At 36.2% G+C, this 118,080-nt stretch overlaps 4 protein-coding genes across 5 annotated transcripts; 2 read left to right on the top strand and 2 right to left on the bottom strand.

Moving 5' to 3' along the window:
• Positions 1–4,244: 4,244 nt before the first annotated feature.
• LOC138335523 (shootin-1-like) lies at positions 4,245–29,067 on the top strand. Of its 2 annotated transcripts, XM_069284654.1 has the most exons (19): positions 4,245–4,347; positions 4,462–4,580; positions 13,080–13,132; positions 14,530–14,590; positions 15,021–15,115; positions 15,651–15,807; positions 16,256–16,353; positions 16,476–16,557; positions 17,207–17,280; positions 18,132–18,278; positions 18,687–18,819; positions 19,451–19,547; positions 20,277–20,326; positions 20,752–20,870; positions 21,935–22,039; positions 25,243–25,299; positions 25,947–26,094; positions 26,877–26,973; positions 28,231–29,067. In XM_069284654.1, the coding sequence occupies exons 2-19, from the start codon at positions 4,517–4,519 to the stop codon at positions 28,262–28,264; spliced, it is 1,671 nt and encodes a 556-aa protein (XP_069140755.1). In that variant the 5' UTR covers positions 4,245–4,347; positions 4,462–4,516; the 3' UTR covers positions 28,265–29,067. The 2 variants fall into 2 exon arrangements, with proteins under 2 accessions (XP_069140755.1, XP_069140756.1); XM_069284655.1 differs by lacking the exon at positions 21,935–22,039.
• Positions 29,068–29,613: 546 nt separating this feature from the next.
• Positions 29,614–37,399, bottom strand: LOC138335525 (cell growth-regulating nucleolar protein-like). Its single transcript, XM_069284658.1, has 8 exons — positions 37,331–37,399; positions 36,224–36,352; positions 35,434–35,554; positions 34,510–34,617; positions 33,975–34,058; positions 32,285–32,600; positions 30,860–31,014; positions 29,614–30,055 (listed from the first exon to the last, which is right to left on the bottom strand). Exons 2-8 carry the CDS (start codon positions 36,346–36,348, stop codon positions 29,918–29,920), a joined length of 1,047 nt encoding a protein of 348 aa, XP_069140759.1. The 5' UTR covers positions 36,349–36,352; positions 37,331–37,399; the 3' UTR covers positions 29,614–29,917.
• A 1,987-nt stretch (positions 37,400–39,386) lies between these two features.
• Positions 39,387–77,555, top strand: LOC138335526 (G protein-coupled receptor kinase 5-like). The gene is given in 17 exon segments (XM_069284659.1): positions 39,387–39,579; positions 45,043–45,138; positions 46,862–46,974; positions 56,931–56,984; positions 56,986–57,009; positions 59,409–59,512; positions 60,424–60,516; positions 62,985–63,189; positions 63,855–64,045; positions 64,452–64,489; positions 64,953–65,042; positions 66,848–66,936; positions 67,126–67,245; positions 68,797–68,940; positions 69,365–69,502; positions 70,119–70,253; positions 70,857–77,555. Coding segments are annotated over 17 exon segments (1,704 nt in total). The 5' UTR covers positions 39,387–39,527; the 3' UTR covers positions 70,875–77,555.
• On the bottom strand, positions 48,993–52,921 carry LOC138335524 (uncharacterized). The gene is made up of 2 exons (XM_069284656.1): positions 52,664–52,921; positions 48,993–51,366 (listed from the first exon to the last, which is right to left on the bottom strand). Exons 1-2 carry the CDS (start codon positions 52,759–52,761, stop codon positions 50,223–50,225), a joined length of 1,242 nt encoding a protein of 413 aa, XP_069140757.1. The 5' UTR covers positions 52,762–52,921; the 3' UTR covers positions 48,993–50,222.
• Positions 77,556–118,080: the final 40,525 nt, after the last annotated feature.

Consider the following 118,080-nt stretch of genomic DNA (forward strand, 5'->3'; position numbering starts at 1 on the left):
CAAATGTCTACTTAAAAAAAGTTCAGCAACAAATTCATAAAAAAATAGCAAACAATTCCAATTGTTAACTACCGCTGTATGCGACGTCTACAAATCCATTATAAAAAAACCGCGATAGCCTTAAAACAATTGTAAGCATATTACTAGAATATACATGCACAATTTTGAAACGGGGGGGTTTTACAATTAATTGTGAAAAGTTCAAAGAGAAAGTATTGAACTTGTTCGCGATCAATGGACAAAGGGAAGTAACCGTTTGATATATGATGGGAGTTAAACGAAGGGGAATAACTCTGATGAATGTGATCAGACGGACGCCGCGCCAAAGTTCGCTAAATTAAAAAAAAAAAAAAGGAAAAGCCATATCAATATAGCAGGTTAAGCGACTAGCAGCATCATGGCATAAGCTCACCTGCCCTTCGGGTGAGCTTAAAAAAAACGAAAAAAACCCCCATAAGCTCGCGTATGTTGACTGTCTCCAAATGGTTATTAAAATAAACAAGGACATAGTCATTCAGATCCCCCGCCAATGGAGAGCTAAATCAATTAATGCATTAATTTTATATGCTAGTAAGAGTATAGGTTTTTAACAAAGTGAAACCAACTTTAAAAACATTTGCTTCTTTGAAAAATACCAGAATTGATCTTAGCTTTAACAAAGTTCAGCAGCTAACAGTGCGATTTTTTATTTGTTTTAAACAGCGATGAGTTACATAGGAATTAAGTGAATGTTCATTGTAATTGAGTTTGATGTATCTGAGTTTTACTGCATGCATATTAAATAAAAAGTACAGCATAATACAAAATTAGAAGTCCTACATAAAATGTGTCTATGAAGTTTCATGGAAATATCTCTGCTGGTTTTAGAGTTGTGCTTCGGAAACGATTCTTACACAAAAATCTGCCATTTTCAGCCATGTTTCCATGGTTACAGAAAAAAGTACAAAAAGTGAAAACCTTAAAATAGCAAAAGGCACTACTAGACCATAAGACTAATGTGCCTATGGAGTTCCGTGCATATATCTCAACCGGTTTTCCAGTTATGCTGCGGAAACGAACCTGGTACAAAAATATGATATTTTCAGCAATGTTTCCATGGTTACGGAAAAAGTGCAAAAAATGAAAACCTAAAAATAGCAAAAGGCACTACTAGACCATAAGAACAATGTGTCTATGAATTTCATGGAAATATCTCTTCTGGTTTTAGAGTTGTGCTCCGGAAACAATTCTTACACAAAAATCTGCCATTTTCAGCAATGTTTCCATGGTTACAGAAAAAAGTACAAAATGTGAAAACCTTAAAATAGCAAAAGGCACTACTAGACCATAAGACCAATGTGTCTATGAAGTTTCGTAGAAATATCTCTTCTGGTTTTAGAGTTATGCTCCGGAACGAACCTGGTACAAAAATATGATATTTTCAGCAATGTTTCCATGGTTACGGAAAAAATGCAAAAAAGGAAAACCTAAAAATAGCAAAAGGCACTACTAGACCATAAGACCAATGTGTGTATGAAGTTTCGTGGAAATATCTCTACTGGTTTTAGAGTTATGCTCCGGAAACCATTCGCACGGACGGACAGACGGACGGACGGACGGAACCCATTTGTATATCCCCCGCTAACTTCGTTGGGCGGGGGATAAATAAATGATAAATAAATGATATGGGCATTCCTTCTGTTACAAATATATAAATCACATGACACAGGAGATTTTTCTCCAATCTCTAAAACGTCAATAAAGTATTTATAGACACTAGGGTATGGACACGTTACTCTTGTGTCCCTAGGATTTTATGTTTATCAATCAAACCTCATGCTTTGCATATTTATATAATAATAATAAAACATAATTTATAATACAGCAATGTACATGTCTAAGTGCTGGCATGTCTTGGAAGTTTGTCAAAATCATTTGTTAATTTCAGTTAACATATTTTATTAATAATAAAGGGATCAGACAACAGGCAAGCCTATATAAGTCTTCTCCCGTCCTGGAGGTTACATTGAATACATATTTACATACATAGATGGACAAAATTATAGGATTATTTAAGTGAATATATCCCTTACACACCCCCCTCTCTCTCACACATACACACACTTACACACATAGTGTAGCTTTACTCAGATTCATGGATTAATGATATAAGATTAAAATTTCATCAAGAAGATTAGCATACGATATTCATAAATAAGTGTATTTATAGTAAGTATATAACTAAATAAAAAATTGAACAGGATAGCTAGGATTAATTGAATCAGAGATTTAAATACTATTTAAATCTCTGATTGAATCTGTTGAATAATTTGTTTTTATAGAGTAAAATCTGATCTACCACAGTTACTTCCCTTTGTACCATATTACCATTCTTTGTTTTACTATGGCTGAGATCTGTACTGATGGAGTAAAAGAAGGGAAGTAACTCTAGAACAAAGGGAAGAAACTGGTACATCAGAATGCATTTAGATGAAAACTTCAAATATATATCCATATTAATGTAAACTGTAGCTTGAATTATCTGGCCCCTGTTGATGGATCCTCTTGACTATGTTATGTATGCTATCCCACAGGAATATTGTTTTAAATGCATGTTTGATAAAAAAAATCTACAAATGCTGTCATAATCTAATGAATCGCGATTATTTTTTTGATTTTGGTCTCTTTGATAAAATGCAACGTTATGTGAAATGTGATAATAGGCCTGCAGTTTGTCAAGTTCAATGCAAAACTTGAAAAGTATTTCTTGGTGCAAAATAGCACAATAAGTTAGTCCTATATGACAAAATGAAGGCAAATTATGCACACAATTACCTTTTCTTAAACGAGACCATACTCGATATTTTCCAGGGGTTACTATCACTGTCGTTTCATATGTCGTGGCTATTACGATAGTGATAACAACCTCTAGGATATGAGGATGACACGAGACAGAAAACGTTTATATAGCAGAAACATATACTGTATACACGATATATATGTTTCTGCTTATAGTGCGTCAGAACTCATATCACGATATTAAAATACCTTCGGGAATACCACAAGAAAAATGAAATAAAAAAGTCATATATACTAGAAACGTATGTGGGACAAGGAAGTAATTCCAACTGTGTGGACAAAACAAAATTGTCAAATTTTCGAGGCGATCTGCCCCTTTATCAAGACATACAAAACGAACACGATTACATAATAGGATACGAACAGTAATGCGGGACAAAGCAGACAAATATTAAACTGAATAGTACAATGGAGCGCAATTGTAGATACTTATATATATAAACGTACATGTATTGAAGATTTATCTTGCAACTAACAATGAACATCGCCTTTGACTTGACTGACGGGTCTACACAGATATGACAAAATGTTATCTCGCTACTTGACATAGATATGTACTACTAGTAGAAAGAGAATCGGCCTAATACCCTTGGCTAGCGAAGTTGACTGATGAAGTATACAAGATAACCTCGGCAATAGGATGGGAGGGAGAGCAGGGTGGTAAAGATGTTTCGTTCGAGTCTTATCAAATAAAGAGGTCAATGTTTAGATGAACTTTTGTAATCATACATTTATAAGAACTCGATGGAGTGTAGCTGTTCTTTACAGCGTTGAACATAAAGTATCATTCTTCAAAATGAACAGTTACAATTATACAACACAGGGGGCCAACTCAATGAAAATGGATGTTGTCATACAGTTTTTGTATTTGGTGGATAGACTGATGAGTAAACATGGAAGTCATGTCATTTTTTTTCCAGAAAATACGAGATTTGAAAAATTCTTTTTAAAAAATCGGGATATTTACAATAATTTTATAGAAGCTAGACCAGTAGATATCTAAATATCCCGATTTTTAAAATAATTTTTCTGAAAAAAAATCACATGACTGTCATGTATACTCATCAGTCCATCCACCAAATACAAAAAATGTATGACAACATCCATTTTCATTGAGTTGGCCCCTGAGCTAAATAATACATTATCGTTAAGAAATACTGTACAACTAATTGATACATTATCTTCAACAATTAATATACAATTAAGTTATAAATTATCATTTACAAATACTAATGAATACAATATCATTAAACAAATATTTTACAACTAAATAATACATTGTCATTAACAAATACTGTACAATTAAGTAAAACATCATTTGCGTTGCCATTTCATTGTACAATGAGTCGTAATATTGTATGTCCTACAATCGGAGCCGAGTCCCTGTGTTGGGCAAACCCCTAGTTCTATAAATAGAATAAGGTTAAGTAGTTGTGTATTGTAGTAGCGAAAGTTCGACTAACTTCCGGGTTAAACCTTCCTCGTTGAGTAAACCGGTTGATTTTAACTGTAAGTATTCGTTTCTGGTTATATATATTTACAGCTTTAAGTTATTTATACATAATTCTGATGTTCATATACTAAATTTTAGAATTTATTTATCGCCTTTCCTGTATTCCACAGGTACGTGTGTACGAGCCGAATATTGCACCGACTCGACTACATTTCCCCGAGAGCTATGGCGGACCCAAACTGCTCGCAAATCGCCCAGTACAATATTCTGAAGGAGTTATCGGCGAAAGGTAATTCGATAGTTTAATTAATCTTTTGTTTCGTCTCAGTAATTTATGTTTAGGAATACCGAACCCCGCACCCCTCCTGTCCTTGCTAGTCCCGGGCCTGACATGGCATTGACAAATCAAAATTAGACTCGTGCCCTGTTTGTGACACGAGAAAGACCAAGCCCATTTGTAAACACATATAAATTAAATCAAAACAAAAAGTCACACAACTTTATTATTTTAGTTACACACAGCTAGTGGTTGAGACATGGAAAAAATCAACTGTTTAAAATAAAATTTAACAGCGATAATTTTTTATGTACAGTAGGGCATACATTTTGATATGTCCATGGTTGTAACATAGACCAACCTCGATATTCCAGGGGTTAGTATCACTATATCCATGAAATGACAATGACAGGAACCCCTGGAATAATGGTAAAAGACAAGTAATAGTTATAGACAGATGGTAGTTATAGACAGGTGGTAGTTATAGACAGGTGATAGTTATAGACAAGTGGTAGTTATAGACAGGTGGTAGGTATATAGACTGGTGGTATGTATAGACAGATTGTAGTTATAGACAGGTGGTAGGTATAGACAGGTGGTAGTTATAGACAGGTGGTAGGTATAGACAGGTGGTAGGTATAGACAGGTGGTAGTTATAGACAGGTGGTAGTTATAGACAGGTGGTAGGTATAGACAGGTGGTAGTTATAGACAGGTGGTAGTTATAGACAGGTGGTAGGTATAGACAGGTGGTAGTTATAGACAGGTGGTAGGTATAGACAGGTGGTAGGTATAGACAGGTGGTAGGTATAGACAGGTGGTAGGTATAGACAGGTGGTAGGTATAGACAGGTGGTAGGTATAGACAGATGGTAGTTATAGACAGGTGGTAGTTATAGACAGGTGGTAGGTATATAGACTGGTGGTATGTATAGACAGATTGTAGTTATAGACAGGTGGTAGGTATAGACAGGTGGTAGTTATAGACAGGTGGTAGGTATAGACAAGTGGTAGTTATAGACAGGTGTTAGGTATATAGACTGGTGGTATGTATAGACAGATTGTAGTTATAGACAGGTGGTAGGTATAGACAGGTGGTAGTTATAGACAGGTGGTAGGTATAGACAGGTGGTAGGTATAGACAAGTGGTAGTTATAGACAGGTGGTAGGTATAGACAGGTGGTAGGTATAGACAGGTGGTAGGTATAGACAGGTAGTAGTTATAGGCAGGTGGTAGTTATAGACAGGTGGTAGGTATAGACAGGTGGTAGTTATAGACAGGTGGTAGGTATAGACAGGTGGTAGGTATAGACAGGTCACGGTGGTAGGAATAGATAGGTGGTAGGTATAGACAGGTGGTTATTATAGACAGGTGGTTGATATAGACAGGTGGTAGTTATAGACAGGTGGTAGGTATAGACAGGTGGTAGTTATAGACAGGTGGTAGTTATAGACAGGTGGTAGGTATAGACAGGTGGTAGTTATAGACAGGTGGTAGTTATAGACAGGTGGTAGTTATAGACAGGTGGTAGGTATAGACAGGTGGTAGTTATAGACAGGTGGTAGTTATAGACAGGTGGTAGTTATAGACAGGTGGTAGGTATAGACAGGTGGTAGTTATAGACAGGTGGTAGTTATAGACAGGTGGTAGGTATAGACAGGTGGTAGTTATAGACAGGTGGTAGGTATAGACAGGTGGTAGGTATAGACAGGTGGTAGTTATAGACAGGTGGTAGTTATAGACAGGTGGTAGTTATAGACAGGTGGTAGTTATAGACAGGTGGTAGTTATAGACAGGTGGTAGGTATAGACAGGTGGTAGTTATAGACAGGTGGTAGTTATAGACAGGTGGTAGTTATAGACAGGTGGTAGTTATAGACAGGTGGTAGTTATAGACAGGTGGTAGGTATAGACAGGTGGTAGTTATAGACAGGTGGTAGGTATAGACAGGTGGTAGTTATAGACAGGTGGTAGTTATAGACAGGTGGTAGGTATAGACAGGTGGTAGGTATAGACAGGTGGTAGTATAGACAGGTGGTAGTATAGACAGGTGGTAGGTATAGACAGTGGTAGGTATAGACAGGTGGTAGTATAGACAGGTGGTAGGTATAGACAGGTGGTAGTTATAGACAGGTGGTAGTTATAGACAGGTGGTAGGTATAGACAGGTGGTAGTATAGACAGGTGGTAGTTATAGACAGGTGGTAGTATAGACAGGTGGTAGGTATAGACAGGTGGTAGTTATAGACAGGTGGTAGGTATAGACAGGTGGTAGTATAGACAGGTGGTAGGTATAGACAGGTGGTAGTTATAGACAGGTGGTAGTTATATACAGGTGGTAGGTATAGACAGGTGGTAGGTATAGACAGGTGGTAGGTATAGACAGGTGGTAGGTTATAGACAGGTGGTAGGTATAGACAGGTGGTAGGTATATAGACAGGTGGTAGTATATAGACAGGTGGTAGGTATAGACGGTGGTAGTATAGACAGGTGGTAGTATAGACAGGTGGTAGGTATAGACAGGTGGTAGGTTATAGACAGGTGGTAGGTATAGACAGGTGGTAGTTATAGACAGGTGGTAGTATAGACAGGTGGTAGTTATAGACAGGTGGTAGGTATAGACAGGTGGTAGTTATAGACAGGTGGTAGGTATAGACAGGTGGTAGGTTATAGACAGGTGGTAGGTATAGACAGGTGGTAGTTATAGACAGGTGGTAGGTATAGACAGGTGGTAGTTATAGACAGGTGGTAGGTATAGACAGGTGGTAGTTATAGACAGGTGGTAGGTATAGACAGGTGGTAGGTATATAGACAGGTGGTAGGTATAGACAGGTGGTAGTTATAGACAGGTGGTAGGTATAGACAGGTGTGTATAGACAGGTGGTATTTATAGACAGGTGGTAGGTATAGACAGGTGGTAGGTATAGACAGGTGGTAGGTATAGACAGGTGGTAGGTATAGACAGGTGGTAGTTATAGACAGGTGGTAGGTATAGACAGGTGGTAGGTATAGACAGGTGGTAGTTATAGACAGGTGGTAGGTTATAGACAGGTGGTAGGTATAGACAGGTGGTAGGTATAGACAGGTGGTAGGTATAGACAGGTGGTAGGTTATAGACAGGTGGTAGGTTATAGACAGGTGGTAGTTATAGACAGGTGGTAGTTATAGACAGGTGGTAGGTATAGACAGGTGGTAGTTATAGACAGGTGGTAGTTATAGACAGGTGGTAGTTATAGACAGGTGGTAGGTATAGACAGGTGGTAGGTATAGACAGGTGGTAGTTATAGACAGGTGGTAGTTATAGACAGGTGGTAGGTATAGACAGGTGGTAGTTATAGACAGGTGGTAGGTATAGACAGGTGGTAGGTATAGACAGGTGGTAGTTATAGACAGGTGGTAGGTATAGACAGGTGGTATTTATAGACAGGTGGTAGGTATAGACAGGTGGTAGGTATAGACAGGTGGTAGGTATAGACAGGTGGTAGGTATAGACAGGTGGTAGGTATAGACAGGTGGTAGGTATAGACAGGTGGTAGGTATAGACAGGTGGTAGGTATAGACAGGTGGTAGGTATAGACAGGTGGTAGGTATAGTAACAGGTGGTAGTTAGTATAGACAGGTGGTAGGTATAGACAGGTGGTAGTTATAGACAGGTGGTAGTATAGACAGGTGGTAGTTTAGACTTTATAGACAGGTGGTAGTTATAGACAGGTGGTAGTATAGACAGGTGGTAGGTATAGACAGGTGGTAGTTATAGACAGGTGGTAGGTATAGACAGGTGGTAGGTATAGACAGGTGGTAGTTATAGACAGGTGGTAGGTATAGACAGGTGGTAGGTATAGACAGGTGGTAGGTATAGACAGGTGGTAGTTATAAGACAGGTGGTAGTATAGACAGGTGGTAGTATAGACAGGTGGTAGGGTATAGACAGGTGGTAGTATAGACAGGTGTGGTAGTATAGACAGGTGGTAGTATAGACAGGTGGTAGTATAGACAGGTGGTAGGTTATAGACAGGTGGTAGTATAGACAGGTGGTAGGTATAGACAGGTGGTAGGTATAGACAGGTGGTAGTTATAGACAGGTGGTAGGTATAGACAGGTGGTAGGTATAGACAGATGGTAGGTATAGACAGGTGGTAGGTATAGACAGGTGGTAGTTATAGACAGGTGGTAGTTATAGACAGGTGGTAGTTATAGACAGGTGGTAGGTATAGACAGGTGGTAGTTATAGACAGGTGGTAGTTATAGACAGGTGGTAGTTATAGACAGGTGGTAGGTATAGACAGGTGGTAGTTATAGACAGGTGGTAGTATATAGACAGGTGGTAGTTATAGACAGGTGGTAGTTATATAGACAGGTGGTAGGTATAGACAGGTGGTAGTTATAGACAGGTGGTAGGTATAGACAGGTGGTAGTTATAGACAGGTGGTAGTTATAGACAGGTGGTAGTTATAGACAGGTGGTAGTTATAGACAGGTGGTAGTATAGACAGGTGGTAGGTATAGACAGGTGGTAGTATAGACAGGTGGTAGTATAGACAGGTGGTAGGTATAGAGGGTGGTGGTTATAGACAGGTGGTAGTTATAGACAGGTGGTAGGTATAGACAGGTGGTAGGTATAGACAGGTGGTAGTTATAGACAGGTGGTAGGTATAGACAGGTGGTAGGTATAGACAGGTGGTAGGTATAGACAGGTGGTAGTTATAGACAGGTGGTTAGTTATAGACAGGTGGTAGGTATAGACAGGTGGTAGTTATAGACAGGTGGTAGGTATAGACAGGTGGTAGTTATAGACAGGTGGTAGTTATATTGACAGGTGGTAGTTATAGACAGGTGGTAGGTATAGACAGGTGGTAGTTATAGACAGGTGTACTGTAGTTATAGACAGGTGGTAGTTATAGACAGGTGGTAGGTATAGACAGGTGGTAGTATAGACAGGTGGTAGTATAGACAGGTGGTAGTATAGACAGGTGGTAGTTATAGACAGGTGGTAGTTATAGACAGGTGGTAGGTATAGACAGGTGGTAGTTATAGACAGGTGGTAGGTATAGACAGGTGGTAGTTATAGACAGGTGGTAGTTATAGACAGGTGGTAGTTATAGACAGGTGGTAGGTATAGACAGGTGGTAGTTATAGACAGGTGGTAGTTATAGACAGGTGGTAGGTATAGACAGGTGGTAGGTATAGACAGGTGTAGTTATAGACAGGTGGTAGGTATAGACAGGTGGTAGGTATAGACAGGTGGTAGTTATAGACAGGTGGTAGGTATAGACAGGTGGTAGTTATAGACAGGTGGTAGTTATAGACAGGTGGTAGTTATAGACAGGTGGTAGTTATAGACAGGTGGTAGTTATAGACAGGTGGTAGTTATAGACAGGTGGTAGTTATAGACAGGTGGTAGGTATAGACAGGTGGTAGTTATAGACAGGTGGTAGTTATAGACAGGTGGTAGGTATATAGACAGGTGGTAGTTATAGACAGGTGGTGGTTATAGAGACAGGTGGTAGTTATAGACAGGTGGTAGGTATAGACAGGTGGTAGTTATAGACAGGTGGTAGTTATAGACAGGTGGTAGGTATAGACAGGTAGTAGTTATAGACAGGTGGTAGTTATAGACAGGTGGTAGGTATAGACAGGTGGTAGGTATATAGACAGGTGGTAGTTATAGACAGGTGGTAGGTATAGACAGGTGGTAGTTATATAGACAGGTGGTAGTTATAGACAGGTGGTAGGTATATAGACAGGTGGTAGTTATATAGACAGGTGGTAGTTATAGACAGGTGGTAGTTATAGACAGGTGGTAGTTATAGACAGGTGGTAGGTATAGACAGGTGGTAGTTATAGACAGGTGGTAGGTATAGACAGGTGGTAGTTATAGACAGGTGGTAGGTATAGACAGGTGGTAGGTATAGACAGGTGGTAGTTATAGACAGGTGGTAGATATAGACAGGTGGTAGGTATAGACAGGTGGTAGGTATAGACAGGTGGTAGGTATAGACAGGTGGTAGTTATAGACAGGTGGTAGGTATAGACAGGTGGTAGGTATAGACAGGTGGTAGGTATAGACAGGTGGTAGTTATAGACAGGTGGTAGTTATAGACAGGTGGTAGGTATAGACAGGTGGTAGGTATAGACAGGTGGTAGGTATAGACAGGTGGTATGTATAGACAGGTGGTAGTTATAGATAGGTGGTAGGTATAGACAGGTGGTAGGTATAGACAGGTGGTAGTTATAGACAGGTGGTAGTTATAGACAGGTGGTAGTTATAGACAGGTGGTAGTTATAGACAGGTGGTAGGTATAGACAGGTGGTAGTTATAGACAGGTGGTAGGTATAGACAGGTGGTAGGTATAGACAGGTGGTAGTTATAGACAGGTGGTAGTTATAGACAGGTGGTAGTTATAGACAGGTGGTAGTTATAGACAGGTGGTAGTTATAGACAGGTGGTAGTATAGACAGGTAGTTATAGACAGGTGGTAGTAGGTTATTATAGACAGGTGGTAGTTATAGACAGGTGGTAGTATAGACAGGTGGTAATTACAGACAGTGTAGTTGATATAAGTGACAGGAGCCAATAGTGCCTGATAAGTGGAAAGTGATCCCCATATGTTTGACTGGCTTCAGGGCTTTTTTTCAACATGATTTGAGGCCGAATTTTGGCCCAATTCCCATGGCAAAACCTCTAATTTTTTTCCAATTCAAGCATTAAATTTCCCAAAATCGAAACCATCCAAAAATATTACATGAACTTAGTTGGTTAAGACTTTAACTATCTGTGAATTGGCTTCAGAAAAGTACATAAACTACATCGGAAATAAAAATCTTATTTGTTATGCTCTATTTCATATTTCATAATTTTCCCCAAATCCTAGTGTTGTCACACATTTTCCCAAAATCAAAGCCGTAGGCCCCATTCCCAAAGCATTGAGAAAAAGCCCTGGGCTTATTGTTGTGCCTTGGGAGCAGGGGAGCTTTGTCATACTGTTGTCCCTGGAGGTAGGGGAATTCTGACTACTGCTGTCCCCTGGGGGTAGAACCAACTTTGACAGGGGTATGGGGTCCTATTGTCAGTTGGGCCTAATTGCAATTTGTGTCTCTCCCTTAACAGAAACTAGGGGTCTACAGGAAGGGCACTTTCCTTACATAAAGTATTTATCAGTTGATGGGTGTTTTGGTAAAGTGACCTGGCCATTTTCACAAAAACACATTTTTTCCCCAAACACAATCTATATATTTGATTACCAGTACTGACTTACAGTAGTGGGGTACAATATCAACAGGAAATTGAAGTGTTTGACTTTCAGATTAACTTGTTCACCCCTGAAATTCTATAATGAACTGTTCCTTCTTTAGTTTTAGAAGAGTTTAATTGTGTTTTCAGGGGGTGACAACACAGTGTACATATATGATGCATTGTGTTGTAGAGATGCATGTACATGTATTACCAGAAACTTACCTATTATATATTAGAAACATATATTTTTCTGGTATGATATATACTAGGTATACAGAATACCTTATAAATGTTTTGATATTGTGTAATAGTTACACATGTATAACATTTCAAAATGTTTTAGTTTTTTAGGGGGGGGGGGGGGGTAAATTCATATTTTTAAATTCTTAAAGGGATAATTCAATAAGGCTAATTCTGTTTCATAACCACAAAGCCAAATATGACATAAATGTAAATATTGACAAATTCCACGGCATTGTTAAGTATTTTGATTGATACTGTTGAAATTCCAAATCGTTGATCAATACAATTAAGCAGGTAAAAAATGTATGCTGTACCTATACCTGAGCCAAAGTCATATATGTTAATCAAATGCAATACAATATTACATAACCACCGAGGAGTTGGTGAAATTATACATGTATTTACCGGTAGACAAGAACATGCATCTAATAACGTAAAGAGCGATTCGAGTAGTTCTAGACAAAAAATTCTTTATTACACTGGCAAGGGCCAGGGTTTGGCATACAAGTCCTCCGACCACAATGTGTAATGGCGGACAGCAAGTTTCACAGGCAAAAAATTAAAAAGCCTAATAACATTTGCTGTAAATTCTGTACATTTTATGTGTTCGACCACATATGAGAAGAGTCTTTGACTCAATGTGCAATCGAATGAAAATAAAGTCAATTATTATTATTATAATATAGGCAGGTTTAGTGGACTATTCATCTTTTGGTGTTTAAGTTCTTTTACGAGTCCTTGCAAAGATAAAATTTAAATGAAAAGATATCAACAACTTAGATTCTACAGTTAAGTCTGAGAGTTTCTTATTATCACGTATCAAAGAAACACAATTTAACAAAGCATGACAATTTATTGACTCATGCCCTATCCGGGTCTCGAACTCACGATCTACGGCACCCAATCGCCTAGCCAAACATTTCTTCGCCTTCTGCCACTGCGCCTCATCCTACGTATATACTGTTGAATCATAAAATGATGTTCAATTTATGATGATCTTATTTTCCTAATATGAAATTTTTTTTTTCCCGCTAACAGTGGTGATCCAGTATGATGAACTGTACAAGAAATACCTGGAGAAAGAGGAACAGGTAAGCTAGAACATATCAGAGACGGAACTCCATAGCCATATATATCCAAGGATTTATAAGTGAGAAGGATTTGTCACCCAGGGTTTTGGACGAATACTTCGCGAGCGCTTTTGTTTGTGCACTGACCTGACGTTAACGATTTTCCTTTGATATCTGATGGCGCAGCCTTTGATGTAGCTTGTGGGCGCCGGCTTACCGTATTACTCTCTGAAGCAAGTCATTATTTCATGAGTTATCTTATGTTTAAAATGAAAATTAAAAAAATTTCTTCTAAATCTTTCATCTTTAAAAAATAAATTAGATATTGTGAAATTTATTAAGCTTTACATTGGTGTGTCTTTTAACTCGATAAGACAAGTGTTTCTTAAGAAAAATAGTTTTTATTATCAGTTCATAGTTGTGTCACTTGGTGTTTATAGTAGTGTAAAGAGACAGTGGCAAATCCTTCTCACTTATGAATCCTTGGCTATATCACATAAAAATGTTATAGAAATTATTAATCTCCTTTATTGAATAAAAGACTTGTAACAGCAGATTAGAAAATGTAGCGACCAGACCATGATTCGAACGCGGGACCTCCGAACACTAGCCAAATGCTCTACCGACTGAGCCAATTGGTCACCGATAATCAACCCAGTCCAATTCTGTTATAGACTAAAACACACAGAATATTACACCATTTCCTTTTAAGATCTTCATTGATACAATTTTATAGTTTAAAGTCAAAAAAATTTAAAGAAGCTCCACTGCTGACAGAGCATAAACGACGCCCATCATTTGAACAATAACTGATATTTAATCGTGTATATATGTATCTAATTTAACACAAAAGAGCTTACCTGTATAAAATGATTTATTTCACTTTGGGTGGATGCACAATCAGTACTTTATTCCATATAAAGCATAGTGCTGTGGAATTTTTTTTGGACGCAATTAATTATTTAAAATATTTTTATCTTGAAGTAAAATATGAAGCTCAAACTTTTCAATGGTGGTAATGGTGTAAAGAAAGTAACTTTTGTAACTGAAGAAAATTACTTATTCGTCTACTCCTGTTTTTTTGATAGAGAAAAAAACCATTCAGTGGAGCATCTTCTTTTTAGAATTTTTTTTTACACTCAACTCAATGAACAAAGGGATGCAACTCTTGCTATAATAGTTAGACAGTTATAATCAAATTATGAACCTAACAAATCCTGCAAGTTGGGCAATGGCCTAAGATATGCATTGAACGCTTTTATCATCATAACAAATTCGATGACATCAGTGCAAAAACAAGCAAATGTGCCGAAGGAATAAATGCCGTATTAAACAATTTGCAAAAATAGGCGGTGCTTCTTTAAAGACTACGTAAACAATTGATGGTATTATTTTCATTTTGATTAAAAATTTTTCAGTGCAAAACTTTCGCATCTCGATTGAAGGAACGAGAGCAGCAAATGGGACAAATGAAAAAATGTGAGTTTATGTTTCCTATACTTGGATTTTGTAATGCAGCTGAATTTGATTTTCTGGTTTTATATGTATAAGGCAAAAAAAAAAATGTTTGATTAGGGTTACATTGGCAAAAAAAATAGGGTCGGTCGGTCGGAAGGATTTTTTTTCTTTTCTTTTTTTTTTTAGTGTTTTTCACTGTAAAATGATTCCTAGAACCGTAGTCTGAGATCAAAATCCCGACTTTTTGATATTTTTTCGTAGAAAAGTGGAAAAAAAAATTCGTAGAAAAGTGGAAAAAAAATTAGGGTCGGTCTGGTAACCCTAAACAGACAAATTTTGCTAAATTTTCAATGTCCTGTGAAAATTACAATCTTTACAACAAATATCATGCTTGTACCTCTAAGTCAAATACAAACAAATTTATTTTCTCAAATGTCTGCTTGGATTTCAGTGATTGAGCCTGCTATTCAGGAATATGAAAAAATGAAGATTAAGTTTGAGATAGAAATGAAGTGTCGAATGCAGGCTGAGAACTTTGCTACTCAGGTATACACAGATTTCTGTCTTGTAAATTAATACAACAATTTTTTATGCAAATGATGAAATACCTTATTTGATCGAATAAGCGCACATGGCACTTAAAAAACTGAAACAAATAAGGTGCTTAATCGACCCAAATTCGGACAAGGCTTTCATAAAACTATTCCACAAAGAAAGCCATAGATCAATTTGCAAAATAAATTATGAAGAAACCTACACAGTTTTCATATTTTCAGTCTGCATTTAATTTGAGGTATATTAAGTGAAATTGAGTTCTCAAAAGGGGAAAGGCGCTTATAGGGTCAAATATGGTACTCGTTATAAAGCAGTTAGGGAAAGTCAGTATTCTGTTCATAAAAGTAATATTTCTCCTTAATTTTTCTAAATTTAGTTTTCTTATTGAAGATCATTATATAAATCTAATCTTCTGACAGAAAAGATAATTATCTCCCTTGCCTGTGATTGAGAATATATTTACCTCCAATGAATAGAAATCCTATTTCCAAGTAGATGTTCTTACAGTATTTCTCTCTTACTCTAGATCAACACCCAGAACAAGGAACTTAAACGACAGTCCAATATGATAATGACGATGACCAAAATAAATGTCAGCGAACTCAAACTGGACGAGATCGATTCAAAATCTGATGGTGACTCGTATAAAGAGTACACAGCTAAACTCAACAACACTATCAAAGGTAAAAAACACGTCCTTAACAAAATTGTAGACAATCGGGCATGATTTACAATATTTAAATACTCTTTACTTGTCTTACTTATCAAATATTACAGAGTTGGGTTTGAAGGTCAAAAGGTTAACCTTTGACCTACTAATTCATACCTTGTTAAATCTACCATTACAGGTGAAGGTCACCAAGTTGACCTTTGACAGGATTTACATCTAAATGTCTTACTGATCTACAATTATAGAGTTAAAGGTGAAGGTCAACAGTTTGACTCTTGACCTTTGGATTGATATATCTGTCTTAATGATCTACCATCACAGATTTGAAGGTGAAGGTCGCCACATTGACCTTAGACCTTTTTTTTATATCTTGTTATATGTAATATACCAAAGGTTGAAGGTGAGAATGTTGGCCTTTGACCTAGCTATGTATTTAAAATCTTGCTAATCTTCCGTTACAGATTTGGAGGCAAAGGTTGCTAGGTTGACCTCTGACCTTCAGGAGCAGATGCAGGCCAATGCTATTGAAGCAGAGAAATACCAAAGGTTAAATGAAAGGGTAAGTAAAGGTTATACAATACTTACAATTGGCGGGAATAATGAAGTGTTATTAAAATGTCAACATTTGATGCAGGAGTTGTGTGAATTATTTATTTAACCTTTGACCTCTGATCATTCCAGCATGAGATTGGTATGAAGAGGCTCAAAGAAAACCAGAACATGCTGACTAAATATCAGGAAGCCATGTTGGAACTGTCTCAAGGTAAAGGTCATAGGTCAGAGGTGATGTGTGTTTGTTGTTAGGAGCTTAGTATATATAGACAATGTGAATTGAATATTGAGTTTTTAACTAGCATCTGTGCTGTAGCCTTGAACAGGATATTTGAATATGGTTCCATGAACTCATAATTAAGCTACATGTACTTTCGCTCCCAATTTCCATATTATAACAATTTCTCAGACATAAACTTATGCGGAATTGATATTGGACCATATTTTCTTTTTTCTTTCAATATAAGTTGGACATGCAAGTATCTGTTTATGGAAATAAACTTTTAAAGCATAAAAACCAGGATGTATATGTGGACATACACATATGCATAAAAACCAGGATGTATATGTGGACATACACATATGTGGACATGTACACATATGTGGACATAGACATATACGTCCTTGATAAAAAGTAACAGTGAGTATTACAGAATAATCAGCTACAAACAACAGTACATGCCAAATGACCAATTTCAAAATAAAACAGTTACTGATATTTTAAACAACAAAACATATTTTAACGATAATTTTCAGTTTTAAACATCTCTTTCTGATGGGTAATTATTGATATTTGTCATTTGGTTACAGTATTTGTCATACATTATAATTCATTTTAACATTTTCTACCTTTTTTATAGTGTCGGAGGAGGCATGTAAAGAGTATGCTTCGCTGCAGATCAAATACGACATGGAGCAGGAAAAGGCAGCAAAGGTAAGAACGCCATGCCTACAAAAGCAGATATGGTCTAAGGGGAGATAATTTGAAGATTTTGTACCCATATTAGACTAAAGGGAGATAATTACTGATAGAGTATGCTGCGCAGAAGATCAAATATGACATGGAGCAGGATGCCTTCAAAATCAGATATGGTCTAAGGGGAGATATTTTGGAGAATTTGTACCCACATAAGTCTAAGGGGAGATAATTACTTTGATTATGCTGCCCTGCAGATTAGTTAAGACATGGAGCAGGATGTCTACAAAATCAGATATGGTCTAAGGGGAGATAATTTGTAGATTTTGTACTCACATGAGTCTAAGGGGATACTCAGTACAGTTTACATGTGATACTTATGGTCTAAGGGGATATAATTCAATATGGCTGGTGTTATGGTGTGGTCCAAGGGAGATAACTGAGATTACTTTTTACAATCTTTTTGGTGAAAATGGTATCACTATTAATGTGTCTGATAAGAAAGCATTTAGTATTTAATTATATTCAGTTCAAGTGATGATAGAAACAGGCTGATAGTATTTAAAGCAACTGTGTTGGTATAATTAAATTAAATACCAAATCACAATTTGATGGAAATTATCTCGATTCTGAATAATCTAAATCATTAAAACAAATCAAAATTACAACTGATTTATTTTCAATAATACCTTCCTCCCATCTTCATTGATTAACTGTCATGGCCGTCACATTTGAGAAAACTGACTGCTGGTTGGTGGTTTTTCTTATGGTACTTTCCGGTTTTCCTCCGCCATCAAACCTGGCACGTCCTTATATGACCCTGGTTGTTAATAGGACGTAAAACTAAACAAACCAAATTGATGTTTCAGATGCAGGCAGACAATGTGATGATGAAGAAACAGAGTACCATGTTGTTGAGCAATGCTATGGGTGACCAGAAACTAATGGACGCTGCTCTACAGATCGAAAGTGTGACGCAAGACTACGAGCGAGAGAAAGCAGAGTTAATGGCGCAGGTATGCAGGGGGTTAAAGGTCAAAATGTTAAGGGTCAAAGTCCAACTGATGTCAAATGTCATTATTTTAAAATGTTCGACAGGGTTAAAGGTCAAAGTGATTGTTCCCTTATGTTTGAATCATAGTTGGCTTTGGGGTCAATTGTTGAAGATTCATGACCTTGTAAGGTCAAAGGTCGGATTCATAACTTTGTAAGGTCAGATGTTCCTAACTCTGTGCACATTTTCAAATAGGATTCAAAAGTTGAAATGAAGTTGCCATTTTTAGTATGAATGATAAAAAATGTAAAATGTAAGGAAAGACTTGAAAATGGTGTTGAAATTTAGGGGTCAAAAGTCATATACTGTCCTATATGTTAACTTAAAACTTGATTAAGATTCACCAAATGAAACGTTTTCCGTTATTCAGATCCGGGAGCTAAAAGAAGGAGCAAGTGGTGAACAAGATGATGGAGAGAAAGAAAAACTACAGGAGGAAAATCAAGATCTGATGAAGAAGTTGGAGGATTATGAGAAACAGTACAAGAAACTGGAAGATGAATGTAAGTAGCTTTTCCATACAAATTTATGTACTTGTTTGGCTGTTTTAAGTGTTATATCATTGAAATGTATAAGGGCATCTTTATACACTTAAAATACAGTGCTGTGAGTACATTGGCTGAGAAGGTTGAGATCAATAACAGAATCTTTAACAGTATCTTCAACATGTTTACAATTGTTCAAACTATTCTTCATACCCTATTCCAATGAGCCCCCAGGTCAATGAAAAATTTGAAAAAATGAAAAGGTGCTAAAAAGACAAAATTATTGCAAATCTAGACAGTTTTGTGTTGTTTTGGTCTTTATTTATGCGTGGACAATTGAAATCGAGGCCTCAAAAAGGGGGAGGGGCGTTTATAGGGACATGGGCGCTTATTGGGTCGAATATGGTACTTGTACAGTGTAACTTGTCAAAACTGGTCCAAGTCTAACCTGGAACCCTGTATATTCCAAAATAATTGTAAGGCATGCTCCTTCTTTATATATATTTATTGAAACGTATTTGTTGTTTCTGAATTATCAAAAATAGATTTTCCTGAGAAAAATAAAACACAAATGCCAATCAACTACACTAGACCACATAAAAAGTTCTCATGTATGTAAGATTTTAATGTTGTTATGTTTTCATATCAGACAAAGTGTTGAAGAAGGAACTGGACCTCGCCAAACATCCCCCTCCCCCTCCCCCACCCCCACCACCACCACCGCCATCTATGGACAAGGGGAAAGGGTAGGTAACTCTGAAGTAGCAGGGAAATAATAAATGAAAAAAAATTCTGAAAACCATTTTAGGCTAGATTGAGGGACCTTTTTGGTGGCGGAGTAGTCTAAGATAATCTGCCATTTGGCTTCCATTTTGCTCTTCTGATGGCAAAGTGGTTATAGTAGAAATATTTCACCATATCCGCTAGCCATCCATTTATAAGCAGAGATCATACAAAAAGGTTGGATGTCTGACATTTTTTATATGTTGCCACTTCAGCTCTCCCTCTAGTAGCAGATTGGAGTATTGACACTTTAGTCTTTCAATTAAAATCAATCAGTTTATTGGATGGGGATCTCAAAAACTGAGAATCCCAAGGGGGATATGACCTAAGGTTTAAATAAAATTTGGTCACCTAAGAATGTTTTTGTCTAAATATGAACCAAATACATTAATACAAGAATGATTTTGATAAATGTGTCATCTTTTAGACCTTTTATTAAGACTTGTGGGGTACCAGTCCAAAGATTTTTGAAAAATTTATTCCGCTTCACCCGAGGATGCTTTGGACAAAATGTGGCACAAATACAAAATGTTTTTTATGAAATCTGAAAAAATAGTTGACAGATAAATGATATATGTATACTAGACATCACATGATGGTAGAAAAATTGTCTAAAAGAAAATGTTATTATGCTTCAGTTTGTTTTATATAGTTTTTCATTTAATATTTGTAAATCAATTAATGTTTTAAAGGTTTCTAAGCAAGATCGCAAGGAAGAAGAGCATGAAAAGGAAGGAAGTGTGTAAGTATAAACTTTCTGTTAATTTCACGGATGTAAAATTTCGCGACTTACTATTTGGAATTTATTAAAGGGGATTTATTTTTGCAAATTATCTCAGTAGCTTTTGAAATCATCATTCTTTTGCAACAGGCTATAATACTAAGATCTTACAACTTCCCGTTCAGAGTCACCACAGTATGACTCCTGACCTTGAATCGGAAAATCTAGGGACATATCTAGTAGTTGTTTAAACTTCCAAGAGAATGGACCATATGGCTAATTGGCTGAACACAGGAGTCATGCTGAAGTGACCCTGAACAAGGAGTTCTTACATCTTGTATCATAGCGCATCGTAGTGGAGCGAAATTGTAAGTCTAATTTTAATTAGATTCACTCAAGTCACCATCTTTCTTTTGAAACCATAAAAAGATTTATTTTTTATACAGTGAAGTCGGCGAGTGGTGCGGGGGACCAGAACTACAGTAAAGCGCTGGAGGAAATGATGAAGAGGATTCACTCCGGCAAATCACTGAACAAAGTCCTAAAACCAGTCGGAGGACGAAAGGTATAGTCCTAAAAACTTTCCTTCAAACAAACAAAGAGTAATAACCTATGTCCTAAAAATCTTTCTTGGGGCAAACAGGACTTCTAATCCTAAAACTTTTATTCAGGCAAACAATAAGTTTCTATTTTAATTTAGTCTTTCTTAAGTAAGCAAACAAAAAGTAGTGGCTTAAATCTTAATCCTCAAACCTTTCTTAATGGGACAAACAAAAACTTTAGCTCTAAAACCTTTCTTTTGGCTAACAAAAAGTTATGACTTAATACTCCTAGATTAATTTCTTGGGGCAAAGGAAATGTAGCTACTTTTGGTCCTTAATGTAATAGTTCTTTGGTAAATAGTTTCTATTCTGTGTTTAAAGGGAGGAGAGTTTTCCCATTATATATGTTCTCCATATTTTCATTTTGCCTTTCGAAGAGAAGGGGGCTAATTGAATCACCCTGGCGTAGGCTTCAGACTTGGTTAAAGTTCTGGTGTAACGAAATGATCTCACAATTTTGGGCTTATTATGGACAATCATTTTAAGGGAAAAATCTCAGGATTTTGAGAATTTTGGCCAATAATGGGCCAAATGCACTCTAGATTAAAGTTTTGGTGCCAGGTTGCGAAATGCTGACAACGATTTCTGCCTTGATAAAGGATTATATAAAAATTGCTTATGGTAAGGAAAATAATTTCAATAAACAGAAAAACTCAAGAGGCTCATATGTCCAAAAAGTACTTATGCTGTTAAGCTCTTATATGAATTAATAGCATGATGAGACACTGTTGAATCATTATGCTGTGTATTCATGTAATTGCCTATCAGAAGTGACTAAATATCCTGCATCAAATATTATTGGATTAGTCAAAGAAAAGCTTGGCTGTTTTCAAACAGCTTTCATTTCATAATAATACATGATACTTGATCATTCACATTCAGTCTTTTTGGTCCTGAATACCACATAGAGAGAATGTCGTCTGCAACAAAACTGTCGTCTGCAATAAAAGTTTTGTAGAGATTTGATATATTATTTGTTCTAACATTTATTCTTATACCAAATATACCATATTCCAACTTATAACAGGATCTGGAGAATGTTGGAGAGGAAGAAGAAGTTGAGCCTCATTCTGATGAGCCTCCTTCTGAAAAATCAGAGCCTCAATCTCAGATTCATCAACCTAAGATAGCGGTACATTATTTTCAAGAAGCATGTATTGGATGAGAACTGAATTTCAACTTTTTTTCTAACTCTCTTTGTTTCCTTTTAACATTTTTCTTCAGTCTTTAATTACTTTGGATTTAGTACCTACTCGTTAGTCTGCACTGATTTCTGATTTCCTAAAGTTCCTTTTGAAGAGATGGGGGATACTTTACCATCCTTACATTCAGTATGACATTTTGATAAAACTGCCTTCAAAAAGTTCTGTTACATCTGTAAAATATTGCTGGTAATTCATCGCTAAGAAAACGTTCGGAAATGTCCTTTATGATTGAGAGAAGATAAATCAGTTGATACATAATGTAAACTGCTGCCTGTAATAACAAGATCTACATATTACCATACTTAGAATTTTAATTATGCATAATTGTAAAAATGCTTGTGTAATAAAACTTTGGAGGGCAGTTTATATCAAAACAACATTGGTAAAGTACGATTACCTTGATTAATCCCACCTTCCGGTGATTTTGAGGTCATATTTGACTTAATTGTTTGAGGTCACCATCATTGAAAGGTGAGACAAAGTGTACTTGAGTACCTGAAAACCTCCATATTGAAATTCTGTATTTTAATTCAGAATAGTTTCAAGAAGTAATTGTAGTTTTAAAAGAATTTATTGGTCAACAAAAGGCAATGATGTCATTTGTTTTTACTGTGCATAGCTTTCAATTGAGAAGGTCCATATCATAGGCTGAGAACCAGTTCTTCGTAAGGAATATTGATTTGTGCCAATAAACAGTATTTTAATGACTTTTCCGATTTTGAAAAAATGACATTTAAAAGGTTTTTCATTTCCACTCAGTCTGTGACGCTATTTTTTTTGCGCTGCTGGTCATTTGGACTAGTAAACCCCAAAAGTTTACTAGTCTGAGTATTTAATCATTAGTCAAAATTAAATATACAGCCGTTTTGCTTCAGCACTTCAAATTCTTTTTTTTTACCCAAATTGCAGTCAGGATGCTTTTGTGAACACAAATTCTCACAAAATGATACATCCAGACTGAAATAATCGCATAAAGAATGCACTCAAAATGTGTTAAAAATATGCTATTGACCACTGTATACGTACTGCTCTTGTGAATGTAGCATTTAACAATATTAATCAAATAGGGAGCCACTAGTCCAATCCGACTAGTTCATTACAATTGGGACAAGTCCGGCTGTAAATTTACTAGTCATGGGCATCGGACTAGTGCTTAAAGTCGCAGACTGGCTACTGATTTGAGTCATCCTCAATACTCCAGGGGTTCTGATCACTTACAGTCTCTACATCCCTTGACTATCTCATAGTAAAGCAGAAGTGATCAGAACCCCTTGAGAATCGAGGATGGCTTTCAGTTAGGTTAGGGAAACTTTAATGTATGTGATTCCCCAACCGTCGGAAAACTTCAGTTTTAAACTCAACTTACGCTCTATAGACTGATCATGTGGGTAACCTATGATGAAGTTCCTCTGGGTCCCAAGTTAATAGTGCTTAGTGCACATTCTTTTTGAAAACTGCTTTTAGCTAAATGTATAGTAGAGTGGTACTATATATCTGTTTCCAGCGATATTCTGGATAGGCCAGGTCTAGCCAGATCATTAGTAAAACCTCCCGTTTGCTTTTAGTTCGTTTTATTTTCCCAAAGAGTAGACGCTGTGATATTTTCTCAGTATTAATACGATATTACTAACACATCACTTTATTTTTCGATTAAAGGAACCAATAAATTTTTTAAATAGAAATTTAAACTTTACAAAAAATGATTGATATGAGATTTATATTTCTGGAAATTTCAACGTTATTTGAAATAAAAAAAGCAACTTCAGATCATATACACCGCAGGCCTAATATAAAGTTACAACATCACAAATTTTTTTATAAAGAAGTTTCATTTAGCTGCATGACAATATTGGTAAAAGTTATAACTACTGAGCAGTAATTAGGACGATCCCAGGAAACAAGATAACCCATGTTATAGGAATGAACACTTACCGTAATATGGTTCAGGAAGGAATAAGTGTACTATCAATAATGATTGACCTGTAATAACATTATGGACTCCTTATACTGTATTAGCCGTAATTAGCGTCCCTTTCCTATTAGCGCTCCTTCCCTTTTCTGAGAAGGAGTTGAAGTTGTATAAAAGTGTAGCGGGATTGGACTGGGTTGATCACCGGTGACCAGGTAGCTCAGTTGGTGGAGCACTCGGCTGGTGTTCGGTGGGTCCCGGGTTTGAGTCCCGGTCTGGCCGCTACATTTTTCTCCTCTCCTGTTACAGAATTGGCGCCCAACTAAATAACCCACGATTATATGCATGAATTTGATGTGTCTCACAGTTTAAAAGGCATGTCTACTGTAACACTTCTGATTTTCTGATTAAGGTGCCATGCATAAAGAAAGAGTTAAAACATGTCTGATATTGTTTTCGCCACCACTAAATAATCGCCTCCCTCCCTTTGTTAAATTTTTAAGTGCGCTGGGTGCTAATTACAGTGAATACGGTATTATTAAACTTTTTTCACATCATCACTTTAAAAATTAAAAAGTCTATTCCATTTGTACCTTCAGGACTATTTAGTTGTACACGTACAATATATCTTATATACCGTACAGTGTACTTACCTGAAATATGTTGTTTTTATTGACATATAGTTTTCTTGCTATACTTGGTATGTTATGAATGTTGTATCAGTGCTCAGCATGTGGACTTGTTTTTTTCCTGGAATTTAATCTTCCTATTGTTTTGTGCCAAAGAAGGTGGTGTCTGACCTATATTTTGACCTGTGACTTACCACATGAGTCAGCAAGCTTTTAATTTCCAGTGAAGGAATTTTTTTTTGCATTGTAACAGTTTTTGATTTTGATTTTTTTTTTTTGTTGGAACATAACTTTTCTTTTCTAATTAAGATTTAAATCAATTTGAAATTTAAAGTTTATGCTGTTGGGTTTTAATAACTGAATAATTTTGATTTTGCATGACCTGTGATTTTTTATGCATACCGTACAAGAATTTTTAGAAGCTCCACAAATATTCTCAAACGAAGTTAAATTGAAAAAGAGTATATATAGATCTCTAAAATTTGCCAAAACTGTTCTAAGAGGAAAACAATCTTGAATACAGGGGCCAGAGGCCAGTTATGAATGATTTCATATCATTTCTTGTCAATTAATTGGCACTCTACATTTACAGCCGTCCTTTGAGAGCGAGGAGAAACCAGAGGCCATGGTCCAGCTACATTCCATCCTGGTATGTATTTTTTTTTATTCCAAGGTGACTTCCAAAATATGAACATTTTGAAGGAAAAAGAAAATTATCAAGTAGCAAGGGAGATAACTCGAAATTATCTAGTAGCAAGGAAGATAACTCTGCAATATGTGGAATATGAGAAATTGCACATGAAACTAATTGGTTGCTGCAGTGAAATACACTCTCTTTTGTGTTCTCTGAAAAAAAAAAATTGATCTCACATTGGGTTGTAAAACATTAACCAATCTGACCTGGAAACACACAGAATGACTCGCAATATAGATAGCATAGTGATAATACATAATGTATCTTAAAAAAGCTGAATTTGGTTTAATAGAATTGGTAATATACAGCAGATACATTTCACGGGAGGGCTATTTTTGCAATATTTTCAGTTTTCCTGAAATCTGCAAATTAAAAAAAAAACTGTGAAATATTTTGAATTGATTACTGTTATGCAAAAGAGATAACATTGCATAAGAGGAATTGGTGTACTGCAAATATCAAACACTGCCAATATGTTCCGTTAACGAATTCGTGAATTACAATTTATGTGTCTTGCAAATTTAAAGCATTTTATAGAACAGTCAAATTTGTGTGAGGTGTATATTTGTTCAATTCATAAAATAAATTTTATTTACCAACAGAACCGCTTCAAGAGGACCCAGAGTGAGAGTGACCTCTCCGATCAGGCGTTCCTTGAACCAGACTCGGACTTGGCCAAGGCATTCCGTAAGGTCAAAAGGTCAGGGTCTGAGGAGACGGCCGGCATGGACATCATGGACAGAGCACAGAGTGAGTAGTCTGTACTTATATGTACATGTATATGGATACTTACAGTGAACTGCGTTCAAGCGTCCGGATTAGACTCCTCCCTCAAATGTTGTAACATTCTGTTACGACAGCCAATGAAAACTCTGGGAAGTTGCCTCGATTGGTCAGATTCCATGTGGTGTAGCGCAAACAAGGTTGACTTGAAAGGGATCTACTGATTTGACTGGGTCACATCTTTTTAACAAAGATTTTTTAGCATATGCTTGGAGATAAAAAGGTTTCAAACATGTTTTTAATTCAATCGTACCATATCACCATCAAAAGACAACAATACTCTATCTTGATAGCTTGCAAAACGTTCCCTGGAACATACACGGTTGTAGCTGTATATATAAGACGAAAAAAATACGTCAGTTTAGGGTTACATTGGCAACAAAATAGGGTTGGTAGGGATTTATATATATATAAATATTTATTTTTTGTCAAGTTCAGATGCAATAGTGAGCTGTTTACTAAACAGATATATGGCTCCTTTTTATCAATAAAATGATTAAACATTAGTGTCTTTCACTCTTGTCTTTTTATTCGATAATGAATAATTGAAGATTTCACTTAGAAAGAAGGTATTACATGTAACAGCTCAGATTGGCCTACAGTATATCCTCTTATCACATTTAAACTGTTATGACCTTGGTTGTTACAATAGGACATTAAAGTCATAAAACCAAATCCAAACCCTTTATGACCTTGATCTTTTAACATCCTGACCCTGACCTTGACCTTTGTTAACCTTGTTGTTCCAGAAGAGCCCACTCAGTCTGAGCCTGTTGTGTTTACTAAAGTCCCCTTACGTAGCATCAAGCAGATGTCTACTGTCGAAGAGGAACAGAATAATTTAGAGTAAGTATTAGTAATATTATATTCTCATTGGCCAGATTTTGTAATTCTGTTGTCCTGTTTGCCATCCTTGATATTTCAGGGGTTACTATCACTGTCATAGTATCCATCCCCGCACTATGCCATAGCAAAACATTTGTACTTCAAGCTTGAATTAACATCAACATTATCTTCTCAATGGATTTGCATATATATAGGATGACCTATTGTCATCATGCACCGTCCGTCGTCATGCACCGTCCACCATGCATAAACTTTTCATTCAAACGACTTCTCCTCAACCGAAAGGCCCAGGGTACTGTTGGGGCTGTAGCATACTGGGATGAAGGGCTACCAAGTTTATTCAAATAAATGACCATGACCTTCATTCTAGGTCACAGGGGTCATAAGGATAAAATCTTTAAACGACTTCTTCTCAAGAACCAACAGACCCAGGGTACTCATATTGAGCCTGCGACATGCTCTGATGAAGGGCTACCAAGTTTGTTAAAATAAATGACCTTGACCTTCATTCAAGGTTACGGGGGTCAAATAGACTAAAAACTGAACGACTTCTTCTCAAGAACCAAAAGGCCCAGGGTTCTCATATTGGGCCTGCGGCATGCTGGGATGAAGGGCTACCAAATTTGTTTAAATTTGTTCAAATAAATGACCTTGACCTTCATTCAAGGTCACGGGGGCAAATAGGCTAAAATATTTTAACCACTTCTAGTAAATTACTAAGAGGCCTAGAGACCAGATATTGGGCCTGTTGCATGTTGGGATGAAAGGCTACCACGTTTTTTTTCAAATGAATGACCTTGACCTTCATTCAAGGTCACGGGGGTCGAAAAGGCTTAAATCTTTAAACGACTTCTTCTCAAGAACCAAAAGGCCCAGGGTACTCATATTGGGCCAGCGGCATGCTGGGATGAAGGGCTACCAAGTTTGTTTAAATGAATGACCTTGATCTTCATTCAAGGTCACAGGGTCAAAAAGGCTTAAATCTTTAAATGACTTCTTCTCAAGAACCCAAAGGCCCAGGGTACTCATATTGGGCCTGCGGTATGCTATGATGAAGGGCTACTAAGTTTTTTAAAATAATTGACCTTGACCTTCATTTAAGGTCACGGGGGTCAAATAGGCTAAAATCTTTAAACGACTACGTTCATTGTGCCAATTATCAGATGACCGTTAAGGCCCATGGGCCTCTTGTTTAAGTTAATGGTATATATATCATTTTGTTTCTCACTTACACCATCCTAATTTTTTTATTTCCAGAAAAGAAGGTGATTCTGAGGACACTGTGTTCTAGACTGCAAAAGAATGTGAAATCACCACAGGACAATACAAAAACAAGGCAGAAATTCTACATATTCCTTCCAGATTTCCGCCCTTTATCGCCCACTTCCATAAGTATTCTTGTCCAGATCCTTACCACTCAGCTTTTAAAAAGATAAGACTCATAAAACTTAAAGGAAATTCAAAAGGCCTAAAGGACATGCATTACTGTTGGGTCACTGTGGCCTTTACTGTAAGGTCAAAGGTCAAATTGTGAAGTTAATTTCGTGTCCCAACCATAATTTCAAACCCATTACTTTCGTAAAGATATGGTGATGCAACTTGTAGATCATCTCAATGTAATGTGCAGTGCACACTTCTATTGGGTCACTGGTTGAAGGGTAAAGGTCAAATTTGGCATAATTTTGATTGGTTTGTTACTACGTCATCATTGGGAATAATTCACGAACCATGTGATGCCTGATAATGTTTGTGCAGGACTTTCGTTTGTGACGTTTAAAAGTTGTTATCCCGCATTAATGTCATTTCAGCGGGGAGATTACAAATAGTTACGTTCCAACACCATTGGAAATACAAGTCCCGCACAAACGTTATCAGATATCAAGTAGTTCATGAATTATTTCCATTAAGAGAGAATTATATATAAGGAGTCAACGGAGATGAAGCCTCAAGGTCACTTGGTCATACATAAGTATCAATATTTGTATATTTCTTTAGGTTTTTTTTTAGTGAGGGATATTCTGTCATAATTTTGAATTCTGCAGGACTGCGCTTTCTATTGTTATTCAAATAATAAAGATGAAAAGAGAAATTAAATTGAACGATCGGTTTTTCATTGGACATTCATTGAATATTTTCGGTTTATATCAGACAATAGGCTGATTAACGTCAGTCACTGATGATGTTAAAAGGCCAATAATGCTAATATTTGGTCTGCCACATGTGGTATATAAATAGCTCTTAAGTTTCACAAACATTCACCCCAATTTTCATCTTGGATTGTTGTTACACTGATATCTCCAAATATCATATAAATAACCAAATTACTTGAGGTCAAATGTGTTGCAAGTAAACAAGAGGCCCAAATGGCCTGTGTCCCCAGGTTTTATATGGTACAGTAAATGTACTTATTTTAGCACAACAAATTTTAGCTGCAAAAAAATGTTAATTATGCTTTAATAGCGCGGATATAAATAAGCGCAATTCGGTGGTTCAATGCCAGATATACCTTTTACAAAATTTAGCTCTGTACATAAATTAGAGCTTCAAAGATAACACAAAAACCGCTACCCTAAAATAAACTACTGCTAAAACAAGTATGCTTTAAGTATTTCACTCTTCACCTATAACAAGTACTAGTACTTCATTTTATAATCTCTGTTTTATTACTCCTTGAATACCGGTAATAGAAATTCAACAAGCTGACACGTTTCAAAAGACACCTTAGACTTTTTAATATGTAATAAATATATTGAGATGCTTTGATAAAATCTGGGTTGAATTTAGTTTTCATTGTAAAAATACGGTTAATGTTCATCCATCCTCATGGAAAGGTTTTTCATGCTTCCAGACCGTATCAAAAGTAAAATAATAACATTACAATAAAATATTTTATTTATAATATTTTTTTCACTGCCTTCTCAAATAATAATGGATGATGTAGCAGCTATTTTCTGTTTCGTATTTTCACTCTTTCTTTATGAACAACAAACGTTGGATTTTTGGTGACTTTCTTGGTGAATTTTGCTCCGAGTTTCTCTTCTGTCATGGCCCGCCCTCCTTGTGATAAGTACTCTGCTAACACCTGAACAATTAGAGAAAAAATACTACGTGTTAACAAGAATTTGATTACTGATAATTTGCTGATAATGACAAGGTAAAAATTCTGCATATGTTGAAAATTAATTAAAGTTCTTCACATTATACATTTGTCACTATCATTATTTCCTTTTATAACTTTAATATGTACATGTATTTTTATTTATTTTATTTATTTGTATTGTTATTGTAATGAAATGGTACAGCCAGATTATAGATGATCTGTTGGTTACTTTGTCAAAATGTCAACAAATTCTGTTCATTTGTATTCAAGGAATCATAAATATCCTTGGATAAAAAACTTTTTCGGTATCAGGAATAAAGAGTAAAATCGTGATGCAAACGTATATATGTATGAATTAACACAATTTCACAAAATTGAGGCAAGAGAAACTACATGTACTCAAATGCTGTCATAGAAAATGTTAGTAAATATTCTTTCTGTTTATGTGTAAAATTTCATCAATTTCACAGAAAAAGAAGACTCCTTTCCAGACTTTAATGATGTTCCTGCTATTTATGCATGATGAAAAAGCTGGAAAGTAACTGAAATTTCACCGTTTTTTTTCTACTTAGGAGCAAAAGAATCAAAATCAAACTTTGGTCTGTCAAGTGGACGGGGAGATCTCAACCCTTGTGAAAGATTTTGGCTGTCAACTCTCAGCATGCCTCGGGTTTATCAGCCAAAATCTTTCACTCCAGTTGAGATATCCCTGTTCGCTTGACAGACCCATGTAAGATTCTATTTGTCCCTATACGAACACCAGATATTTCTGCCATCAGTTAGTACCTTTTTCCGTAGTTTTTTCAGCCCCATCTCTCCTTTACTTTGTAACACGGTCGTGATGACTTCCACCCAGTCAAACTTTACCCCTCGTTTGGCCGGACTCTCCTCCTCCTCCTCCTCAACCATGGTGTTGGAATGTATAGAGTCGTCAGCATTTTCTGTAGCATGAGAAAAATATGTATGTTTCCTGTGATCTAATTTTTTTAGTCAACCTTAAAGGGACACTTTCTTAACATTAGTTTTCATACATAGCTTATTATTACCTTGCCTCCGGATCATGAAATTAAGTCCAAAACAGTTTAGACTTACCAGGTAGTCAATCAAAGATGACATTACAAAAAGTTATGTCATTAATGATTGGTTAAGTCAAAACTTATATCTTAGATTGTTTTATGATCCTGAAGCCAGATGTAGCAGTTAAACTATTACAGTTCTTATGCAAAACATGAATAACAAACAAAACCCATATCAATGGAATCCTTTCATACATTCTGAGGACAACTTTTTCTTTCATACCTACAGGTGTAATACTGGCTGGTCTAGGGAAGTACACCCATGTCGCCTGAGGCTGTATTGCATGGCTACCCATGTATTAAAGCCTCATGACCTCATGGCGTCAACAAAATCTTTTTCCTCTGTAAAATTTTTATCATTTTTTTCACAAATATGACTGGTTTTACTTTAAAGGATGCAAACAACGGAATTGGTGTTGAAAATATCACATAATTTTTCATTTATGGAAAATGGACTTCCAGTCGTGGATTTCTTAAAATTTATTTCAAAATGGCGGGATATTATAGTTGTAAAATTGCAATAAAACGTCGTGGTATTAAAGAAAAATATATTTTTTTAAGTGGATATGAAGGATAGGGATATTCTACCCTCGAGATCACAAAATGTTGCAAAACCCTCGGTGAGCCTCAGATTTTACTACATTTTGTGACCCTCGGGTAGAATATCTCTATCCTTCATATCCACATATGAAAGAGTCTTTTAGTCTGACCCGGGTGCCATATCTGAACAACAGATCCCAGATGCGCCCACCAAAGAATGATAAAGTCTTGACAATGCTATCTGCATTAATTCAACTATCAAAATCCAAAATGGCAGCATGTCGGTCATCTTGTTGACCAATTGGTCTTAACATGCAATATACACTGTGCCACAACTAGGGCCCAAGGGTTCATATGGAATTTGAGACAGAACCCTTCAGTACTTTCTGGGAAATAGCGGTAACCATGGATTGTTAACAGACAGCTGGCTGACAGAAGGACGGATGGACCATGGACAATTTAAAAATCTTCCTATAACTGAACATATACGGAGAGTACCAAGTGGAAATCGTCACACTGTCTTTGGTCTGTGGGACATAAATCTAGTAATAGACAGAGTCCTTTAGGTGGTAAACAGATAACTAATGAACCTTACCTTTACCCTTTTTAGCCTTCGTTGGATGTTCAACTTCGTCTAAATCTTCAGCTTCATCCCTCTTTCTTTTCTTATTCTTTTTCTTTTTACTTTTTTCACTGTCTTCATTTTCTACAGATTCACTTTTGTCTTTTTTCTCCTTTTTACTATGTTTTTTACTTCTCTCCTCCTTTCTTTCTCTTTTACTTAATTTCTTTTCCTCTTTTGAAGTCTCATCAGTCTTTGCTGTAGTATTGTCTTCACTTTCCGTGGCTGTTGATTCAGACGTTCCGTTGGTGGTCCCATTTTCGACAGGTTTCTTTGCCTGTTGTTCATTCTATAATATAACAAAAGTTCACAATCTACACATCATTTTTGTCTTTCTTTAATATATATCTTACTCCATGTGTTCAAAGTATACAAAATTGAAATAAGAGATCCCAGAGGGATCTTGGCGCCCACCAAAGAATGATCTATGTCTGACAATGTAAAGAGGGATCTTTTCCCTGCTTTTCAAACTTTTTCGAACATACAACATATGAAATTTAAGACAGATCACTTCATTACTTTCTGAGAAACAGCGGTGAAATCCAAGATGGCGGCCGGTTGGCAATCTTGCTGACCTATTAGTCCCAAAGGTACTATGCACAACTAAAGTCCAAGGGGAACCTACGCATAGAATATGAGAGATATCCTTTCAGTAATTTCTGACAAATAGCGATAACTATCAAAATCCAAGATGGCGACCGGTTCCAAAATGCAATATGCACAACTATGGTCCTAGGGGAATCTGCATATGAAATTTTATAAAGATCCCTTCAGTACTTTTACTATCAAAATCCAAGATGGCTGCCTGGCGGTCATCTTGTTCACCAAAATGAAATATGCACAACTAGGGCCCTAGGGGAACCTATATATGGAATTTGAGAAACATTCCTTCTGTTAATTTTGAGAAATAGCGGTAACAAACTTTAACTATCAAAATCCAAGATGGCTGCCTGGCGGTTCCAAAATGAAATTATGCACAACTAGGGTCCTAGGGGAACTTACATATGAAATTTGATAAAGATTCCTTCAGTACTTTATGAGAAATAGCGGAAACAAGAATTGTTAACGGACGGACGGACGGACCACGGATGAAAGGCGATTTGAATAGCCCACCATCTGATGATGGTTGGCTAAAAAGAACACCCATATCAATTATATTTCCACCTCTGTATAAAGACTATCAGCTTATGAAGCCCACTTTCTCAGGGTCCCAAATGGCCATTTTAACACTATTTGACCTGGGTATAAAGACCAATTGGCTATAGAGACCCATTTTACCTTCTGCCTTGGGTGGTCTTTATTGAAAGGTTTGACAGTACACTGTACATTAACAGACTAAATGTTATACCGTTTTCTTAAAAGCAACCATCCCTTTGAACTTATGTCATTATATATTTAGCATTGCTATGTAACAATCTTACGTTTAAATGAATGAGTGCACCACTTTAATATTTACATTTCATACCTGAATTTTATAATACTATGGCATTAACCAAGACTTTCAAAGAATTCATTGAGTAAAGAATTATAGTCAACAATAAACCTGAACAGTAGGTTGGTAAAGTTTTTGTAGCTCAGAATAAGTTGTTAAAAGTAGGTTTCCATACATATAGCCAGTTATAAGGTTATAGCCAGAGAAACAAATAGTATGTGAGTATCTTACCTGTGTAGCATTTTCCATTAATAAATCCCATGCCTGGCCGATCAGGTAAGTGTTCCTTGTATTTAAACTATTACCAACAAAATTCTGCAAATAAAAACAAAACACATAAGCTTGGTTAATTTCCTGAACAAGGTTAGTGCTTATCTCAAAATTGGCTTGCTTCCTGCATATCTCAAACTTAGCTAGATTCCTTATCAAGTTTCAGTTTTTTAATAAAACAATTTCAGGTTGTTTCCCAATCAAAGATTTTACCTTGAATTTCCCTCGTTTTCTTATCAATTCCCTGTGTTAAACTCATTCATCCTTGAAGACTCATATAGACTCTTCTTAATCAAGGAATAGATCAGTCCATTTTGAAATTTCAGGGACGAATGAGTTGACGTGACCCCTTTCATGATCAAGGCTCTACATTTGCCACAATTTTGGCTTGTTCTCAAATTCATCGACTCATTTCCTGAACAAGATCTATATTTGATGCCCCAAACTTGGCTTGGTTTTCAGATCAAGTCTTTGAATTCTCTGTACAAATATTTACCTCAAACTTGGCTCGTTTCCTGGGAATATTTGGGTAATCTTTCATCCTCTCTAGTAGACCTTTCAGCTGAGCATTGGCGTTACATTTGTCTATGGCGTCCTGGACTTGCTGCATAAAATTAACAAACCACTTGAAATAAATCATAATTGTTTCTACAGAAGTCATATACGATTAACATTCATGAATTTTGCAGACAAACAATTTTTAATTCCATGAAAGTCTATCGCTGTAAAATAATCACAGACAGTCACATGTACTTTGGGCCTTCTTGGAAAACAGTTGATACGTTCTAAGTCCATGGCATTGAGACTACCAGTATAGGAATCAAAACAGCACCAAAAATGCTTTGGATAATGTTTAATATCTAGATAATTACCACACAGGTAAGTACATACTATGATTTTTTATCCTTCTTAGTAAGACATTGGTTGTTTTTTTTTAATAACAAGTAAAGTAAATATTCCTGTTGTCCATAGAACACCAAGACTCAATCAATGCCAGATTTCAGCCTTATCCGGGCATCTAGTTGATCTTTGACTTTTAGTAGATTCAGATGTTAAATCATCATTTCTAAGAAATCTGATGAGCCAAAACATAAAGATAGACATCTCTTTCAAATCAAAGAGTCGAATGTGATTTTAGGGAGTCAAAAACATACTCTCAGGGTTCTGCTTATTGCTAGATTTCAGTGTTATGGTATATATGTAACTCCTGCCTACCTGTAACCATCGTTCCTGTTTGGCATCCCCTTTATTTGTGTTTACGTAACTCCTGCCTACCTGTAACCATCGTTCCTGTTTGGCGCCCCCTTTATTTGCGTTAGCTTTAGGTCAGTGTTATGGTATATACGTAACTCCTGCCTACCTGTAACCATCGTTCCTGTTTGGCATCCCCTTTATTTGTGTTTACGTAACTCCTGCCTACCTGTAACCATCGTTCCTGTTTGGCGTCCCCTTTATTTGCGTTAGCTTTAGGTTTGTAGTTTTTACCGGAGTATTTCTCCTCCTCACTGATACACTTAGTGTGACTCTGGTAATCATCTCCCCTACAAAATACTCAACAATTAATTCAAGAAATCAAAGTACATAAATCAACAATTACAGTCAACTCTGTCTTATAACCACCTCTCCAGACCACTTTCTCAGATTCTCAAATTCTAACACAATTGGCCCTTTGTATAAAGACCACCTGGCTATAAAGACCATTTTGCTCGGTCACTCTGGAGGTCTTTATAGACAGGTTTAATTCTACGGTATGCAATTCCAAGAAAATATTGTGTTTTCATACTTTTAAATTGTCATCATACTTTTAAAAGGAAAGAACATTCATAAACCATGAATTAGCAAACTGATTTAAATACAAAATAATTAATTTAAGAAGGATTTATTAAAGACCCTGTTTTTACCCAATTATGTCATTCTTATAGAAGAATACACATGTATTAATTTAAGAGTTTAAAAAAATTCTTCCCCGATATTATTTTGGCACTTGGGAAGCCAGAACTATGTTTTATATACTTGTATATGATTCCCCGTCATCCAAAATCCTTCAGTTCAAATTTGATCAAAATGAAAAACAATTTAACTCATTCACTCCTGGTAGACACATTTAGACTGTTCTAAATCAAAGACTAGACCAGTCCATAATGAAATTTCAGGGGTGAATGAGTTACATTGAAAGTAGGTAGATGATGGATTAGAATGAAGTGAGTTACCAGAAATCCTTTCCACAGTCGACACAGGACACCACCTCACAACGAGGACACTTTCCACGGTAATGGCTCTCTACCTGGTTCTTTTTCAGAGAATCACCACAGGCATTGCAGGTAAAAACCACCATGTTGCTGCATACAAAAATTATCATTATAAGTCACATAACATCTTAAGTCAATGTTAGAGATGTACATACTTAATCAAATTATGTATAGGCCTACTTTAAAACTATTTTTTTTGTCTTGAAAATGCAGTGTAATTTTGAATATCTACAAATGATGTTCATATATATAATAATAAAAGCAGAAACATACAATGTACACAACTTTATATATATTATAAGCTTGTTACAGACTTTTCCAACGATTTTCCATTTTAGATAGAAGTTTAGAGTGAGAGGCCCAACACACTTTAAAATATGATTTTATGTGAGAAAATTTGTCACAATCAGCTAAATATTTAAAAGGCAAACCGTGTTTATACTTGCTGAGCTGGTAGGGAATTACAATCTGAGCTGGTTCTGGGAAAAAACCGAATAGTCTATTTGTAAACATTTTTGTTGGTGTAAATTTGGTTATACAAAATGTATTTGTGTGCACCTTGAGTTCTTCTGTCTCCTTGTGATAAGTGTTGAGATGGAGTTATGGCAACAGTTTTATTTATGATCTTATGGAATGTTACCAGTCTGGCTTTTTGCTTTTTTGGGCTAGGGGCTCCCATTCTAATGATTGTATCAACTATCATGTTTGTGACACAGCCATGGTCTCTTGATCTATGGTCATTATAAACAAATCGAGCAGCCCTTCTTTGTATGTTCTCTATGGCTAAGACTTGTTGGGAAGTTCGGATAAATAGGGTCCCAGCAAGCTGCTGCATACTCAAGTGATGATCTTCCAATGATGTGAAGAAGAAGAAGAAGAAAACTTTTCGTCGACTTTCAGTTACATTTGTGACTTATTTATTGTTTAAATGTTACATCAAATTAAAACTTTTACGGTAGAGTAAATGACTGAAATAGTCTACAGGGTATAAATGTTAAATGTATCAGCATGACCACACCAGCATTAACAGTAAACAGCATTAAATACACTTTTATGTTGATTTCTTACCAGATTTAGATTTTTGCACATGGACCGGAAACGAAGTGCTGCTGTCTAAATTTAGTCGCAACGTGCACGATAAGATCCGGATTTAATGTAATCGCCGTTTCTCTGATATCAGAGATTTACATGTAAATATAACTATTTAAATCTCTGCTGATATAGATAGATTAAAAATCATTATATAACATTAATTATTGTTCAACAAAGAAATTTACACACAGTACAGTAAACATATGTATTCTTTTTATTACCGTCATACTAGCCAGTTATTTTTTTTACGGATTTAAATTTTCATCAAAAGATATTAAATTGAATTTCAGCGGTTTTAATTTTTCGCTTTCTATGACTTAATTCACTTCCCTAAAATGTCGAGATAATTTTTAGCGATGATAGCATGGCCTCTAAAAAAACTGGATTACGTACGGTATCCTTTGCCACTTGTTGCTTGTTATGCATATTCCATTGGGTACGAATTGGTTTAACTTGAAATGGTCGATATCACGGCGGTGTTAAGTTTAAACTAGTATTTGCATCCTCGATATTCCAATGGTTACTATCACTGTCGTTATATCCACCCCTTGACTATCTCATAGTGAAATTGGAGACAGGTCAGGAGAATAATGATATTTGTACCGCTCTTAAAGAAAGGAAACATGTCTGTGTGATTTTTTGTTGTTTCCCGAAAGCTTTCGCGTTTGTCATAATATGTTAATGGCGAAATTACCTATATTAATGATAAATTATAATTGGATCGAAAACTATTTTCTTAATAGACAACAGAGGATGTATTTATAAATAATTCTTCATCTCATATAGGTCAAGTTTTCGAAGGGGTTCCCCAAGGATCAATTCTTGGTCCTCTTTTATTTCATATTAATAATATAATGGACGCAGATTTAGACTTGAATTTTTACGGATTTTTTGTTTAATTTTACTTAATAGTGATTATTGAATTGCCTCTTTTGGGCTCTCTCTCTCATAAATATGTCCGTCCTTCGACTTTCCGTTGGTGGAACTCGTTTCTCGATTTTTTTATTGATCTGTCCGAACATTGCCGTCTCTTACTCTGCTATTTAAAAAAGTCTTTCTTCCAACACAAAGTCATCTCCTCCAAATTATTATAGCCTTGGTGACAGGAAAATAAATATTATTCACACTAAACTGAGATACAAATGTAGTTCCCTAAACTATGATCTTTTCAGAACAAACCTTGTAAATTATCATTCCTGTAGATCTACTGTATAAATCTGCTTTATGCATGTGAGAATGCCTATCACTATTTCTTAGAGTGTAGACAATTTTAAAATAAAAGACTTTTTTATTTAGATGAACTGAATGTCAACATAAATTTGCAATTTCTCATTTACCACATACTCCGTCTAATATCCAGTGATTTCGCCCGTGTACTGAAATTTTTTGCGTATGTCACTAGTGTAATATGACCTGTATTTTCATTGGCTGGAAATTCATTGTGACGTAAGACAGAAACAATAAAATGACATCAGTAAAAATGACATGACGTCAGGATAGTGCATTTCATATAAGATTTTATGAAACTATGGAATTTCTGTAGATCGAAGTTTAATTTTTTGCTCGACAAGGCATGCAAAAATAACAAAAAATAAAGGTAAAAACATTTCTTAGATCGTTTCATTAAAATCTCATATGAAATGCAACTCTCAGTGATCCCATATATGGAAGTCCTGGAATTTCTGTAGATCAAAGTACAATAATTTTCAACCATGTACAAATGTACAAAGATTTATTAGGTCTAAGTTAGACTAGTAATATATTTTGGAAACTATATAACATCTACTGGAATAACCATGTAAATTCACAAATTTCGCCTGAGCAGATTTGCACTCTCATAATTTTTATTCTAATCGAAATAAATGCTTACATTTTCCAATTAAATATAAATCCTTGAGATATATCCAGAGATTTACTCAAACTAATTTCACTAGTTTCATAACAACACTTATTTTTTCAAATGTAAGAGTTATCGCCCTTGCATCACTAATCGATCTAGCGATGAGGTTTATTTTGACCAATGAGAATTGACGTCTCTCTCATTTTCCGAATCGGATCGCCATATTGCTTCTTCCTATATACCACACCCAGGCGAGCCGAATAGGGGATAGTGGACTCAAAATAGGGTCTTATATTGGACCCTTTTTGTAGCCCATTACCTCAAAAAAGCCAAATGGAACTAGAAAATATCGTTGCAAACACCGTCTACATCAAAGCTAGAGAAGGTAAGATATTTTATTGTCCATACACTGTCTATTTTTCACATCTTCAGTCAAGTGCATTTGACGTTTCGTTTGTATTCTTGCAGCACACAACTGCATGCATGCTGCAATCAACTTGAAATGCTCACGTTATGCTTTCATTTTGATAAAGACTGAAAATACCCCGTTGGTTGTGGTCAGAGGCGATCGATTTGTTTACATCACGTTCGTGTGTATTGCATATTACCATTATTGAATTTCCCTTTCGTGTGCCCCAGCATCCCTGTCTCGGATTTTGGATCCATGAATTTTTTACCATTGATAACCGACATTATTAAACTGTGTGCGATACATATCAGTGGTTCAGTGTGTCTTACTTTATTTTCGGAGATAGCTGTTATTTTGATTTAGAAGTGTTTAACTGGGATTTTAAGGATACCGGATGATGCACTTGTTAATGGTTGCATCTGAATGAGGCCTCCGAGGGGGCACTTGTCAGTTAACGAGCATTAATGATACCCTACATGTGTATCAATCATTGTCATTTCATATGCAATAGCTGAAGAATAGTCTGCAAACAATGGTGATAAAACTTTTTGTTCAATGTGAAAATTATTCCCCATGTAAAATTTCAGATCTGACATCATGATTGTGTAATGATAGTTATGATACCCTATCAACATGATGTTGTCAGAAAGTGATTTTGTCATTCTTATCAAAATCAAATTATTTTAAGGATATCACTAGAAGAACAATGGAGAGTGTTACTGTTTCCGAATTCATATTTATATACATATACCATTTTTCTTGACAACACAAATGATTTTTAGCATGCATTGACAAAACCAATTAGCACGTATCTAATTTATCATAAACAATACCCGAATCGAACAAATTGTTTCGTGATGTACTGTCGTTATACAAAGGAAGTTTATGTGTATATGTAATGTTAATGGTAGTTATATAACTAATTCAAAGGATTGATCACAAAGTTGTCCAAACTAGAAAATTATATGTCTCAAAGTCAAAAAGAAATTTATTTGTGAATCAAAATTAAAAGCTTCCCTGCAATGTTTTGAAGAGATTCTGTATCTGCTATCCACTGAATATTATCTCTTCTAAAGTGGTTAGACATTTTAGTTTAGGGTATGTTTCACTTTATGTGATTTAGTGCCCTACCACTGTCTGGTGTCTGAGGGAGATGACAGGTGCATGCAGTTCCATATACTGTGTGTAGTAGTGCTGGATTGGTATACTGAAATACCAGTTTGTACCCGTATTTAACAACGCATATCGGTTCGATCCCGATACAGCAACATGTTGTTGTATCGGCTTATCGTTCAAATACAGTCAAGCTTCAGAGTCACTTAGATACACAGAAAATGCGTTTGAAAACTTAGCAGAGCACAGGACGGCTTGCATTTGGCTTGACTTGCAAGCAACTATTTTGATTATGTCTTGAATATATCTTTAGTTTATACAAAATCAGTAACAATTTTAACTTGAAAAAATTGTCAATTTATATATATATATATCGTGTATCGTTTCAGTGTATTGTCAATACATATCCTATTGGTTCGTCTGTTCCAATACCCAGCCCTAGTGTGTAGATTTGTGTCTTCTCTGGACCATTCATCTCTCCTTTCATCCTTTGACCTTCAACTCTAATCTGTTTAGATGTACTGATACTTCATATTCAAAGAAACGAAGTGATATTCTGTATTTGCTTATTAAAGAGTTATCTTCCCTTGTTGGTATGAATTGATTGTAATGTCATATATTTGTTAGGGTAACATTATAATTTTCTGGGAATGATTTGGATTTCACTCATAAAACAACATGATGTAACAACTAACAATGGATACCTACCAGCAAAGGGAGGTAACTGAGTAATATTCAAAATAAGTGTTAAACCAGGTCGTTGTGACCTATATTTTTTTTATCTTTGACCAGAGGTTTCATTGTCTTTTAGGAGAGGTGGTACAATTCCAATTTCAGGGGGTACTTTTCTATACCATCTGTATGCTATCAAATGTAATTTAGCCCAAATCAGGCAGTACCACAGCCAGGTTCAACCAGCAAAAAGTACCCGGTACCGCTGATATTGAAACCCCTGTTTGACCTACATTAGCAAACATTCTGTTTTTGTGACACACACTGTGGTTGAGGGACTTTGTTGTTTTACCACTCTCTTTGAGGTTATAATTAAGTACCCAGTACCTTTATCTTGGTTTTCCGTTGTTGCGTATTACAGAGTTAAATCCCTTGCTGGTAGGTAGCCATTGTGACATAATTGTTTTGTGATAAGGTTTTTTCTCAGAAAAGTATGACATTTTGCTCGCAAACACATGGCGTTATAACCAATTCCTACTCACAAGGGGTTGAGAGATTGATGCACTGTGTATAAAAATATACTTTAGGACAAGCGAGTCAAAGCAAATTCATCCATATATTGTGATAAATACAGAGAAATATGTAATTGTAATTAACTACCATCATATTTTCTAGTCTTCAATAAATTTGCAATGCTCAAAATATTACTTATAAAAATATTTAAGACTGTATTAATCCACATGCTTGAATTCCACTGTGAATATGAAAAATGTTGTTTGATTTCCTCACTCAAGCTAAATATATGTCTGTGTCCACTGAAATCTACGTCAAACAAAAAACCTCTCGTTTGAATATAACATTTACAATGTAAGTTGGCCTACACAATGACAGACTCGTATTATAAGCCCTTGTGATTCAAAATTGATGTTACGTAATTAAGTAAAAGTTTATTTTAATCTTATTTAATTTCTTCCGACGTGAATTTAATATACAAAATAACTGGTATGTCAACACAAATCAATTTCTTAGTTTAGAACGCTTTGTTGAATTCCAATGATTTCTCCCACTATGATAAGTGTTCAGTTTGTATGGTTTAATTTGGCTTGTCATGTCCACTAGTGTATAGCAACCGAAGCATGCAGATTTTTTTAAGCAGGTTAGCCACATTAAATGAAGAGGTGCACAGTATACGATTATCTAGACCTGTTCAGTTTGAAATGATGCGTATCACTGTGAGACTTTGTTGTATTGAACTATATATTGGTCCTCTTGGAATCACCCCGGGATTTTTCTGACTTACCATGAATTAATCAAACATTGAAATTTTGAATTATATTGGCATTTGTGTCTTTATTTTGAAACAAAAATATGTTAATGATTAAAAGATTTCATTCATTAAATATATAGGCCTACCAACTATCGTATTCTCCATAATTAGTGCCCCTCCCCTCTTCTGGAAAAGGAGTTGAAGTTATATGAATGCTCCCCCCCCCCTCCCACCAATCCCACAGATTTTACGATGTTTTAAAACTGTGTGATGCTTATAACATTGATATTCTCATCCATATTACTTGAAATTCATATTATGGCAGGCATACATGTTTGTATAATTGTGAGTCTTTTACATAAAAATATGTTGTGTCATAATTAAGTACGGAAAAAATTTGACATTTACTAGAATTTTTTCGTCCACAACTCCCATTTTGGTTCCCTTACAAGCACCCCTCTTTGTTATGATACAGCAAATACAGTATATGATTTACTTTAGACGGTGGTGTTGATAAATGGATCACAGTTGCTCGTCTGCTGTCAGGGGTTAATCTAGGTTTTGGGGGAAACTTACTCTTTTTCAAAATAGGGGGAAATTTTGGTGAAATGTATGGGAATTTGAATTTACTGCTTTGATTTTGGTCCAAGATTGTATTCATTGTGACGAAAAAGAACTGTAAATTTTATTTTATTTTTCGATTTATTCAAATAAACTTTTAAGCTCAATAATTAAAAGTTTGAGTTGATAATAAAATTTGCACTAGTTGTATGATGAATATGAAAATATTTGCAAAAAAACTTTAACAAAAAATAAGTCACTGGGGAAATAGCGTTATAAAAAAAAAATCATTTTTTAGCTTCAAATGTTCAAATCTTTAGAGGAATTTTATGCCCGAGGGAAATTTATTTCTTGAGGGAAAACTACCCATAAACGGTAGTAAGTCAGAGCTAGATTAATCCCTGGCTGTGTAACATTTCAAAATGGTTGTCTTCATAGGTACAGATCTAAAGTGAATGAACGAAAGACATGCAATACTTTTTGTAAAAGATATCATGATATATGCGTAAGACCAAAGAAAAAATATACTTGTTATCAGTAAAACTCTTTAAGAATAGATAGGGATTCTTTTTCTTTTTTTTTTTGAAATACTTTTTCTTTTCGTCCCAGTTTCTTGCAGTGAAAAACTAACATAGTCTTTATTCCACCTTATATAAACCATGGATTTGATTCAAAGGGGGTTATTGGTGTCTTAATAACAGAATATGTACCAAATCTCACAATTTTGTGCAAAACCAAAAACTTTGAAGGTTGTTATATGTTTGCTTGAGTGTAAAACTGATAAAAAGTTTTTGAGTAAGCACTGATTTTATAGGGTCTGTTGGGTTACCGGAAACACAAATATTTTTTTGTTTGGCCTTATGATACACTGATCATATATTGTGTTACAAAAATGTTCATGATAGGCATCCTTAGTGCATGACTATTTATAATAAACTGTTTCGAGAAATGAGTCCTGTAGGTTAATTTGATTACCGCGGTCATTAGATACAATATAGACATAAAGCAGAGTTTGTTGTCTGTATATATTGTATCGGATGACAAGAGTAAGCAGACAATATGACTTATTTTACAACGTGTATGATTGGTAGCTAGAAAAATGGTCACCAACTGATCTGGTAATGTATATTTTATAGCACTCTTCAGGTAACCTATAATGTTCTACAGGTGTACACACATACACTATCGCTTAATCCATGACAGGACAAAAACATCCTTTTGAGAGGATCCAGTCCTATATACATGTATAAGATGTCCTGCTGGTCAATACCATCAGATTCTTTTATAAGAGATGTTAAGGAGAGTGATGTATTCTACCCGAAGGTCACAAAATGTTATTAAACCCGCGGCAAGCCTGGTGTTTTACAACATTCTGTGATCTTGAGGGGAAAATATCCCTATCATTCATATCCACATATATATGAAAGGTTAACTTATATTTTCTCTGATACCTCGACTTTTTTTATTGTAATTTAACCATTATGATATTTTGCCATTTTGAAGAAAAAAAACACAACTGCTGGTCAATACATGTATGAAAATTGCATGATATCTTTATGCAAATCCAGTTGTATGTACCTTTTAAAGTAAATCCAGCCTACTTTCTGAAAAAAATTGTGATAAAATTGTACCAAAAAAATAATAATTTTGTTGACGCTGTGACGTCATGAGGCTTTATTACATGGGTAGCCATACAATACAGCTTCAGGCGACATGAGTGTATTGTACTAGACAAGCCAGAATTACATGTGTTGGTATGAGTGAAAATTAACTGAATGATAAAATATCCCAGCTGTCCATTTGATGACTTTTTTTTGTGATTTCAGGTGGTGGTGGAAAACGAAAGGGGAAAAGCAAAAAATGGAAACAAATTTTGAAATTTCCTCATATAAGCGGGTGCATGGATATCAAAAATAAAATTTGTAAGTATACTTCTATTTTCATATATTCGATACAAACTTTTTCTCGTCATAGACTGGCCATCAGGCCTTACGTTATTGATAAGATTTTCCCACAGAAGTCTAATACTAAGTTATCTCCCCGTAGTTTAAAACTTATAATCAGGCATGTGGTATACATACAGATAAAAAATTATCAAGGCAGATTTTTGTGATGTTTTTAATATTCTGTAGACTGGTGGCTGTCTATTAAAAATTCCCTCACATGAATCAATCTGATTGAAATACAGATCCTTATAACTACTCCGTTATATAAAGGATCTGACAATATCCCATAGGGGGTCACGTCCAGATGACCTTTATACCATGTGGTCTTCATATCAGATACATTTTCTACACTTGTCATATCAATTGAAAACGATATTTCGTCTCAGTATACATATACAATTAGCTTTGTTGTGCTCTTTGGGCGAGATGACTACGTAAACCAAAATAATGTGTCTGACAGCTTTTTCAAACTATTTCGTCCCCAGAAATTCACTGTCAAAATTTTGCAAGTAACAATTTGATTGGCCTTTTCCAAAGGTCACCTGGACATGACCCCTAATGGGATTTTTCTCAGATCCTCTTATCTTACGTAGTGATAATAAGGATCTGTATTTTAATCAGATTGCACATGAATGAGTATTTTCTAAGGTACTGTGGTTATACCAATATACTCATCTGTTACCTGCAGGTCACCCTTCGTTTGATAAACCACATTGGACGTTTAAATATAAAAGTGGGATCACTTACTTAATTGAATATAGAAATACAGGGAAAACCAGGTGATCAGGTGGTGCTGTGGTTAAGCCACACGCCTTTCAACTAGCTGGCCGGGGTTTGATCCCCGACACGGACGTGAAAAGGTCAGGGGTCACCTACCCGATCACATGTTTTTTGCTCTGGAGTGCAAAAAAACATGTGATCGGGTAGGTGACCCCTGACCTTTTCCTTTCACTCTAAGACCCCTCACATGCTTTCATCCAGGCCATCGTAAATGATTTGTATAAGTTGTATAACTTGTTTCACAGTTGATGTGATAAAAATAGTCTATATTTCAAATACAAGGAAATTATTTGGAAAAGTCACTGAAATGCGACATATAGGCCTTGTGTCTCAGGGGGAAAAAAAGAGAAAATGACAAACTGTATCAGAAAAATAACTGTGAAAAATCGTAGATAATGAATACAAGTCCTCGTAAATAATGATCAGAGCACGATACTGCGCCCAAATAAGGAAAGTATATATATATATAGAGTGTTGTTAATATACTTCTTTTAGCAAAGTCAAGTTTAAGTCCAAACGTAAAAAACCGTAAATTATGATTTATTTATAAGTGTGAATATGAATTAGCACGATTGGGTGGTAGAATACTGGAAACACCTTTTTACAAAATTTAGCACTTCAAAGTCGGCGCGAAAAGTACTAAAAATAAAACTGCTGCTAAAATAATTATATTTACAGTATTTAGATTAAAAAAAAATAAACAAAAAAACAACATTCATTCAAGGCATTCAGTTAACCATTGACTTTAAACACAGTTTTATAAGTCAAACTGCCATTTCTGAGAAATATGAAGAGTCAAAACATATGAAATAGGCTTCAAACCCAATTTTCTAAAAAATGGAATTCAAAAACATACCCTCGGAGGTCTATTGGTTGCCCTGACATTTATTTGACAAGACAATTTTGTACTTTTTTTCAGCTCAATCCTACCACTATATAGTAGAACAGCAGCCTATAGGACGTGAACTGTTCCGTATGTACTGTTCGGGAACACCCACACTTGCCAAAGCCATTAGTTTCCTTGATATGGTGGTAAGTAACACTCCTTGTTTGTTTCTTAGTTTTCGTTTATCACATAATCCGCCCGATGTCCAGTGACATCGCATGTGTTATGTTTTTGTATATGTTACTAATGTAACATTCCGTCTTTGCACATTAAAGAGTCGTTCCATTGCGGGTAGGTATCCATTGTGACGTCATTATTTTGTAGGCGCAATTCACGTCATTTTCTCTGAAAAGTATGATGGTTATGCCTGCAAAACCATGACGTCACAATCAATACCTATCCGCAAGGGCAGACAACTCTGTAATATGCTAATGCAGAATATGACCTGGAGAGTTTTTCATTGGCTGGAAATCCATAGTGACGTCATGGCTTGACGTTAGTAAACAATGATGTGACATCAGGATTTGTAGAAGTTGCGACAAAATGGTGGCCCCCGCAGGAATTTCGCAACATATTTTGATGTTGATATATCTTAGTTGTTGTAGTTATGTGATAAGGATCTTGAATTTGCGTTCATTGCCGCAGTGGCCAAGTAGTTAAGATTTCCGGCATATATATTACCACAAGTCCGTCATCGCTGGATCACGAGTTCGAATCCCATGTGGGGAAGTTGCAAGGAACTGACTATTGGTTGGTGGTTCTTTTCCGGGTACTCAGGGTTTTACTCCACTACCTACTTCCATGACCATGGCTGTTATTAGGACGTAAAACTAAACAAACCAAACCAAGGGTTGCTCATTTCAACTCTGATCTGTTTAAAATTTTATGACACTTCACGTTTACATTAGAATTTTTAGAGGGTTTCGAAAGTTGTGACATGTACTTAGCAGTGCATGTTAAATCACAGATTAGAACTGTCATTCCACCTGTCTGATCCTTACTAATTATAAGGCTTTCATTTCAAAACAGTGATAAGGGGTATACTACTCAGGTACTATTGAACCTGTAGCATAAAAGGATATAAAAAAGGCTACAAAATTTTGTTAAATGATAACTTTGACCATCAATTAAGGTCACACTTTTAATTTGTCTTGTATTGAAAAAGCAGGTCTTCTCATTTAATAAAATGTATATTGAAAAGTTTTATTCATCCTGTTCAGCAAGTTTGTTCAAATGAATGGGGCTTGATCATGATCAGATGAGCAAGTCGAGCACATTTGGCCCATTGATGTAAGCCTTACAGGCCCTTTAGGACACTTGTTAATATTTGTTTATATATATAAATGTACGCTTGCATCTTACGTAGACATATGCTAAACACTTAGCTACAGATACACCTGTGCATGTTCGTGGCCGAGATAAGAACACATGTACAGCTACGCACAATCTCAGATATGTTCACGATTTGTTTATTTTTGGGTTGAATATTTATCAATGTGACTACCGATGCTGTAATAAAAATGATAATAAAAACAGAAGAAGAAATGTGGTATATGGACTAGTGAAATCATCTGATATACTATTTTATAGCTTATAGCACTCAATCACGTTACAAAAAGTCAGGGAGATATGACTTACAGGAGACAAAACCACAATACTTCAACATGCCAAAATTCAAGTTAATTGTTATGCATTATGATAGCATTTTGGCAAAAAGCAGAAAAAACAACACCATTTTGGATGATGATGGGTTTTAAAAAAGCAGAAAAAACAACACCATTTTGGATGATGATGGGTTTTAAATGAGATATGTATATGCTATTTAGATACTCTTTTTTGATGGTGATATTTATCTCTATCTCCTAAAATATTATGAATTTGCATTTATTTTGACGATAACTGTCTTTCAAAGGAAATTGGAGAGTGCATGTGTTTATTTTGGATAACTGTCTGAAATTCCATATCAATTTTAGAATACAGAAGATGTTTATATATCACACACTTGCAAACAGCAAACATACACCAACCTGTTTATGTTATAAAATGTGCAAGTTAGCACGTTATTTTACAGTATGCACATCTTGATTGTCAAGATACCATCAAATGTCATCTCGTAAACAAAATTTGTGTTGCTTCCTCATTGGAAACTGTCAAAAAAAAAAAATTTAATAAATAAAAAAGTATTTAATATATCTTTGTGTATTTTTAACATTTTAAAAGTACATGATGCAAAACACCTTAATTTGTCTTTTAAGCTCATGTTACATGTTCATTACAGAAAAAATTTCTTCAGCTGGCTGACTTTCATTTGTCTTTTAAAACCTAACTGTAGATCATGTTGTTTAGTCACACAACCATATTGTTTCATCTGCTTATACAGTGGAACTTCCCAAAACCGAACCTTCTCAAAACCGATCACCTCTAGAAACCGAACATGGATGCCATGTACGGAATGAAATCCTCTTTATTAATAGTATATAAAACTTCCCAAAACCGATCCCTCCCCATTCCGAAGACCGGACCGATTTTGAGATCGGAATAGTCAAATGTAACTAAAATACACTTCTGAAAACCGGCCTTACCTGAGCGACACCGATAGATTGCATTGCGGTCTGATCAACCGACCGTGAAATACACACGTATCTGTACCATAGATGTCGCATGCCATGTCCTGGGGCATGTATACAGATGTGAAGGCTATAGGTACACGGTAATTATACCCGAGATGGTGGTGTAATTATTAATCATGTCTATTGTTTAGATATTTAACGAAGGTCTACCACGTGCACGCGGTTTGTTTACTGTAGGAAAACAAGCAGAGCTAGTAATAAAGAGAAAGTTTCGTATTCAAATCACACAGATTTTTTATTTACATATGTAGTTGTCTGATAACGTAAATTATCTGTATGAAGAAGCCGAAGCCATGTATAGTTTTAGAAAATGACCGGCATCGACTGATCATCGTGTAATTAAACCATATGATTTGATTCTTGGCGTAACCGGAAGCGATCGTAGTGTAGGTTAGTGCAGACGAGAACATCCCCAACAACATTCACGCAACTAACTAACTAAACTAAACTACGTATATAAGCGGTAACAAAGTCAAGATTGTTGTAATCCATTCCTTTTTAAACGTATGATTCTCTCTTTTGTGATAACATTTACATTAACAATCAATATCGGTTGGTTGTAACGAACACTAGCCATACATGCGGTACACTAGTGAAAAAAACAACTTCCGATCGATTAAATCCGGATCGTAATGATCGGTATTCGGTTCACTTCTCCAAACCGAACCCTCTCTAAACCGGCCGAAATTATGTGCACCGACCATGATCGGTTTCCGGAGGTTCCACTGTATATCGGTATCGGGTATACATGTACATAATTCCGCCTATTCAAAGGTTGTCCAACTGGCTCTGCGGGATACCGGATCTAAACTAAGAAGACCAGTAGTATCGTCATCCTTCAGATTCGGAACAGAACTATTCAGACACGATGGCTTTGGACAGAGTCCTGTTGTACTGTCCGTCTTATCCATACCATACTCAAACGATCTATTGATGTGGCCTTCAGAATTGGCCCGGCCTCTGTAACAATCAGCAGGAAGTGGAAGATTTTGGTTACTATTTGTCTCATTTTCAAACGATTCCACAGGTGGGAGGTAATCCTGATACTGTTGATAGTATCCCGTATTGGTACCGACCTGTTGAGTGCTGTCCATAACGGAACCTCCATATGTGATGTTTGGAATGCTTGGTGCAATAACAGGGAGATGTGGATTATCTTCCATTAGAAGTGGCTCGTTCTCATCCTCATCGTACAAGTCCGTGAAACAAGTGGCAGACGACTCCATGCTGTAGGCAGCACTGTCTACAGACTCCATCTTACACAATTTCTTCTTCCCCTTACGGAAAGATCCTTTGCTATATATCTTCTGTTGTACAAATTCCAGCAATAAGATTTCATCGGTCTGAGTTTCCACGGAAACGGTCGGTTTCTTACGTCCAACAGTCAGCAGATCAAAACGACATGCACATGTTTTGCCAGATTTAAAATATGTATCGAGAAGTTGTTGCTGATGTTCACATGGTTCCTGGGTTATTGCTTTCTGTCGCTGTGTGCATTCCAGGTTTTCTATCCGTCGTAGTCTAACCAAGTGTGCCTTTCGTCGGCTCAATATGGCCTCTGTGACCATCAACATCAGCACGCCTATCCCCACAATTGAAGGACCAATCACATGGAATATCGTACGCTTCTTCCAGAAGACCGTATCAGAACCGATCCCGGGAAACACGCTCAGGAAAAGGATGGTGAGGCCGGTGAACAGCAGAATACTTGTTGGTAGATATAGTAGTTTGAGTCTGCCTGTTGCCCTGGCAACCTCCTCACGATTAGCCTCCCGCTTCCTCCGCCGACGGATATACTCACGATCTTTCGCTTGCTCACGTTCTTCAAACCAAATGCTGAATTGGCGCACACGCTCGCGTTGCATCTTGACAGGGTTTGACTTCTTTGGCCCATCTTTCTTTTTCATTCTGAAATTTTACAACTTTCTACCTGTTGATGGTGTTTCCATGATTACAAGGCTTAGCTGGTTTAATTTAACTACCCTATTATTTAATAGTCAGACTGCAAAGTCTCATGAAACTGCTGAGGATTTTACCCATGGTTTTGATTAGGACTGGGTATTGGAAGGTCTAAAACGATGCGGTACAAATTGAAAATACACTGAAACAATACAAGATACGTATTGACGATATACTGGACCGCTTTTTTCAAATTCAGTTTAACATTTTGTTTTGAATATTGTGACAATAAAAGACAATTTTGATCAAACATTCTATAACCTGGCAAAAACCTACCAAACATTTGATTTGGTTCACCATCTGTGTTGATAATTTCTGTCAATTCATATTCTTAGCTATGAAAAGACATTTCTTATCCATCTAGGTGACACAGATGCTTTAAACACTACCTTTTGATCGAAATTGAATGATGTTTTAGAATAAATTTTGTTTGGAATTTCCTCTTTCTATAATGAAAACAGTTGGTTGAATTGTTAAAACGATACAGCGATATACAGCATGTTTGCGTATCAATATTCGAAACGATACAGCGATATACAGCATGTTTGCGTATCAATATTCGATACGCTTCTGAAAACCGATACGTATCGGTATATCAATATATTTATCCAGCCCTAGTTTTGATTGGGAGTTCATCTTACAGAAAAGAGGTCTGGTATATATATATTGCCAACTTATAGAATTTTGATTTTGCCTCAAGGAATTATTCTTACAACCATTTACCTGTTATGGTTTATTTATGCTCCTCATGAAATTCTTCGTGTGGAATTTACTGTAAATGAGCTTTTTTTGTGGCGATAAAATGCATTCACAGCGATTAATTTGGTAATATACAGTTTAAAAATGCACTGTTCTGTTTTTTTAATCTTTTCCGCGGCATTTTATTTTTCAAAAAATATAATATAATATAACGCACTTGAAAATCAAATCCACGAAAAAAGTTTTGGTTGACATATATAAATAAAGCAAGGTGTGATATTATAAATGCTTTTTGTATTTTCAAATTTTTTTTAATTGACTGAATGCGTTATATGAATCTGACTTAATACATAGAAAACAAAGGAATAAAAACCTGTATCTAGCAATGGCATTTATGACTTTTTTTATACATGGGCTCACTTAGTCAAATTAAAAGTTAGATGATCTGTTTGTGAGATATTTACCCCTGTATGTAGTCAATTCTAAAGTAGACTATATTATGTTGAAACACTAAGGTATTAAAGCAGAATTTCTTGTCAATACTTACAAAAGTGAAAACAAGGATTTCCCCGAACGAAACTGTTGATGAGAAGATATCTGTCCACGCCGAAAAGCACCAGACACATTCGCATTCATAGAAGCCATTTTTCATTGGAAATAAACTGTTGACGTAAAAATTAAATCCGTGTTTGTGCTTCAATTTGCTATCAGTTGGACCCGATTTGGATATATACATATATTTATGTTTTTATACTCCATAACAATAGGGTCAAAGGTTGAGTTGGATATTAAAATAAAAAATTGGCAACTGCATAGGCTTACTAATTATGAAGGAAATGATTAAGTACTGATTGTTCCAGCTTAATTGTTAAGCTCGTAAAATTTTTTTTCTGATTTAAAAACCAAACAAGCAAACAAAAAATATCACAAAAAAGCATTATCTAGATGTGTAAATGGCAATGTTGAAAATGTTGACCTTTAAATTCTAAAAGAATTTCTTTTATAATTATGTTTAAATTAATTTTCAATGTTGTATGTGGTCCCATTGAGTTATCATACATGTTGATTGGATCTTTATATAATGTCAGTGGACAGATATTGGCACCCTTAATCATACATGTTGATTGGATCTGTATATAATGTCAGTGGACAGATATTGGCACCCTGACTAAGGACAATGGTTGTGTTAACACAGTCATATTGTCTTCGGATCATTAGACTGAAACAATAGCTGAAGGATATAGGAATCGTGACACGCTACAGCCAAACATAGCCTTATGGTGTAGACTTGTAGAATAATCTCTCCTATGAAATACACTTATGTCATGAATCATTCGCTTGATCAGTGAGTGTATCTTTTAATATAATTTAAAGGGCTTTTGAACTCATACACCCCTAAAAACTCATTTGGACCAGTCTAGATCAAATGCTGGAACAGTCATTTTTAAAATTTTCAGGGGTGAATTAATTGGACTATATTCTCAAGGTATATGCCACTATCACCAAAAGGAAGATGCCTCATTAGAAAAGCCATTTAAAACTTATGAGAATCATCAGGTATTTAATTAGATACTGTCCACAAATCAATACCTAAGATATTTTTTAGAGACTCTTTTATCTGACGATGCCTGCACAGTTTAGCGTGCTGCAAGACCGATCACTCCAAGGTGATTACTGATCATGATACAAGTGGGACTGTGGCTGCCAATTAAGTCTGGGCTTTAAGTATTCATTAACTGCAGTATCGAACAAACTATGTTGTGTTAAATTGAACTACTTTTGCAATTATCAACCTTCATGTAATAAAAACGCTCCCGTCGGACTATACACTGCTTTTGATGTTTGCAATTGATGTAGCTTTGTTATAATCTCCATACACATTGTTCCAGGTTGGGAATTGCTCATTTCATATGAAGCCGTAACAAGAATGATGAAATATAACATTAAACTATGTACCTTGTTGTTTTCTGTTTTTAATATTTTACTTTTACTAATTTAATTATTTTTATCTCAAGTACCCAGTAGTATAGATTTTTAAAAGGATTTTTCATTTGGAAAAAAAAAAAAAAAAAAGACAAGACAATACAATAAAAAGCTACCTTTTACATTGAATATTTTTTTAGCCCACCATTATCAGATGGTGGGCTATTCAAATGATGATGGTGGGCTATTCAAATCACCTTTCGTCCATGGTCCGTCATTTCGTCCGTCCGTTAACAATTCTTGTTACCGCTATTTCTCAAAAATACAGAAGGGATCTTTCTCAAATTTCATATGTAGGTTCCCCTAGGACCCTAGTTGTGCATATTGCATTTTGGGACCGATCGGTGAACAAGATGGCCGACAGGCGGCCATCTTGGATTTTGATAGTTAAAGTTTGTTACCGCTATTTCTCAAAAAGTACTGAAGGGATCTTTCTCAAATTTCATATATAGGTTCCCCTAGGACCCTAGTTGTGCATGTTGCATTTTGGGACCGATCGGTGAACAAGATGGCCGACAGGCGGCCATCTTGGATTTTGATAGTTAAAGTTTGTTACCGCTATTTCTCAAAAAGTACTGAAGGGATCTTTCTCAAATTTCATATATAGGTTCCCCTAGGACCCTAGTTGTGCATATTGCATTTTGGGACCGATCGGTCAACAAGATGGCCGACAGGTGGCCATCTTGGATTTTGATATATGAAGTTTGTTACCACTATTTCTCAAAAAGTACTGAAGGGATCTTTTTCAAATTTCATATGTAGGTTCCCCTTGGACCCTAGTTATGCATATTGCATCTTGGGACCGATCGGTCAATCTTGGATTTTGATAGTTCAGACATGTTAACCCTACCGATTCAGGTGGAAGTCTACCGCTTTTGAAGCTGATATTCCGCCTACTGCTTTAATATCCAAATATTCCGATTTCTGAAAAACATCTTCTTTATTTTTTTTCTTCCGATTTCTGAAATTTTTATAGTCGGTTGGGGCTGCCATGGTGGCTTCAAAATGCATACCAGACAGTGTAGGGGGACTGGCTTAATAATTAAGTAAACAAAGGAGGTGTGAACACTCCCTGACCAACACAAATTAACAGCCTGGGGCTAATTCCACATTGGCTTGGTTGGTGTCACTTGTGTGTAACGGTGTGTATTATGTAGGCCTACCGTAAGGAAACGATCATCTGGCCTTTCAATAAATTTTGTGCCTAAAACTAGTTAGCTTGATTTCAAAAACAAACACTACTTATAATTGAAATGATTTACTCACGTTTTTAAAGATGCTCCACCGCCGACAGAGCATAAATGATAATCATAATTTGAACAATAATTGGTGTTTAATCGTGTATATATATGTCTAGTTAACACAAAATATAATATAAAATAGTTTAATTTGCCTTTGGTGCATGCACAATCAGTACATTATTTCATATAGGATATAGTGTAACGGAATTTTTTCGGGATGCAATTAATTATTTTCGATATTTTAAACTTGAAGTAAAATTAGAAGCTCAAACTTTTCAACGATGGTAATGGTGTAAAGTAAGTAACTTTTGTAACTGAAGAAAAATATCAAATGGTCTGCTGCTGTTTTTGGTAGTGAAAAAATACCATTTGTCAGCGGTGGAGCATCTTTAATGTAAAATAGGCGTATAGTGTCTGCTGAAAGTCATAAACTTTGCAATCGTAATGACCGCCATTTTGGAATGAGGTGCTACTAATAAAGGAGCCGGATTTTGGTATAAAATTTCAGGAATTCACTAAAATTTATCTTATTTTTTTTTGCAGGGGGATTATTTCTCTAGAATATTGGTGAACTTTTTAGAAACAAATATTTGTATTTTTTCTTACATAAATCAAAAGAAAATGTGTCTAGTATTTATTTAAAAAAAAGTGAGAAAAAAATAGACAAAATGTATATTAAAAAAAGGTGATAAATACATTGAAATAAAAGTATACAATATATTTATTGGCATTTTGCATCTTCTAAATTCAATGTAAGCCTTAAATAACATTGAAAAATGCAAAATGAGCCACCAAGGCCTATGGTGAAAATCAAAGTTAAAACATAATTTGTTAACAAAATATGTTTTTTGTAATTATTTTTTTCATATTATTGATATTTATATATCTCTGACGCGCCGCAAAAAATGCCGCGTGCAATGCTACCGCTTTTGAGTAAAAAATCTACCTCTTTTTGGTCACCAAAGGTTAACATGTCTGATAGTTAAAGTTTGTTACCACTATTTCTCAAAAAGTGCTAAAGGGATCTTTCTCAAATTTTATATTCAGGTTCCCCTAGGACCCTAGTTGTGCATATTGTATTTTTGTATACCGAACGGTATACAAGATGATGACCGACCGACGGCCATCTTGGATTTTGAAAGTTAAAGTTTGTAATCGCTATTTCTCAGAAAGTACTGAAGGGATCTTTCTCAAATTCCATGCATAGTTTCCCCTTGTACCCTAGTTGTGCATAGTACCTTTAAGGACTGATCCATATTGCATTTCGGGACTGATCGGTTAACAAAATGGCCAACCGGCAGCCATCTTAGATTTCATTGTTGTAGTTTGTTACCACTATTTCTTAGAAAGTACTATAGCGATCTGTCTCAAATTTAGTATGTAGTGTGTTTGAAAAGCAGGGAAAAGATTTTCAACATATCTGTGATCAAACAAAATAAGGATCGAAATATGTGTTACGGTATTTTTTTACATGTGGACAGGAAAATATTGCCATATACCATGATGAAAAATGATCCTGTAAATTCAATTTATGCTAGTTTTCATCACATTAATCAGACATGTACTTATTTTTCTCCTTTTTTTCATCAGAATGATTATGAAGTCGCTCCAGATGAGAAACGACCAACAAAGGCCACTGAAGTTATTCGAAAAATATCTTAATGCAAAGGTTAGTATGATATTGAATTTCCAAATTATTGAATATCCTAATCATTGAATTTTCAAATTATTGAATATCCTAATCATTGAATTTTCAAATTATTGAATATCCTAATCATTGAATTTTCAAATTATTGAATATCCTAATCATTGAATTTTTAAATTATTGAATATCCTAATCATTGAATTTTCAAATTATTGAATTTCCAAATTATTGAATAAAGGACACAGGACAGGAGTTGTTTCCTTATACATAATACATAGTACAGAGTTGTATCCTTATACATAATACATAGAACAGGGGTTGTATCCTTATACATAGGACAGAGTTGTATCCTTATACATAATACATAGGACAGAGTTGTATCCCTATACATGACACATAGGATAGAGTTGTATCCTTATACATAATACATAGGACAGAGTTGTATTCTTATACATAATACATAGGACAGAATTGTATTCTTATACATAACGCAAAGGACTAAGTTATATCCTTATACATAACACATAGGACAGAGTTGTACCCTTATACATAACACATAGGACAAAGTTGTACCCTTATACATAACACATAGGATAGAGTTATATCCTTATACATAACGCATAGGACAGAGTTGTATCCTTATACATAATACATAGGACAGAGTTGTACCCTTATACATAATACATAGGACAGAGTTGTACCCTTATACATAACACATAGGACAAAGTTGTACCCTTATACATAACACATAGGACATGAGTTGTATCCTTATACATAACACATAGGAAAGGAGGTGTTTCCTTATACATAACACATAGGACAAAGTTGTACCCTTATACATAACACATAGGACAAAGTTGTACCCTTATACATAACACATAGGACAGAGTTGTACCCTTATACATAACACATAGGACAGAGTTGTATCCTTATACATAATACATAGGACAGAATTGTATTCTTATACATAACACATAAGACAAAGTTGTATCCTTATACATAACCCATAGGACAGGAGTTGTATCCTTATACATATACACATAGGACAGAGTTGTATCCTTATACATAACACATAGGAAAGGAGTTGTTTCCTTATACATAACACATAGGATAGAGTTATATCCTTATACATAACGCATAGGACATGAGTTGTATCCCTATACATAACACATAGGACAGAGTTGTATCCTTATACATGACACATAGGACAGAGTTATATCCTTATACATAACGCATAGGACAGTAGTTTTTCATAACACATAAAACCATACCTAGGACAGAGCTGTATTACTTTTGCATACAGTAGCACATTGGGCAGATTTGAAACCAATCTTATACATAGTACTGTAGGACTGTAGTTGTATCCTTATAAAGATAGGACAGTGCTATGTATCCTAATGCTAACCTTATCAGATAGAAAGAGGTCTTGGTGGTATGTTCCAAGCTTATTAGAGACTTCAGTCAATAGAACTACAAGACTTGTAGCATGCAATGAATCATGGAGCTTATAAAAAAATAAAGTAATTTCGGTCTCCAGCACAAATATTGATCGGCCCACATAGGGGTTGTAAAATACCAAAGGTTGCCATATCAGTACTGGCAGCCCGTGGCCCAAAAATAAGTGTTAAACGGATAGTTAACTGTGTTCAGGGAGACTCCAGTCGCTCTCCTTCCTTATTTGGTTTTAATTGATGCCGTAATATATGAAGATCGCATGAACCCGCTTCCTCAGACATGTCCATGGACACACACCTGGAATATTTGTGTATATCTTCATTCATTATATGATTTTCATTTTGTTTTGGTTGGTAACAGATCCAGACAGTCTGCAGAAGAAAAATTAGAGATGAAATTCAGAAGAAAATTGTTTCTTGCTTTTTTTTTTGTCCTGGTAATTATGTCATCTCGCAGCGTAGCCTTGTTTTATTGTGTTCACATATTTCAAGGTCACGTAATCCGAATTTTTGAGTTGTAGTGACAAATTAGTCAGCAAAAACCATAATAGAACAACACATAAGCATTCTTTTTAAAACAGACTAATATATTTTAATTAAATCCTGTGATCTTTTTTTCTGGTTTAACTTCAGGCTCCAGACTTAATATCAGTGATGAAACTTTTACGCCGTGATGAAATTCCGTTATCCTTTCCTTTTGTTTTCAGTCTACAGACTGTCATATTAATTTATCATTCTTTCATCGCTTTCTTTGGCTGCAGACTGAAACTAAAGAAAATCATTCTATAAGTCAAAATTACATGCTTTGGTGAAATTCTATGATCTTTTTCTCTGTTTTACTTCAGTTACCATATCATGCCAGTCAAACTTATATGCTATGATGAATTCAATGATCGTTTTCGTTAGTTTTGTAAGTAGTGTTAGCTATATCAGTCAAACTAATTCTATGATCATTTTCTTGGGTTCCAGTCTCCAGATTATGTCAGTCAAATTAACGGTAATCATGTCACTGCTATAAAGGAGTCCATATCGGACCACACTTCAGGGAAGGAGCTATTTAATACCTGTACACAGTAAGTAACACAAACTTTAGTGTTTGAAAACAAATTTTGTTATACTTTTCCTAGAAAAAATAATACAAAAAAATTATTTTCCTGTAACAAAATAAGTAACGTACGTCAATTGATCCCCTAACTGTTTGAGTAGTGTACTTTAACTGAGAAATAGATTTTGTAGAAATACAAAATGGCAACCATTTCTCGGTCTCAGATTGAAATTCAAGTGTTTTTTAAACAAGTTTTTTGTGGTATAACAGTTAAACCTAGTTTTATGTTCAGTTTATGTATATATAGAAGTTGCTGGTATTTATAGATAAGATTATAACCATGTCTTCAAGACATTTGCTTATACCTATAAGATATTATATAGTTTTCAATATGTTTTGTCCGTGTACATAGTGATATACCAATTAATGTATAAATCACCCATAGGTATGCATAGCAATACAATTATCGTATTCGACCCAATAAGCGCCCAGGGCATTTAAAAAATTGAAGAAATCAGGGGTTGCTTGATAGAAGCAAAGTATGACTTTCATAAAAAAATTTCTACAAAGTAAGCCATAAATCAATTTGCAAAAGAAATCGGTAAGAAAACCAAAATAATTTTTCATATTTTCATTCTGCATTTAATTCAAAGTAAGTGAAATTGAAGCCTAAAAAAGAGGAGGGGCGTTTATAGGGATTGGGGAGCTTATTAGGTCGAATATGGTATACTATTTTGGCCTTGATCTAAGGTCAGAGGTCAAATGCTTGTAGATCTCATTTAAATATATAATTTATAAGCTGGGATGAGATGTATTCTTTTCCTACTATAGTTTGTTTTATGGAGACAACCCTTTTTGTTTACTGAAGCAAATTTCTTATGTGATTCAGTTTTGTCTTAGAAAACACATACAGTTTATCCATTTCTTTTTATTTTTCAGGATAGTTTTAGAATATTTACATGGAGAACCATTCCGAGAGTTTTTAGATAGTATGTTTTTTAAGCGGTACCTACAATGGAAATGGTTAGAAGGGTAAGTGATTCTCAAATTTATGTTTGATACTTAATAAATTCAATGACTTCCTGGATTCATGATTTTCCTGTGAGACTCACCAAAATTTTGAAAACTCTCTACTTTAATCAAAATAAGTGCTCTTAACACGCCTTATTCAAATTTAGATATAAGTGTTCTGAACTCGCCTTAAAAATCTTAAATCTTCAATATATGTTTGTTTTTCATTTCAGACAACCTGTAACGAAAAACACATTTCGAATGTACCGTGTTCTGGGGAAGGGTGGGTTTGGGGAAGTGTGTGCGTGTCAAGTACGGGCTTACAGGGAAAATGTATGCGTGTAAGAAGCTGGAAAAGAAACGAATAAAGAAACGGAACGGGGAGAGGATGGCTCTCAATGAAAAACAAATTCTACAAAAAGTCAATTCTCGGTTTGTTGTAAGTATAATTAAAGATGCTCCACCGCTGACAAATGGTATTTTTTCACTGTCAAAAACAGGAGCAGACGATTTAGTATTTTTCTTCAGTAGCAAAAGTTACTTACTTTACACCATTACCACTTTTGAAAAGTTTGAGCTTCTCATTTTAATTCAAGTTAAAATTACAAAAAATAATTAATTGCATCCCAAAAAAAATTCCGTGGCACTATATCCTATATGGAATGAAGTACTGATTGGGCATGCACCAAAACTGACTCCTCCTTATATTTCCTTGAATGGGTTTCGACCATATTTGGGATGAAGGGCTACCAAGTTTGTTCAACAAATGACATTTACCTTTTTCAGAAACTTACATATTCACTAAGGAGTTCCTTGTATTGTTTATATTAATCGTTAACCAATACTTTATACTGTGACTTGTTGTTTTGTGCCATGAGTCAGATGACCTACATGGGACTGTCATATTAATTTATCATGAAACTTTCATCGCTTTCTTTTGGCTGCAGACTGAAACTAAAGAAAATCATTCTATAAGTCAAAATTACATGCTTTGATGAAATTCTATTATCTTTTTCTCTGTTTTACTTCTGTTTACCATATCATGCCAGTCAAACTTATATGCTATGATGAATTCTATGATCATTTTCGTTAGTTTTGTAAGTAGTGTTAGCTATATCAGTCAAACTAATTCTATGATCGTTTTTCTTGGGTTCCAGTCTCCAGATTATGTCAGTCAAATTAACGGTAATCATGTCACAGCTATAAAGGAGTCCATATCGGACCACACTTCAGGGAAGGAGCTATTTAATACCTGTACACAGTAAGTAACACAAACTTTAGTGTTTGAAAACAAATTTTGTTATACTTTTCCTAGAAAAAATAATACAAAAAAATTATTTTCCTGTAACAAAATAAGTAACGTACGTCAATTGATCCCCTAACTGTTTGAAGTAGTGTACTTTAACTGAGAAATAGATTTTGTAGAAATACAAAATGGCAACCATTTCTCGGTCTCAGATTGAAATTCAAAGTGTTTTTTAAACAAGGGGGTTTTTTGTGGTATAACAGTGTTAAACCTAGTTTTATGTTCAGTTTATGTATATATAGAAGTTGCTGGTATTTATAGATAAGATTATAACCATGTCTTCAAGACATTTGCTTATACCTATAAGATATTATATAGTTTTCAATATGTTTTGTCCGTGTACATAGTGATATACCAATTAATGGTATAAATCACCCATAGGTATGCATAGCAATACAATTATCGTAATTCGACCCAATAAGCGCCCAGGGCATTTAAAAAATTGAAGAAATCAGGGGTTGCTTGATAGAAGCAAAGTATGACTTTCATAAAAAAGTTCTACAAAGTAAGCCATAAATCAATTTGCAAAAGAAATCAGTAAGAAAACCGAATAAGTTTTCATATTTTCAGTCTGAATTTAATTCAAAGTAAGTGAAATTAAAGCCTAAAAAAGAGGAGGGGCGTTTATAGGGATAGGGGCGCTTATTAGGTCGAATATTGTATACTATTTTGGCCTTGATCTAAGGTCAGAGGTCAAATGCTTGTAGTTCTCATTAAAATATATAATTTGTAAGCTGGGATGAGATGCATTCTTTTCCTACTTTAGTTTGTTTTATGGAGACAACCCTTTTTGTTTACTGAAGCAAATTTCTTATTTGATTCAGTTTCGTCTTAGAAAACGCATACAGTTTATCCATTCTTTTTATTTTTCAGGATAGTTTTAGAATATTTACATGGAGAACCATTCCGAGAGTTTTTAGATAGTATGTTTTTTAAGCGGTACCTACAATGGAAATGGTTAGAAGGGTAAGTGATTCTCAAATTTATGTTTGATACTTAATAAATTCAATGACTTCCTGGATTCATGATTTTCCTGTGAGGCTCACCAAAATTTTGAGAACTCTCTACTTTAAGAAAAATTAGTGCTCTTATATATAACTCGCCTTATTCAAATTTAAATCTAAATGCTCTGGACTCACCTCAAAATCTTAAATCTTCAATGTGTGTTTGTTTTGCATTTCAGACAACCTGTAACGAAAAACACATTTCGAATGTACCGTGTTCTGGGGAAGGGTGGGTTTGGGGAAGTGTGTGCGTGTCAAGTACGGGCTACAGGGAAAATGTATGCGTGTAAGAAGCTGGAAAAGAAACGAATAAAGAAACGGAACGGAGAGAGGATGGCTCTCAATGAAAAACAAATTCTACAAAAAGTCAATTCTCGGTTTGTTGTAAGTATAATTAACTCATTCTAATGTCATTAGACATATTGTCATATGAAATTAGAGGCTTTCAACTATTATTGTAGTACAAAATAAATAACAGAAATTTGAATTGTTTTATTCAATGTCTTGCTTTTGTGGACATGACTGTTGGGATTTTCTTTTGTCATTAATAGGGATGGATACTAATACCCGATACTGTTTTGTTACTTGTTTAAGAAAATACCGGTACATAACCACTTTAAAATATACCGATACTTTTACCAGATCTTGATAAATTCATGATTTAATAAGGAAATTCAACATGTAGAAGTGACTAAATGAAGCAGACAGCTCAGGCAGTGTATGTTAGAACATGATATTTATGTCTTGAAATTCTGTTTTGTTATGAAAAGTCTGCTAAAAGATTTGTGTAATAGCAATGTTAAATCAAATGAAACACAAAGTATGTTTTACAACCAGTATATTTCTTCAAAAGTATCAGTATCTGTATTGTTCAAATACTTGTATCATTTCAAACGGTTTCATTGATACAAGTATAGGCAGTATGGTATCGTACCATTTCATTCATAATGGTATCCAACCCTAGTCATTGATACAGAAGAAGAGTTTTGTTTTGTCATAAAAGCGTAATGATGATGTTTCTGATATCAGTCTTTTATACTGTTTTCCAGGTTAGCTTAGCCTATGCATTTGAAACCAAAGAGGCATTATGTTTAGTGTTGACTCTGATGAATGGAGGTGACCTGAAGTTCCACATCCACAACATGGGCAATCCTGGATTTGAGGAGGAGCGAGCCGTTTTCTGTGCCGCTGAAATCACCTGTGGTCTAGAGGATCTTCAGCAGAAAAGGATCGTTTACAGGTAAACAATCCATTATGATCCCATATAGGTTAACACAATCTATGATCATATACAGGTAAAGTATAGCTATCAAATATGATTGTATGCATGTAAACACAACCTATTATGATCATATACAGGTAAACAGGTAAACATACAGGTAAACAGGTAAACATGCAGGTAAACAATCCATTATGATTGTATACAGGTAAACCAGAAATGCTGAATTTCAACTCTAAAATAAATCCGATATTTTGATGATCGATGAAGTTTGCTACCTCTTCATAGAATTCATGTTAAGTTAGATTTCTTTTGTTATTGAATGACATTGCGATATGATAGACAGTGGACAACAGATCTGTTTTATATGACGAATATGAATAGTGCAAATGTGGGCAACAATATCATTTGTCTCTTTCTTTTTCAGAGATTTGAAACCTGAAAATATTCTCCTTGACGATTTTGGTGAGTTACCAGCATTTAATATTTAGAGTGTTCAATATTTGTCTATTCATTTTAAGTGTCGAAATCAGGACATTCTTTTCATTTGTAAAGGCTATGCACAGTGATTTTCTCACTCATGGGTCTGTACCTTTTCAATGGTAAAAACACTACATTTCATCTATCTTGAAACATATATATTTTAGAGAGCTTTTTCTTTATTTGGGGAAATATTAACATGAAATTGGGAAAATTCAGCAAAAAGGGCATTTATTCAGCTCCAAATGTAAAAATAATAAAGGCACCGAATGCATGATTATTTATACACATGTACTAGTACATTTTTGAGACATCAATATTCTTGCCATTCAATCTAGTAGGAAGTGCAAAAATTGAGTATGGCCCCTGGAGTTTGCCTGCACAGTCATACATTTTTAATCGTTAAACAGGTAACCTTGTTGAAATAACGTTACATTTGTGTTTTCAGGTCACTTAAGAATTTCTGACTTGGGATTGGCTGAGGAGGTACCCGATGGGGAAACCATTAAAGGTCGTGTAGGAACAGTAGGGTACATGGGTAAGTGTCATCAGTGGTTACTCACCATGGGGATGAGGAGATCTAGACCATTAAGGTCGTGTAGGAACAGTGTACATGGTATGTCATTTTCATGGGATGGGTGACATTGAGGTCGTGTAGGAAAGTAGGGTACATGGGTAAGTGTCATCAGTGGTCACTCACCATGGAGATGGGGAGATCTAGACCATTGAAGGTCGTGTAGGAACAGTAGGGTACATGGGTATGTGTCATCAGTGGTCACTCACCATGGAGATGGGAGATCTGGACCATTAAAGGTCGTGTAGGAACAGTAGGGTACATGGGTATGTGTCATCAGTGGTCACTCACCATGGAGATGGGGAGATCTGGACCATTAAAGGTCGTGTAGGAACAGTAGGGTACATGGGGTAAGTGTCATCAGTGGTCACTCACCATGGGGATGGGAGATCTGGACCATTAAAGGTCGTGTAGGAACAGTAGGGTACATGGGTAAGTGTCATCAGTGGTCACTCACCATGGGGATGGGAGATCTGGACCATTGAAGGTCGTGTAGGAACAGTAGGGTACATGGGTAAGTGTCATCAGTGGTCACTCACCATGGGGATGGGGAGATCTGGACCATTAAAGGTCGTGTAGGAACAGTAGGGTACATGGGTAAGTGTCATCAGTGGTCACTCACCATGGGATGGGGAGATCTAGACCATTAAAGGTCGTGTAGGAACAGTAGGGTACATGGGTAAGTGTCATCAGTGGTCACTCACCATGGGGATGGGGAGATCTAGACCATTGAAGGTCGTGTAGGAACAGTAGGGTACATGGGTAAGTGTCATCAGTGGTCACTCACCATGGGGATGAGGAGATCTGGACCATTAAAGGTCGTGTAGGAACAGTAGGGTACATGGGTTAGTGTCATCAGTGGTCACTCACCATGGGGATGGGGAGATCTAGACCATTAAAGGTCGTGTAGGAACAGTAGGGTACATGGGTTAGTGTCATCAGTGGTCACTCACCATGGGGATGGGGAGATCTAGACCATTGAAGGTCGTGTAGGAACAGTAGGGTACATGGGTAAGTGTCATCAGTGGTCACTCACCATGGGGATGAGGAGATCTAGACCATTAAAGGTCGTGTAGGAAAAGTAGGGTACATGGGTTAGTGTCATCAGTGGTCACTCACCATGGGGATGAGGAGATCTAGACCATTAAAGGTCGTGTAGGAACAGTAGGGTACATGGGTAAGTGTCATCAGTGGTCACTAACCATAGGGATGAGGAGATCTGGACCATTAAAGGTTGTGTAGGAACGGTAGGGTACTGATGTGACAGAGTTTTTTTTTATTTCCAAAAAAAAATTTACATGTGTGCCACTTGACACAAAGTATTGATTTGCTTTGATCCAGATCTCGTAAGAAAGGAACTTTGAAGAATGTGAATAATTATTTAAGGCCGTATACTTAAAATCCCATGGGCCTGAGGCGTTAGGAGTTAAGGAAATAGAGTCTAGTTCTTTAGATTTAACTAAATGGATTTCAACCATTTTGTCAGAAACATTCCCATCAGAATTGAAACCTTTTTCATATAAATGGTAACTTTGCCCTTCCTAGAAATTGAGGGTAGGTAGAACTGGAAGAAAGTGATGCATTAGGAGTTACTGAAATTGCCAGGTGAACAATTCAGGCCCCATGGATCTCTTGTTTGGAACTCAACTTCTATCTTATAAAAAGTTTCTGTGTTTCTCATCAGTCTCTCAAGACTTACTTCTAAAGTAATTGCTCCCTGGTTTGTGTTGAATAATCTATGAAATTGAGGGGATGTTTGATGTTTTCAGCCCCAGAAGTGGTGAAGAATGAAAGGTATTCCTTCAGTCCAGACTGGTGGGGACTTGGCTGTATCATATACGAAATGATCGAAGGCAAGGTGAGCACACAATCTCAATTTATCAAGAAATTTCAAATTAACGAATGTACAAAATGATCAACGCTAAAAATAGTGAGCGAAACAGGCCCTTTGGACCTTTGTTTCAGGTTTATGTTTGTGGTCTCGAAATATTCTGGCCTCAGATATGTGTTTCTCTGTTCTCAGAATTGCTTTTGCTTTTGTTTTCAGAGTCCATTCCGAGCTAGGAAGGAGAAGGTGAAGCGCGATGAGGTAGATCGCCGTGTAAGGGAGGATAGAGAAGTGTACTCATCCAAATTTTCAGATGACTGCAGGGACATATGTACTCAGGTAATACGCTAAAATCTCGATAATAAGCCACGGTTTATATTCTAATTTTCAGGACCTGTCTATTTTCAAGCCTGTCTTATTTTCAAAGTTATTTATTATATTCTGCAACGTATGATAGACTTACTTACTAGACCAACTTATTTTCGAATTAAAACAAAAGAAAACAAAATACATTAGGTACATGAACTAATGATAATTAATTCAAATTTCCTTGGACGGAATCCAGGGCTTACTTTAAAGTGAGGCCTATTTCAAAACTGGCACATTTTCAAGCTACATTTCACTGTAAGAAACACAAGGTTTACTTTCAAGATCGGCCTCTTTTCAATTTAGGCTTATTGTTGAGATTTTAGGTACCATGAAACCAATTATAATAACAGGAAAAAACCAGTTATAAAGCCTGTAACGAGTTTGTAAAACATCAGCAAAAAGGTTTCATCCATGGCCAAATCAGCCAAGTGTTCACTCAAACTGGTATAAAGCTTTACTCAAATTGACACCCACATCACATAACAGGCATCACCTGTTACTAAATCAACAAAAAGGTTTCTACAAAATCAATCAAGATGCTTCACTAAAATCTGTCAAATAACATATCAGATCCATATAGTGCATTTACAGAATTCTGTAAAAGTGGAAAATTTGGCTTAATTCCATAATTTGCATGCATGCATAAAAGCTTCGCAATGGTGTTATTTTTGCGATAGATCATGAAGGTGTTATTTTCACAATAGATTGTAATGGTGTTATTTTCGTGATAGTTCATGATGGTGTTAATTTTACATGGTGTTATTTTCATAATAGATCATGATGATGTTATTTTCACAATAAATCATGATTGTGTTATTTTCGAGATAGATCATAATGGTGTTATTTTTGCGATAGACCATGATAGTTTTATTTTCGCTGTAGATCATGATGGTGTTATTTTCACGATAGGTATACCTTCTGAAATTTAATTATACCTTCTGAAATTTAATTACACAGTCCTTTAATTGTTATATTTATATTTTACTTTCTAGTTCAAAGTAAAACATAATTTAGATGCGTGTGAACATTTGATTTTCCAGCTTCAGCTATTTAACCTCAACAGCCAAATCCAATGTGATAAAAAATAGTCCCTATAAAAAATTGAAAAGAAAACAAAATTTCAATCTTTTTCAAAGGCTCTTCAGTTTACTTTCAATTATCCAGACATTTGAAAGATATTTTTTAAAGTTTCATAACCAAACTGGTTCATTCAACTACAATGTCAATTTTCCTGTGTGGACTAATATGGTATCAGTAAACAAGACTCACATCCATTTATGTAGATATTACTACAAAGTCTAGGCTGCATTTATTTGCTCATAATGCAGATCACGATTATCATTAGAGTAATGGAAGTCGCTGTGGCAAAATATAAATATATAACATTAAGTGCAGGGCAAATTTTCGTATTAGGGACCTTCGCATAATTAGCAGAAATTTCCTCGTTTGTTTGGACGGAGTAGTTCCTATGTAACATCTGGAATTGACAGTTTCTCTGTAGTTTGAGATTATTTATTGCAGCTTTTACAAAAAGATCCCAATCTCAGATTGGGCTGTACCTGTGGGAAAAACGGTGCCAAAGCGGTGAAGAGCCATCCATTCTTCAAAACGATCAATTTCCGACGTTTACAGGCTGGAGTGTGCGACCCGCCTTTTGTACCTGATGTAAGTAACAGAGCTTCCGTCACATTAACATACAAATTACCTACTTTACATTTATATCTTGATAAAGGGATAAGCTTGTCTTGAAAAAGTGACAAAAATTCCCATATTCAAACTCTATAAATTGTGGAGTCTGTGTTTTACTTTCTGGAAATATCTGTATTTTAGAGATTATTTCTTTACTCAAGAAAAGATTCTCAAGAAATTGAGGAAAAAACAGCAAAAATTCTGTATGAGAAAAGGCCTTAGTTTGGCCCCAAAATGCACCCTAAAAATGTCACTGAAGTCACCAAATTAATGTATCATATTGTTTGTATGAAATTATGCCTTATTATTTTTTCTGGTGAAATCAAAATAGCATTATCAACAATTTTAACTTAAGTTTCACTAGGTCACGCCAAATGTTGTTATGTTTTGTTTTGTACAGAGAAGGGCTGTGTACTGTAAGGATGTCTTAGACATTGAACAGTTCTCCACCGTCAAAGGAGTTAACCTTGATCCCAGTGATGATCGGTTTTATAGCAATTTTAGTACCGGAAGTGTGTCGATCCCATGGCAGAATGAGGTAAAACTTTTCTCTTTGTTCCGTAGTCAGATAACACCACTACTATAGTTATCTCCCCTTGATACAGAGTAAGAGCATGAGAAGAACCAGAGGGAGAGATTCCTAATTACCGACCCTGGTCTCCCTCTAGTCATCTTCCCTGGCCTTCCTCTAGTTATCTCCCCTAGTTTCCCTATAATTATCTCCCCTGGTTTCCCTCTAGTTATGTCCCCTAGTCTCCCTCTAATTATCTCCCCTAGTGTTCCTCTAGTTAACTCCTTTAGTAATCCTATAATTATCTCCCCTAGTCTCCCTGTAGTTATCCACCCTAGTATTTATATTATATCCTGAAGTCTTCCTCTAATTATTTCCCTTAGTCATTCTCTAATTATCTCTCATGGTCTCATAGTTATCTCCCATTGTCTCCCTCTGCTTATCTCCCTTAGTCTTCCTGTAGCTCTTGCTCCTTGTCTTCCTTTAGTTATCTCCCCTGTTCATATCAGCACCCCAAAAGAGATAAAATCTCATGTATTGCTACAAATATAATCAACAGGTTAGGTCATCTATTTGTTTATCCATGTTTCTCATTAAACTACGAATGTTTTTATTTATAAAATCTTTCTGTAACTAATTGTAGATGATAGAGACGGAGTGTTACAAGGAATTGAACACATTCGGAGAGAATGACAGTCCCCCACCTGATCTGATGGAAGATCAGCCTCCTCCCCCACATCGCACCGGTCTCCTAGACAGAATCTTCAGACGACAGAGAGTAAGTATTTCTTACCAAACACACCGTGTTAACTATCCTGACCCAGTGTTCATGTTTCTATAATCACTCCTTCCCTTTTCATTTACTTAGTATCACTATGTTATGAAAGAATTTTGCGCTAAAACTCTTTATTTTCTACAATTATTTAATTTATTTAAAAATATGAAGAAAAGGACTACGTACACACCAAAAAATATAAAAGCACTGTTATTTTGGCCCAAAAAAAAAAAAAAGTCAGTTGAAGGCAAAAAGAAAATGGTCGGTAGATCAGGATTTTTGTCTTTCAATTTAAAGTATTGGGCCTGAACCGGAGTGTGAGAGTGAAACCACATCTTTTGATTTTTTTTCGTAGAAAAGTCGAAGTGAAAAATTACGATTGGTCGGGTAACCCTAAACAGACATTTTTTTCGGCCTTATTCTTACTCTGTTTCACAGAGGATCTTTGCTCACAAAATGGTAATGCCACAATCGATACCTTTATTTAAGGGCAGATAACTCTGTTATACGCATAAGTGGACACTGAATTGTAAGCGTTTTCCCCTACTTTTATAATAACTCTGAATTGTAAGTATGTTTTCCTACTCTTGTATTTTTCTCTTGCAGCATCGAGACACTCACTGACGACCGAGGAGGAAGTACACCATGGTTTTTGTTGTAATGCTACCATGACGTTTTTTATAACTAGGCCCAGTCACATTGTCAGGAATACTTGTGATGGCAACGGTGTTGTGAATGTTTTATTGTAGAAATCAGGGCATCGTTGTAGGACTCTAGGGACACAGCTGACCCAGTAAGGGAGTTTTATCGTCAGTAGTCTCCCCTTAATAGACTTGTGCAGCTACACTTACCAAACAGTCCCGGCCATGGTGGCTTCGTCCTCCGGGAGAGAGAGAAGTACCACTGTTGGCCAGTACAGTAACTAGTAACACAGATTTTGTCAATGTGTGTAACGTCATTGGAAGAGACCAAAAGTTTCTTATGAATTTCTTTCAAAGTATTTGAAGGAATGACAATGTAGTTGGATGAAAGGTTAGATGTTCAAGAGAATCGTCTTTGACAGAAAAAAAGATGAATTGAACTGCGATTGTCATCGACTGTATTTTAAAGAACCGTGGGGTTATAGATGTTGTATGTTGCTGGCTGCAGTGATTGTGTAGATTATTGGAATGGATTGTATTTAAGGGATCCTCGCCAACATAGTGTAGACCCCACGTTGGGTAATGAATTCTAGTCGCCGTGGAAACGGACTCTCCTTGTGAGCAACCGTAGTGTGTATGTAAGATGTATGGACAATATCAACACTGCTCTGACTTGCCATGAGTTGTCTCCCTTTCATTGTCGTGATATGGCGCATACAATGTATTCACTTATGAGAAGTGAATCAATATACTTTTGTTTTTCTTGTTTTTAATTATTGATGTTATTGTGCTGTATGTACAATAAAACTTGTCATATTTTTTAAAGCACACGAAAAAAGATTAACAATTCCTCTTTAAAATTTGAGGACTTACGGGAGGCCCGCATCCCGTCCCGCTCAATACAAGGAGCTTATGTAGGTAACAACACAGGTCATTGTCATCAATCTTAGTGTATTTCATCATATGAACCAAATTTTAGCCAATGGTATAATTTCTCGCTTGAAAGCTGCTGTAACAACTATTTAATTTTCAACATCTATAGGCCCACTTCCTTTCCGAAACAACTTTTAATTTTAAAATAAGAATGTTCATTAAGATTGATAATTTTATTGAGTCGCAAAAGTTATTAACTTACCGTTAATACTTCACTTACCGCCGCTTTTTGAACAATTTAATAAAAATAAATAAAATGTTAATTTTCATAAGGCGGGTCGCCTTATGTTTCCTGCTGTTGTCCTAAATAGCGTGCAGTAATTGACTATCACTGCTCCAGATGGCAAAACAGCGAAACGAATCTCCACTGTTATCATATATTACGCAGGAAATCTTGCATATGGTTGGCGTTGTAACTTCATTTTAGTCAATCACTTTATAGTTTCTGATGTTATTAATGATCTTAAGAAACCTGTAAATTTTGCTCTGGAAAGGTAGTGGGCCTTTTAGAACATAAAATTCTTTTTATACTAATTGGCTTTTAGAAATTGTACTACCTGGTGTATAAAGTTCCATCAGGAAATATGACATGTTTTTTCTGTGCATTTTGCTGGTTCATTAACTGGTGAAATATATTGTAAATGGTCGTATGTATATTTCTTGCATTAGTATACAGAGATTGACAGGGAAAACTTAGTGCTTCATTACTTTGACAGCAGTGCTGTTTTACACGCTCCTTTGAACTATAATGCTGTATCATGTGTGTGTTCCTTGGAACTACAGTGCTGCATCTTATAAGTTCCCTGGAACAGCAGTGCTGCAGCATACATGTTACCTAGAACAGCAGTGCTGCATCATACATGTTTCCTAGTACAGCAGTGCTGCATCATATAAGTTCCCTGGAACAGCAGTGCTGTTTTTTGCAGGAACAGTAGTGCTGCATCATACATGTTACCTAGAACAGCAGTGCTGCATCATACATGTTTCCTAGAACAGCAGTGCTGCATCATACATGTTACCTAGTACAGCAGTGCTGCATCATACATGTTTTCTAGTACAGCAGTGCTGCATCATACATGTTTCCTAGTACAGCAGTGCTGCATATATATGTTTCCTAGAACAGCAGTGCTGCATGCATATTATGTTTCCTAGAACAGCAGTGCTGCATCATACATGTTTCCTAGTACAGCAGTGCTGCATCATACATGTTTTCTAGTACAGCAGTGCTGCATCATACATGTTTCCTAGTACAGCAGTGCTGCATCATATATGTTTCCTAGAACAGCAGTGCTGCATCATACATGTTTCCTAGAACAGCAGTGCTGCATCATACATGTTTCCTAGAACAGCAGTGCTGCATCATACACGTTTCCTAGAACAGCAGTGCTGCATCATACATGTTTCCTAGAACAACAGTGCTGCATCATACATGTTTCCTAGTACAGCAGTGCTGCATCATACATGTTTCTTAGTACAGCAGTGCTGTTTGTGTAACTGTTTATTCAGTAGTATTTGTACTTTTACAGTTCTTATATCATGATTTATCAGATAGTATCATAAACATAGTCTGTGTTCCTAACATGTTCCTATGTTAAATATGTCATGTTCTGTTGAGTTAATGTCTGACCAAAACATGTATCCTGCTACCTCATCCCCCATCACTATTGTACTTATCCTGTCTGGAGCCATAGATCCCTATTAATCCCCTCTAATTCCTTCAGTAATCTTAACATCAGATGAGGTATCTCATCGCTAAAAGACAAATATATACGAGATCTGCTCCCGTTACAAATTAACCACTTTGAATCCCTGTTGTGTATCTCAGTAGGCCAGTCAGATTCAGATAAACTTCCAATACATTTATGAGAAAACTTTTGATCACTTCACATATCTTTATGATGAAATGAAACAACAATCTTTGTCATTTCTTTTATATGTTACTTCCATGAAATAGAAAGAGCATTACGTAGTGTAACGTCCATCTTATAGCTAGACACGTTCACTTTCTACAATCTACAGGAATCTTAAGGGGAAATTTGTCAGGAACATTAAGCTTCGGTTAAGGATATTTTTCAAAAATCACAAATTTGAATGCAAACATCTTACTTGAGATTGAGTGAAAAATTTTTTTAATTCACAATGTCAGGTTCATTCTAAGAAAGAAATTTTTGTTTAATTACACTGTAAGGTAAAAAAACAGATTTTGTGAAAGTCGATGCTTACCTGATACTATCGTATACAAACCTAATGATGCTGGTTCATCAATATCGTAGTCCTATTTAGTAAAGCTGGTCTTTCACTAAACAGACACCAATGGAAAGCTGGACTTTCTATAGGTAAAATCCCAACCGATAGGTGTTGCAAAATAGTACATTTTTTTTTTGTAAATACTTTAGCATCATAGCTGTAAATTCTAGTTCCTTCTGGTAAAAAACATGTTTTGAGAATTTTTATTTAGAAAGCTTGCTTAAATTCCAGTGCTTGACGTTTTGAAGTAAAATCTTGCCTTTTATTTTTATTCCCGTGTGTGTTAGGTAATTATACATGCCGGTAGTAGTATATGATTTATTTGATCGAGATGCCTTCATTGTTTTGATTTTCCATCTTGCTATCAATGCAAGAATGCTTCATGTAAAACATGTTTATGAAAACAAATCAGGCCCCTAGCTGTCTTCCAATTATTAATATTTTATACATAGTAGACTACATTATTCTGAATATGAAATGATTAGCACATTGTTAAAATGCACTTACATAGTAGTTCACACCAAATGGACAATTTTCAGTAACATGAAATAAAAATTCAAAAACTAATTCTAAAAGGTAAGCATACTTCAACATCCCTTATAGGAAAAATCGAAAGTTTTTAACTTTTAAGAAACAGAAATATCAAAATGAAATAATTAAAGATTACCTTGAATGGATATTTATAGAGATATGGGATCTGAGTACATTCTTAATTTACCACAAAGCAGTTTTCTTCTGATTTAATATAATACGGTACCATGAATTCCAAATTTCTTGGAAGGATTCATTTCTCTTCGATTTTATTATGCTGTAGTGGCTGACATTACAAACGGTTAGGGCCTATGAATCTACAAGCTTATGAACAGTCTTTGTTTGCCTTTGATGACTCAGCTGGTCTGTTCATCATCAACACACAATTTTCACAAATTACTAAGATACTGATATTCTACGTCACTTCCCATAATATACTTGGAAATGAACAATTGTTGTGTAATGCATTGTGTTTGTTTAAGCTATTGTTGCTTTTTGAAGGAAACCATTGATTGCTTACTGTGTATGTATTCATTTACACCACAGAATCAGCGGCTGAATGAATACTGAGGATTTTGGAACCTTGCCTAACACCTTCCTATAGATAGATGTAATCTTTATTTATGTATCAAACAGGGAACTATAGCTATCACTAAGTGATTGTCATCTTCATGGATGTAAAGAGTGTTTTACATATACATCATTCATAATGAATTGAATCATTTGCATATTCATGATGAATTAATGTGATTTGTGTATTCATTAGATAGAATGATACTTGTAGTTATCCAACTTGTTTGTGGGCCTGTATGTACGAGTGAGTGGCCTCCCCTGAATCTCTTGTCCGTAGCCTGCTGTAGAATCTCTTGACAGTAATAATGTAAGTTATTTATAAAGCTGTGCCCCTGTGTTGTGTTAATATCATATATTTGTTACCTGTTTACTCATTAGATGTATGACTATATTATTACACATGTGTACGACACATGTGCCTTCCTGGTGTCAAAATGCTCCCCAGCTTCACACTTACTAACCCCCTACTGTGTTCGTCTGTGGGGGGTCCTTTTTCCTTCCATATTTAGGAAGTTAATATTCAATATATATATAAGATTACGTAAAGATAATTTCCAGTTGATTTGTTTATAAATAATTTTGACTGTGTTCACATGCTGCTGGAACTTCCGTTAAAGCTGAAAAATCTAAAAGATTACTAGAATGTTTACATGAAGGGCTGAAAATGAAAATCATCTCTTATGAAGTAATTCATCGTTAGCATTCTGCTGAAAAAGGAACACCCTGTTGAAATTCGCTAATATTTTTGTGTATTTACAAATCTAGTAGAGCTAGATACCAGGGACCACGTCCATTGGGTCAGGTCACATCTAGGAACGGTCTGGCTGTTTGATCTGGGGGAAAAAAAAAACCCAAAAAAAACACTGGTTAAAGGATCAGAGAGTAGATCCGTGTAACACTGACTGAAATACAGATGAGAACTTTGTAATACTGACTGAACTATGAATTATAAAATATCCCTAAAACACTTGTTGAATGATTGATAATTAATTACCACTGATTTAGCTATGAACGTGTAGTATGGCTATCATACACTTACGAATTGCAAAGCAGTTGAATACTTGTTCTCGAATAGTTTGGAACTGTGTGACTATTCAATTCATTCACCCCTGAAAACACATTTAGCTTGCTTGTCCTTATTCTGTATTACCTGAAAGGCCAAGCATGGAAGGATTGCCTGTCCTTATTCTGTGAATTACCTCATTAGCTACTTGTCAAATATGCTACGCTGTATTTTCTAACTTTATATTGTGATTTTATGTAACATTGTCAGAACATCAAATATGTATTCAATATTTAATATTTCATCAATTGCTTTCCTTTTGTTTTCTTTAATGCATTTAATTTGAGTAACACTATATATATGTATTATAAGTTACTATAAGTTTCTGTTTCATTAAATATAAAAGTATTTTCTCAAAAACGAGAAGAAAAAAAACCACGAAAATGTTTCACCTCGCCTATAATTTGTTATCTGTTAGTATATAAGTCTCTTGTAAATGCTGTAGACTAAGATTCCATGTTGTTAGCCTATAACAAATGATAATTTTAATATTTAAGAAGCTGGAAGTGTTCTCTCTCGTCATGCTTTACTGTTAATTTTGAGCTATTAAGATCAAGCACAGCTGGTGCCGAAATCTTGTATCTGTTGATTGCTAGATTATTACAGGTATTGTCATGTTTAAATTATGTTTGTAATTCTCCATGTGTGCAATATGTCTTTATCGAGGGATACATCACTTTTGTATTCCTCTCAGGGGAGACATTCTCACTAGTTAATCCTATGTAATTATTTCTTCAAGTCTGTTCTATAAGACACCTCTCTTGATTTCCCAGTATCAGATCACAATATTAGCTTCTAAATGATGATCTTTTGGAGATTACAAAGTCTCTAACTCTGTTTTCTCACTACAAGGAAATTCAACTTTTAGATATAAATGGATCCTGATTGAATGCTGGGGAATTCTGATCTAACTGAGTTAATTCCCTTCTTTTACTTCACCAGAGTTACTTCCCTTCGTTTTACTACGTCAGTGAATCGAAAGGAATTAACTCCGGTAGAGGAGAATGGGGGAATGCTATGAAGACATTCTATAAGGAAAATAAGTGTAAAATTAATATTATCCAGAACTGACACTTTAACTTCAAACTTGCACACTAAACATACTTATATGTGACATAACAAAAAAGATTAAATATTTCCAAACTGAATTAGCTAATTGAGATTCAGTGGTGTTTGTACTCAACAAGTGATCGTACCCTGAGAATATGAGTGTGTGGGTTGTATCCCTACAGCAGGCCTCACCTTACCGTTACATGTATTGACCATATTTTAATATTTACTACACATCTATAAGAAATAAAAACAATTAATGTTTTACACTCGTCGTTTTCTTAATTTTCTATTTCCTGATGGTGCAGAAATGTGTTGATTGCTTGAAAGCAGAAAAGGCAATATCCTCCGTGCCCGCAGTAGTATATATACCGAATTTGACCTAAAGAGGGCACAGGGCGCAGGTAAATGGCGATGGGGGCACCCTTATTAAGTTCATTATTTCTAAAGTTATCTGAAACTGACTATATACCAAAAGCTTGCCGCAAGACAGTCGTCACTTCAAAAAGAACTGCCGCAAACTTTGAAACGGACTATAGCGAGTTTCCCCGCGAAATTCCTTTGATGTTTTCTAACTGTCTAGACAGAATACTGGCACACGCGGCCACAAGAACATCAATCAGTGAAAGGGAACATGTCAACCTGTCAAGAAAATGTAATAGGAAGGCTTCAAAACATTTCCGAGTTGATTGAAAATGTGTTCAACGGTGGAGAAAATTTGAAGATAAAATTCTCAGTGGAGAGGAAAAGCGCAAGAAGTTACCTGGTGAAGGAAGGAAAGTTACAAACCTTGACATTGACCTGGAGTTATTAGAATGGCTTAGGGATAACCGAGAAAAAGGTGTACGAGTTACTGGGAAAGCGCTACGAACAGAGGCGATACGTTTACATAAGGAAAGGGGATGTCAAGAGTTTCAAAGCCTCTAGCGGTTGGTTTCGATGTTTTAAAAGATGACACAAGCAATATAAGCATTGGGCAAAAAAGTGTGTCGGCTGTAGATGACCGTATCAACTACTGCCTACGTTTTATAAACAGAATGAGGCTTTCTCATAACTATAGTTTTACATATTGCAAACATGGATGAGACACCTGTTTGGATGAAAATGCCTGGGACTGGGAAGTCTACCCTTGACACCATAGGAAGTAAAAGTATAAGTGTCACATCTACCGGACATGAGAAAGAAAAATTTACGGTGATGTTATTTGCCTACCCTGATGGTACAATAATGTCGCCGTTTGTATTGTTACCAGGCGTGAAACCCCGTCCAAAAACTTAATATTCCCAGTTGAATCGTCGTATATGTGCGGGAGTGGAAAACAATCTTGGGCGGATGAAACCACGATTTCAATATAGATGAAAACCATATGGGGTAGAAACAACACGGAGAAAAGACTGCTTGTGCGGAACACATTTAGGGGAGGGGACACTTATATATATACATTTGAGTATTAGAAATGTGTTTTTTTCATTAGATATTTACCAAGCCATTTGAGTAAAATAAATAAGATATTTCAAGATAAATCATTATAATCTTTTTATTACTGGATAACTGATTTTGTAAGTTGTGATTGAAAATACATCGCCTGTTCAAATACGTATTTTAAACTAGTATAACAATACACTTGATATTAATATTGTGCTATTTATAACAATTATAAAATTCAATTCTAAAATTTTCCCTTAAAATGAAATATTTGTGTGTACATTCTTGCACGAATGTGGGTGTGTGTAAGGGTGAGTGTGTGGGTGGGGGTGTGAGGATGTGTGGGTGTGTGTATGTGTGTTTTTTGTGTGTGCTCGCGAGTGACATGTGATTGTGAATACATATATATGTGTACCTGTATATTGTTTTATGTGACTGTGTACATTGTGTTGTAATGTAATTATGCAAAAAGAAAAAAAAGAAAAAAAATTATAAAAAAAAAAAAAGATTCATAATATGCTTATATAATATACATTTTGATGAGGAATATAATAAGACTCTCACATGTTGCTGACTCTGATCAACTTGAATTGTATTTGTAGACATTATTGTCTTGGTATTAAGCTATTCATTTTTGCGTATTTATCACCGTTTAAAAGTGAAAATATTTAATAGAATTACTATACTAAAGAATTCAATGACTCATCATTTTCTTAAAGTTTCTGACTTATTTTAGTTTTCCAATTTAGAATAATACAGACTTTAATAATGTAAATATCTGGAAAGAATTGTCGAATTTACAGTTTCTTATTGATCTATACTTGACTGTATTTTTTCTGTTTTCAAGAATGAGAATATTTCTTTTTTAATTAAGAGGATTTCTTCTGATTGGACAATGTTATGGAGAAAAAAAAAAAAAATAAAACCATGACACCAAGCTAAAAAAAAAAAAAAAAAAAAAAAGACTGCTTGTGCGGAACACATTTAGGGGACACTTATATATATATATATATAATTACCTGAAAAAGTAAAAGATGTTGTGAGAAAAAAAAAGTAATACTGATTTGGCTTATATTTTGGGTGTGGATGTACCAGCCGACTACAGCTTGCAGATGTCTCTTGGAATTAAAATCGGCATTCGCTCACTAATCATGGGAATTGACGTCCACCTCCCAAAAAACTAATTCTGAGATCCTAGTGGATGGGGATGCACTTCGAAACTCAAGAAAACATCTAGCATCTGCCCTACCCCATAACCCGCGAAATCAGAAAACTCATAGGGAATTACGAACACATACTATACCAAAATTCAGAAACAAAAACAATCCTGGATGCTAGGATTTCGGTAGCATATACGAAACCTAAATCCATTTGCAACTTCTTAGTTCGCTCGTATATAGGGTATGGTCATGTAAGGATGGCCTCCCATGTATGCGATGTGTTGCATGTATGTTGTGCGAGGTGTGTGTTTTGGGAGACTGCGGTATATTCATGTTGTGCCTTCTTGTATAGTGGAACTGTTGCCCTTTTTATAGTGCTATATCACTGAAGCATGCCGCCGAAAACACCAAGCAACACACCTGACCCGGTCATATTGTAATGACAACGGGCGAACCAGTCGTCCCACTCCCTGTATGCTGAGTGCTAAGCAGGAGCAGGGAACCAGGGAAACCAATGAAAGCTGACTTTAAGGTTCAAAAGTTAGCTACTGACCCCAAATAGACCCAATGATATTGCTATAGGCAGTATAAATGACAAGGATATGGGACTATTTGTGTGTACAACGATACACAGTAATCATTTCCCACTTTACTTGACACAGGTGCAAGTGTGAGCATACTAAGTCACAACCTGGTTGAGAAATTAGAATCGTCTCAGATTATAACCCAGATTGAACCAGTAAACATAAACTTGGTTACAGCAACTGGAGAAAAGAGACCTTTCTTGGGAAAATGTGAACTCGGGATCAATCTTGGTTCTAAAATAATAGTCCATGAATTCCTTATAGCAGACACTAGCTAGAATAGTATTATTGGTTTAGATTTTATGACAAAACATGTCACAAACTTAGATTTGGCAGGTCAAACTGTGATAATTCAGGATGAGAAAGTTCAGTGTTTCAGATTTCGAACACGTAAAACTGAGTCACAACACTGCAGAGTAGCAGTCACAGAGGATGTATTTATACCTCGAAATAGTGAGGTATTTGTACCTGGTAGATATCTAGACCCTATAGTAAATGAGACTTCTGCTTTACTGGAAGTTACACCCAAGTTTATGTCAAAGCATGAGGTGATGGTCGCCAAATGTATTGTAAACCCCAGCATGGGAATTGTTCCTTTGCGCCTTCTCAATATTAGTGAAACTGACTGTAAAGTACCAGGTGGAACGATAGTAGCAACCATTCAAGGGGTTGATGAATGTAGTGACTGTAATACTCCAGAGGGGTTTACAATGTTAGTGAGGTGAGGGTTGACGAATCTAAACCTCAGAGTGATAACGAATTGCCTGAAGCGTTAAAGGCCTTGTATGAAAGAAGTAGTGCTAATTTAAACAAGACTCAAAAAGAAGCTTTGAAACGTCTGCTCATTGAATTCAAAGATACCTTTTCTCATTCTTCAAATGACTTAGGTCGTTCGAGCTTAGTAAAGCATCGGATTGATACCGGTCAAGCTCGACCAGTCAAGCAACCCCGTAGACGAGTGTCACTCGCTTGCCGAGCAGAGGTCGATAAAGAAATTGAAGATATGAAAGAGAAAGGTGTGATTCGCTAAAGCAATTCAGCTTGGTGTTCACCAGCTGTACTTATTCGTAAGGAAGATAATTCCTTGCGATTTTGTTTAGATTATCGTCGTCTTAACGACGTAACCTTAAAGGATAGTCATCCTATCCCAAGAACAGATGCAACATTAGATGCATTGAGTGGGTCAAAACTGCTCTCTACTCTAGACTTAAAGAGTGGTTATTGGCAGGTAGAAATGGATCCTAAAGATAGACCCAAGACAGCATTCGTTGTACAAGGGGATGGTCTATGGGAATTCAATACAATGCCTTTTGGTTTATGTAACGCTCCTGCCACTTTCGAGCGACTTATGGAAAAAGTCCTCTCAAAACTTACATGGAAAATTTTCATAGTGTATCTTGACGATATAATCTTGTATTCACAAGATGTCGATCAACATCTGCAAAACCTGAGACTTTGAAAGACTCGGGGATGCTAATCTTAAAATGAGTCCTAAGAAATGTTTTCTATTCCAAACACAAGTATCCTTTCTTGGACATATTGTTAGTGGCCAAGGCTTTAGTACAGACCCAGCTAAAATTGACTGTGTCAGAAATTGGCCCATCCCAAAAACTGTCAAAGTCAAACTGTCAAAGTCAGACAATATCTTGAACTTTGCTCATGCTATCGAAAGTTCATAAACAAATTTGCAGAAATTGCAAGACCATTACACGAACACACTGAAAAGTATCAAAGATTCAATTGGTCAGACGATTGCCAAAATGCCTTTGACGAACTCAGAAGTGCCCTTACCAGTTCTCCAATCCTTTCTTTTTCAACTCAAGAGGGACAATTTGTTCTCGATTGTGATGTATCAAACTCTGCATTGGGAGCTGTGTTGTCTCAGCTGCAAGATGGAAAAGAGAAAGTTATTGCTTACTATAGCAAAACATTCAGCAATACTGAAAGACGGTATGTGTTACACGAAGAGAATTGTTAGCCATTGTGAGCTCAGCCAAACACTTTCATCATTACGTGTGTTCTCAACAATTTAGAGTTAGAACCGATCATGGTGCATTAACCTGGCTTCTTAACTTTAAAATAAACCCTGAAGCTCAGCTTGCTAGGTGGTTTGAGGTGTTATCCTCTTACAATTTTATCATCAATTTTATTATCGAGCATATATAATAGGGCAGGGAGAGTACATAACAATGCTGATGCACTATCACGCAGACCATGCAGCACTGCAGAGTGTGGTCATTGCAATAGGGCAGAGCAAACGCACAGAAATAAGGAAAGTACTGTTGATTGTGAAACCCTTGATGACAGCAGTGGTCATTCAGAGTACGTTCAGGCAGTAACCAAGCCTCATGATGCTCCTGCAGATAAAACAGAATCTGAAACGGAGAATAACAATGTGAAAACAGACTCAGACAATGAATTATCAAATGTTGACATTATTGAAGCTCAAAATAAAGATTCTATTCTAAACCGAGTAGAAGACTGGGTTAAGTCTGGAGTAAAACCTTCTGGAATGAAATATGTTTTCTGGGAGACTCAGCAAAATACTACTTAGCTAGGTATGACTCACTTAATATAGCGAATGGTGCATTATGCCATGAATGGGAGACAATCCAAGGGAGACAACCCACTCTTCAGATAATTGTCCCAAAATCCCTTATAACCCTAGTTCTAAAACAGCTACACAACAGCATAACTGGAAGTCATTAAGGGGTCAGTAAGACCTTATCAAAGGTGAGACAAAGATATTTTTGGCATCAAATGACAAAACGCTGGTGTGCTAAATGCGATCATTGTGCAGCACGTAAATCACCTAGCCCAAAACCAAAAGGTCCATTACAAACTTATAGTGTTAGTGCCCCAAGGGAAAGGTGGGCCATGGACATTTTGGGACCATTACCTCTTAGTAATAACCAAAACAATACCTGTTAGTGGTAGGAGATTACTTCTCCAAGTGGATAGATGCTATTCTAATGAGGAATAGTAAGGCAACAACTGTAGCTAGGAAATTTATCGACAGGATAGTATCTGTGTTTGGTGTACCAAGTGAACTTCATACAGACTGTGGCACAAATTTCACTTCTGAAGTCTTCAAAGAAGTCTGTAAGATTCTTGGTATCAACAAAACTAAAACCTGTGCTTATCGCCCTCAAAGTGATAGGATGATTGAGAGAGCTGATCGCACTATCGAATCGGTTCTTTCTGCGTTTATCTCAGAAAATAAGAGAGATTGGGATGAGAACATGTACCTACTCATAATGGCTTATCGCTCAGCTAAGCATGAGTCTACTGGTGTATCGCCACATGAGATGGTCTTTGGTCATGCAATCAGTTTGCCTAATCTGCGGCAAAGTCGCCTCTGAAAAATATAAATCACATACATATTATGCACATGATCTGTGTCAAAACCTAATGACATACATGACTTTGCACGAGATAAAATCAGACTCATCTGCCAGTATGAAAGAAACCTATGACCGTAAGGTTCAGATATATAGGTATAAAGTAGGTGACGCAGTCTGGTACTTTATTAACGCTATAAAGTCAAAGCTTACTTGTAAATGGGAAGGACCATTTATCATCACAAAGCAAGTAAATGATGTGGTATACACAATGCAATAGACACGTAAAAGTAAAGGGAAGGTGGTACACCACAATTTTCTTAAACCTTATATTGGTGAAAATAAACCAACATGGCTAGAAAGTGTAGTGACCAAGTAATTTACATTTACCTGTACTTGCTTTTAGAGTTAAATAAGTTACATCAATACCTAAATAGTGGATAGGGTGAACTTGCTGAATCCAGGTCAGGAACATGTTCAGGTTACTAACCACTGCGCCAAACCTGAAATAAAGAAAAAGATACTTATAATAAGAAATCCCAGTAAGTGTCCAAAGTCAAGGTCATAGGAGAGCTGGTCAAATATCTGTATTCATACATAAAGACGCCATAAATAGAACGGCATTTTAAAATCATGAATTGTTTTTAATCAGATTACCAGATATCTCTGTACGATCTGCCAGGATATTGAATTCACCAGGCAAGTCTTTGCTGAGAGGAATGTGACAGCAGCACACTCTGGGTTTGACTACCGTTGCGGGTCTTGCAGGGGGAAGTTTGTTTGTTTGTTTGTTTGATTTATTAACGTCCTATTAACAGCTATGGTCATGTAAGGACGGCCTCTCATGTATGCGTAGTGTTGCGTGTATGTTGTGCGAGGTGCGTGTTTTGGGAGACTGCGGTATATTCGTGTTGTGTCTTCTTGTATAGTGGAACTATTGCCCTTTTTATAGTGCTATATCACTGAAGCATGCCGCCGAAGACACCAAGCAACACACTCCACCCGGTCACATTATACTGACAACGGGCCAACCAGTCGTCCCAATCCCTGTATGCTGAGCGCTAAGCAGGAGCAGAAACTACCACTTTTATAGACTTTGGTGTGTCTCGGCCAGGGGACAGAACCCAGAGCCTTCCTCACAGGGGCGAACGCTCAACTCAAGGCCAAAAGTGAGGCGATGCCAAGGGAGGCATTAGGAAAGATAAAGTCAGTTAGGAAGAAGAGAAAAGATAAGATCCTAAATTTAGTCGCCTTTTACGAACACCAATCATGTGACTAGTAAAACGGACAACCATGTCCTTCACAGTTGACGAGCAAAGAGAGTACTATGCGTTCCAGAAAGCCCGGAGTGGGGAGGTGAAAGTGATAAAAAGGAAACCGAGGACGGAGGCGGAGAGAACGGAGGCAATTGGTAACCAGTATGCGGCGCCATCAAGACAACTCAAACGCAAGTTAGAGCAGGAGGCGACGATAGCAAGAAGACCAACGAGGCCGGACGTTTCCTTCAATTGAATCAAACACCGGAAGATTGTTCTCGAAACACCCGAGGATAATATTGCAGAGGTCACGAACAAAGGAGACAATCAGAATTCGGAAAAGAGAAGACCTTGATTGCCTATGTCTACAAGTAATAAGATAGTTCCAGATCTAGAGTTAAGTGTGAGTGTGTCCGAGTCAAATATTTTGATCTCCAACAGTGTCGTCCAGTATAAATAAACTTAGTTGTGCTGAATCAGCAGAGAAATGTACGGTATCAAAGACCAAGGATATGGAGCCTGCTGATAGTGTTTCTAGATCATCTGTATTACAGCCACAGCAACCTACCCAATAGAGAATTGTATTGAACGTTGGGGGGAACCAGATTTGAGACTAGCACTACTACACTTCAACAAGACCCGGCAGGACTTTTGGCAAAAATGGTAATTAAGGACTCGCCTATGTCTTCGTACAAACTGGATGATCACCATTACAGTTATTTTATAGATAGAAATAGCAAGCATTTTCACTTCATATTAAATTATTTGAGAAATGTAGGACAAGTGGTTACCTCTAGGCCTTTGCCACCAGGAACTTTAAATCTAGAGGAATTATTAGTGGAAGCCAAGTTTTATGAATTGGTTAGAAAAGATAGTGGAGCAGATATTAAGAGATATTGATTTTTAATGTAATATATATGTAAATGGTATTGTGCCATTACATGCCTCAGGAACTCATAGTGATGTATTTATATGTAATCACAACAATTATTACTTACCAATGTCCATCCAGTAGCTTTGAAGTTCGAGGTCTGCCTAGTTGATAGCGCTGCATAGATTGTTCATAATGCGCATGCGCGGATTTTTAAATCCGTACTGTTGTAAAATTTTTACATTTTTTTTTTACAATTTTCAAATTATTTCAATAATTATCGTTATGATATATGATTATTAGCGAATGTATAATCTAGATAATTCGGGACGAATTCTTATATAGTTGGGGGTAGTGTAACGGTCCTCGCTATGATTATGACCGTTGATACTATTTGCTACTCAGTCATGTAAATATTTAACCTTTCATTTATCATATATAGTGTCTTATATAAGATCGTTTATAGGTCTTTATATTCATAATGTACGAATAATTCAAACATCTGAGTGACCAGGAACGGTGACTAGTAAAAATGAACCATATAAAAATTTGGCCTGGTTCGTCAGATTCCCGGACAAAAAATGAGGAGCGTTAAAAAAATGTTTTCTTTTTATTTCATTTTCGGAAAATAGGAGCGGGAAATCCGACGAACGAGAAATCATATTGGAATGGCCTTACTAATTGATTTTCTCTATATAGATCTTTGAATAATAATAATAGTAATTAGGTCACCTGAGACAATCAAAGTCTAAAGTGATATATTCTAATCGTCTTTTGTCCGTTGTTGTGCATTGTCTGTCATGTGTCCATAAACAATTTACATTTTCGACTTCTTCTCCAAAATAGCTGAAACAATTTCAATGAAGTTTTGCACAAACTTTTTAAGGTATAAGGCCATTAAAAATTGTGATTTATATGATAACAAGTAGTCGATGGCAGATATATTGAAAGTATGCTCTTCTTCTTATGACAAAATTATTTTGAATATTTAGATTCAAAAGAAAAGAAACAAGCTTTCATACACACATGAGGATGTTGATGAACTACGAGAGGACATCAGGCATTATCATCAGATGGTGAATGCTTGTTTGTTTGTTTGTTTGTTTGATTAATTAACGTCCTATTAACAGCTATGGTCATGTAAGGACGGCCTCCCATGTATGCGGTGTGTTGCGTGTATGTTGTGCGAGGTGCGTGTTTTGGGAGACTGCGGTAAATTCATGTTGTGTCTTCTTGTATAGTGGAACTATTGCCCTTTTTATAGTGCTATATCACTGAAGCATGCCGCCGAAGACTAACTTCCCAGCATTAAAGAAAAAAAAAGTTCAAACTCATCTTATTCTACATTTGGTAAGAACATTTGTTTGATTATCTAAAGGTATAGAACTAACTGAAATGTTTGGTGTAGTGGTTAAGCCACTCTTCTTTCACCTAGATGGCCAGGGTTTGATGCTTACATCAGAACCATTGAACGTGATTTGTATAAGTTATATAACTTGATTCTTAATTGATTTAAATTGAACAAAGTTTACTATTAACTGAAATTTTGGTAAAATCCCAAAAGTTATTAAACTTCATTATTACTACACTTATCATATTAAATGTATAGTTGCAAGTCAAAGAATGTTAATTAACAAATTCACTTTTTTCAATGATATGTTTTGATGTTGAACACTTGGATTGTTACAATTTAAAGGTGATAAAAACAGAAGGGACTTGGAAAATGAGATAATACGCTAGAAACATTTGTAATGCCTATCTAAACATATACCAGTTTGATATTTGCTTATATTTTGTCTCTAAATAGTAAAATTAATGAAAGCAATCTTCACATTTTTTCGACGACAGATTTTTTTCTATGACTTACCTCCCTTGAGTTCCGATGAGTTGTGACGTCATCTGAGACAATCAACTACCGGAAGCCGGTGTGCCGATCGCGGAACTGTCAACATGCATGTGTATTTTAGCCACATGTCTTAGTACTTACGGAAATACACACAGAGAAAAATATGTTATATTTCGACTTATTGGGTAGCGTGATTTATCACCTACATAATGACACATTATTGACGTCATAACCTATGAAATGACGTCACTACATGTAAATAATGATGTCATTAATGTCGCGGGTACATATGTCATGTGGCGTATGGTGTGCCAGGGGTTAAACCACGAATGGATAAGTAGTTCTTTCCTATTCAGTCCACCCTGGAGTAATACGACTGTGCATGTACGTAATTTATAGTTTACACATAAAATTAACCGAGGAGTTTTGATATACATATAATCTACTGGTAATTTTATGTGCGAAATAAGATCGTAGCGAAAATGGACAATTATTGGGGCCCACCTCTTTAGACCTACGTTTTGATAGAAAAAATCATCTGTTACAAACATACGGAGACATGAAAAATACATGCAGATTAAAAGAAAAAAAATCAATAATTTATAAGTTGTGTCTTTTTGCCCCCCATTTTCGTCGACTGAAATGTTCTCAAAATGCGCATTAAAAATAAAAGAGGTCCTTCTGCACATTTTGCATTTTAGGGATTTTCATTTTTATTTTGGGTTACACAACAATGTGCCGGTGGTGTGAAACCGGTATGTTCAGATTTAGTCCGCTAAACCTGCCTATATTATTAGGCTTTTTTAATTTATCTTTTTTTGCCTAATATATATATTTTAGTACTCATTAATTTCCTGTTATATTCTACATAGTACACTTGCGTATATATATGTAGAATGCGAATTTTTACCGATTTTTTTTATTTAGACCCCTAGATCGTCTCATAATGGTCAATAGGCTATCTAGTGTGCTGTGGTCTGTGCGTATACTTTTAAAATTTACTAAGGTCGACAGGTTTCTTATTTCCAAAACTCCGCACGGTTAGAAAATATAATGAAGCGGTCTTGTAAATGATTTGTGTTTTATAAGAAATATATGTTGTTTCATGGTCCTGTGTTAGTTGAACTATTGTATCTAGTATCTGTGTTTTGTGTCCCGTCTTTTTTATCGGCCGTGCGTGTATTGTTACTACTGTACATGTTATTCTAATTTGTTCACATCCGTAAAACTCATTATAGAACTTTAAGAAAATAAATAAGTCTAGCCCTTTCTGTGCGGTGTTCTGAAGGATTAAGCTTCAAATAGGAAATATAGAGGTGTGCAGTACGTACATAATGCGGGATAGGGGCACGTTTATCGCGGTATGATAGGGTTTTGGAAAGGGTATGAAGGGTGGCGATTTTTTTTTTATAAATATGCATTATATGTACATGTATGTGCATGTAGTATGTAGTCTCATTGTAATTTGGGTCCATTTTCTTGTAAAGTTATATTTCTTCTTGTTGGTTTAACTTTAAAGTCTATGTTTTGAGTTTTAAGTTACAGACAAAAGTCAAGCGCAACCCCCTTGAACCTGACTACACGGTTTCGAATGGCTTTTAAAGATGCTCCACCGCCGACAGAGCATAAATGATATTCATCATTTGAACAATAATTGGTGTTTAATGTGTATATATATGTCTAATTAACACAAACAATAATATAGAATAATTTATTTCGCATTTGGTGCATGCGCAATCAGTACTTCATTCCATATAGGATATAGTAACACGGATTTTTTTCGGGATGCAATTAATTATATTTCATGTTTTTAACTTGAAGTAAAATTAGAAGCTCACAAACTGTTCAATGGTGGTAATGGTGTAAAGTAAGTAACTTTTGTAACTGAAGAAAAATACTAAATCGTCTGCTCCTGTTTTTGATAGTTAAAATTTACCATTTGTCAGCGGTGGAGCATCTTTAACATACTGAACATAACAATTTTGTCAGAATATGACGATAATAATGAGTAAGCTATCGTTTTTATTATATCATTGTATGTTATAGATTATATATTATATACGGATTCATTTCCACTATTCAATATAGCAACTACACGTAGCGCGACTGTTTTAAATATCTATAATCGCCAATATTCCGCAACACTGCCCCATTGAGTTTCCCGGCTCTTGTCACAGCTGTTGGTCTCAGATGACGTCACGAATCTACGGCCACCTGGTGATATCAGGGGCGATAAGCGATGCGATTGTTCTAGACAAGGGTCGTTGTGGACTTCGTTTCAAGCACATTTTATGGAAATTACGTCAAATAAAACCTGTATTTTTTGTTGGAAATCATAAAGTGCACCACAATAAACAAATATCAACACAAAAATAGCATATTTAAAATCTGTTTTTATCACCTTTAATGCAGTTACTGTAATACTGTGGGAAATATCTCGGCTTTTTATGACTAAATTTAATCATAGATTGAAGACATTGCCATGCATGGACCACCAAAGGCCTACAACGAAGATGCCTTCGAAAAGAATCATGGCACAGTGAGGGAAATGATTTTCATCAAAACCAGAAAGCCCGATCAAGGGATACTAGTGCAAAGTTTGCACAAAGTTACCTTTGTGAGCATGTAATAACTGGGGGATTCTTCAAAGAAGGAGAAGAATGGTAATTAATATGCATGTTGCATATGCATAGTTTAATAATAACTAGTAAGGATTGATTTGGATTCCTTGATATTAAAACTTTGAATTTAAATAACGTAAATGGATATCAAGTGATATATAGTTTTAAGTTGCAATTAATTTGCCTTAGTTACTCAAATATGAAGTGAGCAATACACAATCTCTTAACTACTTGTTTCAGACCACAGGGGTTAAAATTGGGACCATGTCGAGAAGTGAAAATATGAAATTCTACGATGTTAATTTGTTGACTGAGTTTGAGGTCAATATGTGTTATGTTGAACTAGAAGACCAAACTGTTTGGTCCAATAGTTCAACATATAACACATGTTGACCTCAAACTTAAGTCTACATGTATTTGTTTAAACCTTTTATCATTTAGATATACATATAAGTGATATCTATGACACTGAATGAAATTAATATACAACATTTTTCAGTTTAAAATCAATTCTGCAAAGTATGTGAACTATCAATGAAAAAGAGAATGATATTCTAATGATACTACACATTTTCAGGAAGCAGGCATCAGAGGGCATTCTCCATGTTGGAAGATCTACAAATGTGGTGAAGTTCATGGGGAAAGATGTGCTAGGAAAGAGATCAGTCGGAGAAATCACAAAACTGGAAAGAAAGAAGAACAAACACCCAGTCACTAAGGCCACCCAAGAGATTGTGATGCTCATGGCCCTCTTGAGCCTGAATCTAACCGCAGATGTAGACTTGGCTGCCTACAACCTGAAAAGAGGAAAGGCTGTGACTACCCAAAATAAAGAGCTAGTAAACTCTGGAGAGTGGGTCAAATATCTGAATACTGCAGATGAGGTACTAGTATATCTTTTACATTTGTTATCTTAACAGAAACTGCAAAAGTTTGAAATAGATCATGCAGATGTAAAACAATAGTGTTTTCAAGAAAGTTATCATTGTTAATACTTTTTATCAAATGGCACTAATGTTCAATAATCAGAACTATATCTTCTGTCATCCTGACTACCGTAGTTACCAAACTTGCCTTCCAATTATGTTTTTACGGACTAGGTATGGTAAGGGTTATCAGAACTATATCTTCTGTCATCCTGACTACCGTAGTTACCAAACTTGCCTTCCAATTATGTTTTTACGGACTAGGTATGGTAAGAGTTATCAGAACTATATCTTCTGTCATCCTGACTACCGTAGTTACCAAACTTGCCTTCCAATTATGTTTTTACGGACTAGGTATGGTAAGGGTTTTTTGTGGCCCCAAAATCCGCTATTTTTCAAATTCTGTTATTTTATTAGATGTGAATCTTGCATTTCAAATATTAACTACATACCTGACATATTTGATAGTGCTATAAGGTAATATAGCAGTTCTAGTTGCTGTGGCAACCATTTTTTTAAACATAAATTATGCAAAATGTGAAAATGTTATCAAAATTGGCCTTTTTTATGCAGTTTTTCATCTAGTTAATATAGAGCGCATTCTAGAACAAACTTTATATTTCTCAAAATGATGTATTGTTCGTTTATGGTAATTCCCTTAAAATATTAAGTTTGTTCTTGGTCAAAAAAATTTGCCAAAATTGATCAAATTTTCAAATTTGTATAATGTATGCAAAGTTACCATGGTTATATAGCAAAAACATACTTTCTGTCAACAAAAATATCATTAAGTTTTATCAGGGGTGTGTGTATTCAATATTTCAAACGCAGCAACTTAATTTCCAAACACTTGGTAGATTTAGGGGCAAAAAAGAGCCATTACCATACCTTGTCCTTTACCGACGAACATACAAAAGTAAACAAATTATGTAAATATATGGATTGAACTGTGTTTTGATTGGGGCCGCGGTGGCCGAGTGGTTAAGATGTCCCGACATATTACCACAAGCCCTCCACCTCTGGGATGCGGGTTCGAATCCCATGTGGGGCAGTTGCCAGGTACTGACCGTTGACCGGTGGTTTTTCTCCGGGTACTCCGGCTTTCCTCCACCAACAAACCTGGCACGTCCTTACATGACCCTGGCTGTTAATAGGACGTAAAACTATACAAACCATACAAACGTGTTTTGATTGCGCTAACATGTTACATTAAATATATGTATCCAATTGCGTTCATACCATCTTTAATGCAATCGAAACAATGTTCAATGCATATATATTTTGCTGAATATATTGAATATAATGTATTAGCATAAAATGTTTACACCTTCAATATTTTATGTTCAGGAATGCTATGGTGTCTTCGAAGAAGGCCTGATCCTAACCCCAAAAAAAGGATCGACACATCTGCTTGCTTTGATGAGGAAATCGTCGTATACTCACTGTTAAGTCTTACATTGTCCTAGGTTTGAGCTTTTGCAGACCAAGGACATTGTAAGTTCTAGGAATGTTATTGAAAAGAGCACCTTCATGCATGACTGTTTTTTTTCTGAGTGTAGAATTGTTGAAAAGCTATGCATTGAAAGAGTTGAACATCAGGATATCAGCAGGGTTAAAAAAGCACTTAAGCATGCATTGTCAAGTCAAATGTACTTGTTTAACATTTTTGAATTATGATTTATTAGGTCATCTGACCCGTGTACTATCCGCCGTGCGTAAACTTTTTATATTTTGAACTTCTTATCAAGTTCTGAGAGTGCAATTTAGCTGAAACTAGCATAAAATGACCTTGATGTTATTTTCCAGGTCGATCCTAAATCCAAGATGGCCGCTACAGCCGCCATCTTGAAAACACATTTTGAACTGCTTTTCAAGTTCTACTTGTGCGATTTTGCTGAAACTTGAAGTTCTTGTATTCTAACAGTGCGATTTTGCTGAAACTTGCATGAAATCATCCGGACATGGTGCTGATAAAGTCTTGTTATTTTTCGGGTCAATCCAAAATCCAAGATGGCCACCACAGTCGCCATCTTGGAAACACATTTTGAACTTTCAAGTTCTACTTGTGCGATTTGTTGAAACTTGCATAAAATGATCTTGACTGGGTCCCTACCAAATTTTGTTATATTCATGGGTCGTTCCAAAATCCAAGAAAGCATAACTAATAACTTACTTGCTCTGTGAAACAATGTATTGGATAGCATATTCGTATGGTATCTGTAGCATCATTATATGGTTGGGATTCAAAATTAAACAAATCGTGAGGTCAATTTTGCTAACTTTTCTAATTGTAAGAGTCTTTGTGATAATTGCTAAAACAGGTGAGCGATACAGGCCATCTGGGCCTCTTGTTAATAGATGTGCTTCTAAAAGTGGACTTTTCAATGTTATTATCTCAACGTCCATTTAGTTTAAATCCTGTGTTAATGTTGACGATTTGTTATTCTCTGACTCACTGTTGGAACCAGACAGGGCTGTATGATAAGTCCACTTTTATTTACCATGTACTTGAATGAACTTATTGAGCAATTGCATTATACAGGCTGTGCCAGTGTCTATGTAAATGAGGTAGTTGATAATATTTCATCACAAATGTATTTATTATTTATAAATGTAACTGATGAACTTAAATATATGTATATTAAACATATATTATGTATTATTATCTTATTAAAATTGTGCACATGTACTTTGGGCCGGAGCCCTTATAAAGTGAACTGAACTGAAATGCTATACTGCCTATTGAATTGTAAACTCAGTGTATCAATTCTACATATGTATACATATTGCTGTATCCTATGATCAAAAATCCATATTATTAACTATTTAAATTTAAATCTTCAGTTATTAATTGTTTTAAATATTAAACACACTCATTTCAACTGTTACTGAGACCTGCTACCTTCCCTTCAACTAGAGGTGACTGCCCCAGCATGCCCCCATCCCCCCACCTCTGGGTCCAGTTTTATGAAAATTCCTGAACTTAAAATTCGGAGACTCTTTAACTACAGGTGCTTTCCTATGCAGAGTTTTAAGTTAAGGATAGCCTTAAAGTTAAGGAATGTTCATGAAACTGGGCCCTGTTATCTATTCTGCACTTGCGGGTAGCTATTGATTGTGACGTTTTGATTTTGTTTGTTTGTTTGATTAATTAACGTCCGATTAACAGCTAGGGTCATGTAAGGACGGCCTCCCATGTATGTTGTGTGTTGCGTGTATGTTGTGCGAGGTGCGTGTTTTGGGAGACTGCGGTATATTCATGTAGTGTCTTCTTGTATAGTGGAACTGTTGCCCTTTTTATAGTGCTATATCACTGAAGCATGCCGCCGAAGACACCAAGCAACACACCCCACCCGGTCACATTATACTGACAACGGGCGAACCAGTCGTCCCACTCCCTGTATGCTGAGCGCTAAGCAGGAGCAGAAACGACCACTTTTATAGAATTTGGTGTATCTCGGCCAGGGGACAGAACCCAGAGCCTTCCTCACAGGGGCGAACGCTCAACTCAAGGCCAAAAGTGAGGCGGTGCCAAGGGAGGCATTAGGAAGAATAAAGTCAGTTAGGAAGAAGAGAAAAGATAAGATCCTAAATTTAGTCGCCTTTTACGATCATGCAATAGGGGCAGCAGGTACAATTCTTACGCCCTACCTGCAGGACGTCATGTGTTTGCGAGAGTTTCGTCATAATTCTTTGGAGAAAACGATGTGAATTGTCCTCACAAAATAATGACATCACAATGGATACCTACCCGCAGGGGAGCTAACTCTGTAATATACAAAGACGGAATATGTACAGATTCAAGCACTGTTTCCAATTGTCCCATCATTCATATATGTATTCTCAAAAACCGCTATCAAATGCTTGTGCTATTGGTTATCTAATTTTGTTATATAAAATTTGAAAATGTAAATCTTTTCATTCTGTTGTATTAAATATGTAATTGTTATTTACTGTTATTGTTATTTAATAAAATGTATACTTCTTTAATTTGTAATGTTGCAAATGTAATAAATGAGCAACTCAACAAGTTTTCTTTTCTTTCTTGTCAATATGTTGTACTACCAGAATCTCTAAGAACCACCTGTACTTTGATTTAAAAATAGATGTTATGGTCAGAGTTATCGTTCCTTATAATGCTATATGCGGAACTCTTTTCCTTGTTAGGTAGATTGTGCTGTACTTTTTGCCTACATTTAACCCAGAATTTAGCCAGCGGAGAGACTAAAACTAATAACAACTGGGCGGTAATTGATATATTTATAATAACTTTTTTGTAAGTGTTATGGTGCATATCGAGATCACGGTTATCTTTTTAGATTAGATGCCATATCTATGATATTATCGGTTCAGGTTGTTTGAACAGATTAGGATACATGAACTTGATCTATGAATATGAACTAGACCTAGACATTTAGATTTTAATCAGTTCAATAGTCTAGTAAAATTATTGATATATGTGTTGTTACAACAAATTAATCCTAGTTGGCATCTGTGTTAATTTGGTCAACAAAATATTAATCTTAATTTTTATTTAATACAGTTATATAATTAGGCCTTGACCAGTAAAATTGATATTAAAGGGACAATTCAGTTTGTTTGTTTGTTTGTTAGAGTTTTACGGCCCATCGACAACTAAGGTCATTTAGGGCCAAACTACAAGTCATGCATTAATATCAGGATAAAAGTTCAGGGTAAGAAAAATCAAGTAAGGACTAAAACACAGATTGTAAACGTTAATTTGATAAAAAAAGGTTTGCATGGGATAAAATAAATTTGGCTAAAACACATGAGAAAACTCATGCACAATGTTGATGAAACGATGAAATGTTGAGTTGATACGATGTATGATGAGAAAACGTTCATATTTTGCTTAAAATACCGATCTCTTTGAGATAATTAAAAATACGATTATGTCTCACGGCATGAAACAAAGTGTACATGTCGGAGACATCGTAGTATTTATCTCGTATGTGTTTAAAATCAATACAATGCAATAAAATATGCTCCACTGTGAGAGGAGAATCACATGCATGGCATGTAGGAGGATCCTCCCCTCTCAATAGAAAGGAATGTGTAAAATATGTGTGTCCAGTTCGGAGCCGAGAGAGAACAACTTCCTCTCTGCGGTCTCTCCGACTGGACAGTTTAGGATTAAGTGTAGGTTGAATTTTAAACAGTTTATTGTTTGTTTCGGTAGACCACCTTTGTTGCCAATGGTGTTTGATGGCTGACTGAATTGAAGGTTTGATGTCGGTGTATGGTAGTTTCAAATCTGTTTGTGCTAGGCGAAGAGCAGTCTTAGCTGCTTTATCAGCCTGTTCATTCCCCTTTAGACCCACATGACTGGGAATCCAGAGATAAGTAATTTGAGTTTTAGAAGATAATCGAAATGTTCGGATTAAAAGATTTTGGATTAGAGTATTTCTAGGACTTCTTGATTTCAAAGCCTGAAGAACCAGGGACAATTCACTCAGGCTAATTCTTTTACATAACCAAGAAGCAAAATATGTCATAAATGTATTGTTCTACATTTCTTATGAAACATATAACATAAAATATTGACAAATTCCACGTCATTGTGTAGTATTTTAATCTATACCGTTGTAATTATAAATCGTTGATCAATACGATTCAGCAGGTAAAATATGTTCGCTGTATCTATACCGGAGCCAACGTCACGCACGTTTAACAAATGAACTACATAACCACTGAGGAGGTGATAAAATGATTTTTTTAGACGAGCCAATTCACCTAATAAGGTAAACACACTATTGTCAGAGCGATTTGAGCAGTTCTAGACAAAAGTAGCATTACTCTACGAGCAAGGGACAGGGTTCGGCATACAAGAAGTTCGACCACAATGTGTAATGGCGGACAGCGAGCGAGTTTGAACACTCCACACGCATTTCACCACCATGGGCTTTTCTGGCATATTACAGTAAAACCAACTGATCTAATTTCCATTAGAACTGTTTTTTTTCTGATATATGTACAAATTTTAATGTTCTTTTAGCCTGAATTGTCCCTTTAAATATAATTATAAGGTTTGTTTGTTTGTGTGACCCTTAGCATGTCCGAAAATATTTTGATACATTTTAAACGTAATTAATAATTTATGGGTGCATTGTACATATGTACCACTTCGAATTCTGGCTAGTTTAAGGGAAGTCATTATTTTTTGTGTTTCAGTCTTCACTAACTGAGAGGATATACCTGATAATGGATGATCATGCATAGTAACACACATGTATGATATTGTTAATAAATATAATTCCTAATTTCTACTGTCAGCGAGCTACATTGCCTCTCTTTTTTGTGGAGGCAGCTACGCAATTCAAGAGTTATTAGATATATACTTTTATTCAAGGATTTATAAGTGAGATACGTCCTTGTTTTATTTAATAAGAGATTTGAACAAGGTGTAGTGGATGATGTGACGGTCAAGGTCATGGTCATCTTACTTCATGGAATGCAGCTAAGGAATTCCATTTTCCGAAGTGGAAACAAATTCTTATTGTTTCCAGAATGGTGTTGTATGCAGGAAAGCTGGAGTACCCTGAGAAAAACCACTGTTCCTGGCAACTGCATTAATTATTTCGCAGATAGAAAATATACAAGTAATAGTATGCATGTTTTATATAGATGGAATAATTGATTTTTTTAACATATACAGTGTAGTAGTTAATATACATGTATACATATACAGTGGTTGGCCCGTTGTCAGTATAATGTGACCGGGTGGGGTGTGTTGTTTGGTGTCTTCGGCGGCATGCTTCAGTGATATAGCACTATAAAAAGGGCAACAGTTCCACTATACAAGAAGACACTACATGAATATACCGCAGTCTCCCAAAGCACGCACCTCGCACAACATACACGCAACACACCGCATACATGGAAGGCCGTCCTTACATGACCATAGCTGTTAATAGGACGTTAATTAATCAAACAAACAAACAAAAAGTATATTGTGTTTTATGTCTGTCTGTAAACATACGTACGTTTTACGCATGTTCTCGACGTCTGTTTTACGTTTGTTGGCCAAAACGTACGTAAAATGCATGGTAAACACACCTGTTTTTTTTCAAACGTACTTAAAACGGACGTTGCGTTTTACGTCCGTTTATAAACATCCGTTTTACGCATGTTGGCCAAAACGTACGTAAAACGCATGGTAAACATACGTTTTACACATGGTTTTTTTCAAACGTACTTAAAACATGCGTTGCACTTTTTGCTGTGTACCTGCCGCCCCTATTACATGATTGTAAAAGGCGAATGAATTTAGCATATTTTCTGTTCTCTTCTTCCTAACTGATTTTATTCTTCCTAACGTCTTCCTTGACACCGCCTCACTTTTGGCCTTTTGTGGAGCGCTCGCCCATGTGAGGTAGGCTCTGAGTCCTCTCCCCTGGCCGAACCATACCAAAGTCTATGAAAGTGGTAGTTTCTGCTCCTGCTTAGATCTCAGCATACAGGGAGTAGAACGACTGGTTCGCCCGTTGTCAGTGTAATGTGACGGGGTGGGATGTGTTGTTTGATGTCGTGCGGCGGCATGCTTCAGTGATATAGCACTATTAAAAGGGCAACAGTTCATCTATACAAGACACAACACGAACATAGGCAGTCTTCCAAAACATGCACCTCGCACTTTACACACGCTACACGGGAGGCCGTCCTTACATGACCCTGGCTGTCAATAGGACGCTTGTTAATCAAACAAACAAAGGGAGTCTATGTGAGAACTGAGAACGGGCGAACCACTCGTCTCACATTCATTTATGCTGAGCGCTAAGCTAAGCAGGAGCAGAAAGTCCTCATTCGAAAGCCAAAAGTGAGGTAGTGTCAAGGGAGACTTTCGGAAGAAAGTAATTTAGGAAGAAAAAGATAACATCCTAAATTTAGTCGCCTTTTACTCATGCAATAGGGTTGCAGGTAGCGCTGTAAAATGAAAATACAATAAAGTTTGAGTTGAAATGCCAGTGAAAAAACCGTCAAACTGTCCATGACTATTTACGGTTAATTTTCTTTCTTTTTGCTTTGGAAGACTATGAATACGTAACGATACAGTGTATCAAAAGAAGAGACTGAAATCTCGTGAAAGTGTAGTGGTGCATTGTGGTAGACAAATTCTGTTTCAGTTCAACATTTTTTTTTTATTTTAAGCATAGAAGTCACTAGTTTTTAATTTCATCGGGATATGAAAGAAATTTTGTTTGCAAACTGTTACGCGGATTCTCACAAAAGTTTGCAAACAAAAGTTCAATTTTTCTATTGTGATGTCACGATAACGTCGGGCTTCCGCGCCATTCTCGGATTATTTTTTTTCATCGTGGAATGAAAAAATGAATAGGCCTATCAGAAAGCCAGAAACAAAGAGAAAATTAATTATATATATATATGGTTGTATTTAGTCTATAGGATCGAATAAGGCTTCAGAAATATAACAGAAAACAAGACAAGTCGACTGCAATTTTCTCTATATTATCACATAAATTATTATCAATTTAATAATTTGATTACTACTGTATTTCACCGCAAAGAAGACCCCCCTCCCAGAGAAGAAATAAAGGTCAAAAGTGGTGGGGGGTCTTATTTGCGGACAACCCGCCTGATAACATCGATCTATGAGGTCGCCATCTTGGATTTTTTAATGTCCTGTCATTGTTGTAACAGTCGTATGACAGATGGGTAATAGCAAGATGTTCAAGTATCAATAATAATAATGAAGACGTATGAGTAAAATTAAATCAAATGTTATGACAAATTAAAATATGAACAATACTAGGGCAGTTGTAACGTAAGTCTGAAAGGGAAACGCACATTTTTGCAAGAGTCACGCGGACATTCACCAATGAATCAAAACGAAGAAACAGCATCATAAGCAATGTCATTTTAATCCAGAAGTTTTAATAATCGTATAGTTATTTTAAAATATTCAAATTCGGTTATTGTTTACGATCACAACTACATCTCCGTCTTAGTAAACACGTGAATCAATCGCCGTGAATCGGAAGGACGATCGCCGTTCAGACTCAGGCCTATTTAAAATTCACTGCAAACGTTTACATATCAAATTCGTTCATAAACAGAAGAATTTACGTACATTTGTCTCAGCCAAATGAGCAAACGATCGTGATTTAACTTCAACGTGCCGACATGCACTGATGCAGTTGTTTGTAACATCGTACACACATGTGTAGGAAAATGGCGCCGGGTTGAAGCCATACTTTCACATTTTCACACTGGGTCGTGTTTGGGAATTTGATCGGTATTGCTATTGATACGACGATAGTTTGATAATATTTCAGATATTAATCCAAGCAGGATTAACTGCATTAAAACATCGTAGCAAGTATTTTTGTATCCAGAGTAAAATACGAAACTTTGCGGCTAATCATATTATACTGACTGCGTAAACAAAACATGGCGGCCGAAAAGTAAAGCATGGTTTCTCCAACTGATCGTGAACTACAGGTACGTTACGTTCACAAATAATTATATTTGAAACTGTAAATGCCTTAAGTAAATGTTTTAGGTAATGATTGTATTGAGTTAGAATCCACGACTGCAGAAACGATCTGCATCAATGACTAATATCTTTGCCGATTCATGTAAAAAATGACAAGCCGTAAGAACACTAAAACGTGTTGACCATGCCGATATGAAGTGTTCATGGAAACATATATGGGGTACTATTTTTTGCATACCATCTCGCGAGATTTTCGATCTATTGTTCTGTTTTTAGCAACACGCAGTCTCAGCTAAACTCGACTGAGACCAACAAATTCTGATTTGACATCAACCTTTAGTTATTAACCAATATTTGCATGTTTCATGTTTTTGATTAACTTCAGGTAAGTACTGCCCATAGAGGCAGCATATCTTAATTGGCGATTCTTAATATTTAAAGACGAAAAAAATCGAAATGAGCTGGAAACTGCGCTAGCTTCAGTGTGAGTCTCGAGAAAAAAATGGTCGTTTATGTCTAATATTTTGGACGGTCTAATAACATGGATTTTTGCGCTTTTATTTCTGAAGTTATTTAAGGATTATCTTGAATAGATTTTTTTAATGTTAAGGAGATATAACCCAAAAATCTGAGTGTACTATAAGTAAATATGAGAGTACACTCAGATTTTTGTGTTATATCTCCATGACATAAAAAAAATCTATTTAAATTAATCCTTATAATTCAATTTACTAAAGATAATCTCTTCAATATTCAAAATTCATTTTGGGACTCTTTTGTCTATGAAATCATTAAGCTGACATCTCAACCAATCAAAAGCAACGTTACAAACGGCGACGCCATTTTTTCCTTTATTGGCTGATAAAGTACATTTTAAGCCAATGAAAATGCTCGTAACAAGCAAAATTGAATTATAACACTATATACATTGCATGCATCAGATAACCGTAAATGTTGCAAATATTTGCAAGGCAAAACAAGGATGCGTGATCTAACCTCAACGGCGGAAGGGAGGCCGTCCGACCTACAGGACAAGACAATTTGTTTGATTTGTTTGTTTGTTTGTTGTTTGATTAATTAACGTTCCTATTTAATTTTGGAGACTGCGGTATATTAATGTTGTGTCTTCTGGTATAGTGGAACTATTCCAATTCTGTGGAGTTTGGTACATGAATGTGAACATGGATGGTGTGGGCCTATGGGAGAATGTTATAAGGGTGTTTGGATGTGCGATATATTTTAGGAAATTATTTATATATATTATCTAAATGTTACAGTCGCTTGGATTCATCGTTTGCTGTCTTCTGTCGTCCATGCTGTGCATGTGTATTTCCGTCGCGGATCAAATGTCGTGTGATTGGATTGGAGTTAGGGTGGGTGTGTCAATGTATCGTGGGCACCGATTGGTCCGCGTATTCTATATAGTTTAGTTTGCACGTGTGTTTTACGGGTAGTACAGAGCTCCTCGAGCTGAGTCTACTCCGTTGTCGTGTGTGGGCTGACAGTGTTGATGTTTGTGTCTATGGTGAGTCTATGTAATATGTAATATTGGTTGTATTTGGGAAGAAGCAGGGAGCTGCCCCTTATGTATGTGTGCGTGTCCCAGCGGTGGCCTATAGGTAAGGGGCGACGCGTGTGGTCGTCGTTATATGTAATTTTGTGAATATATATCTGACTACAATAAACCTGTTGAAATGTTTATGTCAGTTGTTCATTTCTCAGTAGGCCAATAGACATCCAAGACCCTTAGCCAGAACCTGGATCAGGTGTGGTGGGCGACACGCCTACACATGGTGCTGTGACTATAGTATAGATACTCAAGGGTCTCTCCCTGTTAAAATACCTCCTAGAAGGATATCTCCTGCTCAGAAAGAGGCAGTAGGAAAGGAGTTAGCTAGTATGTTGGAGAAGGATGTTATTCTAGTCCGTGGTCTGCTCCAATGGTGTTGTGCTCTAAAAAAAGATGGTTTTGTCCGATGATTGTAATGAGAAAGTTGGTGATAAGAATCAGAAATTAAATTTTATTTTATAGGATATGATATTTTAAATCTATTACTGTTGAAAGAAATAAACATGATTTCAAGAATTTACAATTTCAGTGTTAATATTACTATCGACAATTAAAATTGGAAGTGCTTAGTGCTTAGTAACAATTTTGTTTGTTATGCATTTTACTAAAAGAAATGCACAGGGAATTCAGAAATTGACAAACATTATCAATTAAGTTACCTGAAAAGTATTTCTCTATTTCAGAAAGAAAAGAATATGTGTACGGACACAAATAAAGGTAAGTAAAAGTTTTACATCTGTAAAATTCAGCACTTTTGATAAAACATGACAATTTTGAAGAATTCTATAGACAGTATTTATATTAACATAAAAGTTAACTGTTATTTGATTATAATTACAAAAAACCTTCTTCATGCCATGGCAATCAATCCATATGGATTGCATTTAAGAAATAACACAACATTGTAATTTACACCCGGTACGTACATATTGTACAATGCAATGCACTTCATTATTTTTTTATTCATTGTTTGACTACAATGCTCCAAGACAGAAAACAAATCAAAGGAACCGGATTCGAAAACATATCTTCTGCTACCTCGTTCGTCAGACAGCAACAGTCGAGCCTCTTGATGCTTGATTGGATACACAAAACGCTCAGACAAATATGAAACTTGATAACGATCCTTATATGAAGAAATTGAACACACGCGTACACATACAAGTGGTCAACCACAGTAAGCGAATGGATTTCACTCATTGGCATGATAGCACGCGGGACAGATTCTAGACTTTATTTTTCAGAAATTGTAAACCCTAGAAATGATTCAAGTTTCATTGATTATCATTGTCTAGTCTATCAAATAGTGCAGTGTCTGCAAATGAAACTTACTTGATTAATAAACTAAAACATAGAGCTAAGCCCTCTTATAAAATGAACACATACGCTTAACACATTCGAAAGGGTGGCGGGCAGCAGACATTTGTGAGGCCCGTGTTGCGTGCCCTAACCTCAACGGAGGAAGGGAGGGTGTCCGACCCACAGGACCAGACAAGGATGCGTGCTCCATCTTCAAAGCAGGATATATCCTCTGCAACTTTGTTCGTCAGTCGAACCTCTTGATGCTTGATTGGATGCAGGAAACGCTCAGACTAATGAACTTGATAACGATCCTTGCATGAAGAATTTGAAAACTCACGTACATGCTTTAGTGATATAGCACTATAATTTTGTTTGTTTGTATGTTTGATTATTTTAATGTCCTATAAACAGCTATGGTCATGTAAGGACGGCCTCCCATGTATGCGATGTGTTGCGTGTATGTTGTGCGAGGTGCGTGTCGTCCCACTCCCTGTTTGCTGAGCGCTATGCAGGAGCAGAAACTAACACTTATAGACTTTGGTGTGTCTCGGCCAGGGGACAGAACCCAGAGCCTTCCTCACAGGGGCGAACCCTCAAATCAAGGCCAAAAGTGAGGCGGTGCCAAGGGAGGCTTTAGGAAAGATAAAGTCAGTTAGGGAGAAAAGAAAAGATAAGATCCTAAATTTAGTCGCCTTTTACGATCATGCAATAGGGGCAGCAGGTACTAAGAGTTGTGTGTTTACTTATTACGTATTGCTAGCAGGTGACATTCTACACTTGTTATTATATCTTAACAATATATAAAGTTCTCTTACGTAAATATTGTGAATATTTATACATGTAAATAAGACTAATTGATAGTCATTGATATTCATCTGTACATGTAGTATTCATTAATTATTGAGTACCTGTTGAGTCCATGAGTCCAATAGAGAGAGTGATTGAGGGAAATTGGAACATGTGTAGTTGTACATTGTAACTTATCAAACCATTTGTAATAATCTTCTGTATTACATTGTATACTCATTATAAATTATTCATTATTCGATTGTTATACTTGTTAAATTATTTATTGCTATTTCTCACGGGTAGAAATAATAAACCGTGAATTTAATATGAGCAGTCTTGGAGTAGTTCTTATAGTTAAAGGCGTTAGTTATATAGGACTTGAGAGATCACTGAATGTGATCTGTGATCACAAACGTAAAAAACCCTACGAAATTGGATACAGTCAAGACGACCACGTACAACGCTACCTTAGGAACCTGTTAGAGACTAAGACACGGAACCAATTTCGTTACAATATTTATTGTTCAATGGAGATCGTAGGACTTTTTATAAGTTCAACGGGTACTACGTTACGATTGTTTGGGAGGGACACCGTTATCCCCGTCGCGATCCGCCGGGAACGGGTGTTTCCCAGCGATCTCGTGCGTTACCTAGTTGTACTTTTACTATATTGGATAGGATCGTATGGGGGATATGGGCAATTAGTTGCCATAGGATTTAATAGGGTAAGGCTGTGTTTATATTTTCGCTGTCGTCAGCTTATATACCAGTGGATTGTTCCAAAATCGTATAGCTGTCTGGTATGCTTTTGATAAAGTAAAGGGAAGCAACTCGTAGGAATAATGGGGTTGGATGGTGGATTTTTAATACATATATAATATTATATTAGCTATTCTTATAGCTTTTATAGGAGATTGCCAGGAGTTGGACTTATCAAATTTATATCAGTCTAGAATAATGTATTGAGCCTTAGTGTACAGTTTATATCTTATATCTATTGCTGATACTTCTATACCTTAATTATAGAGTTGGTATATAATAGTCCCTTATATTGCAATATTTAGTAGTTATATTCCTTGACAGTTGGTTCATGTCTGTTTTATCAATTTTATAGTAATGGTAAGTATGGACCTTGTTGTTTTTTCCTCTCATATATCAAAAAGTTCTGATATCCAGGGGTCAAGTTAATGTTATAGTTCAAAATTGTTCATCATAGCTCTTATTCATAGCATATATTTATGAGAGTATCTTGAGTGCGTCTGATATTAAATTTTTGACTTGTCAATTGCCATTATGTCTATCTGTCAGTGAAATAATAAAAGGTAACCGTAAAGGTGTGCGTAAACTGAATCTTTGATTCCTAGTTTGGAAATACCCATTATTTCCTGGGGGTTTGTCACAAGTCATTTAAGTTGTGCGTGCTCCATATGTAATGGGGTTGAGCCAGGGGCGAAAACCGTTTCAATATATGTATTTAAATGTTACCAATGATTGTATAACAGTAATTCTACCAGATAGCAGCATCTTCTGGATTGCCTGTCACGTGAAGAAGCACCTTCTCCCAGCATGCATTGGAATAAATACAACAAAATATACACTGGTAGTCATACTTTAGGGATAATTAGTATGGAAATGTATAAATATAATTATCTTTTTTTTAATATAACTTGTTTGTTTGATTATTTTCACGTCCTATTAACAGCCAGGGTCATGCAAGGACTGCCTCCTATGTATGCAGTGTGTAGCTTTTGTGAAGTGCGAGTGTCTTCGGAGACTGCAGTAGGTTCGTGTTGTGTCTTCTTGTCTAGTGGAACTGTTGCAGTTTTTATAATGCTATATCACTGAAGCATGTCGGTAGACATATACATTTGATATATGATGCATTATTTAGATAGCTAATTTTAAAGTATCCATCGGTCGGAATTCAGATAATGGTATCAGACACAACTCAGGGACTTAAGAAAGTTGACGCAACCATTGTTTGTTTGTGTGTTTGATTATTATAATATTATAATGCCCTATTAACAGCCAAGGTCATGTAAGGCCGGACGATATGCTGTCAGACACAACTGGAGATACGCACGATCTATGGCTGCTACCTAGAAAGAAAGGACTAGTTAAGGTAATGGCTCTTTTTGGCCCCTAAATCTACTAAATTTCAAATCAATTATTTAGAAATTAATTTGCTGTGTTTGAAATATTGAATATTTTTGTTTGTTTGATTAATTAACGTCCTATTAACAACTATGGTCATGTAAGGACGGCCTCCCATTTATGCTGTGTGTTGCGTGTATGTTGTGCGAGGTGCGTGTTTTGGGAGACTGCATTATATACATGTTGTGTCTTCTTGTATAGTGAAACCGCCGAAAACATGTGACCGGGTGAGGTGTGTTGCTTGGTGTTGGCCGCCGAAAACAGCAAGCAACACACCCAACCCCATCACATTATACTGACAACTGGTGAACCAGTCGTCCCACTCCCTGTATGCTGAGCGCTAAGCAGGAGCTGAAACTACCACTTTTATAGACTTTGGTGTGTGTCAGCCAGAGGACAGAATGGCACTTGTAGCCATGGCAACCATTTTTTATTATACATAAATTATGCAAAATGTGAAAAATTCATCAAAATTGGCCTTTTTATGTAGTTAGTCATCTAGTTAACATTGTGCGCATGCTAGAACTTTATTTTTCTCAAATGATGAATTCTTCGTATCTTGTCTGCTAATTCCCTTTAAGTATTAAGGTTGTTATAGGTTGTGCTCTATTGCTTTTAAAAGAAAATCCATCAAAAAATATGCTAAAATTGACCAAATCTTCAAATTTGCATAATTTATGCAAAGTTACATAGCAAAAACATACTTTCTTTCAATAAAAAATATTAAGTTTAAATCAGGGGCGTATTCATTATATTGGCCTTGCAGGTAGGGCGTTAGAATTGTACCTGCTGCCACTATTGCATGATCGTAAAAGGCGACTAAATTTAGGATATTATCTTCTCTCTTCTGACTTTATCTTTCATAATGCCTCCCTTGGCACCGCCTCACTTTTGGCTTTGAGTTGAGCGTTCGTCCCTGTGAGGAAGGTGTCTTCGGCGGCATGCTTCAGTGATATGGCAATATAAAAGGGCAACAGTTCTAATATACAAGACACAAACATGAATATACCGCAGTCTCCCAAAACACGCACCTCGCATAACATACACGCAACACACCGCATACATGGGAGGCCGTCCTTACATGACCATAGCTGTTAATAGGACGTTAATTAATCAAACAAACAAACAAACAAACAAATCTTTCCTACGATGACTGCCTTCCACATCCATACCTGCCCTACGATGATAGACTTTCTTCATTCCAAAATACCCTCACGGCCTTCTATATTCTTAAATCAGTTTCTAGTTTTGAATTTGATCGTCTGCTAAGATCTTGTCTGTTAAGATCTTGTCTGTTAAGATCTGGTCTTTGCTGGCGTGGAAATCGCATTATGGACCCTATAATGATGCTGACAAGTCCAAGAAAGATAAGAAAACTGTATGGCATCCGGTACATACTGTGAATCAACCTAATAGCATACTGTCAATCAACTTATCAACAATATTGAATTTCACGATTTCCAGAGGAGTAGCTCAAAAGCTTGACTTCAGTCGGTCGCCCCATGGAATTCAAAGTTTAGTTATAGAAGTTTGGCGACTGCTTTGTTTGAAGTCGGTAATATTTGATACGCTCGTGAAGCAAGGGTTACACAGATTCATTTGTACTATGAAAAAGGCAACTGTAACTTCATCAAAATAAAGATTTTGGCGTTGTAAACTGACTAAAAATGACAGAAAATATCATCATGAAGAAAACCTATATTATCGCCTCTCTACAATCATAAACTTCTGACATTTTGTCATAAAAGGATTAAAAACAGCTGCGATGCGCAAAGTCTATTATAAGATTTTTTTCCTTTTCACTGATTGTATATGTCACCTGACAAGTTATGATGTGTGTTGGCGGATAAGTACACAAACACGTACTTCATTACAAATCCTTAAAGTACATAATGTTGTCATGTTTAATTGTCTTTTCTCTTCTGACTTTATCTTTCATAATGCCTCCCTTGGCACCGCCTCAATTTTGGCCTTAAGTTGAGCGTTTGCCCCTGTGAGGAAGGTGTCTTCGGCGGCATGCTTCAGTGATGTAGCAATATAAAAGGGCAACAGTTCCACTAATAAAAGTCACAACATGAATATACCGCAGTCTCCCAAACACGCACCTCGCATAACATACACGCAACGCCTCGCATACATGGGAGGTCGTCCTTACATGACCATAGCTGTTAATAGGACGTTAATTACTCAAACAAACAAACAAAACTATCAAATATGTCAGATTTGTAGTAAATATTTGAAATGCAAGAATAACATCTTAAAATAACAGACTTCGAAAAATAGCAGATTTGGTGGCCACAAAAGATCCTTACCATACCTAGTCCTTATTATTTTTTGATTAATTATTGACCTATTAACATCCAAGGTCATGCAAGGAAGACCTGTATGCGATGTATTGCGTGATGTGTGATTTGAAAGACTGCGATATATTCGTGTTGTGCCTTCTTATAGGACGTTAAAATTGTACCTGCTGCCCCTATTTCATGATCGTAAAAGGCGACTAAATTTAGGAAATTATCTTTTCTTTTTTCCTAACTGACTTTGTGTGTTTCCTTATGCCTCCCTTGGCACCGCCTCACTTTTGGCCTTGAGTTGAGCGTTCGCCCCTGTGAGGAAGGCTCTGGATTCTGTCCCCTGGCAGAGACACACCGGATTCTGTCCCCTGGCAGAGACACACCAAAGTCTATAAAAGTGGTTGTATCTACTCCTGCTTAGCGCTCAACATACTGGGATTAGGACGACTTGTTCGCCCGTTGTCAGTATAATGTGATAGGGTGGGGTGTGTTGCTTGTTGTTTTCGGCGGCCAACACCAAGCAACACACCTCACTCGGTCACATGTTTTCGGCGGTTGTCGCTGCAGGTAGAGCGTTAGAATTGTACCGGATGGGGTGTGTTGCTTGTTGTGTTCGGCGGCATGCTTCAGTGATATAGCACTATAAAAAGGGCAACATTTTCACTATAAAAGAAGACACAACACCAACATACCGCGTCCTCCCAAAACACGCACCTCACACTTACTACACAATGCATACGTGGGAGGCCGTCCTTACATGACAACGGCTGTTAATAGGACGTTAAAATAATCAAACAAACAAACAGTTTTCGGTGGCATGCTTCAGTGATATAGCACTGTAAAAAGGGAAACAAATCCACTTTACAAGACACAACACGAACCTACTGCAGTCTCAAAAAACACCCACCTAGCACCGCATTCATAGGAGGCCGTCCTTGTATGACCATAGCTGTTGATAGGACGTTGAAATAATCAACAAAACAATTACTGAAGCATGCTGCCGAAAACTCAAAACAACACACCTAGAATCGGCCTAGTCCTTAAGGCATTTAACCTTGTTACTAAGTTTGAAGAAAATCGGTTTACATTTGTTACAGTTATTGCACGGAAACGAAGTGTTATAGACAGACGGAGAGACAGGGACAAACCCAAATTAATATCCCCCGTGTGGGATAAAAGTGGGGTGGTTTCAAGGGAAACGTTCGGAAGAAGAAAGAAAATATAAATATCCTAATTTTAGTCGCCTTTTACAATCATACTATTATGCTGAGCGTTAAGCAGGAGAAGAAACCACAGCTCGGCTAAAAACCCAAAGCGTACCACACACGGGCGAGCACTCAATAGATGGCAAAAAGTGAGGGAGCCTAATGGAGACGTTAGGAAGACGAAAATTAGGTAGGAGGAAGAGAAAGATCCAAAATTTTGTCGCCTTTTACGATCATGCAAATAATGGGCAGCAGGTACAACTCTAATATCGTACTTGTGGGGCAGATTTAACCAAGTTGTGTTTGTACGTTGTACAGGCGTAAAAAGGATCTGTGCTAGGCCGTTGTTTGAAGCTCTGCTACTGTACGAGCTACTGTTTCTACATGTTAACAATGCCAATGCATAGTCTATAGTTGACATATTTTCTATCTTAAAACTATTGAAATACTTTAAGTATGCAGATATAATTACTACTGATCTGAAGAAAGCCATTGGAGTCTGTTTAGGATAAGCAAATATTTATTTATGGAGAAATTGCATTCACAACACTCAGCTTATTTTATTTCATTAACCTCATATTAACAGCCAGGGTCATTTAAGGACGGCCTCCCGTGATGCGTGTTAAATTTGAGAGACTGCGGTATGTTTCTGTTGTACCTTTTTGTATAGTGGAATGCTTCTCCGTTTAGTGCTATATCATTGAAGCATACTATCGAATACACCAAGCAACACACCCCATCTGGTTACATTTAACTGACAATGGGCGGGCCAGTGGTTTCAATCTCCTAATGCTGAAGGCTAAACAGGAACAGAAACTACCACTTTTATAGACTATGGTGTGTCTCGGTCAGGAGACAGAACCAAGAGACTTTCTCTTCTGTGCGAGCGCCCAACAGAAGGCTTAAAAGTTGGAGTAAATTGAATTGTTTACATAGTGCGAGTATGTTCTGGAAGACTGCGGAAAAGTGATATTGTCAGGAGTATGTTATCTGATAAGGACCTGAAATCGGCAATATGGATTGTGTTCTTAAATGAAATCGAGGACAGTGCTAAGTATCTAACGCAAAGGCTCTTTAGTTTCTTAAGTGACCCAGACAGGGTGCAGTGGTATGTGTTCATTCAACTGGGAAGCTGTTGTTAATGAACAGCTGAATGAAAATCCACTCCTTGCTGATGTGCTTCTCACTATTGCTACAAGATTTGTTTGATTATTTTAACGTCATATTAACAGCCAGGGTCATATAAGGACGACCTCCCATGTATGCAGTGTGTAGCGTGTGTAAAGTGCGAGGTGCGTGTTTTGGGAGACTGCGTAATGTTCGTGTTGTGTCTTCTTGTATAGTGAAACTGTTGCAAGAAGGAAAGATGCTGTAAAAGAAGAGCATTTGAAAAGAATCACTCCAGAACTCGGTCTCATGTATGGTATTTCAATGAAAAGGCGATTCAAAGACTTGTCTAGAATACCAAGAGTAGTCACAATGGATTTAGCTGCGGAAAAAATAACCGAAAGGTGAAATATCTTATGTTGAGGAGCGGTTTTCGTCAAGATATACATGTACATTGAAGCTTTAAATTTCGAGCAAATTTACAGCACTATAGATAGGACAACAGTTCCACTGACAGATATTCCTGTCCATTTGACAGACCCATGTAAGATTCTGTTTGTCATTGTATTTACGTAAGCAGTCAATATTTCATGAGCGTAATCATCTGCAATATTCGACAAGAACAGGTAATAAAAGTAAAAGTGTAACTTTGTTTGATTAATAAACGTCCTATTAATAGCTATGGTCATGTAAGGACGGTCTCCAATGTATGCGGTGTGTTGCGTGTATGTTGTTCTGGGTGCATGTTTTGGGAGACTGCGGTATATTAATGTTGTGTCTTCTTATATAGTAGAACTGTTGCTCTTTTTATAGTGCTATATCACTGAAGCATGCCACTGAAGACACAAAGCAACACACCCCACCCAATCACATTATACTGACAACGGGCGAGCCAGTCGTCCCACTCCCGGTATGCTGAGCGCTAAGCAGGAGCAGATACTACCATTTTTGTATACTTTGATGTGTCTCGGCCAGTGAACAGAGCCCAGAGCCTTCCTCAAAGTGTCCAACGCTCAACTCAAGGCCAAAAGTGAGGCGTTGCTAAGGGAGGCATTAGGAATGATAAAGTCAGTAAGGAAGAAGAGAAAAGATAAGATCCAAAATTTAGTCGCCTTTTATGATCATTCATAGGGGCGGCAGGTAAAATTCTGACGCCCTACCTGTATAATATTGTACGCTACGCGGATGATTATGAATAGGCAGAGCACCAGTCTAGAAAAGAGATAATCCAAAATTTAGTCGCCTTTTATGAGCATGCAATAGGGACAGAAGACATAAACATGGGAGGCCGTTTACATGACATTAATTAACGTCCTATTAAAAGTTATGGTCATGTAAGGACGGCCTCCCATGTATGCGGTGTGTTGCTTGTATGTTGTGCGAGGTGCGTGTTTTGGGAGACTGCGGTATATTCATGTTGTCTCTTCGTGTATAGTGGAACTGTTGCCCTTTTTATAGTGCTATATCACTGAAGCATGCCACCGAAGACACAAAGCAACACACCCCACCCGGGCACATTATACTGTCAACGGGCGAACTAGTCGTCCCACTCCCTGTATGCTTTGCGCTAAGCGGGAGCAGAAACTACCACTTTTATAGACTTTGGTCTGTCTCGGCCAGGGAACAGAACCCAGAGCCTTCCTTACTGGGGCGAACCTAGCTGCGATGACGTAGCTCAGAACGACGGACGGAAGATTCCTGACAGATGGTCGTCGTCAGAGCTACGATTCCGTCCCATTGCCCGTAGTGTTGCAAAACATCCAGCGGTGAAAATGTTGCATTTCATGTGTGTCATGTAATTTTTTAATTAAATTCAACAATATCAAACATTTTTAACATAAAATGATTATTTATTTACCCACCTCCATGTCTAAATTATGTTTTGAAGCACTTTTGAATGGCTCGCATCTCCGACACGGCTCACTTGGCCGCCATGATGCTTCTCGTTAGAAAGTCTCGCGCTCCAAATATGGCACCTAGTACCATATATGGAATGACCTACAAATTTTCACTACGAAAGAAATAAATGTGACAAAGTTCTTAACATGAACTTTAAAAATTCTTTTTTGTTTAATTCTTAATAATACTTACATTTGTTCAGTTTCACCATATTCATTCTTAGTTTGTTGGCTTTTTAAAACTTTTAAACATATTTTACCTGTTGAGTGTTTCATTTCGTCACAGTTTCCAGTAAATCAAAATGGCGGCGTATTTGAACAGAAATATGTATGTGTTGTGTTTGCCTTGGATTTTACCACTAATAGTTGATGAAAGATTATAATCGAAAGGTTTGTGAATTGAATATTGATCATAGTTGTCAGAACAATACAGTTACATAAGGATAATACCCGAAAAATATTTTTTCATCAGTCTCAAAGTGCCCGATGTGGATCACATCGGGGCTTGCAACACTAGCGGCAACGGGGTGGAATTCATACCCTGCCGGGAACGGAGTGGAGGCAGGGTATGATTATTCGTTCTAGGGCGAACCCTCAACTCAAGGCCAAAAGTGAGGCGGTGCCAAGGGGGCATTAGGAAAGATAATGTCAGTTAGGAAGAATAGAAAAGATAATATCCTAAATTTAGTCGCCTTTTACGATCATGCAATTGGGGCAGCAGGTACAGTTAACCCCCAACAAAAGAATAAAACAAACTTACCTTTACATTTGGAAGTCATCTAGATATTGTTGTTGTGGATATATAATGGTTTTAAAACAGGTCTAGGGTGTTTACACGGATTATGGGCTTCATTGTCATCTTCTTAGAAGATTGGGCCAGCACATGTAAAACAGACGCTGCCTTTTCCACGTCAAAACATCAGAACACTGTTTTATCAGTTCCAGAAATGTTGTAAATTTGTCTGTTGCATTCGCTAAATATCTTTTCCTTACACAGTACTGAGAGAAATAGGAATCGTAGAGCGATTTTACAGTTCCGCTTACTGGCAATAACTTTTTCAATGCTCTTTAAGTGTCTTCATTGTGTTAGTTCATGCACCGGTGTCAGGGTCTTTGAAATGTTCAGAGTGATTTACGGTAAGATGTTTACAGCCTTCTGATGGCAGAAATTTCAAGCAATCACTGATTATTGTTGTGCCCGGTAAATGTTTTTTATAATAGTTAAAATAGTGTCTTTTGTACGATTTTCAACACATTAAAGAAACATATGGTATTTTCTAATCTTTTCCCAAATTTACTTTCATCTATTTCCGTGGTTTTGCCGAATCCTCCTATTTTTTGTGTTTTTTTCTTCTTTCTAAAATCACTGTACACACTTCAAGTGATATAGCACTATAAATAATACACGCAACACAACCCATACATGGGAGGCCGTCCTTACATGACCATAGCTGTTAATAGGACGTAAATTAATCAAACAAACAAAATCAAGTTCACATTTAACGTAGTTTTCACTACATTGGTACGCCAAAAATAATGTGATCAATAATCATTTCTCTAGTGTCAAATTACTGTGTGGAACCAACTTCCATTGCATGACTTATTTCTGGAATTTTTTGTTGCTACATTTCCAGCAATGTCAGTCACTTGAAAAGGTATTATCTTTTCTCAAGTAAAACTACCCTTTTTCACATTTTGTACAATATTTACCTTCTAAACTGAATATCAATGCGATCTCAATCAACCAAAGTATGAAAGTTTCCAAGTTATCGTTTTTCTTGTATAAATCCTTCAATCGTAACACCATCGTATAAATCGCACGCGTATTTCTTGTTTACAAACAAAATTCAATTGCGTAAATAGCTCATTGCGCATGCTCAGTTGACAACCAAAAGGAAATGTTGGGTTTCCCCCCTGTACTTTGTACAATATTTTCGCCTGGATTCCTAGTTAAAAACTTGGTTGAAAACTCAAGTTTTTAACTAAAAAAGGACACGGTAAGCTCAAATTTCAACATTTTATTTCATGAGCACCCAATTTTCCATTTTTGACCGGCCGCTCACGCGGTCTCTATATTTACAGATTGCCGTCAATAAACTTGTGATATTTCGCGCAAAAATGGGGTCCGCTTTATCTTTGGTCTGGCTTCAGCATAAAACCTGCCATTAAACCTACCAAGTGCCTCCGCCAAGTCGTTCGCAGTGATTTTCTCCATATTAATTGGACCTCTGTTCTGTTCAGCAAATATTTAGGTTTGTTGTAAAGGTTATTTCCCTTTAATCAATTCACAACAGTATATCGGAAGATATACTATATTACAGTCGCTCCGTATTGCTGAATACACTTTTATGTTGGTAAAGTTCGAACGATGTGATTGTTCATACATTTAGTTGAACATTCAGTTAGATTTAGCTGAGTTAATCTCGAAATTATACGGTGTAATTCTGCTTCAAAAGCTTACCTTTGAAAAACTCTTTATGTCTCGGACATATCCTGTATATTTCCTTGTGTAGCTGGTAAGGGTTGATAGGAAGTTTCTGTTGGTGGTATGGCAATCTAATCGAAATGAAAGCGTTTGAGAAACAGTTCCGTCTATTTAGTTTATACGTCAGCCAAGACATCAGCCGCTGCCAGGTATTCCACATCATCAAAACTTATTGACAGTCACATTTCTTCGTCACTTTTTGTCAAATCATTCGCCAATATTTCAAGACGGACGATAGTCGGAGATGACTGGAGATTCCACAGGGGATGCCGCCGTATCGTTGGAAGAATCCGACTCCATCTTAACAAAAACACTGAAGTAGCAGTGTTCAAGACACAGTAGCAGACCACGTTCCAAGTTGCTGGACGACGTTTTTATGACGTTTTGATTATTTTCGTATTTGGAAATCGTGCAAATATTATTTATTGCAATTTTATTTGTTTTCGTCTTGATTTTCTTTTTATTTTCATTAATGCCAACATTTTGAAAATAAAGTTTAATTATTTCATATACAAATCCTATGTGTAGATACTAGCTTTGTTTATTATTTACTGGCGGGGAGTGGCGCCCATGTTTACAATGTTTGTAATCCTACACAGATATATCATCACTGTAAATTGCAGACATACTCTCATGTAAAATATACTAGTGGTATATAGGTGAATGCAACACGGACGGCAAATATCAAATTTAATGTAATACACACGTAATGAAACTTAGCGGTTGTTAATTCAGTTTTAACTGAACTTGTATTCATACATTTACAGGGCATTGCTGAATCCTAACTTGACGAATAGTGGAGTGCATGGAGCTACTCCTATTGCATGATCGTAAAGGGCGACTAAATTTAGGATCTAACGTCTCCCTTGACAACGCCTCACTTTTGGCCTTCTGTTGAGCGCTCTGGGTTTTGTCCCCTCGCGAGACAAACCATGGTCTTTAAATGTGGTAGTTTCTACTCCTGCTAAACGCTCAGCATACCGGGAGTGGGGTGGCCCGTTGTCAGTATAATGTGACCGGGTGAAGTGTGTTGCTTGCTGTCTTCGGCAGGAAAATGGCAGGGGTTCCACTTTACAAGATAGAAGACACACCACGAGTACACCGAAAAAGTTCTCCAAAAACACAAACACGCACTTCACACACCGTATACATGGGAGGCCGTCCTTACATGACCCTGGTTGTTAATAGGACGTTAATTAATCAAACTAACAAATGTAAGTCTCCCGTGTATGCGATGTGTTGCGTGTTTGAAGTGCGACTTCTTGGCAACTGCGGTATATGTTTGTTGTATTTTCTTGTTTAGTGCTTCACTGATATATCACTTTTAAAAAAGCACCAGTTCCACAATTCAAAACGAAACATGAATATAACGTAGTCTCCCAAAACATGCACCACACACTACATACATGGGAGGCCGTCCTTACATGACCCTGGCTGTCAATAGGACGTTAATTAATCAATCAAACAAACTTTTAAGGTGGAACTTTAACCTTTTTTTTGAGTGTATCACTGAAGCATGCCACCGAAATCACAAAGCAACACACCCACACGGCCACATTATACTGATAACGAGCGAACCAGTTATGCCTCTCCCGGTATGCTGAGCGCTAAACAAGAGCCAAAAATACCACTGTTAAAGACTAAAGTGTGTTTCAGCCTGGGGACAGAACACTCAGCCGAAGGACGAAAGTGATGCGGTGTCAAAGGGGATGTTAGGAAGCAGGAAGAAAGAAAAGATGAAACCCTAAATTTAGTCGCCTGTTACGATCATACAATAGGGGCAGCAGACATAATTCTAACGCCCTACCTGCAGGACTTACAAACATACATGTAGACTAGTTATCTATTATTAGGAAACTAAACCAGCCTAGCTGGCTCCTTGTGTATAAAAGATTGGGCCCCTGGATAGAATGTTTTTGAATAGCTGTATTTACATACTGGAGCATGTGCCTTATTTTGCTATTTTTTCACTTTGTTTATATAGTGATTTTTTATTATCATGTATTATTTTACTGATGATGATAATGATGATGTGGGCCGTGGTGGTTAAGATGTCCCGACATTACCACAAGCCTAGCTCCACTTCTGGTTGGTTGTTTTTTCTCCGGGAATTCCGGCTTTCCTCCACCACAAAATTCTTGTACGTCCTTACATGACCCTGGTTGCTTAAAGTGATAAATATGTTAAGATATAACACGCAAGTTATATATTTAATTATTAAGACTAACAAAAATAATATATCTCGCCCTACTCGCTGTTCGAGTGTTCATATTATAAAAGCCGCAATCTGATATGAAATTCAGATGAAAGTGGAACCACGGTGTAGCAGACTAATTGATACTTTTTGTGATTCGTTACAATTATACCAATTAAAACCAAACGATGCCTAACCCACGCTAATTATCTTAATTACTGCATTCCCGACACTCCAAGGCTTCATTCGTCATTACCTATTTCACGCATGCGTGATAATCGCTTACACA

Source organism: Argopecten irradians, chromosome 11 (assembly GCF_041381155.1).
Source record: "Argopecten irradians isolate NY chromosome 11, Ai_NY, whole genome shotgun sequence".
Taxonomy (NCBI): Eukaryota; Metazoa; Mollusca; class Bivalvia; order Pectinida; family Pectinidae; genus Argopecten; species Argopecten irradians.

Bases quoted from the DNA above. Each gene is read 5' to 3' on its own strand.
- LOC138335523 (XM_069284654.1), top strand. From the start codon at position 4,517: ATGGCGGACCCAAACTGCTCGCAAATCGCCCAGTACAATATTCTGAAG. The intron at 13,133-14,529 runs GTAAGCTAGAAC...AAAATTTTTCAG, and splicing joins ACCTGGAGAAAGAGGAACAG to TGCAAAACTTTCGCATCTCG. The intron at 19,548-20,276 runs GTAGGTAACTCT...AATGTTTTAAAG, and splicing joins TCTATGGACAAGGGGAAAGG to GTTTCTAAGCAAGATCGCAA.
- LOC138335525 (XM_069284658.1), bottom strand. From the start codon at position 36,348: ATGGTGGTTTTTACCTGCAATGCCTGTGGTGATTCTCTGAAAAAGAAC. The intron at 34,618-35,433 runs GTAGGCAGGAGT...AATTTTATGCAG, and splicing joins AACAGGAACGATGGTTACAG to CAAGTCCAGGACGCCATAGA. The intron at 32,601-33,974 runs GTAAGATACTCA...GTTATATTATAG, and splicing joins TAATGGAAAATGCTACACAG to AATGAACAACAGGCAAAGAA.
- LOC138335524 (XM_069284656.1), bottom strand. From the start codon at position 52,761: ATGGCTTCTATGAATGCGAATGTGTCTGGTGCTTTTCGGCGTGGACAG. The intron at 51,367-52,663 runs GTAAGTATTGAC...GTAAAATTTCAG, and splicing joins AAATCCTTGTTTTCACTTTT to AATGAAAAAGAAAGATGGGC.